The sequence below is a fragment of the Trichosurus vulpecula genome, chromosome 1 (genome assembly GCF_011100635.1).
Source record: "Trichosurus vulpecula isolate mTriVul1 chromosome 1, mTriVul1.pri, whole genome shotgun sequence".
Lineage (NCBI taxonomy): Eukaryota > Metazoa > Chordata > Mammalia > Diprotodontia > Phalangeridae > Trichosurus > Trichosurus vulpecula.
Genome location: NC_050573.1, coordinates 77258987 through 77401883, shown reverse-complemented (window position 1 = coordinate 77401883; position 142897 = coordinate 77258987). Strand labels below are relative to the sequence as shown.

Genomic DNA, 142897 nt, shown 5'->3' with positions numbered 1-142897 from the left:
GCCAGTGAAAATGCCCAGAGCTGAGAGATGGACCTCCTTATGGGAGCTGCAGCTAGGAGGCCAGTGTCACTGGAGCACAGAGTACATGGGTGTGACACGTAAGAAGACTGGGTTGCTGTCCGTCTCCCCCAAGGTGACAAAATTTAAGCATATCCTCAACAAACATTTACTGAATTTTTGTAGATAAGGAAACAAAAGCTTATGGAGGTTATATGACTTACCTATGGCTACACAGTCTGTAGGAATCAGAGGCAGGATTTGAACACAGATCTCTCTTGACTTCAAGTCCATCACTTTTTTTAATTTAAATTTTTTTCACATAACAAGTATTTATTCTTCCCCCCTCAAAAAAACTGAACAAAAGAAAAAAATTAATAATGAATATGTGTAGTCATGCAAAGCAAAATTTTTAAGCATTTAATGGTATAGTGGATAGAGTGCTGTGCCTAGACTCAGGAAGAACTGAATTCAAATCTAGCCTCAGATACTTCTTAGCTGTGTGACCTTAGGCAAGTCATTTAACCACTGATTGCCTCAGTTTTCTCAACTGTAAAATGGGGATAATAATATCTCTCCAGGTTGTTGTAAGAATCAAATGAGAAACTATTTGTAAAAATGCTTAGAGCATGCCAGGCACATAGTAGGTGCTATATAAATGCTTGTTTCCTCCCTCCCTGGAGTCAGGAAAACTTGAGTTCAAATTGGGCCTCTGATATATATTAGCTGTGTGACTCTAGGCAAGTCAGTTAACCTTGTTTGCCTCAGTTTCCTCATCTGTAAAATGAGCTTGAGAAGGAAATGGCAAATCACTTCATTTCAGCATCTTTGCCAAGAAAACTCCAAATTCCTCCCTCCCCAATGTCCTCAGATGTGTATCTCATTTTGCATCTTAAGTCCACCCCTCTCTGTCAGAACGTAGGCGTCATACTTCCTGTTTAGTGGTCTAAGGCATTGGTTGGTCATGGCATTAATCAGAGTTCTCCAAGTTGTTTTTCTTTATAACATTGTTATTGCATAAATTGTTCTCCTGGTTCTGCTCACTTCACTTTCCATCAGTTCCTAGAGGTCTTCTCAGTTTCTCTGAAACTTCTCATATAATCATTTCTTACAGTACGTCCTTATTCCATAATTTGTTTAGCTGTCCTCTCCCCAGTTGATGGGCACCCCCTTAGTTTCTACTTTTCGGGTCCCTCATTCTTTCTATTCCACCAGCCTCTCAAGATGTTTTCCATAGCAAAAGACCAGCAAACAGACTGTACTCTGAACTTGGCGTAACAACAATCCTTTGTGCTCCAGAAAAATTCTGGAATTTTTTCTGGTCATGAAGCCCTGCTATGAATCAAACCTGTCACATTGTTGCTGTTACCCATCACCGTCAGGGCTACAGTTCACTGATCAGCCATTGATGTAAGTATTGAGATCTCCCCACAGTGTTCCAGGGGCCCCACTAGGGGCGGGGCTCTGATACATGTGTCTTTGCTTGCAAGCCACTTCCCTCACTTTGAAATTAAACTTATGTTTGATTCCTAACTCTCCTGTCTCTAGCCTGCTCTGTTCAGCTCCGGCTACCCACAGGTTAGAGTCTGGTTAAGTCCAGTTGAGTATCACATCTATCGGTGTAACCCTCTGGATCAAGCTATGACAGCAGCCTGCCTCCTTTTCCATCTGGCATGGCCTGGATCAAGTTTTTTTATACTACTCCCTGCAGTTCATCCTGGATGATCTACTACAGCCTCCTTATTCCCATTGTTCTATTGCCTTTTGGGTCATCTGCAATTCTGCTTCCCAGATCATATAAGATCACAGACTTAGGGCTGGAAGGGACCATGGAGGTCCTCAAATCATTAAATCCTTTCCACGAGCCCTTGCATAGGATTCTGGAAGATCTGGGTCTTTGGATCTTTCTGGCATTTCCTAGTTGGGTGACCCCCCTAAGCATTCAGTTTTTCTGTGCTCAGTCATCTCTCTAGGACTTAATCTCCTAAAAAAAAAACCAAAAAAACAACTCATTGTTGGGTTGCTCTCTGCTTCCCCCAAGATGATGAAACACAAAACCATTTTATTTTTTAGATGCGGAAACTGAGACACAGTGATTATGTGACTTGCTTGGTCAGGATCACACAATAAATTTTTGTGATGAGATTCACACCCAATTCTTCCTGTCACCGATTTCATTGGACTATGGCTATGATGGCATTCCATGGTTCACAGCAGGCACTGGGCATCACTGAGACAGTATTTGGTAGACTCCCCACCCCTCTTCACCTCCCCCATTAAATTGTAAGCTCTTTGAGGTCAGGGACTGTGTTTTGCTTTTCTTTATATCCCTAGCACTTATCACATAGTAGGAGCTTAATAAATGTTTATCGACTGACTGGTAACAAGATAGATTGTTATTTTGGAGAGTAGCTTGAGATCAGCACAGTTCTGCAAATGTAACCTTGCCCAGTCTTTTCCTACTTTTCAGTTTTGTGCCTAGCTGACTGTCCTTCTGCAATGCCTGGCCAGTGTAGATGAACTGATGAATTCAATTAGTCCTTGTCCCATATAGGCACATGTATCAGTCTGGGCAATATTAGCAATAAAGTGGGAACAATATCAGTTGGGTAGAAATAGCACTGGGTGTGGAGTCATATCCAGTGACTTTGTCAGTGTGATGTGAGTGGATGTATCCTTGGCTTGGGGTGAGTACCCTAATTCTGGGTCTCTTCTGCTTCTTGAGTTTCAGCTTGGTCGTAGGATCACATATTTAGAGCTGGAAGAGAACTTAGAGGCCATTTAACTCAATCTCTTCAGTTTTACAGACCGGGAAACTGAGGCCCAGAGAGATTAAGTGACCCAGAGACAGGGTCACACAGTAAATGGCAGAGACAAGATTCCAGCCCAGGTCCTCTGGGTCTAAACAACAGCCCCATCACAAAATGTTGTTCCTCTGATAGATTATTCCACCTGCTCCTCTCTGGCATAGTCTTCCTCACCTACCAGGCCACCTTCCTTTGTTTCCTCTGAACTCGGGTGAAGTCTTCCTGGACTATGTGGAAGGGAGGGATAGACTTATGAATCAATCCTTAGAGCCAGAGAAAACTTTAGATATCATTTAGTCCGGGAGTTCTTAACCTTTTTTTGTGTTATGGACCCTCACCCCTACCTTCTCAGAGTCAGTCTGTTGAAGTCTATGGATAACTTTTCAGAATAATGTTTTTGAATACACAAAATCCATAGAATTACAAAGTAAATCAGTTATATTGAAACATAGTTACCAAAATGTATTTTTTAAAAAAGTTTGTGGACCCCAGGTTAAGCATGCCTCAGTCAGGAAGACCTGAGAATCCTGCCTCAGATGCTTGTAGTCTCTGTGACCCTGAGCAAGTCATTTAATCTCTTCTGTGCCTCTCTTTCCTTAGTTGTATAATAGGAATAATCATAGTGTCTACTATGATTATCCCCTATGTTACTACTAATAATATTAGTTCTTCACAATCAGGCCTCAATCTACCTCATCTCCTGCTTCATCATTGAGTTAGGCAGAACTGAGATGAAAACATAGGTTTCTTGATTCCTATTCTATGGTTATTTTTACTATACAACACTATCTCCCATCTCGTCTACCATTGTCCAGCTCCAGAAATATTCATAAAAACATAGGCTGGAGGGCTGAAAGCGACCTTACAGATAATCTAACCCATTCATTTTTCAGAAAAAGAAACAGGGCCCAGGTCACACAGGTAGGAACAGGGTCAGGATTTGAGGCTGTTTTTTTACTCCAAATCCAGTTGACTGTTCCCTTATACGAGCCTGGTAGTTGGGGGTCAATTGCTTTCATTTAGGCAAAAACAGAGAATGGTGGGGGTCTCAGAGGTTCCAATCTTCCCATCTAGAGCCTAGTCATTATACCCTCATGGCACAGGGGGTCTGGATGTCCTAAACACTCAGCCCTTCCCCTTAAGATTCCAGTAAACATCTATTAAATTGAACCAAACAAAAGCTCCCATCAGGCCCAGCACTGTGGAATCTGAAACTCAGAGCTGGTTTGGTTGAAAAATTCATGAGCCGGACAGTTCCAGGGAGCAGCCAGAGAACAGAGGCTCCCTGTCTGTTCAGCAGCCCCTCCTCTTCCCTCCCCAGGCTCTGGCAGGGGTATAGGGTAGTGGCGGTAGTGGTGGGAAGGACTGCCCATCTGTCTGCAGCTTCTTGTCCCTAGATGTAGCTCCATAACCCTGAGAAATTTTTTTTAACCCAGAAGTTTTTGGGGGGGAGTGGAGAGGAAGGGGATTTCCTGGCTCCAGACTGCAGAGGTTGCTGTTATACTTGTCCTTCATTTTCGGAGAGGACCATGACATCAGGGAGATGATGACATGACTTAGAGTTGACTTTGATTTGGGTGAGGGAGGTCTGTGCAAGGTCACCAACCTCACTTTCTCTTCCAGAGCCATCTGGGTCCAGTGGCCAGATATTCATAGGAGGACTGGAGATGGCCCAGGATGCAATGGGAGACTCTGGTCCTTTTAGGTTGCAGAGGTATTGCACCCAACAAGTCCCAAAGGTGCAGTCTACAGACCTGGAGGCTAGCTGAGAGGATTGAATGTCTGATAAAAAAGAAAAGTCTGAATGTCTAGGGGATGGGGATGGGGGTGCATGAGTTTTCATTCCAGGGCTCATTTTTCTGGAAAGATCTGGGGAAGCTGCTTCTTAGCCACTGCCTCAGTTTCTCCTTCTGCCCCTCAAAGGGAAAATAACAGTAGCTCACATCTGGACAGCATTAAGGTTTACAAAACATATCTTACGTAACCATCCTGTGAGGAAATGTAAGCAATGTATTTCCCCCATGGTTCTCTATTGCCTTCTGGATAAAATGTAAATTCTTGGGTTTGGCATTTAATCCTTTCCCAATATGGCTCCAGCCTACCTTTCCAAGTTTATTGTATATTCTTCCCTTTCAAGCAAGCGCATCTATGTTCCCAACAATCTAGCCTATTTGCTGTCACGTGCATGCAATAACCAATCTCTCTGCCTTTGCTGAGGCTAGATTCCTTAGCTGGAATTCACTCCTTCTCATCCCATGTCATGGAATGCTTAGCACCCTTCAAGGCTTCCTTCAAATACTGATTCCTTACCAGAGGCCTATCCTGATCCCCTACCCCAGCTGAATCCCTTAGTGTTCCCTTCCCTGGAAATTATTTTGTGTTTACTTTGCGAGTATTTTGTATTTAATGGTTCTGTGTTTGTATTGTTCCTTACGAGTAAATTCCCTGAGGGCAGGGGCTGCATCAACATAGTCTGTATATTCCCAGTGTCTAACACAGTAGAACAGTGCTTGGCACACAGTGGGCACTTATAAATGCTTCTTGAAAATAGAATGAATGAGTTGATTCAGGGCTATGGAGTTCACCTTCCTAGCAGTAAGAGACTGAGCTCAAATTAAGATGACCCCAGACTCCATATCTGGCCTTCTGGCTCTCAAGGAAAGCACATTCTTCTGGAGAAGAAAGAATCTCTCTTATCTCCATAAGTATCTCTGCTAGCAGCTCCAGAATTGGAGGTTGTCATTGGAGGCTCTGAGTTGAACCTTGGGCAAAATGAAGCAAAGAGAGCTTTGGGCTCTATCTTCTGTGATCCTATCTGTCCCTGCTTTTCTGAGACCTGGGGGGTATGGTGGAAAGATCTGGAATTGTGATTTAGGAGGCTCAGGTTATAATCCTGAGTCTAATTCCTGCCTTTGAGTTCTGTGATGCTGGGCCTCAGTTTCTTCATCTGAAATATGGGAGGGAAGAGGACAGTGTTATTCAGTGCAAAGTGCTATGGGTTGGTAGTTATGAGATTAAGGGGTTTCAGTCTCCATTTTACTATGAGCAACAGAATCTCAGAGTTGAAAGGGATTCCTACCCTGGAGCAGGAATCCTCTCAACACTATCCCCCCTGTAGGACCTCAAATGGTGGTGAACCTCAGTCAGTCAGTCAATGAGCATTTATTAAGTGCCCTCTACGTGCCAGGTGAGGGCAGCTAGATGTCAAAGTGGATAAAGCTCCAGGCCTGGAGTCAAGATCATCTTCCTGAGTTCAATTTGGCCTCAGACACTTACTAGCTGTGTGACCCTGGGCAAGTCACTTAAGCCTGTTTACCTGAGTTTCCTCATTTGTAAAATGAGCTGGAGAAGGAAATGGTAAACCACTCCAGTATCCTTGCTAAGAAAACCCCCAAACAGGGTCACAAGAGGTGGACAGAACTGAAATGACTGAAGAACAAATTGCTAGGCACTGTGCTAAGCTTCAATCTACTTCTCTTGTCATTTTCATCCATTGCTCCTAGTTCTGGCCTCTGGGACCTAGCAGCACAAATTGACCACATGGCAGCCCTCCAGACACTTAAAGACAGCTAGCATGTCCTTCTACCTATTGTTGCATGACACCCCCAGTTGCTTCAATTTATCCTTTGGTTTCCAGATCTTACTCCTCTGAATTCTCGTCAATGTTCTTCCTAAACTGGGAGCCTAGAACTGAAACAGAAAGTCTTTGTGTGAACTGACCAGACCAGAATTTAACTGCAAGAATGTGGGCAAGAAACTTCTCTTCTCTGGACTTCATTTTTTTTCCCCACCAGTAAAATGATGAAGTTGGACTGATACTGTAGTGGAGATTCTTTTTCAGGTATAAGTCGGAATTCTGAGGCCCCTTCCAACTTGGAAATTGCCCATTCTGTGAAGATCCTCAAGGTCCGATCTAATTCTGGCATTCTAAGATCGTACAATCAGGTGATTTCTAAGCCCCTTCCTCCACTAAGATCGTAAATTAGGGATGGGCCCCAATCCGTCCTGGGCTCCTCCCCCGCCCCCGCCCGCTCCCCCTTCTCATTGGAGGGGCAGCAGGGGGCGGGTAGCATCACTTAGACTCCCGCCACCTCTTGCTCGGACCAGCTAGGGCTGGGGCAGCCTCGGGTTTTTGCGCCCCTTGCCTCCTCCTCCACCATGGAGGATGGCCGAAAGGAGTCTGAAGGACCCTACGGTAAGATCCAGCCCCCTCCCATTCTCGGCCGGGTGTGTGTGTGTGTGCCATTCTGCTGGGTACAGGGCTGTACCTCGGAGGTACCCAGAGCTAGGGATGGGGGAGAGGGGTCCAGAGTGCCAGGTTCGTTTCTGCCCAGTTGTCTGAGACACGTGGACAGCCCGGGGATTCCGGGATGGACTCGCGGAGACACCCGCATCCCCAATCCCTGTCTAGGATAGCGCATGCTCCGATGCGGAAGGGGGCCCGTTATCTGCGCCGCTTGGAAGCTGCCCAGTGGCAGGGAGCTGGAACCCTGGGCTAGTCTTGGGTCTTGGAGCCGAGGAAACTGGAATCCTGAAACCTAGAGGCTTGCGGGCCCGTCAGTTGATGTCAGGCTTTGCCGCTTGGCACTGAGAGGGAAACTGAGGCGGCGGAGGAGACAAAGGAGGCCCCAGAGCTAGGCGGTGGCTGCCAAGGGTCCCCAGAGTCCTGACCCTCCGCCGGGGAACTCGGGAGGGGGTGGGGCGGAGCAGGATAGAAACAGGAAACAATTGGTAAACTTCCAGCTCCGGAGGCCGGGCACGAAATGCTGGGCCAAGGACCCAGGGATGGGGGAGAGGGTAGAGGGGAGAGAGGGAGGAAGCAGCAGATGGCAGCTGGAGGCAGGGTAGCTTGTAAAAGCAAGGCGGGCCGTGGCTCCCAGAACCCTCCCCCCAAACAGACTCCCCTGGGGACCCTCTCCGGTCGTTTGTGTGCTTGAGTCTTAGCTCTGTTTCCGGGCCTGGAAGGGGGAGGGGACTGTCGGGGGGCGGGGGAGGTGGTGGGATGGCGACTACGGGTGGTTGTGTCAGTGGATGCGGGGGTAGGGCGAGATGTTACTAGTGGCCTGGGGGAGGGGTGTCTGCATCTGCTCCCAGACTCTCGGTCTAGGTATCTGGGCCCCTTTCACACACACACTGCCCCCTCCCCCAACTACTTACACCTCCCCATTTCCTCCCCCCCGCCATCCTCGGCCACTTTCTCTGGGCTGCCGGATTGGTCTTCTTGTGGTTCTCACGGAGCCCAAGAGCGAAAGCCTTAGCAGCTGTTGTATTTTTAGCATCGAGGTTCCCAGGGCCCTAAATAGGCTGGGAGAGGACTTCAACACCCCTTCTCGGGCCATCCAGCCCTAGACTGGGAATAGAAAAGGAAGGGTCCTGAGTTTGGGAGTGGATGTGACTGGGAATGTGTGGGGGAGGGTTGGTGGTGGGTCTGGTTGGCAGCTGTGCCCGCCGGGCCAGGGCGGTGTGACTGCGGAAACCCGCCTCAAGCTATCGCTGAAAAACAGAAAGGCTGATGTGGGTGGGGTTGAGACCTGGGCCTGGAGGGTTTGGGGGAGAGACTACGGGAATTCGCCACCTGTGTGTTGGGAGTGAACCATCCCCTTCGGAGGGGAAGTGGTTGACTAAGGATCTGCCCTTTAGGTATCTATGAACCCGGAGAGAAAAAGCTGCCTCTGGAAGCGGGTGGGCGCCGGGCCTGAGGCTCGAGAGGAATATCTGGCCACACCCCTTACTCCCCTCCTCTCTGTCTCCTTAACTCTGGAAACTGCTGGCTGAAGGTTGCCCCTGACTCTTCTACTGATCTGCTGAGGAGGGTGACCAGGCTGATGTCTCTCCCTACTTCTTTCTGTTTCCTGTTCTGTCCAGAATCTAACTAAGCAAGGACTGCCTCACTTTTGGATTTGTATTCCTAACACCTAACCCGTGCCTGGTACACAGAAGGTACTTAATAAGTGCTTGCTGATTGAAAAGACGTTTAGGAAGTACCTACTATTTATGGAATACTGTTCCCAATCTTGAAACGCCTCATGGAGGCAAGGGTAGTCGGAGAATAAAACAACAATACATGAGTTATATTATACAATATTATATGGTGAGATCTGAGGAGGTAAAAGGGTGGAGGTGAAATCAGGGAAGGCTTCATGGAAGAGGTAGCAATTTTAAAGGATAGCTGAGAATTTAGTAGGAGAATAGGAAGGACATTCCGGGCATAGGTGTTGCAAGGGTGGACTTGATAGGGTTTGGTAACTGGATCTAACAGAAGAGGGAGAGGGAAATGTCAAAAATAACCCTAAGATTTGAAAATATAAAGCTGGGCTATTACTCTTGTCACTGACAAAAATAGTAAGGTCATAGAAAAGAGCTCGTGTTCTAATTTTGGTTTGGGACATGTGAATTCAGTACCTATTATGCACTTAAAAAAGTGTCTGGGGCCCCTGAGATTAGGAGTCACACAGCCAGTATGTTTCAGAGACATTGATGTTCCTGACTGTGAGGTTAACTCTCTATCCACTACACATTGCTTTTCATTGTCATGTTACAAATTGAAGAAAATGAGGAAAGGAATGGTCAGTGCTTTGCCCAGAGTTACATGTCTATTGAGTGTAGGAGTCAGAATTTGAATCCGGGTCTTCTGACCTGAGATCTGGACCAAACTTGGTCTCTGGAGCCAATTTATGGCTTGGTTTTGGACTTGTTTGAGTTTTAGGTGTGGCTAGATATTCTGGAGAGTTTTCTTTCCTCTAGGGAGTTGGGAGATACTGGTCTGGAGTTTAGGAGAGAGATCTGGGATTTAGGCTGCTTCAGCCTAGGGATGATTGAAGCTGTGGGAGTGAATGAGATCACCCTGGGAGAGGGCCTAGAGATAAAAAAGGAGGCGGAGTTTTGGGGAACACCCACATGAAGGGTGTTGGGAAGAAGATGCCGAGACTCAGGAAGAAAGGTAAGAGGAGAATCTGGAGAGTGTGGTCCTTTTCTACCTAAGGAGGATTCTGGGGTTACCAATGTCGGATGCTTCAGAGAGGTCCAGGAAGATTGGGACTGAAGAATGGTCACTGAATTCAGCTATTGGGACTTTACTGGTGACCTTTGAATGTGATTTCAGTAGTGGAGAGAGTGGAAGGCATTTATTTCCGAGACCAAGACAGTGAGTGTCAAGGAAATCGGGACTAGCTGACTTTTTTCAGAAGTTTGGTGGTGAAGGGGTGGAGGGAGATGGTCTTGGCTGTAGAAGAAGGGCTAAAGGAAGGAAGGCTTTTTTTCAGGATGGAGACTTGAGCTTGTTTGTAGGCTGATGGAAAGGAGCCAGTTCTGGGGGAAAGATTGAAGATACATAAAAAGAGGGAGTGGCAATGGAAGGGGAAGGAGGGAATGGAACCCTGGGCACAGTAGGCAAAGTGAGTAGGAAGAGATGAAAATGGGCAGGTAAGTTTGAGCCAGGTTGTTGTTAGAGGCCTTGAAATGCAGTCAGGAGATTTTACTTCATTCTCTGGGCAATGGAGAGCCATTGCTTGTTTTTAAATAGAGCGGTGTTTTGGGAAGATTGTCCAGGTATCCCAGAGAGTGGATTAGAGAAAACTGACTGGAAGCCAAGCATCTAGTTAGGAGGCTATTAGAATAATACAGGTAAGAAGGGAGGCTGCCCTAAACTACCGTTGGGGGTCTTAGGAGAGTTGAGGAGGGGACTGAGACAAGTGATATTTTGAAAATAAGATCTACTGGTCTTGGCAACCATTTGGATGTGTAGGGGTGAGGGACAGGATAGTCCAGGACCCTGGTGCAGTAGATAAGAGTCCAAGGCCCTGGAGTCAGGAAGTTGTTTTTGTTGTTCCATTGTTTTAGTCACATCTGACTCTTCGTGACCTTTTTTGGGGTTTTCTTGGCAAAGATACTGGAGTGGCTTGCCATTTCCTTCTCCAGATCATTTTACAGATGAGGAAACTGAGGCAAATAGGACTAAGTGACTTGCCCAGGGTCACACAGTGTCTGAGGTCACCTTTGAACTCATGAAGATGAGTCTGATTCCAAGCCCAGTGTTCTATCCATTTTAACACCTAGCTGCCTGGAGGCAGGAAGACTCAGTTCAAATCTGACTTCAGACCCTTACTAATTGTGAGACCCTAGGCAAGTTGCTCCTTTGTCTTAGTTCCTGTAAAACGGAGAGAACAATAGCTAGCTAGCACCTGTCTCATAGGCTTGTTGTGAGGATCAGATAAGATATCTGTAAAGTACTTAGCAGAGTGACTGGCACATAGTAGGTGCTCTCTAAATGTTAGCTATTATTATCTTAAAAAGTTTCAAGCCTAGATGGCTGTGCCAACGATAAAAATGGAAAAGCTATTGGGAGGGGCAGGTTTAGGGGTGATGACATTCTGCTTTCCACTTCCAGGGAGAGGTGCCACTCAGGCAGTTGGAATTCAGGGAGAGGTTGGCAATGTTTGTAATAAATCTGGAAATCATCTGCATGGTTTTTGATAATTGAAGCTGAGGAAGTGAATAAGATGAGATAAGAGAACTATATGTCAGTAGTTTCTGCATCCACTGTCTTTCCCATTTTAATGGCCATTCTCAAGTCCAGGCTGGTGTCACAGCTATCGTGTTATGGTCTAATCTCCCTTAGATGTTCTCTGAGATGGGGAGGGGGGATGACAGTAGGCACAAATAAATATATCACACAAATGTCCATTCAACAGTAATTATTTATGAGGGTCCCCTTGGAGCTGCTATAAAGACCAAAGCAAAAGAATCCTTATTGTTAAGAAACTTCATTCTCCCTGGTAACACAGGGAACCAACATGGATACAGATAAGTGTATACAAAGTAATTATTGGGGGAGGAAAGGTTACTAGAAACTGAAAGGGAATCAAGATAAGCTGTCTGCAGGAAGTCATACTTGAAGTGAGCCTGGAAGGGAGTTAGGTATTTTATGAAGTGCAAGTTCCAAGCATGGGGGATGGCCTGGGCTAAGTCCAGTCGAGGGGTGATGGAATGTTGTATATGAGGAATAATAAATAGGCCAGTTTGGCACAGGAATGAGGAGAGGCTGCCGTCAGCCAAGGGGGTAGGCTAGGGCCTGATGTCAAAGGGCTTTAAATACCACACTAAGGAGTTTGTATGTTGTCCTGGAGGCAAGAGGGAGCTGGCTACTGGGACTTCTTGTTCAGGAACAGTGATGACAGGGTCACACTTAGTCATACTTTAGGGAAATCAGTTTGGGGAGATGATTGGGGGAGGGGGTCAGCTGGAGAGAGGAAGAAACTCAAGGCTGAGGGATCAAGTGGACAGTATTCAAAGTGAAGTAGAGAAGAGATGAGGCTGGATGGTAGCTAAGTGGTAGAAGGCCTTGTGTTCCAGTGGGGAGTTGTTACTTTTTTCTCCCATCAGTGGAATGAGAGGTAATTAATAAGGGACCTTAACTAGGGTGGTGGCTGTTTGATGCAGAGAAAGGCAAGAGAAATTAGGAAGAAGGGAGGGTTTAAGGGAAAAGATCATGAGTTCTTTCATAGACATGTTGAGTTGGAGAGATCCCAACAAATCCCAACTGGAAATGTTCTATATACAGCTAAGTCTATGAGAATGAAACTAAGATTTAAGAGATAAGAAGGCTATCCTCACATAGAGGGCCATACGTGGATGATGATCCAGCAAAGGGAAATGAGAAAGGTTGGCCAAACAGGTAGGAGAAGATCCAAGGGAACAGTGTCACAAAAGCCCTAGAAAAAAAGAAAGTCTGGTAGGAGGGTAGTGAACTATGTCAAATGCTGTCAAGAAGGGTGACTGAGAAAAGGGTCATCTGGATGGGGCATATAATAGATCACTGGTGATTTTACAGGGAGACATTTCAGTTCAGTGATGAGAATGAAAGCCGGATTGCAAGGGATTGAAAAGCCAGTGAGAGTAGACAGATAGACAGCTCTTTATAGGAGTTTCCCTTCAAAGGGGGAAGATCTAGGAAAGGAGTGGGGAACCTGGGGCCTTGAGGCCACCTTTGGTCCTGTAGGTCCCCAAGTGTGGCCCTTCACCGAACTTGAGGACCTGGAGGGCTGCATGTTGGCCTCAAGGCCCCAGGTTCTCTATCCCTGAAAAGGATGGTAGCATCAAGTGAAAGGTTTTTTTTTTTTAAATTATTTTTAAGGATGGTAGAGACTTGGGTATGTTTGTAGACACCAAGGACGCAGCCAAAATGGAGAGACTGAAAATTAGAGAAGGGATAATTGTCAGAGCAAGCTGCCAGAGAAGACAGAAGAGATGAGCTAGGAAGAGGACAGGATCCTGGGTATAAGTAAGGTTGGCCTTGGAGTGAAGGGCCACTTCTACTTTCCCTGACTAGATCTGGGTCTTTGTGAACTAGTTTTTCTTTCTTTAAAAAAAATTTCTTGTTGTTTACAGTATCTCAGTATAATTGGTTTCCTTTGTAATTCTATGCTTTTTCTTTTATGCATCTGAAAACATTCTGTGGAGGTTCCCGCCCCCTGCCCCTCCCCTTCCCAGGATTGCCCTTGGGGGTCACAATAACCAAAAAAAAGAGTTTTTTAGAGTCTCTGTACCATAGCTCTGGGGAAGATAATGGGGGATATAGACAAGGGGTTTTGAGATGTAAAATTGGGGAGAAAAGGGAGCTCCAGGCCCATTGCCTAATCTCTGCCCCCCCCAAGGTAGGTAGTGAGACCCTCTTTGGAGGGGGAGGAGGTGGTGTGGGATTTATTAGCCCCTAAGGCAGGAATAAAGAACTGTAGTCACCTCTGTTAACTTTATGGTCAATATCTATTTGGGAATATAGCAAAAAGATCTCTCTTCAGGTCTTCCCTTGGGGTGAAGTCCCACTCAATAGGATGATTATCTGGAAGACCTGGGCTCCATGTAGGGCTGGACTCCTCACCTCAATGGACACTACCTCCTTAGGGTGAGTGGGCACCCACAGGACTGTAAACTAACTATTTAGAGAAACCTCAGTATGGCTATTTTCGGGTGAGTTATAATATTTCTATTTGTACCTTGCTTGGCTAGCCAAGGAGGCCCACAGCCACAGCCATGGCCTTCATTGCCCTTCTCTTCCCCCACCCTTCAGCCAGGCACAGAGCCCTTTTGTCCTGCCTCCATCTAAGAGTTCCTTATGATGCTAGCCAGTGGGGCCTGGGTCTTTGCCTCACTCCTTATATACCTCCAGCTTAAAGCAATCATTGTTAGTTTGGCAGGAATGTCAGCGTTTGAAGGAGAAAGTGAGATGGTGGTTGGGATTGTTAAATTCATTCCCCCACAGCCCTGTTAATACTGTCTGTGGCAGCTCATCATTCCTCCCCACCCCCACCCCATCCCCATCTTAGTGTCTCAAGACACCACCCTCTGCTGGTACTGAGATCAGAACTGGGACTCAACAAATTGAGTATTTATCAAGGGCCTGCTAAATACCAGAAGAGAGGAGGAATGACGTGAGACACAGGTGTCAAATTGGGCCTGTTACACTACCCAGTGCAATGAGAACCAGATTAAAATATAACTGGGAAATGTTTCACAAAATTTTTAAAAAATAGAGTAGAACAGAGATAATGTAAATTTGTGGTTTTCTAAGTCAATATGAAGCTTTCCAGGATCCCTCTCTATCTGAATTTGACACCACTGCTGTAGTGAATAGAGTTGTTCAGTTAAGTCCAACTCTTCTTGACTGAATTTGGGGTTTCCTTAGTAAAGATACTGGAGTAGTTTGCCATTTCCTTTTCCACCTTATTTTAGATGAGGAAACTGAGGCAAAAAAGGTCAAGTGACTTGCTTAAGGTCACACAGCTAGTACATATGTGAGGCTGGAATTTGAACTCAGGTCTTCCTGACTCCAGGCCCAGCACTCTATTCACTGATCACCTAGCTGCCCAGCATGTGGAGAGCCTTCCTCAAAGCCAGGAAGAACTCAGTTCAAGTCCTGCCTCTGATATATTGGCTGTATGACCCTCAGCAAATCACTTAACCTCTATTCCAAGCTACTTTTTTAAGAGTTCCATAAAAGATACTTCTAAGTTGTAGAGAAGGTACTGACTTGTATTGGTGGAGGGCGTCTCCTCATTCCAGGAGTTCCCTATACTAATGAGATCCACAGATTCCAGCTGTATCCACTGATATGTTCCTGCTTCTGTCTTGGGCACTTAGGGATATACAAAGACAAAAATGAACTGTTCCCTGCCCAATACATTCTATTGGGAAGAGGTCTGATTTCTCCTTGATCTTGGAGTCTCTCAAGGCCCCTGAGGACTAGACCCTCCTATTTCCTTTCTGCCACCCAAGAATCAATCAGTAATCAACAAAGATTTGTTAAGCATCTACTGTGTTCCAGTTGAAACTGTGGTTTCTGGGCTAACTCTGTGCTAAGCTCCGGGAAGAAGGGGAGGAGAGCTCTTATCTAGAGTAGAAATACTCATCTGGAAGAATTGGTTCCACTTACAGTCTGGGATCTTCATTGCATCCCATCTTCTTCAGTTTCCCTGGTAAAATAAGAGGGCTGAATTAAGGTCCTTTCTGTCTCTAAAGTTGAGGATCAAGAGATGTCTTCCCAACAGTATCTGCAAATAAACCATTCAATGGGGAGCTTTGGGAGCTTTGAAGTAGGAAAGCCAGTCTTAATAGGAGATTGATTAATTGGTAGGGTGGGTCTCCACAAGAAGGGGTTGGGTCAGGAGAGCTCTATCTTCCTTTGGAGAACTGTCAGCTTACTGTGGTGTAAGTGTCCACTAAGCAGCTACTGCCTGTCGGTCACAGGAGGGATGTGACCTCTGCCCATGAGATAGGGCCATGCAGACAGGCTTTGCTTCTGATGCTGCTGTCTAGTCAAATTGGCCCCCTGAAATGGGTTGAACAGAATCGAGTACAACCCCTTAATTTTTTTTTTTTACAAATTAGGAAACTGAGGCAAATTGCAGACCCTTGACTCGAGCCCAGGTCTCTGACTCAGATCTGGTGTTCTTTCCATTTTACCATGTGCTAGCCTCATCTGTAGCTCCCTGTCCCACCCAGATTTCAAAAGAGCCATCTCCACTCTGGCCTAGAGTCACAGAACATATGATCTGCCCAGAGTCACATGGCTAATAAGTGTCAGAGGGAAGGCTTAAATCCAAATCATCTCATGCCAAGAACAGGACTCTCTATACTACATTGCTCAGTTGCTCACTGAGGTCTTTTTGGCATCTATAGAAAAAAAGAATTTAGGGCAGCTAAATGTGGTGCAGTGGCAGCCCTGGTCCAGCAGTCAGGAGGACCTGAGTTCAAATCCAGCCTCAGACACCACCTGTGTGACCCCGGGCAAGTCACTTAATCCCAACTGCCTCCAAAGAAGAAAGAATTACAGTCAGAAGGCTTAAATTCAAATCCTGGTTCTGCTGCTTACTCTGTGTGACATTGGACAAATCATTTAACCTCTCTGGGCCTCAGTTTCCTCCCCTGTAAAATGAGGGGGTTGAACTAGATGGCCTCTGAGATCCCTTCTGGCTCTTAACCTATAATCTCATGATTTCCTTCCATTCAATTCTACTACCATTTAGTGAATGCTTACTGTATGCAGTAAGGCACAGAGACAGGAGTTAAGACACAGAAGTATGGTAGGTATAGGATGGCATAACTATAGTACAAGGCAGAATGGGGAGAGTACTTGAGGGATATAAAAACCAAAATGGAAGAGAGCACAGAAGAGGGAGTGCTCTCTACTGTCTGGGAAGGCTCATGGAAGACTTCCTGAAGGTAGTGGCCCCTGATTTGGGCTTTAAAAATGAGTAAGAGACAGGGAATGGGAAAAGATATTTCTGATAGATCTCAGATCTTTGTTCTAAAGGATGGGATTTTTTGGGTGGGGAACAAAAGAATTGTACAATTTTACTTAAATGTAGATTTTAGGGTGGGAGGCTTCGAATGAGTGGGAGATAAGGCTGGAAAACCGGGAGGGGCCAGATCTGGGGTCTTGCTCAGCCAGGGGAATTTGAATTTTAACCTGTAGGCATTCTGGAATCACTGAAGTTTTTTGAGGAGAGTAACTGGACTGATTTCTTGTTCAGAAATCAGTGCAGGATGGATTGAAGAGGGGGAGAAAATGGGCATAGAGAAAGATGAATTTAGAATCGGAAGGCCTAGATTTGAATCTTGGCTCTGCTCACGACTTGTGTGACCTTGGGTGAGTCACTTCACTTTTGGCTTCAGTCTCTCCATTTGCAAAAGGAGTTCAGATGGACCTCCGAGGTCCAGACCTTCCAACTTTAAATTTTAAATGGAGGCGGCGAGAATCTGGGTTTAGAAACTAGTGCGGTAGAGTAGAGGGACGAGATGGAAGGAGGTTGATTGAAGACAGAGTCCCGTGGAGTAACTACATGTACCTGGGAGATCAAAGAGTAGGAGAACATAAGCACCTCTTTTTACACGCGCCCCGCCCTTCTCAGTTTACAAAGTACTTTCCCTGGTCTTGCCTCTGTCTTCACCTGAGCAGAGAACCCGCACATACAGGTCCAGTTGGGGCTATTATACCAAGTTGGGGCGCCGGGGAGCTCTGATGGCCCCCAGCCTTCTCGTGGAAATGTAGGGGAAATCTGACAAGGTCTGAAGTGTGTGTGGGGAGATTGGTACATGCCCCACGAGAAGCCAACATGTTTCCCCTCCCCCACCCCAGCCTTTGCCACCTTGTGGGAAGTTAAGAATTGGAAGAGACCTTAGACTATGATTTTCATGCCCGGCCACGAGATATGTGACCTTGCGTAACTCTCTTTTCCTCTCTGAGCCTCAGTTTCCCCACAAACGAAATGACGGGGTTGGACTGGACGATTCCTTAGGGCCCTCCTAGCCCTGACCTTCTCCGCGGCTCCAAGCTGCCGCCGGCCCCCGCGGGTCTCTCCATAAGTGACAGGAGCAGCTGCCCGCTTTGCTCCCCCGCCCCGCCTCCTCCTCCCCCTGGCCCCGCCCCGGAGAGGCCCCTCTCTCAGCTCGGCCACCGCCCTGGCCCCACCCGACCCTTTTCACTGGGTTGCCGCTACCTCCCAGGAGAGCTTAGGGGGTGGGGGCACAAGCCGCCTAGCAGAGCTCGGAGGGGCGGAGGAAAGCAGTCGCTAATCGGGACCGGTTAGACCGGTCGGATCCTTTGGGTAGAGTCTCTCATTGGGCCACCTCCTCCCAGCTGACCCGCCAGGGGCTGGGGACCCGGGAAGGGGCCTCGGACTAGAGGCAGAGCCAGGATGAGGGGCGACCGGCAGCACTACTACGGCCAGCACGGTAGGTGGATAGCCCCCTTGGCCCTCCCCACCCACAGCCTCTTCCCCTGCCCCGACGGCAGCTGGCTGGGCTTCCACAGAGATCCCCTAGTGCTCTCCAGCGCCTCTGGGTCCAGGAATGCAGGACGGAATGTGCTGCGGGGTGCGCTAATCTCCGGGCTGCTTCGAACCCCCCTCCTCATCCTGTACCCTTCCCACGTGCAACTCCCCCTGGTGTGTGTAAGGTGGGGCGGGCCTGGAGATGCTCTGGGGCGTCTGAGCCCCTCGACTTAAGCCCAGCCTCGTGCTCTCAGCCAGCTCCCCGCTCTGGATCTCCAAATGCAGAGGGAGTCAGCACTGGGGCCAAGGCGCGGGGGCGGGTGATGGTGATGCCTGTTTGAGCCCTTCTTGGCTCGCCTTGGTCACTGCCTCCTCTTCTCCTACTGCTCCCCTGCCTATTGCTTTCCCTCCGCTCAGAAGCATAGCTAAGCATATCGTGGAAGTGCTCCTTACAAGTCCAATGTGGGTAGAGGGGCCAGCCAACTGTAGGTGGGTGGGTAGCAGTTCTGAATTGTTCTGGCTCCAGATTCTGCCTAGTCCAGTTGGTCCTCTCCTGGGCTTCGCTCTCCTTGCCCACTTCATGGACTTGTGTAGTTGTGTGTGTGTGTGTGTGTGTGTGTGTGTGGTGGAGGGGGGGGATTGTGTTAATTAAGATAATGTTAGTAATTAATGTCCTTTGAATTCCTAAGGGTAAGGGGGTTGGCCAGGCCTTGGAGATCTGTGCGTGGGAGGCGGTGGAACAATGTCATTCTGTATTGGCTGCCCCATGTTTCTCAGCCAGGCCCTCTGGGACATCCCCCTCCCCCCACCAGGTTCTCTTTCTATTCTTTAGGGAGTAACCCCAGTAACCTACCTGGTGAAAATTTTAAGGAGAAATCTTGGAGAAGGGATATCATTAGGATGCTGTTGGGAAGTTTTGACCAGACTTTCAGTGGCAGCCAGTCCTTCTGATTCTGGGCCACTCAGGCCAGAACTGGGGAGGGGCTGAGGCCACTGGTTTCCCTGACTGGGCTTTGGGGTGTGTTTCTCAGGAACGCCTCAGAAATATGACCCAACATTCAAGGGCCCCATTTACAACAGGTGAGATTGGGTCTGATGGGGGGAGGAGAAGGGTCCCCATCTCCCTTCTGCTTAACCCCTCCCTGGTCCTCAGTCCACCTGACTTCCAGCCTCTGTACCGTACTCATTTCCCAATACCCTAGTTCCCCTGGGTCCTGCTTGGCTCTTCCTACCTCTATTCTTTTTCCATCCAACAGCTTTTTATCCCCCTTTGTGGTCCATGGGCCCCATCCCTCTAGCATGCTGTGCTTTCTGTGTTTCCTAGCCCTCTTGACTCATCCCTGTCCCATTATTTTTTTTGGGTGCGGGGTTGTCTGGGCCTGACTTCCTTTTCCTTTTTCAGGGGTTGCACTGATGTTATCTGCTGCGTGGCCCTATTCATAGCCATTGTGGGGTATGTGGCTGTTGGCATTATAGGTATGTGGGGGATGCCACAACCTAGGGCATGATTCTGCAATTTTGTTTATTTGATTTTCTGAGGGGTAAAAATGATTAATCTAACCATAGAATTCAGCAGACATTTAAGCACCTACTGTGTGCTTGTGAATCCCCTATGCTCAGTGCTGAGGAATATAAAGGTGAAAAATTCTCAGGCAGATTACTGTTTAAAGAGACAGGTCTATAAAGATGTGAACTAGTTAGTCAGGCAGCATTTCTTAGGTGGCTACGCTGTGCCTAGCACTGTGCTAAGTAAGTGTAGATGCAAAGAAAGGCAAAAGACAAGTTATTACCTGTTCTCAAGGGACTGCAGTGTACAGTACACACACTAATAGAGTGTGTGTGTGTGTGTATGTGTATGTATGCATGCATGCATGCATCTATGTTGTTCTTCCTTCTCAAAGAGGACCATGACATCAGGAAGGTGATGTCATGACTTGCAAGGAGATTGGATTTAAATGAGGGAGGGCTATGCAAAGTGAAAAGCCTCACTCTCTCCTCCTGTGGAGCTATCTGGGTCCAATGGCAAGATAAAAATCAGGACAACTGGAGGTGGCTCCCCAGTGTATATTAAAGGCAAAAGGGCAGACCCAGTTAGGTCTCAGTGAGAACTAAGATTACCTGCAGCTGAAGTGAACAGGGAAGACTTAATGGAAGAGATGGCACCAGATTTGGGCCTTGCAGAACAATATGGAGGATTTCAAGAGGCAGGGCTGAGGAAGGATACTGTAGGCATATTGTAACCTGTGGAATACACAGAGACACAATGAAACCTGGAAACAGCAGAGGACAGTTTGGCTGATGGAGAGAGAGAGAGAGAGAGAGAGAGAGAGAGAGAGAGAGAGAGAGAGTATATGAGAGACAAGACAGAGAGAATAACGGACAGACAGAGAAAGAGAGCAGACAGGCACACACACACACAGGATGAGAGACAGAGACTCGGAGAGACAGAAAGAAAGCAAACACACACACAGAATGAGAGAGACAGACAGAGACAGAAAGAGCAGACAGAAACACACAGATGAGAGAGTGAGAGACAGACAGAAAGAGAGCAGACACACACAGAGAAAGAATGAGAGACAGAGAGCAGAGACACATGCACAGAATGAGAGAGAGCGCAGACAGAACTCACATGAGCGTGCGCTCGAGTGTGCACGCGCGCGTACGCACACAGAGAGAGAGAGAGAGAGAGAGGAGTAAGATGGGAGGCAATGGGAAACAGTGGTGAGATTTTGTTTCTGCTACCACCTATCATGTATGTGACCTTGGGCAACTCGTCTATAAAATGGAGGGGACTGGGCTACACAATCTAGCTTGAAATTCTATGATTCTATCTGCATTTTATATATGGGGATACTGTGGCTCAGAGAGTAAGTCACTTAGCCTTTTTTTGAGCTGTTCCTTACCACCCCTTCCCTTGATGTATAAAGGTCAAATACCCAGGTTCCCTGATTCCAAAGCCAGTGACTTGAGCTTTTGGTGGGGGGCCATGGTGGTGGTGTGACCGCTGGGGAGGGCTAGGGTGTGTTGAACTCAGTAGCTTTGACTTCTCTGCAGCCTGGACCCATGGAGACCCCCGAAAGGTGATTTATCCTACAGACAGCCGTGGACAGTTCTGTGGGCAGAAGGGGACACCTTACGAGTAGGTCTCATTCTCTGCTCCCCACTGCCCCCCATCCTAGCCCCTCACTTCCCCTGACCTTGCCTCCTAGGCTATTCCAGCCTCTATCTTAGCAGGCTGGTCTATAGTGGGGGAGGGAAGTCCTGGATCCTGTGCCATTTTCGGGGTGGGGGGGGACCTAGCACTGGCACTGGGACTGATACCCTCCCCCACCCCTTGTAATGCCTTCCAGGAACAAGCCTTTCTTGTTTTACTTCAACATCCTGAAGTGTGCTAGTCCCTTGGTGCTCCTCGAGTTTCAGTGCCCAACTCCACAGGTGACTGACCCAAACACCCCAGACTCAGGCCCCCTTTCCTGGCCTTGTTTCTGCTGGGGGGTGGGACAGGACCCAAAAGGACTCCCGGGCCAGGTGTGTGGGTGGTGGCCACATCATCTGGTACAGGCTGGAGGGAAAGCTGGACCTGCTCTTATTCCCTTTCTTCACTCAGACCTGCGTGGAGAAGTGTCCCTCGAGATACCTCACCTATCTCCAAGCCTATACCCGCCCCCAGGACCTCGAGTATTATAAACAGTTCTGTGTTCCAGGCTTTGGCTCTGGCAAAGTCAAGAAGGTATTTGGGGCAGAGGGAGGTGAGAACGTACCAGGAAAGTAGCTTCATTGTCCAGGGTGAGGGCAAAAGGGTCTGACAGTCACAGCCTGAGAGGCAGGAAATTGGAGAGAAAAGAGCACCTGGGATTGAGTGAGTCCCGCTAGTGAATCCCAGGTCTGTTGCTCACTAACCAGTGAGGGAAAAGAGCACTCACTGGCTCTGAGTTCAAATCCTACCCATGACTTTTACTAGGCTTGTGTGACTTTGGGCAAGTCATTTAACTATCTTGTGTCTCATATAGTTAAAAAAAAAGTGGAAGAGTTGGACTAGATGTCCTCTATGGTCCCTTCCGTCCTGTCTGTGCTTCCTTTGACCGGGGTGAACTCGGCAATTCACTTCCTTTCTTGGGGCCTGAGTTCCCTTATCTGTAAAACGTAGGCTGGGTAGGGAAGGGAGGAGTCAGACTAAATAAATACGAAGAAGCCCAATCTGCATAGTGCCTCTCCGCCTTATGTTGTAGGTGATGTCAGTATCATTCTCATTTTTGTGTGTCTCTAGACCTTGTGATTTCTTTGGTGTCAGGAAACTGTGGGGAAATTCTCCTCTGCTCATGCAGCCCATCCTTCCTTCTGCAATTTCTAGTCTGAGAGCGTAGCCCTGGGCCACTGAGGTGAAGTGATAGCCTAGGGTCACCAGGCCAGTTTCCTAACTTTGAGGCTGGCTTTCTAGCTTCCTCTACTCCATGTTGCCCCTCATCTTCATTTACACATGAGGAAACAGACTCTGAGGGAAGTCAGTTATTTGCTCGGGCTTATACAAAGTAGTGAGGCAGAATGTGAGCCTCAGGTCTGAAGACCTGTGATTTGCTACATTGTCTTCCCTCTCAATGGTGTCTAAAGTGTCTTTCAGTTCTAATGTTATTATTTTGTGACTATATCTGGGCCCTGAGGCGCCTGACCTTGGGGGTTGTGAGAGACTGAGGGTGGGGCTGAGGGGGGATGGGGCTCACTAGCAGCCTGTCCCCCTTCCCTTTTCATCTCTCTCCATTTTCCCCCAGAGTCCAGCAGAGGTTCTAAGGGATGGAGACTGTCCGGCAGTGCTCACACCCAGTAAACCCTGTGAGTCTTGGAACTAGGGAAGGGAGGAATGGACTGTGCTTCTGAGTCAGAGGGGTCAGGGTAGATTCTGACTTGACCATCCTCTCCAACAGTGGCTCGTAGATGCCTCCCTGCCATCGAGACCCACAAAGGTGTGATCACCGTGGGCAATGAGACCACATTCGACGATGGCCAAGGCCAGAAGAGAAACGTATCAGAGCTGGTGGAGGGCGCCAAGTGAGGAGAGGGTGCCCTGAGCCTCTGGGGTTTTCCTTCTCTCACCCCTAGGACTCAGGACTCATCCTCTCTTTCCTTCAGAGGGGAGGGAAGGGAGGGAAGGAGAGCTCCCTGGATCAGATCGGATTCGATTCCCCTGATTACTACACTCTTTCTAGGGCCTTCTAGGGTCTAGGTTGGAGGGGCCAGGCTGTTGAGACCACCCTGCTCCAAAATATTCCCCTTCCTTTTTTCCCTTACCTTCTCCCTCCCAAACCACCCCAGGAAAGCAAATGTGGTGCTGGAGGCAAGGCAGCTGGCCATGCGTGTGTTTGAAGATTACACTGTATCCTGGTATTGGATTCTCATGTGAGTAGGCTCCAAGGCTGCCTGTGTCCCTGTAAGGAGCCTTCGGGGAATTCTAGGGGAGTGACCATGGGGAGAGAGTGCACATCATAGAGCTGAGGACCTGGCTTCTTTCTGTCTTTTCTCTTATCATCTCTTGGAAGGCCAAGGTCCAGGGGGCTCAGAGTCTCTGGTCTTGCTGACTGTGTCTCCAGCTATCTTTGTGTTTTTGACTTCCTTTGGGGGCAGGGGGTAGAGTTGGTGCAGGTACAGGCCTGGGAAGGGGGAGTGATGGTTTGACTCACTCTTCTTCCTCCTACCTCTTACCCCCCACCCCCCACAGTGGCCTGGTGATTGCCATGGCTCTGAGCCTCATCTTCATAGTTCTCCTTCGCTTCCTGGCTGGGATTATGATCTGGATTATGATAGTCATGGTCATCTTGGTGCTGGCCTATGGTGAGGACTCAGGACTCTTGAGAGCACCCCTTTCTCACATCTCCTAGAGACCTCTGACAGCTCCAGAACTTACCACCCCCCTGTCTCCCCGCCAGACTCTCTGAGGTCCCCTAATTCTCCCTAAGACTCTCTAGTCCCTGCAATACCCCCTCTTGCTCTGGACTCTGCTTCCTCTGAGGATTCTCAGATTCTTTGAGACTTCCAATCTCCCTCAGACCCTCTGACTCTTCCCCCGCAAGAACCCCCAATACCTTTTAGCAAGCCCTATTCGACGATACTCCTTGTGAGGTAGTTACCCCTAGCTTACAGAGTCCTTTAAGCTTGAGCTCCAGATCCCAGAATCACTTTATTATCTCCTCCTCCCTCCCCACCCAGGAATCTTTCACTGTTACATGGAATATTCCCGACTCCGAGGTGAAGCCGGCTCTGATGTCTCCATCGTGGACCTGGGCTTCCAGACTGACTTTCGGGTATACCTGCACCTGAGGCAAACCTGGCTGGCCTTCAGTGAGTACACACACCTGGTTCCCCAATTCCCAGTTCTTTGGCTCTCTAGCCATCCAATACTGACCCTGGGTCCCCCAAGCCCCCTCTTCATCCCCACACCCACTCACCCTAGATTTGCTCATTGAACTTTATTGTTAGGGGGAAGGGAACAAGCATTTTAGCACCTGCTTTGCGCTAGGCATTGTGTGAAGTGCTTTACAAATATTATCTCACGAAATAATATTCTCTGGGAGATTGGTTCTATTTTTACCCCCATTTTAGAGTTGAGGAAACTGAGGCAAATAGGATAAGTGACTTGCCTAGGGTCACACCACTAGTAAGTATCTGAGACTGGATTTGAATTCAGGTCTTCCTGGCTCCAGGCCCTGTTAGCAGAGTCTAGACAGGGCTGGGAGCTAGGACTGCTAAGTTAGGACCCCCCCACCCCAACCCCCCCATCTGCCCCACCATAGGCCTCTGAGCTATAGAGGTCCTGGCTTCCCTTGCTTACTTACTGTCTTTGTGACCCTGGGTAAGTCCCTTGCCCTCTCTGGGCTTCTATTTCCCCCCCCATTCTGAAGTGAAGGAGAGGGAGTTGGTCTCCCTTTGGATGATATCTGAGGCCCCTTCTATCCCTGTCCTTATTCGCTGTGATTCTATGCTCCTTCCCTTCCATGGGGGATGGGGTGGGTGGGCTGGCTCACCCTGCTTCCTCCCCCATCCAAAGTGATCATCCTGTGTGTGCTGGAGCTCATCATAATCCTCCTGCTCATCTTCCTGAGGAAGCGCATCCTCATTGCCATTGCCCTCATCAAGGAGGCCAGCAGGTGAGGGAGCTGGTGGTGAATGGGGAACTGGGGGGCTGTAGGGAGAGAAGCTGGGCAGGGGCTGGAGGGGATTGGGGAGGGAGCTGGGCAGGAGAGGCTGGAGGGGAATGGAGAGGTAGCTGGGCAGGAGGCTGGAGGGGATTGGGGAGGGAGCTGGGCAGGAGAGGCTGGAGGGGAATGGAGAGGTAGGTGGGCAGGGGGCTGGAGGAGATTGGGGAGGGAGCTGGGCAGGAGAAGCTGGCAGGGATTGGGGAGGCAGTTGAGCAGGGAGGCTGGAGACAGTACCAGGAAGAACAGAAGAGGCTGGGGAGAGGTAAGACTTGGGATGGGCTGAGGAAGTGCCATATCAAGGACATTTCTAATCTTAAACTCCCTCTTTTTTTCTTCCCCAGGGCTGTGGGCTATGTCATGACCTCCCTACTCTACCCACTTTTTACCTTTTTCCTCCTCTGCCTCTGTATTGCCTACTGGGCCAGCACTGCCGTGTATCCACCTACTAACTCCCGGCCCTCCACTCTTCCCTCTGCCCACTTGTCCATTTTCCTACCCTCCCTTCCTTTCCCTTTCCTTGGGACCTTGGTGAAAGAAGGGGTCTGGAGTCTTCCCTTAGCCATGATCCCCGGGGATGGGGTTGGGGTTTCCCTGAGCGGGAGGGACTTGCCTCCCACCGTGTACCTGGAGTTAAGAGCCCTTATCGAGCACCTAGCTTCCTGTCCACTTCCAATGAGGCAATCTACAAGGTCTTCAATGAAACAGCCTGTGTAGCTGCTGGACAGACATGTAATCCAGAGGTGAGGGGCCAGTAAACCATGGTTGGGGGTGGAGAGCAGCCCTCCAGGGAGTCAGAAGCATTCTGATTAATCCCTACACCCCCTTCACTCCCCACACCAACCCTTGCTTCCTGCTCATTCTGACCTTGCCCCTGTCTCTCTTCTTGTAGACTTTCCATACCTCAAACGTGACCCGATTGTGCCCTGATGCTCGATGCCAGTTTGCCTTCTATGGTGGGGAGACTGGCTATCACCGGGCGCTGCTCGGCCTGCAGATCTACAATGTCTTCATGTTCTTTTGGCTGGCAAACTTCGTACTGGCTTTGGGCCAGGTGACACTGGCTGGAGCCTTTGCCTCCTACTATTGGGCCATAAAAAAACCAGACGACCTTCCTGCCTTTCCCCTCTTCTCCTCCTTCGGCAGAGCACTCAGGTCTGCAAGGGTTAGGGCTGGGACCAGGACTGTGGGCACCTACCTCCTTCAGGGAATGGGGAAGAGAACCAGAATGAGGCCTGGCAATGAGGGGGAACTGAGGCAGGGGACACCCCCCCAACCCTAGCAATACAGAAACACAGCTGACACTCCCTTACTTCCCTCCTACCAAGTTGTGTCCTGGGGAAAGTCAAGGCCCACTTTGAAGGGAAAGAGCCTATGCTCCCCTGCTTACCTTTGCCATCACAGCAGGAAATAACTGACAAACCACCTGTCCCTTGCTCAGCTACCACACAGGCTCCTTGGCCTTTGGCTCCCTCCTTCTGGCCATCGTGCAGGTAATCCGTGTGATACTCGAGTACCTGGACCAGCGGCTCAAAGGTGAGAGGGCTTTGGGGGGGCAGCAGCTTTGAGGTGGGGCTGGTGGGAGAATCGATGGGGTAAGGCCTGGCCTGGCAGCTGGTTCCCTCTGGGGTAAGGGTTGGGGGAGGAGTCAGGAGGTGGGAGGGGCCACTTCTCATGCGTTTTCCTTTTCCCTCCCCTCTAGCTGCAGAGAACAGGTTTGCCAAGTTCCTCATGACCTGTCTCAAGTGCTGCTTCTGGTGCCTGGAGAAATTCCTCAAATTCCTCAATAGGAATGCCTATATCATGGTGAGGGCCCCAGGAAGCCCTGGCCTCCTTCACCAGCTCCTTCCCCCCAAACCCCCTTCTGATATGCTTGTTCTCCCACATTCCCCTCCCAGCTACTCTTGTGTCACTCCAGGTAACCCTAGAGACCCTGATCCTTTCCCACTGCTGAGCCCCTCCCAGCAATCTCCTCCTTCATCTACCTCAGCTGGAAAACATGCCGATCCTTTGAGGATGTGTGAGTCTGCATTTGTCCTGAGGCCCTCCTCCTCCCCTCACTGTACACTCTTTTGTACTCACAGATTGCCATCTATGGTACCAACTTCTGTACATCTGCCAGGAATGCCTTCTTCTTGCTCATGCGGAACATTATTAGGTGAGAGCAGAAAATATCCCATCCTCCCCCTCCTTTATGTCCTTTCTTCCTGGTTCCCTTAGTCCTCCCTCCCATTCTTTGGGTTCTCTTCCCTCCCCCTAGGCTGATTCTCACCTTTTCTCCTGCACCCCAGGGTAGCTGTCTTGGACAAGGTCACTGATTTCCTTCTCCTCTTGGGGAAGCTTCTGGTTGTGGGGAGTGTTGGTAAGTCATGCCTGCCCTTCCTCCAGTGCCCAGGGGAGAGCCCCACCCTTCTCTGTCCTTGATTCTCCATCTTCCACAGGGAAGAAGAGTGAAGGGTGAACATAGGTGTGGGGGTTAGAGTGGACCTTCTGGCCTCAATGAAGCCTAGCTTCACTCCGGCTTTCTGCAGCCTGGGAGTGGGGAAGACTCAGGGGCAAGTGGGTATTTTGGAAGGGCTATTTCTGAATTCATTCTCCTAACTGACCTGCCCCTGGGGCTTCCTTATTTCTCCAGGAATTCTGGCATTCTTCTTCTTTACCCGCCGAATCGAGATTGTACAGGACACGGCACCCTCCCTCAACTACTACTGGGTTCCTATCCTGGTATGGCCCTTCATGAGTCAACAGTCAACAAGCATTGATTAATATTGATATGTAGGGAGGAAGGGACAGGGCTAGTATTCTAACTCAGTGCCTCCTAGGTCAGATGTTTAGTGACCTAAACTAGCCTACATCATCCTCAGCACTGTGCTGGGGACAGGGTCAAAGACAAAGCCAGAAAGACCACAGCTGCTTCCTTTAGGGAGTTCACTAATTGGGGAAGGTAGGACTCAGGAACACAAAAAGATGAGGAATGGGTCAAGAAGGTATTGGGATAGGTTCCACTTGTGAATACTAGTGAATTCTAGAGCTGGGAGAGATCATTGACCCAGCTTGGTCAGGGTCACAAAGGGGGTGGGACTTCAGCTGAGAATTTTCTCTTGGGGATTTGGGACCAGACCATTGGTATAGGGGAGTTTCCAGGAGAAGAAAGTCCCTCCACCAACACAGTCTTAAACAGTTACTTAGAGCAAGGCTAGGTTAATTGACTTGCCCAGGTAGTAGGTGTTAGAGGTAGGATTTGAATCTGGGAGTCTTCTTGGCTTTGAGAAGCTCGCTCTCCACTTTGCCATGTTGCCTGACTTCTGTTTGGGACCATAAGATTATGAAGGTAGATTGGAATCTGGCTGTAGCCCTTTAGGAGTGAGGAGTCACTGAAGATTAGTGAGGAAGAGGGTGGAGTAGAGGAAAGTTTATTTTAGGGAGCTGAATCTGGCAGCCTGTGCAGGGTGGATTGGGAAGATGGCTTTGGAGGAGGCCAGGGACCAGGCATGTCTAGACTGGGACAGGGACAGTGACTAGGGCTGTCTCCCCCCTCAACAGACAGTGATCATTGGCTCCTACCTGATTGCTCATGGCTTCTTCAGTGTCTATGGGATGTGTGTGGACACTCTGTTCCTCTGTTTCTGTGAGTACCCAGGGGGCCTGGGGTCAGCTCTCCCATAGGGTCATGCTGCCCCAGTCTCTCCCACTTCTAAGACCTGTTTTTTGGTGGTTTTTTTTTCCCCTTCCATGAGGGAATGAACAGGGACTAGATGCCAGCTCCCACCAGGGGCTCTGTCCCCTCTGTTCCCCACCTTCCCATCCTGCTTCCTTCTCCCCTACTTCACACTCATTCCCTGTTCCGTTGCTACTGCTGCCGCCCCCCCCTGCCCCCATGCCCCTCTACTCCACACTGCAGAGTTCTGACCATCTTCTTGACCTGCCCAACTCCCCATTGGGGGGGCCACCCTGAGGGACTGAGTGCTTGGTGTTTCTGGCCTTGGTTGGGGAATCTGTAGCTGCCACTAACTGGTTTCTCCGTCTTTGTTTCTTTTCTCTCTCTCCCATGTCCCTGACCCTTCTCTGCTCCTCTGCTGCCTGGCTCCCCATGTCCCCTTGTCTTTCTCTCCCTGCCTGTTCCCCTCCTTGCCCTACCCCCCAATTCCTGGGGGTGGGGGGGAGCTCAGGTGAGGACCTGGAGCGTAACGATGGCTCCCCCGAGCGTCCATACTTCATGTCCCCTGAGCTGAGAGACATCCTGCTGAAGGGGAATGCTGAGGCCGGGAAGAGTGAAGCACAGGAGGAATAGGGTGTTTTTGGGTGTGGGGGTGTTCTGGGCCCCCTCCTGACACATGGGGTGCCAGGGAGATGTAATGTATTTACAGACTGGGAACCAGGCGAGGGCCCAAGGCTACTTTTCTCACTTGGGATGTGGTGGGGTGTGGACACAAGACATGAAGCCTCCTTGGCAAAAGGAAAGGGAGAAAGCTGGTCTGTGTCTGTGTCTAGGATGAACCATCAACCCCTAGGCCCCTGGCCTGCTCCTCGACCCTCATCCCCCTCCTGCTGGCCAAAGCCATCTTCCCTGCGTCTCCCTCCTGCCCCCATCCCCAAAGGTCTGTGCCCTCTCATGAACCCCCCTCTCCTGGGCCCTCTCTCTGCAGTGGAGGACCTGGAGCGGAATGATGGCTCCGTGGAGCGGCCATACTTCATGTCTTCCAACCTGAAGAAGCTCCTAAACAAGACCAACAAGAAGCTAGCTGAAGGATAGGCCTCCTCCCAGGCCTCAATGGAAGGGAGGGGAGGAGGTGGTTTACATTAGGGTCAGTACATGCCATGGCCCCCACTAACCTCTGCCAACCCCTGAGATGGAGCCTAAACCCCACTCACTCTCCCTCGGGCTATTTAACAAGAGGGCCTCACTACTGCACTATGGTTTACACTCTTAGGATAGGGCAGCTAGTCCACCACCCCCTCCCCATCCTTGGGCCCCTTCTTAGTGGACTCATTCATCTAAGAGACTGCCGGTCACAGGCCCTCAGTGGCTTACTTTTTGGGGGAGGGAGGATGGAGAATTACTCGTGCTCGGAGATCTCCAAGAAAGATGTTCTCTTCACTCTTCTCTTGGCTCCCTGGTCAAGAAGGTTTTCTTGTTGGCCCTTTTGGCTTGAGGCCAGGCTCTTTTTCTCTGACCCTGAGAAGGGTTGAAGGGGCAGGCCGAGTTGCATGGATTCAGTCCAGGGATCCACTTGGCCCAAGAGGGCCAGTTTGCAAGAGTGAGTGAAGGGGAATGTTAACTTATTCTGCTGCTTTAAAGATGACTTTTTTTAACCTACTTCTCTAGCCAATGTGTCCCTACCTGAAAAGGGTCTATTTTTGTGACTCATTTCATACTTGTGGGCGATAAAAAAAATCTCTTGAATTTTGCATATGTATTCCTGTTCTCAGGCTCAGAGGCTGAGGTTGGGTGTGGGGCATGGATAGACGTGTCAGAGTGTGTGTGTGTGTGTGTGTCTGTGTATGTGTGTGTGTGTGTGTGAGAGAGAGAGAGAGAGAGAGAGAGACAGAGAGAGAGAGAGAGAGAGAGAGAGACACACAGAGAGAGTTATCCTCCCTTGCACCTATACATCTGCTTTGACATGTTTCAAGCTGGTTTGTAGGCAGATAGTGAGTGGTGGGATGGGAGGGAGGCCCTTTGTTTTCCATCTTTCTCTCCCATCAAGGAGGCAAGGACCTGGTGCAGTGAAGCAGGCATAGGAAATGTTAGGCTGGGAGGGAGGATGAAAATTAATAGCCTTTTGATGGAAACCTGATGGAAGGGCTGGGAAGGTTCTCCTCCCTCTTTGTTGGTGTGGCTGGGATCCCAAGGGCATTCTCTTCATTTGAAAGGAGGAAGGCTGGCAAAGAAAGGTAACCAGGAGATGCAGGGCAAATGAGCCTTCTATCTCTCTTCTTAGGCCCTAGGGCCGGCTCAGCTAATCAGACTTGCTTTATTTCACTTGCTTATATGGATATAGGCTTTACTGAGCCTAGTATTTTAATGTCCTGAAATCCTATCCAGTAAGCTTTATTTCATTTTCCCAAAGAGGGAGTATTTCCCAACCTTGGGGCCTCCCACATCCTGTGCCTGCTCTGAGACTCCTGTCCTTCCCTGGGCCCAATTGTCTGTGTACCCCCTGATTCCCTACTCCCTATGTCTAACTGCATTCCAACCATTAATAAAAGTGCCTATTTGTACCAGGAGCCCAGGCCCTGTGGTGCTTTGTTCTAAGTAGGGCTGGGAGGAAGAGGGAACCTGCCTCCAGTTTCGGGACCAGTGTCCCAGATCAACCCCAGGTTTGTATGAGCTGAGTCTGGTAGAAACAGTTTCTGAGGCAGGAGGCTTGTTCTGCTTTTTACAGGCTCGGGTTTCTCCCCAAGGAATTGGGAACAATTGTCCTTTATCAACTTTGAGTCCCACATCCAGAAGGAAACACTAGCGGCCAACCTCAACACTCCATTGCAAACCGAGCCTAGCCAGTTTGTGCAATGCCTCATCTTGGGCACTGAGGGAGAGACAAGTTGAGTTTATAATTGGGTGAGGGTAACCACTTGTAAGCAAGTGGTTGATGTGCCCCCTAGATCTTAATTCCTCACCTGGATTGGCCACCCTCCTATTAGCCAGCCACTAGGTGATGACTTCCTTTACCAGGGTGAGTCATGAAATAACTATGGAGAATTTGCCTTAAAAACAAGGAAACCCTGGGTTCAAGATTTACCTGTAAGTCCCTCTACTACGTACTGATTGAACTCCTTACTACTTTAGGCAATTCTTAAGTGATAAGAGAAGGTGTGTGGATAGTTTCCTCAATAGAAGTTTCTTAGGCTGATGAAACTGCAGATCCAGATTAAAAAACAAAAAGTTTGACCTAACATGGAGAATACTGGTAATCTAGGTCATGAAATAGTTAAATGGATAGTCCATAGAGCTGGTCAATCAGCAGATGTGTATCCTAAATGGGCAGAGGATGGACAATAAACTGGACCCAGAATTCAATAGGAGAGCAGGCTTCATGGTTTTTAGAAAACTGCATGTTGCTCGTTAAAAATGAACAAATCTCCCACGTCTACTTTCATACATTAAAAAAATAAAAAGTTCTTGTAATAAATAGTCAAGCAAAATAAAATCTGACATTGGCCATGTCCGGAAATTCAATTTGTTGACCTTCCCCTAGTCCTTCAGCTCTCAGAAGGTGGGTAGCATGCTTTATCATGAGTCCTGGAATGATGGTTGATCACTCACTGGATTGAACATTGCTCTTAATTCTTTCAAAGTTTGTCTTTACAGGATTTGTTACATAAATTTTTCTTTTGCTCACTTTACTCGGCATCAGGTCATACAAGTCTCCCAAGGTTTCTCTGAAATCCTGTCCTCTTCATTTGTTATTACACAATAGTATTCCTTGGCATTCATAGACCGTAATCTATTCAGCCATCCTCTCAGACCAGTTCTTTGCTGCCAGGAAGAGCTACTATAAATAGCTGCAGTGCTTTTAATGAGCCCAAGCTTGACCCTGAAATGACCCATGTCTTTGAACAAGTATTCTCAGAACTCCCAGTTCTCAGTAATAGAAGGCCATGGTCTTCAAAGAACTAAGTTATAATCACTCATAGGAAAATGGGAGAGGCACATAGTAGGTCTGCAATGGCCATAACCAATGTATTATCAAGGATGAACTAAGCATAAGGGGTTTAATGGATGGCACTGGGGAGATGTATGGCAGGAAGAGGAAGTGGGCTGGTCATGAAGGAAAGCCTGGGACAGCATACCCAACTACCAGCTTGAATGCTGTTGAAGTATCCATACAAAGGCAAGTGGGATCATATAGGAGAGCTCCCAGAGTGCTGGGTGGATCCCCTTAGGAGAACTTGCAAGAGGATGTAGACCAGGGGTTAGGAACCTGAGGCTTCGAGGCCTTTTGACTGAGTCCAAGTTTTACAGAACAAATCCTTATATTAAAGAGAAAGTTTGGGCTTCAGTCAAAGGATCAAACTTGAGGACCTAGAGGGCTAGATGTGGCCTTGAGGCTGCAGGCTTCCTGCCCCTTATATAAACAACCTGTACCGTGAGTGCACATCGAGGAGACCATAAGTTTATGAGATAATTGTTCACTATTATCTAACACTCAACAAGGCTTTACTTGTTTTACTATAGCCAGGCACAACTGAGGAACGTGGATACGAAGACAAGGAAAAACAAGGTTCCCCAAGGAGCCCACGTTTTTAATAGGGAGACAATATGCAATTAACTATGTATGTACAAAAAATATTCTGTGTTAATGGGGATCTGGGGGGTGGGAGTCCTTGGGAAGGACCAGGACAGGTCTCTAGCAGGTGAAGTGAGTGAGATTTCGGCTGAATTCTGAAAGAAGTCAGAGAAAGCATTCCAGGATGAGGGGATTGTCATGGAAGGTGCAAGGAGTTGGGGGGTAGGAGTTTCTTAGGCAAAGAACAGCAGAGCAGCCCAATGTCACTGGATCTTAGAGTATATGGAAAGGAGGAAGATTAAAAAAATAGGAAGGGGTTGTAAAGGGCTTTAAATGGCAAACAGGACTTCCTATCTGATCCTGGAGGTAATAGGAAGCCACTGGAATTTATTGAGTAGGGTGGGTGAGAGATGGTTGGTCACACCTGTGATCTAGGAAATCATTTTGGATGCTAAGTGGAGGGCAGATTGTTTTTTGTTTGTTTTTTATTTATTTTCAGTTTTCAACATTCACTTTAAAATTTAAATTTAAAGTTTTAAATTTTCTCCCCCTCTTACTCCTCCCCCCTTCCCAAGACAGCATGTAGTCTGATATGGGCTCTACACATACATTCCTATTAAACACATTTTCGCATTAGTCATATTACATAGAAGAATTATAACAAATGGACAAAACCATGAGAAAGAAAACAAAAGAGAAAATAGTCTGCTTAGCTCTGCATTCCAACCCCATAGTTCTTTCACCGGATGTAGATGGCATTTTCCATCATGAGTCCTTTGGAAAGGTTTTAGGTCCTTGCATTGCTGAGAAGGGCTAAGTATATCAAAATCAGTCCTTGCACACTGTGGCTGTTTCTGTGTATGATGTCCTCCTGGTTCTGCTTACTTCATTCAGCATCAGTTCATACAAACCCAGATTTTTCTGAAGTCTGCCTGTTCATCATTTCTTATAGCACAATAGTATTCCATTACATTCATATACCACAACCTGTTCAGCCATTTGCCAATTGATGGGCATCCCCTCAAATTCCAGTTCTTGGCCGCCACAAAAAGAGCTGCTATAAATAATTTTGTACATGTGGGTCCTTTCCCCACTTTTATGATCTGTTTGGGATATAGCCCTATAAGTAGTATTGCTAAGTCAAAGGGTATGCATATTTTTATAGCCCTTTGGACATAGTTCCAAATTGCTCTCCAGAATGGCTGTATCAGCTCACAGCTCCACTAACAATGAATTAGTGTTCCAACTTTCCCACATCTTCTCCAACATCATCTTCCTGTTTTGTCATGTTAGCCAATCTGACAGGTGTGATGTGGTACCTCAGAGTTATTTTGATTTGCATGTCTAATCAACAGTGATTTAGAGCATGTTTTTCATTCTCTATATATTTTAGAAATGAGGCCTTTATCAGCGACACTAGTTTTCTGGTGGAGCGTAGCTTGTAATGAGGACTTGGGACAAAGTCTTGGGGGACGTTCATGGTGAAGGCGCATGTCCTAGATGAAGATCCAGCAAAGGAGACTTTGAAAGAGCATTCAGAATGGTAGGAGAAGAACTATTACAAAAACCTAGAGAGGATATCTAGGAGCAGATGGTGTTCATCACTGTGAGCAGCTGGGTGGTACAGCAGACAAGAGTACTAAGCCTAACTTCAGGAAGACCCGAGTTCAAATGTGGCCCCAGATACTTTCTAGCTGTTTGACCCTGGGCCAGTCATTTAACTTGTTTGCTTCAGTTTCCTCATTTGTAAAATGGGGATACTAGCACCTACCTCCCAGGGTTATTATGAGCTTCAAATAATATTTGTAAAGCATTATATAGACGCTAGCTACTAAAGACTGAAGAAAGGTCAGGTAGGATGAGGATTGTAACTTTGGAGGTAACAGTTTCATGTGAATAATGAGGTCAGCAGCTAGACTACGGAAGTTTTGCAATTGGCAAGAGGAATGGAAGTGGCCCCTGGTATAGATGGTTTCCCCAAGTAATTTAAAAAGAAAGGAAGGAGAAATATCAGATGACAATAGGGACGGCCAGATCAAGAGGTTTTAAGGATGGGGAAAACATGGATGGGATTGTAGCAGGGAAGGAGCCAGTAGATAGGAAGAGACTGAAGTTTAGAGAGTAGGGATGATGGTGGGTGGGATATCTGCTAGAGAAGATGGGAGAGGAAAAGTTGAAGGGGTGGCTTTAGCAGAGACAGGTGTGATGCAGGGAAACAGTAGAAGATGTCAGTGATATGAGATATTGGGGGAAGAAGAGAAAACCTCAATTTTTTGTTTGGGTTCAGTAGAAAATAAGGAACCCAGTTGAGAGGATGAGAAAAGGAGGCACCATGGGAGCTCTGCAAAGCGATGAGGAGGACTGGATTAGCTGGTGAGGTGAGCGGGTTGGTGAATTGATTAGGGAGGTGTGTAAAAGGATTGCCTTGCTGCAGTGAGGGTCCAGCTAAGATCATGCGACATAAATTTGTGGCGGACCCAGGCAGCAGGGTTTCACGATTGTTCAGTGGCATTTGAATCTGAGTGAGGGAGGAGGATAGTGGGAGTGGGTCAGTTGAGTGGATCAGCAGGGTTTTGTGACTGTCTCCAACTCTGTTCAGTGGTGCTTGAATCAGTGAAGGAGAATGTTGGACTCAACCCAGGGTTCGGGTTTATCACGGTGCAACTGGCCACAGGACAAGGAATATAAGCGTATAGAGGATAGTGTAAATTCACCCAGGTTCATCCAGGTGTTTAGAAGAAGGGAGGAGCCAGCGTAGAGGTGTTTGTCTGGGTGTATCAGTAAGGCAATGATAACAATGTAGATGAAAGAACCCAAGGGTGGGCAGCATGGAGGTCATGCTGGGGTTAGGAGTTCTAAAGCACAAAGAAAGATGGAATGATAAAGGATTCTAAGATAAAGGAATTTCCAAGTCTGTTAACATGGAAGAGAACAGCTGTGGGTGATAGCAAGATGGGGGACATGACCACCAGAGGTATTTATCAGAGGTGGATTAGATCATGGAAGTAAGTAAATTGAGGAACTGTGAAATTAGATATTTGAGGGAGAGGGGCAGCTAGGTGGTGCAGTGAGTAGAGCATTGGCCCTGGAGTCAGGAGGACCTGAGTTCAAATCCGACCTCAGACACTTGACTAGCTGTGTGACCTTGGGCAAGTCACTTAACCCCAATTGCTTTGCCAAAAAGCAAAAAAAAAAAAAAAAAGATATTCGAGGGAGTCTCGATATGTATGTTGAAATCTGATTGTATAAAGACAGGAAGTATGGCAGAGAGGAAAGCTGTGAGTCAGGCAATAAACTCATTTATTGTCCTGGACACCTGTAGTTTATAGCTGATAAGGTGATTTTGCCACAGCAGACACCTGAAGCAGGTAGGATGTGAACTTTTTTTTTTTAACAGAGGTACAAACCAGGGGGTGTAAGAGTTCAAGGGCTAAAAGGGAGCCCTATTGGTTGAGTACAAGGAAAGCTAGTTGTAAGTGGCACTATAAATGACTCCCTTTGCATCCCTCGTGGTAACTAGGACCTCTTTATGAAGATCGTCACATTTGTACGTCAAGCTCTGAATTCTCCCTTGCCCTCCAGTCTTGCACCTTCAACTGCCTATTGAACATCTTAAAGTCAACATGTCTAAAACTGAACAAATTGCTTTTCACCCTAAACTGTTTCCTCTTCCAAACTCCTCTGGTGATGTGGATGATACCACCATCATCCCAGGTACAAAACCTAGCTGTGCTCCTTGAGTCTCCATTCTCTTTCATTCCCCAGAACCATTCTGTTGTCAATCCTGTCAATTCTACAGCCACATCTCCATAAGCACTTCCCTTCCCCCTCAAAACCCCTCCTCTGACACTGCCAACTGCTCTGGTGTAGACCCTTATTACTTCACATCTGGACTATTGAAATAGCCTTCTGGTTGGTCTCCCTACTCTAATCTACTCTTCACTTGGATGCCATGGTGATCTTCCCAAATCCCAGGATTGACAGACCATGTGAATTTCCTACTCAACAAACTCCATTGGCTCCCTATTGCTTCCTGGATCAGATCAAAAAATGGCTTTTAAAGCTCTTCATAACCTGGCCCCTTCCTACCTTTCTCTCTGACCCTATCGCCAATGGATCTTGTAATACACTTTGCACGAACATGTGTTTGCATGTTGTGTCCTCCATTATAATGTACTGAAGGCAAGGATTGTTCTTGCTCTTCTTCGTATTATCGGTTGTTTTCACAACATTAGATACGATGGTATATAATATACATGGAGCCCTTTGAGATTTGCCAAGTGACTTATACACGCTAACTTGTATTCCTAACACTTAGCACAGTGCTTGGTACAAGGTGAACAGTGAAATGCTTGTTTACTAACTAGGCTCCTGAAACCCTGTCCCAAACACTGACAGAAGCTAGAGAGCATCACCACCACTGCTCCCTGTCCTCTAGATTGTAAGGCTAAGGCCGGATACTTTGGAAGCTCATTGACGCCCCCTGGTGGCAATCAGCTTTATTCAGACATCAACTATGCTTTGTGCTTTCCCTTTTGTGCTCTGGGTAATCCCTCTCCTGGGTTCTTAAAAAGGTATAACCTCAAAATAAGACCCTTTTCTTTCACCTTACTCCTTGTTCCCAACTTTTAGCCCCAACCTAAGCTCCCACAAATTTAGGTATTTTACTGTCTGGGCTGGAAAATTTAACTCAGTTCACTACCACCTTACTTTGAATGTTTCCCCCTCTTCGTTTCTTTGGAGAGGTATTTTGTCTACTCCCATTTTTCCTGCCTCTAATCACCTTTCTTCTCTGAGCCCCCAATATTTATCTCTGACCTGTGGTATAACTCAACTTTCCCTAACTACATGTAAAATACTTAAGTGATTGTGTACAAAGCACATTACTACGCACTGGAATACATACAAAGAGAAATGCAAGCTAGTCCTTGCCCTCAAGGAGTATATATTCTAACAAGACAACACATAGAGATTTTAGCTCCAAGACATATGGAAAGGTCCTGTGGTCCTTAGGGTTACAGCGGTCAAGGTGATGGTAACAGATCCTCTTTAATATCATTCCCTACTAAAACCAGATGTTTCTGATCCTGGAACTCTCTTCTTTGGGTCTTCAGTAGCTTTGATGAGGGGGAGAGCCAAGAGCCGCATTGCTGGGCTCCATCTCCACAAAAGTTGTTTCCCCTGACTGTGGCTTTAAGGGCTAGTGGTCTGGTGGGGCTATACAAGTTTCTGTCTCCCATCCCCAGGGCTCTTTGGCTCATCTGCCTTTTGGTGGCCATTGGTGAGCAGTTAGTGTTCGGACTGGCAATGGCAAGCCCCTTGCTCGCAAAGGTATCTTTGTAGACCTGCATCGTCTTTGCCCATCTTTAATCATTTGAGCACCTGAGGAAGCACCCACGTGCCCAAAGAGGACAAAGGAGGGTGCAACGTTCACCAAAAAGCCCAAAGGCAGCTTTCAACAAGACAAAAATGCAGCCCCTCCATCACCTCAATGATAAGGCTCAGACAAAGCCAGGCCAGAGCTAACCCTGGCCCGTCACAATCTGCACAAGGGTCCAGGCCGAAGGAGATGTGGTGTGATCTGATTGGCACATGTTGTCTCTCATCTCTCCCTCAAGGTGTCTTGCTGCTTTAGGAAGGCTGGCTTGACTTGTTAAAAGGAGACAAACAAGTGTGGGGATTAGAAAGAACCTCTCAGGTGGTTTTACGCTATGGGGACCATAGAGTTGAGAAGAGAGACATGTTGAAGTGGAAAGAGAATTGGTCTTGGAAATTCAAAAGATTCTTAGGCTCCAATGCTGACATTACATGGACATGGGAAAATCTGCTTCACTTTTCTGAGCCTCAGTAAAACTGGGATCATATCCATAGTACCTACCTTACTCGGTTATTAAGATCAAATGAGACAATGTAGTAGAGCACCTAGTTAGATGTATAAATGCCTGCTATTATTAAACAGAATTGTAAGGGACCTTGGAAGCCCTCTAGCCCATTCCTTTGTTTTACAGATGAGGCTACTGAAGCAGAAAGACTTTCTTGACAAAGCTCACCCCAGTAGTAAGATGCAGAGCTAGGCAATCTGGCTCCACTAGTCATTCCTAGGCCAGTGCATCCAAGCTCTTCCAGCCTTGAGCCTAGGTCTCCCTAGTCCCTCTGCACACACACAGTGTGAACCAAAAGGCTAGTAAAGGGCCTGTTCTCTCAGAACAGAAGTAGCACGTGTACACAAGCTGTTTGGGAATCCCTAGACACTTGCCTAGGGGAGAGGAGCACCACTTTGGAAATGCATAAGCTTTACCTTAGTGAGAACCTGTCCTTATAGGTTTTACAAAGAGCAAGAGAGGCTGTCTGTCTCAGACCTTCAAATGGAAAATATTGCCAAGTAAGGAGTAAGAAACAGGGCCATACTGCATAGGAATTATTTCATAAAGAAATTTAGCCACCCTCTCTGCTTCAAGGTGTGAAACATAGGAAATGAGATGGCAACCCTCTCCCACACTGGGAGGTTAAAAAGGGTTACTATGCAATGTTCTAAGACACATTTTCAAATTCCATGGTTTTAACTGTGCTAAAATTTGGTTCTTTGGTGAGTATTGATGGATGAAGGAGATAGAAAATTGTGGCTTTTGTTTTTCATTAATAATTCATTGAGATGGGAAGTGCCTCTGTGACTACAGTAGATGAAAAGAAAAAAAAAACCAGAAGAGATCTAGGCTGAGTTCATTGAAGATGTCCTTTGCTAGGTACAGCAATGACTATGAACATCATGGATTTGGACTAGAAAAAGTTAAGGTCCTCTTAACTCTAAAAGCCTGCAGCTGTCTGCGATTGCTAATGGAACTTTAATGGCAAAATGACAGTTAATGAAAGGCAAGTGTTTTGGCAAACTGGTGCTCCAGTAGTACTGCATGTGATTGGAAAAATGGAGCCTCTCCAGTGTACTACGTAGGGCAATGTAATAAGGTTTCTCTATAAAATTGACCCTCCCTCCACTCCATGCCTTCCCCTGGCAGAGTGCCTTCCATTCAGTCAGTACTTGTCTTTTATCTGTTGTAGCCTGGTTTCCCCCATTGGAAGGTAGGCCCTTTGAAGGCGGACATTTTCTTTTTGCCTTTCTTTGAATCCCTGGCAATTGCAAAGTGCCTGGCATATAATGATGAAGTAATAAATGCTTAACTTGCCTTAACCATAAATGGAAAAAAGGGTGAGGGAGACCCCTCTCAGGGGGCATGGAGAAGGGAGGTACTGGATTAGTATGGGGGCATTAAGACAATTTCCACTTTTCCCCAACACCTCAAAGTGTCTAAATTCCTTATCTTATATCCTAAATCTGCCTTTCCACCGTTACTTATTCTATTTATGGGTAACACCACAGAGCATTACAGTTGGAAGGGGCCTTAGAGCAAGAGTTAGGTGCTGATCTTTGATCAGTCATTGCACCGAATTGGTGCCAGATGGGTGGGATTGTCAAGCCCTAAGGAGTGACAGGTTAATTCAGGGCAGGCATCATTAATCAGATACATTTTGTCCTTCTCTTTATCTCAGAAGAGGAAAAAAAAAAAGAGGGGGATTGCTAGGTCAAGGGGTCAATGGATTCTACCGTAGTGGCAAGTAATCAATAAAACGGTGGATTATTGTCAAGGGAAACCAGTGCAGGTTAAAGGTACTAGGAAAATGGGTACAGGTCTAGGGACCAGAGGATTGAGAGGAGCATGTAAAGTAGCATAAGTGGGAGATAAGGCTCCCAATCGCTCACACTCGGGGTCAGAGAGTTTGAGGAGCCCCTGAGTAATGTAAAGGGTAATCAGCAAACACGATTTTTAGGCTGGCAAGGCGACTGTACATCGTCTGCTCCAGTGGAGCCTCCCAACCACCTCGTGAAGTTCCGAGTCACAAAAGCACCACCAACGGTCCCTCTACCGAGAGAGATCGGCCCGGGGCGCGGCAGTTTACGGTCTCAGAAAGCTGCCGGGGGCCCGGGAGAGGTTAAGTGATTAGCCCAGGGGAGCACAGCCAGCTGGTCAGAGGCCGAGGCTGAACTTAGGGTCTTCGGACCCTGAGGCTGGCTCTGTATCCTAATCCACAAAGCCTCCATCTTCATTTTAAAGAGAAGTGAAGGGACCTGCCCACGGCCGCAAAGCTTGCGAGCGTCAGGCAGCATTTGAACTCGGGGCTTCCTGATTCCAAGCCACGCAGCGAAACTTGAAGGTGGAGGGCTCAGGCTGGCCCTCCTCGCGGCGCCCTTTGCCCAGCCCCATCAGCTTTCCTCCCTCTTTGGCTGGGGTTCCTCACCCTGTTCTGAATTGGGTAGAATTGGAATCACGGCAGTCGCTTAAAATTCTGGCTCTGCTTCTTCCTGGCTGTTATGATCCTGGACAAGTCGACATACCTCTTTAGACTTCGGTTTCCTCATCTGTGAATAGCAGGGAGTAGATACGACGACCCGCTTCGGATCGGATCCTTCAGTATCTGCAGCCGCCGCAGTGCCGGGGAGCTGGAGCGGAGTCCCAGTAACCGCCCCTCACGCGTCTGCGTCTGCGCCGCTATGAATCCAGGATGGCGGCCCCCCTCGGAGGTATGCCCCTTATCACGTGACTACGGCAACTCCCGGCAACCAGGCCAAGATAGGGTAGAGAGAAAACGCATCACTAACACGTGACCAGGAACGCCCGAGACGCCACTGTCACGTGCCACGGACCACGTTCTCCACTCCCCCCCCCCCCATACCCCCCCAACTCTACGAAGGGTCCCCCGCTGAAGAGCCTGCGCGGAGAAAAGCGGAGAGAAAAGGGGGCGGGGCGCCATCGGTCACGTGCCTCCATCTTTCCGGCGCGCGCTCCCGCCCGCCTGCCCGCCCGCTCGCCCCCGGTCCCGGCTCCTCCTCCTCCTCCTCTCGCCATTGCAGTCGGACCGAGCAGCCCAGCGCACCGCGTGGTTGGGGGACCCGGGGGCTGTCGCTGGAGGAGGCAGCGGCGGCGGCGGCTGCTGCTGCTGGCGAGGGGGTGCCGACAAGGTAAGGGCGGGCCCCGGCGGGGCTCTCCTCCTTCCCCCTCCCCCCTGCGCACGGCGGCCCAGCGGCCTCCCCCCGGGCCCGGTCCCCCGCGGGCGTGAGACAGGGAGCCGGGGCCCCTGACGCGCCGTGCTGCGCCCCCGGGGGAACGGCGCGGTGGCTGCCCCTGGGCCTCGGCGCCGGCACCGGTCCTCGCCCGCCCCTCGCTGCCGGGCCCCCTCCCCCATCCCCGGCCTCGCTCCCGCGCTCGGCCGTTACTCTCCCCCATTGTGCCGAGGATACAAAATGGCGGCGGTGAGGCCCCGGTGCGCGCGCATGTTCCCTTCATCCTCACGCCCCCCAGCCCCGTGCCCGGCGGAGCCTCGCGCCGGTGTCGGCGGCATGCGCGTGCTGGTCCCGCACACTGCCTCCTCTCACGGGCCCGGCCCGGCCCCGCTAGGGAGGGCGTGCGTGCGTGCGTGCGAGCGGGCTGGCTGCTGCCTGCCGGCGCGGCCTCCGGCTTTGTCCTCCGTCCACGCCCCCCCTCCCCTGGGCTGCTCCTCCGGGACCCGCGGGCACAGCAGGGATCCCGCCCGCCCACTCGGGAGGCAGCTTGGTCTATCTCCTTGGCCAGGGCAAAGGCTCTGGACGGCCTCCGCGGGCCCGCGGCACACGCCCCTTTTTGGTAGAGCATCCCCACCGGCTACTCCCTTTATCATCCATCCCCGCTCGCGGCCCTGCCCAGCCGCGCGTCCGGGCATCGGGGGCAGACTGGGCAGCAGGCAAGGGCGCGTGGGCCGCTGGAGGGGCGAGCCTCGCCAGGGCCTTTGTGCGGATTGTGACGGGCCAGGGTTCTCTTTGGCCTGGCCTTCTCCGAGCCTCATCGTTGCCTATTCCGAGGTGATGGAGGGGCTGCGTTTTTGTCTTGTTGGAAGCTGCCACTGGGCTTTTTGGTGAACGTGGCAGCCTCCTTTGTCTTCGGGCGCGTGGGTGCCCCCTTAGGTGCCCAGACCGGAGTCCGGAGTGGCCTATGGTCTTCCATTTCCATACAGGCATTATGCTTGTAGATCTTGTCCATGCTGCTTCAGAAAAGGGAGGTGGAATGGGGAATGACTTGGGTATATGTATCTCTAACGATGTTTTCTGTAGTCAGAGAAAAGGGAGATGAATACTTGCCATTAGGGAAACTTTTTCATACCCCTTCCCCCTTCCAAAAAAAAAAAAGGGGAACGAATCAATAGTAATGGGTGTTGAGATTGTCAAGCAAGTCATCTTCGAGACTGGAGATCTGATTTAAGCCTTCCATTGTTCCCTCATGGATTTCACTGATTTGAGCTTTTCTTACATTTATAAGTTTAGATTGGTGAGAAGTTGTATTTCCTACGTCTTTGTAATCTCATATTGAATCAAGCTATTAGGATGCTAAGGTACCAAATTTAGTCTTGCAGCAGCCCTGATGATGAAGTGTGAAAATCAAGAATAGTGAAAAGGTGAATTCAAAGATGTGAGAGGAAGAAATTCTCATGCCACTTCTCTGTTATTTTGCAGACCTGTATCCTTGTCTTTGCCCATCTTTAATCATTTTTAAAAGCAATCTCAGCTCTTGACCAGCTACCCACATTTTTCAGAGATTGTGAATGAAATCTGGTTGCCTTTTGTTCTCCACCTAAATGCTGGAGGAAGCTCTACACTTAGTGTAGAACCTGGCCTCCCTTACATCAGGGTCAGGTTTTTTGCTCTATAGAAGCTTAGGATCTAAAAAGGCTTAGTGGCTTGTGAATCACTACAATTGAACTGTCTATAATCATGTGGAAGTCTTCTCACTGAAGGAAAATGGCCTTAGGCAACAATTTCTTCAAATGTTTCCAGTATACTCACAATTCTGCAGGCTTATTTTCTGTGGACCATTGGAATCAGATTGTGTTTTCCTCATATTTGAGTATTTGTGTTCAAGTGGTATGTTGGCAGTATTAGTGTTAATATTTTGGTTTTCCAGAGTCTCAGAATGTGGTGATGTTCTGTACATTCCATCTAAGCATCTATTTGTGATAGACTAGAGGAGGAATTGGAGGAGGAGCAAGTGTTAGGAGAGAGTTCCTTGAGAATAGCATCTTCCTTATTTGTGGTAACAAATACCTTGTCTACCCACCTTTTCTCTGGTTGGTCTTTAACAGGACTTACATATTGAGAATGAAATCTGCTTTTAAAGTTTGGTTTGGGCTGGTACCTAACTTCTACATGGACCCTGAGTCTTTATTTAAATTGTTCAAATTTTATCACTCACTGCTTAAGAGAAAAATTTGTTCTTTGCGATGTGTGGCATACAAACCTATGTCTCAGGATACAAACCTATGTCTCTTGATCCCAAGGCTATTGGTCTTGTCTTCCATACAAAAGTTCTACCTCTTGACTGATGGAATGGGTTCCATATTTCTTGCTACAGTTTTTGATTGCTTAGGCTACAATAACTTTAGCTTATTCTTTTTTTCAGGTAAGTGGGTGTCTACTCTTGCCAGGCATAAAAATGTTAGCAGACATAATGCTTCTAAACATGAGTTAGGTGTATTTTGTTTTGTTCATCCTCATCACTTCATTAATTTTGTGTCTCCTAGGGTATATGATCTGTTAAATATCCAGAGACTCTACCAAGACAGTACTTTACAGGTATAACAGTATAGTTGGCAACTGGTGAAGTTAAAACAGAATTAGAATGATTGCTACTCTTAAGTGTCCATGAAAAGGGATGACCAGTTGAATTCTCACCCCCTTCCCCACTTCCTCATGGCTTAAGTTACCGAGGTTGCATTAGGGGCTATCTTTTATGTATACTATGTCTGAAATTCTTAGGGAAATGTGTAATGGTAATAGTTGAAAATAATCATTCTTATTAAGTTATTTTAACATGTGTAAAATGCCTTCAACTAAACTAAGAAAAAGCTGTACTCTGGATATTTGAAATGTTGAATCATTTCATCAGAGTTAGTTCCGATGGAAATTTGAATTTTGAAATTATTTCTTTGAATAATGCTTATTCTTAGTACTTTAAATGATTTTGGTTAGAATTAATGGTTGTCAGTCAGCAAGCATTTATTAAGTGCCTATATTATGGGGCCTTTAGACGCTGTTGCTAAGCAACAGGAATACGTAGAAAGGCAAAGGTCCCTGCCCTCAACAAACTTACATTCTGGTGGGGGAGACAGGTATGCAAACAACACGGTACATACGGGAAACATATACAGTGTAAAGGGAGGCTAAAGATGAAGAGTCAACTTTTGGTTATTCCATAATGGATTATTAGATTATTTGATTCTCTATTTTTTTCCTCTCCCTGCTGACTTACTGCCTTTTCATTTTTTTTCCCACCACTGCCAGAGAGATAGCTTTGATAAATGAAATGGAGCACATAGAATTCACTTTTCCTTCTTAGTTTAATGGTTTTGTGCTCCGAGATGGGAACCACTAGCCCAAAGGGGATTTTTGCATTTTACATGGGTTTTAGTAATCACATACTACATATATTCCTCTGACTTTAGCCTTAACTAATCAAAACTTAGCACTACTGTTGTTTGGGACCTGACTTAATGAGCGATAAGTGAAAGAGATTGCTGGTTAGTTGTTACATCACAATAAACAGGCAATTCCTTCTTATAAATGGAAGATGGTAAAACAGTTTTTAAAATGTTTTACATTGAATTAGTTACGTGAGAATGTATTTATGTGAGGGTTTCATTTTATAGCATAATCTTACTGCTTATATTTGTATTGGATCTTAAGTTTACTATGTGGCATTGATACTCAGTTTCCAGGTTGACAGCTTCAGATTTTTGTTAAGTCAGTTAAATTATTTTCAGTTCAACTCTTCATAAGACCTGAAGATCTAAAGCAATTACCACTTCATTTCACTGGTCAGTCAGAGATAGATAAATGGGGTTTGCTTGGGCTAATGTAAAGGCCAGGGCTCAGTGCCTGTTGAATCTTATTCCCTCTGGGATTTGTATTCACTCCCAGGCCCTTATTAATACTTGACTGATCCATTATTTCATTAGTGTAGAAATTCTAGTCACTGATGGATAGTGCTTTCCTAACTAGAGCTAGTATTGGTAGAAGCATGTTTAAGAGTTGCTATGGGGAGAAAATCATCACCTTTAATCTAATTTGTTAATTTATCCAAATTTAACTAAGTTGGTCCTTGGACAGCCTACATTTAAGCCATTACTAAACCCCTTACCTGAAGCCTTTCCAGCTGTAGAACTTGGCAGATGTTGTGCTCAGATGATAATAAGATTCAGGAATCTAGGATCAAAACTCCCTCCTCCCATCTCAAACCTTAACCACCTAGGATCATCCCCTACCATTGTGAACTCTCAGAGGAAAACTTATTAAATGTAACCAGATTTTTACTAAATATTATAACAATTTACATTTGTATAGCTTTATGTTTTACAAAGTACCTTCTTTGCAGTGATATTAGATAGGTAGTATAACTTTGAAAGCAAGTTATTTTCGTTTTGTAAGTTTGGAGGACTTTCCTAGGGGCACGTAATTATTAAGTGTTGGAGCCCTGATGATGCCAATCTAATTCTTTCCTGCCTTCAAGTCTAGTGTGCTTTTTATCCACTTTTATACCTGAAGCTGATTTTTGTTTTGAATGTTCTTAGGTGGCCTTGGTTGATGTGCAGGATAGGGTCGATATAGGAAACTTCTGAAGTGAGAATTCCATTTGAAGAACTAGGAATCTCCTCTTTTTAAGTCAAGTTGAAAGAATCTTGTGGTAATTGTCAGATGGCAGTTTAATTGTTTTCTTTGCATTATCCATGCTGTAGATATTCTCTTCGAGGCAAATGAAATAGACTAGTGATCTGGGGGAAAAGAACTTGATTCCTCAATCATTAAAATTCTTTAGTGTAGGAATTTTTTCTCGTTAAGATGCTTTTCCTCTAGTTGTTGAATATTTAGAAATGGAATCTCAGGCTTTAATAAGACGCATCCATCAAGTTTGTTTGGTTTTTTGTTACATGAATGGAATTAGGATTCTAGGCCTAACATTTTTGTTAGCGTCTAGAAGCTTTGCACTAGCAAAGATATATGCATAGAATAGACACTACTATCCTGAAGGACTATGGGAAAGTAATTTCCCATGGAAAACCTAACAGCCTTTATGGAGAACAATAGAAATGCATACTTGCTATAATCAATTATCCATTAATATTTTACCCTTTCTCTCAGAATATTCCAAGCCATACTAGCTCTACTTTTCATTATATGCCTCATTTATTTCTCAAGTTGGTAACGTCATTTATCTCCCAACATTGTACCTCCCCCACAAGATTTTTTTTTTTGATCTTCTCAAAGATTTCAAAAATGTTCAGCCTTGTGTAGCTTGGAGAGCAGTTTCTTAAGGCACAAAGAATCCATCTATGTGTATGCTTCTTCACAGCTGAATAAAAGAGAAAGCAGTGCCTTGATCAAAGCAAGAGTTTGAACAGGACTGGGTTAATTCTTCCATACTGTGGTTTAGTTGTATTTCACAGCTTCAATCAGTTATTTCTTTATAAAATTAGAATCATAAAGACAGTTAAGTGTTGTAGAAGCTTTAGGGGCTGTGTGCCAGAGATTGTGTGCATCACTTAAAAACCTTCTTGGAAAGGTATTGCCTTTTACAAAGAATAGATTTTAGAATAGAACTGAATTTGTGAGATATATTCCACAACTATTCATTACCAAGGGATTTTTAAAATTGGCTTAGATATATGAGATAAATAGAACAGCATATCAGTTTGTTAGGCTATAAAGGAATTTGACTATAGCTTTTTAAAATGCTCTGATAATTACTCCTTAATTTTATCCATAAAAACATACGTCATTTATTGCCATATAATTGCACTGTGGCCTGATGCTAGAGAAAATGGTGAGATGATTTATCAAAATTAGGCAGTGACATGTTGTGAGACACATTAAATTACTAAGGCTTTTAACAACCTACTTGATTTCATTCATTGATATTATTGTCTTGGAGGCAGTAATAAGAATACAGTAAATAAAAGCGTCCTGCTTTTTAAACTTCAAACTCTAGTAACTCATAGTTCGTACTTTTTCGTTCTTTTATTTTTAAGTTACTGATACATTTTATTTCATATTACCTTCATTTCTTCATATAGTCCTTTCATTATGTGACAAAGCTATCCCTTTTAACAAAGACCAAAAAGCAAAGAAGGGAAAAAAAAGCAGCTTAGCAAAACTAAACACATCAAGTAAGTCTGTTGGTATATGCAGTATGCTACATCTGTAGTTCCCCACCTTTGCAAATAAGAGAGAGGTGCGTTCTTTCCCTGCCTGCCCCCCCCCCCCTTTTTTTGATAGCCAGGCCTGTGAATAGCTATCATTGGTTGAGGAGCTCCCAGAGAAGAACCTCATCTGCCAATGCAGATCTGCTGTATATTGGCAATATAGCCTTAGAGAGTTTCTTGGGACAGAAGCGAAGTGCCTTGTTTAGGGTCACACAGCCAGCCGGTATGTGTTAAAGGTGGAACTTGAATCCAGGTCTTTCTCACTCCAAGACCAGTTCTCTGTCACCATACTTTCTCCTCAGGGCCAAACTCAGTCATCATAATTTTGGTACCATATCAGTTTCATTTCCACATATGTTCCTCTCCCCCTTCTTAGCTAGAGAGATGTCTCATAACAAAGAATAAAAAAGAAAAAAAAAAGTAGTTCAGCAAAACTAACCAATTATTTTTCTTTTTTGACTCAAGCTTGGTCATTGTAGTTATATAGTATTCACTTTTTTAAAATGTTACTCTTTCCATTTACATTATTTTCATTTTGTATGTTTTCCTGTTTTTTCCTTTCTGCATCAATTCATGTGTCTTCCCAGGTTTCTATATATTCTTCATGTTCTTTGTTTCCTACGGTGCAGTAATATTCCATTACATTCATGTATCACAAAGATGGGCATCTACTTTGTTTCCAGGTCTTTGCTGCTACAAAATGCTGCTATAAATATTTTGATGTATGTGGAACTTTTTCTGTCTTTTGACCTCTTTGGGTTATGTGCTAAGCAGTGGGAACTCTGGGTTAGAGAGGATGAGTGTCTGACTCTGTTAACATAATTCCAAACTGCTTTTCAGAATAGTTGGAGCAACACTACCAATATGACATTTGTGTTTATTTCACACATATTGTCATACCCGAGTGTTTCTAGATTTTAAAAAAAGATTATAAACAGATTTTAGCCCAAATAATATAAACAAGTTCATTGTTGTTGTAAAGGGCCTGATGTGTAACTTCTTATTTTATGGAATCAAAGTTTGAAATGAAAAGAGTTCATCAATTTTTCCTGTGTTTGGGAGACTGGGCCACATAAAGAAGCATTGGTGGTGTTGCAAGGTGTTTTGGTTGGACATTTTTACTTTATTTGATTTGTGAACATCAAGGTCCATTATTGGCAGCTGTGATTCAGCCTTTATATTATAACCTTTAGATTGTGGTCCAGGCTAGTGACCATAGTTCTAACCCTTTTGGTAGAAACTGTCCCAGCTTGGGCCATATGTATGATTTATTATGCAAATACCTGATGATTTTTAAAGTTAGCATCTGGCTAGCTATTTTTCCTTAACAGTATTCCTATTCAACTAGTTAGAAACCTGAAGTATTTATTGAGTGATTGTGGCATCTGATGAGCTTGTTCATATGCATGTCATGACATCAGGACTTTTGAACTTCTTAAGCATGTAATTTTGCGTAGATTCCTGAAGTGAATTCTCTTGCACATCTGTATAAATGTAAAGCCTTTGAATTTCTAATTGGAACTATTAGGTAGTCCCAAGACCTTGTGGGATGATGTTAATTTGACCAGCAGAACTGTGTATGTAAGTACTGTCCTGTATGGTGTTGGCCTAGTACCTTGATGCTCATTTTAAAGTCAGCAGTTACACATACCGAAAGAGTGATTTGTCAGGAACTTATTATATTCATCAATTGTTCTGTTTTCTCCACTAGAAGATTATTCTCATGCAGACTGGATTATTTGAATGGAATAGGAATTCGTAGATTATAGTTGGGTTGTACTGACTACATTGTTATCTTAGCTGTGTTTGTATTTAAATTGTAAATGATAGAAAGCTGAGATCTGACGGCTTGTCTTGATTGATGATGTCATATCTTAACATATTTGACATGTGACATGTTATTTTGAGAAGATGTGTTCCTTCCTGAAGTGTTTAAGAGTCTCTCTCTATTGATGTTCTATTCTAACCCTCACACTAACTCCCAGAACCACTGCGCTGACACATCCCTTTCATCTGTAAAGTACCTTCAACACCATTGTTGTGGTATCACTTGAAAGTAATTTATAATTGGTTTTTGAAATCCTTAGCTCCTCAATGAATTGTTTGAAAACACAATAAAGCACTGTCCTACTGTGTGCTCTGGCTTCATTAGTATGACAAACAGCTTTACTTATACATGCATTTTAGTAAATACTGATGGAAGGTACAGTTTACTAGTCTGAACCATTTGGAACTAAATAACTTTTTCTGGTTTTTTAGATAAAAGTGACAGAATTGATACATCTAAGGACAACTGTCATACGGTTTGAAAAATTAGCAGAAATTTAATTCTCAGACACTACAAAAGAAATCCCAAGAAATAAAAAATGGTAAGCTGCTAATATTTTTAGCTCTTGCATGTGTGTGTTAATCTATTTCTCTTTAGGATTTATGATTTTGAATTATCTCCTTTCCAGCGGCCAATGCGTATTTTTGTGAATGATGACCGCCATGTGATGGCAAAGCACTCTGCTGTTTATCCAACTCAGGAGGAATTGGAAGCTGTTCAGAACATGGTATCCCATACAGAACGAGCACTTAAAGCTGTGTCTGATTGGATAGATGAACAGGAAAAAGTCAGTGGAGAGCAGCCTGAACCTGAGGCTATGGATGTGGTAGCTGAAGAAGAAAACAAAGAAGGGGGGTAAGTTTTTGGCAGACCAGTGAGTGTAAGTTTCTGCTTTCTTTAAAAAAAATAAAGTGACCAATTGGTAGTGGGATGATTGGGTTCCCAACTAAAGTGAGTCTACCTTCATAACATTTATTGGTTTGTCTCTCAGGGAACAGAAGACTGAGCACTTGACCAGAACTCTTCGAGGCGTGATGCGGGTTGGCTTGGTAGCAAAGGGTCTCCTGCTCAAGGGAGATTTGGATCTGGAATTAGTCCTTTTGTGTAAGGAGAAACCCACAACTGCCCTTTTGGACAAAGTGGCGGACAACCTGGGAGTCCAGCTTGCTGTGAGTATGGTTCTTGGCAGGCAATAGCCATGCCCGCTACCGTTAGCACAGACCAAGGATCATTTTTTGGAACCATTTTGTAAAATTTTACAAATTGCTGTCCTCATTTTAGGCCCATATTTTGTTTTTGTTTTTGTTTTTTTTTGGAGGGGGGAAGGCAGGGCAGTTGGGGTTACATGACTTGCTGAAGGTCACACAGCTACTAAGTGTTTCAAGTGTCTGAGGCTACATTTGAACTCAAGTCCTCCTGACTCCAGGGCCAGTGCTCTACTCACTGCACCACCTAGCTGCCCCCCTCCGCCCCCCATATTTTATATGTATTACACTGAATATTTTCACCTGTATGGTATTTGCCTGGTCTTTTAATTATTAATATTTCATACTTCATTATAAACCTATTTAATGAGTCGTGTCTGTAATAGTGCCCAAAACAAGACTAATTTGCTTGATAACAGAGTTATTAAAATCCAGATTGTTGTTTCCCTCTGAGAGTCAACTCTTGCTAGGACACCACATAATTGAAGTTCAGATAATCTGAAAAATACAATTTAGGCTCTGCTGCTCTATGTTGCTTCACATAGTAGATGTGTTCGTAGAAAGTTGCAGATAAATTGTGTGTGTGTATTTGAGTGGACTCAAGCTGTACTTATTTAATCCTCTATTAAATGCTTTTCTAAAGCACAAGATTTAGCATCTCTTAGCTTATCTTTTTTTTTTTAAGTTCAGGTTTTTGTGTGAATGAGATTTTCTTTAAGGAAGCCACCATCTTTCTCAGCTTTGAAATGACCACATGGGCATGTATGAGGGGGAGTCCATCAGACAGCCTGCTCAAATGACAAAGCTAATCAACAAACCCTTAATAATTGTCTCTCTCTTGCTATAGGGTTCTAGGTTGATATGCTAACTACAACCTAAGGTAAAAAGTGTTTTGAATATTTTGTTTTACGATTTTGTATTGCAGGCTATTACAGAAGACAAATATGAAATAATCCAATCCATTGGTGAAGCAGCAATTGTAATAAAAAATACAAAAGAGCCTCCATTGTCCTTGACCATTCATTTGACATCACCTGTTGTCAGGGAAGAAATGGAAAAACTTTTAGCTGGAGGTATGGAAGACTGAATATAGTCAGCAGTCGTCTGGAAACTTGAAAATATTGGTGTTTACTCACTATTTAAATGTGCTATTCAGTTTTAGATTGTATTGGTCAAATTATGCCTAAATAGATGTCATCACCTTGTCTTAAAGATAAATCTTGTGTTCACCTTTGTGAAACTTAAGGGGATTGACAGTGGTTGTGCTAAAATTGAGTAGCACTTTTCATTTGGGACTTCACCATTTTCATTTGGGGCCGTTAGTGTGTTCATGTAAATGTTGTGAAATTGTTTTTGTGTCAGTCCATTATGTGGCCCTTCGAAACCGTGAAAACATGGTAACTTTAAAACTCTTAAAATTGTTCAAGACTGCTGAATGAATTCTGCATGTTCATGAAGTTGGAGATATGCAAACAGTTTGTGTTGCTGCAAAAATGACAGGTGCTTCATTTGGTCTCTTCATCTGGCCATTTTTAGTGGTTGAAGTTTACAGAATTCCCAAAGGTGTGATGTGGAGTTTTGGATAAAGTTAGACTCTCGTCTAATTATGTTTTTGAAATAATAAGATGACTTAATGTCTGATCATTTGAAAATTTTTTGTGTATTACTCCAATGAATGAATAAATTCTGTGTCATAAACATCACACAAATGCTCATAAATTTGCAAAATAAAGCTTTCGAACTAGCCTTATCTAAAACCCTGATCTACAGATTAAAAGAAAAAAAAATTAACTTCAATTTTGCTGCAGCACAGTCTGAAGATGCTTTTTTTTTCTGTGATCTGTTGATTGCCTTTGGTTCTGATATCTGACTTCGTCTACCAAGCCTTCTAGTTTGTCAACTTTAGGGACGCTGGACCTTTGACCAACAGGACTCTCTCTGTCACAGGCTGGGGCCAAGGCAGTCAAGCCTTGTGGGCGGAAGTGGTTCCCTTCGCTCTAGAAACTTTAAAATGACATTGAAAGCAGAGAGGGATTTTATTTTAACACCCCCTTTTTCTTAGTTATTATAGGTTTATAGATCAGATAGTTTTGGGGAAAAAAACCCAGAAAGTAATAACATAAAGAAAAGATAGAATTTATAAACCTGCCCTCTAAATAGGACTTTTCCTTTTGTAATAACTTCCCTTTTTGCAGTTTTTAAGATTTCCTCTTAGGGAAGAGTCAAGTACACTCTAGGTTCTCCTTCCTTGGTATAGGGTAGAGAGCAACATCTTTTGGGAGCCTCAGCTGCCCTTTAGGAAGCTGCCACATCCCCTTTCCACCTGACAGAAACCCCTTGGTCAAACTGTACCTTGTCTTCTTATTCCATCCATGAATAGAAACGCTATCAGTCAACGACCCCCCGGACGTTCTGGACAGGCAGAAATGCCTTGCTGCCTTGGCGTCACTCCGACACGCCAAGTGGTTCCAGGTTTGCATCTTGTTCTTATATTTGTCTTTAAGTAGCAAATTCATAAACTTTAACTGGCTAACTTTATATTAAAGTACTTAACATGGGATGACAGCTCTGCTGAATTTAGCGCCTGTCGAGTACAGTAGCTAAAGGAGCACCTGAATGAATTTAACATCCCAGAAGGGGACTTGTAAAGGAGTAGAGGCATAGTTGCTGCTTTGTGTTAAGAGTAATGTTGCTTTTCTACATCGTAATGACTCAATTATAAACTTTAATGTTGTGACTCTACATTGTTTACCCTTGACAAAGTAGCACCGCAAGACATTCTTTGCCTTTGGTGTGTGGGGGTGCTTTGGTTTAAAGTGCCTGTGCTTTATTACTCTAGGCCAGAGCTAATGGGCTGAAGTCGTGTGTCATAGTCATCAGGGTTCTGAGAGACCTATGCACCCGTGTTCCTACTTGGGCTCCCCTTAGAGGATGGGTAAGGGTACCTTTTGATGGCCATTTCTACAGTTTTATTTGTACTTTCTTTGTATGATTTTCTATGTGAATGGCAAAAAACTTCATGTAACATGAAACTATTTCCAGCTTCACAGAAGTTGTCATTTTGGGAAATAAAAGTGAGATTTTATTATTTTGCTATGTATATTTTCACAACCATGTCTCTACCTAAACTTCATATTTCCCCCTACCCAGAACAGTATTTGAAAACAGTGGTTAATTAATGTTCGTTGAGTTTAATTCAGTTAGCTAGAGGGCTTTGATGTAGAAAACTCAGATTTACTTTTAGATAAGCCCAAATTCCTTGTTTTAAGGAAGAATTGTTGAGCATGCAGAAGCCCTCTCATGGAGTTTGCCACAGGCAGACACACATATACTCAGGAAAATAATTTGTTAGGAATCTTTGGCATTTTTGTTCCTTTATCATTTTTTAAAAATTTCTATTATTTTTTAGCCTCTGGAGCTTCTCTGTGAGAAGTCAATTGGAACAGCAAATCGACCAATGGGAGCTGGCGAGGCCCTCAGAAGAGTGTTGGAGTGCCTGGCATCTGGAATCGTTATGCCAGGTTGGGTGACTTCTCAGCTTTAAAACTTGCAGGGAAAGGAAAGGGACTGAAGCTTGTTCCTCAGTGGTGCATTGACTGGGTTAGGGCAACAGTACCTTGTCCACTACTTAGGGTATAACCATGTGACTACCCTCTTGCACCATCATATCCAGCCCTGTGCCGGAATCCGCAGCTGTGAAATCAGTGCTTTAGCGGACCGATTCAAGGGCAGTGGTGACCCACTCCCACGTGACTTACATGCTCTGAAATACATGTGGATTATTTCTTAAAAGGGCTGGACGCTGAGTGGGTCACCTCGCTCAGTGTGTTTCCAGAGCTGGGTGTGGATGGGGCGGGAGGGGAAGCACCTGATTCCCTCTACCAACACAACCTCTTCAGAGATGCTAAAAGATAATCCTCTGCATATCTTCCTTGTTTCCTGCCTTCAGATGGTTCTGGCATTTATGACCCTTGTGAAAAAGAAGCCACTGATGCTATTGGGCATCTAGACAGACAGCAACGGGAAGATATCACACAGAGTGCTCAGGTATAGTTATCTCCATTACAAATGTGAACCCTTACCCAGTCTTTAATAACTGGCCTCCAGTTCTGTTACTGGGTATTTTTAGTGTAGCTCTTTGAAACTTAGTCAGATTTCGGGACCAAAGGTAAATGGATCCTATACTAATACAGGGGACCCCAATCTGGTTTTCTTTTTCCCCATGATGCCATATGTTGTTGTTTTCTATCCCCAATTATGCTCGAGTGCTATTTTGGACACCGAGATCAAGGGACAATTTTTTCAGTTATTGTTGCTGCTAATAGGGCTTGTTTCCCTGCATAGATATGACATCACTTCGTATGGCGCATGGGCCCTAGGTTGGGAACCCCTGTACTAATGAGAGGGCAAGGGGGATGGTCACAGGCTGGTCTTCCACCACAGCAAGGTTGGGGGCCCTAACAGTCAGGATTGGATCCAGGCTTGTTGGGGGCCACCTTGCTGTTGTAGGGGAGAAGTCAGCATTTGACACCCAACTTTTGGGATTGGGAGGGTCAGAGACCCGTCATGAGTAGTAGTAAGCACACACCATAATTGCAGTCAATGTAGGGTAGACAAGTAAAACTCCTCTTCCCATTTTAGCATGCTCTGCGACTTGCTGCTTTTGGCCAGCTTCACAAAGTCCTTGGTATGGACCCTCTCCCTTCTAAGATGCCCAAGAAACCAAAGAATGAAAATCCGGTTGACTATACTAGTAAGTATCCAACCCCAAATTCCAGTGTTTGGCTTGAATTGTCATATTGCTAACAACTCACTTCTCAGTCTTGGGTTTCCACCTTCATCTTTTTCTGTATTTGCTCTTACAGTCCAGATCCCGCCTAGTACCACATATGCCATTACCCCAATGAAACGTCCCATGGAAGAGGATGGAGAAGAAAAATCTCCTAGCAAGAAGAAAAAGAAGATTCAGAAAAAAGGTACTGAACTCCTATCAGATGGAACAATAACAATCGATAAGAAAGTTGAACATTTCAGTTTCTCTGGGAACATGTAATTGAAAAAGCATGATTATGTGTTCTGTGGTAATGAATAGAAAGAACTAAGAGTAGTTTTTTCCTAATTTAGAAAATGGTAATGCTGTTAGGTCAGCTGGTAAGGAAGCTGTCCTGTCAGATTCCTAAAAAGAAAAATATCTGTGTTCTTTTTTAGAGGAGAAGACAGAACCCCCACAAGCTATGAATGCACTGATGAGACTGAATCAACTGAAACCTGGGCTGCAGTATAAACTGGTCTCCCAAACTGGCCCAGTGCATGCTCCCATCTTTACTATGTCTGTTGAAGTGGATGGAAGTTCATTTGAGGCTTCTGGACCATCCAAAAAGACTGCCAAGTTGCATGTGGCTGTAAAGGTAAGCATGGCCCATAATTTGCAGTTTCTGGTTTTATTGACCTCATAGCAAATCAAGACCAGTCTATGTTCAGCTCTACTTGAACTGTTGACACTATTTGACTGTCAGGTGTGGAAAACGTGAGCTTCGAAAAGCCAAAAAGATCCCTAAAATGTCTGTGTTTTTGAACATAGGAACAAAGACTGCTTCTTGTAGGAACATTTGTTGACAGCTCTTGTGGGGGGGTTCTTCTTACTTCTACAGGTGTTACAGGACATGGGTCTGCCTACAGGGGCAGAAGGTAAAGAATCAAGTAAAGGGGAGGACTCTGCTGAGGAAACAGAACAGAAACCTGTGGTTGTTGCTCCTCCACCTGTAGTGGAAACTGTTGCTACTCCCAGTGCTGCTTTTCCTTCTCCAGACCAGACATCGGAGGTGAGCGATGGCCAGAGCCATGAAAGCTGTGGAGCTCCTTGCCTGGGTTCTTATTGATCTGTCAGCCAAGGGGCAGGAAAAGCCCTTTGTGTCTAGGCTTTTCCTTAGGAAGTTGAATACTTCATGGATCTTAAGCCCTGACTGCTCTTCCCCTTGGGTCATGTATGTGAAGAAGTCTGCCCTGAGTCAGAGCCCTGGACAAAGACATGGCCCATACAGTTTATAGTGACTAAAGAGCCAACAGGGTACCTGATTGTCAGCATTTCCCTGTGTACAACAAGGCCACCACTCATTTGGACTTGGTGAGCTAGGTGTAGGAAAGAATCTGACTATGTGTGGAATCGGGAAACACCTAGGTTGGAATCCTAGGTCTTGTACCTTGTCACTTTGTAATCATGGGGCAAGTCACTTAAGCCTTTTTCTTCATCTAGGAAATTGGGATAGCAATATTGGTAATAATTGATAATATTGATAGTAATACAAATGGGCATTATACTCTGCTTCTTTTACAGGGTTGTGAGAAAACTGCTGTTTAACCTTTTAAGTACTAAGAAAAGTGCATTGTTACTGTTTTTTGGCTAATTTTAGAGAAATCTTTTAAATTTATAGTGTTTTTGGTGAGTGTTTGTGGACATGCTTAGGAGAAAAGGTGACAGGAAGTAAATAGTTAGGCTCATGTTAATGTCCTGGACCATGGGAGCACTTAGTGACCTTGAATGTCATTGGTCTAAGATATATTGGCAGATCACATGTAGTTAACACTCCATATATGAAGAACAGTGTTGAACGGGGAAGAGAATTCAAGTAATTAACAGATTTTTTTAAAAACTTGTCTGCCTATTGTGAGATCCTGGATACTGGGGGTGTCAGCAGGGTAGGAACTGATTGCTTACTTAGAAAATGAGAATGAGGCACAGAAGATGTCTGAAATTCTAATTGGGGTTTGCATTTTCTTTTTAGAATGTAAAACAACAGGGTCCAATCTTGACCAAACATGGCAAGAATCCTGTTATGGAACTGAATGAGAAGAGGCGTGGCCTCAAGTATGAGCTTATCTCTGAGACTGGGGGCAGTCATGATAAGCGCTTTGTCATGGAGGTGAGTGGGACTTGTGTGCCCAAAAGTTTAAATTGTCCTTGTATCATTTGGACTAGATGGAATCAGATATACATCTCAGCATATACTTGAAAATTGGTGCTTTCAGCTTACCTTATTGAAATGTTTTAAATGCCATTGGTACCCAGGGGGCTAGAATTTTTCCTGAGATGACTTAGCTCTTGACCAGGTACTGAAGAAGCTGTTGCTTTCTCTGACTGATCATATTGATTTCATGATCCTCCCATGCACTTGTCCTCTCATAGGTTGAAGTTGACGGGCAGAAGTTTCAAGGAGCTGGTTCAAATAAAAAGGTGGCAAAGGCATTTGCTGCTCTCACTGCATTAGAAAAGCTGTTCCCTGATGCTCCGGTTGCCTTGGAGCCCAATAAGAAGAAGAGAGCACCGGTACCTGTGAGAGGGGGACCGAAGTTTGCTGCTAAGGTGGGTACCTTTGATGGACAGTGGCAATATAGTACAAGGAGGTTTTTATTCTTTCATTTGGTCTTTTCAACAACACAGCAAAGTAGTTGCTACTACTGTCATCTTTACTTTCTGGTGAAGGGGGCTTGAATATTTGGTTTAGTGACTTGTCTGGGGTCACACATCCAGTTATTAAGGCAAGATTTTGAACCCAGGACTTCCCTACTCTCAAGTTCACTGTTTTACCCTCTTTCCCACACAGGAAACAACAGTGTAGATTTCTTAATCTTAATTTCAAGTTGCCGTTCGGTTTCTCTGAGGGAGTATAGAACTAATGTACTGTATGTTTTACTATTAGAAGTGTCATAAATAATTTGTGCGAGTTTAACCAAGCTGTGTTTTCTAATTCTCTCTTGTAGCAGCACAACCCAGGATTTGGAATGGGAGGCCCTATGCACAATGAGGTTCCCCCTCCCCCAAACATTCGTGGTCGAGGTAGAGGTGGTAATATCCGAGGTCGGGGTAGAGGCCGAGGTGGATTTGGTGGTGCCAACCATGGTGGCTACATGAATGCTGGTACGAGTGCAGATTTTTTTCCCCTCTCTGCTTCTAAACTTGTTTTGTAAGACTTTGGATTGTTTAATATGTATAATTTGGAATCTACAAATGAGTATTTGTCACCAGTGTCCCCTGTTAAAGTCTTCCCAGAGATTAATTTGAAAGCTGTGAAGAGAAGCCATCCTTCCTGGCTGCCCTGAGGGCCCAACCAACAGTCAAGTAATTTTATTTTGTCCTGTTCTAGGAGCTGGCTATGGAAGCTATGGCTACGGTGGCAATTCTGCAACAGCAGGATATAGTAAGTGTTAGTTTGTGTTATACCAATTTAAAGTTAAAAAGAAACCCACAAACACTACTTGCCTTAGAACAGTTGAAACCTGGCCTACTTGTACCTAAGATTTAGTAGCACAGCCCTTTTTTGGCAGATGGGACAGGTTGTTGAGCAAGAGATTAATATTGTTTAACCGTTAAAAGTGCAAAACCCATGTGACTTGACAATTCCTTTTTAATATGTAAATATTTTAAATTTCTCTGCTTTAAGCCATGTGAAGCAATACACCACTCTTGTGAATATGCTTTCCTGACAATGCCCAGCTATTTGTATTCAGAAGAAGCCTTCATTGGGGGGTTACAGGAGCAGAGAAATCTAAAACATGAGTTTCATATGTGGCGCTCTGTGCCATCTTCAAAACAATTCTAATTTTTTTTCTCTGCTCTGTCTCCCCCTTTTGTAGGTGACTTTTTCACAGACTGCTACGGCTATCATGATTTTGGGTCTTCCTAGATCATCTAAAAGTATTGCACAAAAAACAGCTTTTTACTCCAATTTTCTCGAACTCCAAAACCCAAAGTGTCCGTGCTGTGTCCCTGTGCTTCACTGGGTTTCTCAACCGTGGCTTTTCACCGCAGCTTGTCTGAAACTCTTAGCCTGCAGAACTTAAGACAGTGGCAGTTTTTATTGTGATTTGCCTTTGAACTTGGTCGTATTGATGTTCACAATAAGCGGAAAGTAATTTTCAGAGAATGTTTTTGTGCCAAGTTGCACAAAATTCTAGAGCCAGCTTTGTTCAGCATAAAGGCAAAAGCCCACCTTTGCTTTTTATGGAAAGCATTACTTTATTTAAGGGACAGATACAGAAGCATTTTAATCTACCTTTGTCTTAATTTACAGCAGGTTTTGTATGAATTTTAAACCTTTTAACAAACTCCCAAACCTGGTTGATACCTTTGACGGTAATAAGAAAGACTTCACCGTGTCTGAATCTAGTGCAGCCCGACTCTTTTTTAAGCATGCACAATGTTAAATTGTATGTGGAATCGTAAGATGTGCTAAGTTAACTTCTCCATCCTTTTGTAATACACTGGTGGGTTATTGCTTGAGGGATGGGATTAATTGTGGCTGATAGCTAGTTAGTGTACTTTCAAAGGAATTGTAACTGTGCTTCCAATACTGGTACAATAAATATCCAGGCATTAAGGAGTTGATGTAAAATTTTGCAAGTCCTGATCACAGCTGAAAATGCATGGATTCAGATTTTTTTTATGGGCTTTTTTTTTATAATCAAGTATAAAGGGCCTTAAGCACTTGACATTGGTTAGCAAGCCAGCAGCAGGGATTTGTTGTTGCTGGGACTTTTGCTATAACTGACTTTTGGCCAAGACCTGGAAGCTTATCATGACTTCTAATACAGAGGTATGGGGAGTCATTTGGTCATTCCAACTAGATTTTCTTTCACTTGTAAGTGTATGGCCCTTTATTCTTGCTGTAATACTATGTTTTAAATTTGTATGGTCCTCTTCTGTCTTGTTTCGGTCAGCGGTTCTTTATCGCACAAAGCCTGCATCTTTGCATTGACTTGCAAGATTTTGAGTTTGTTCAGACACAGAAACTGGTCAAAATGATTACTCACCACTTGTTCAAAGAGGTTTGAAACATTCAGTGAATACTTTTTAAAACTTTTAATGCATGATGTATTTTTTTTAGAAAGTTATTGTTTGAGAATAATGTCTTTTTATACCAGGGAATAGATGTTGTCCTGAATGAGGTGGAAAACTGCCACCCCCTCCCTTTTTTTTTTTAAATCAATACATGTTAAAGTAAATCATTGGATACTTTGGTGTCTTCATTCATGTTCTTAATTGAGGGAAGAGACTGAACATAGGTGTTGAAGTGTATGTTAAGCTTAGTGCTGATGTTATTAAACCCTTCTTCTTGAAACCTAGATGTGGGGAGGCCATGGAAATATTTGTTTGTAATCTTCCTGAAGGAGAAATTTCTGCTTTCCCCATCTCTTCACAATCTCTTCACTGAGCATTGCATGTTTGCTTTGCTGCATTGTTGGATGTGTCTCCTTTCTTGGCGTTTTGGCTTTGTTACTTGAAAACGAGCTTGGTCTAATTGTTCCTCAAGCTGCCCAGGACTCAGTGATAGTGGGTTGGTGGGGGGTGGGGTGGGGTAAAGGCAAAATTCCTTTAGTCCAATAACAAAAGGCCATGAAACAAATACCTAATGATTAGAATGTGAAGGCCAAGCTGTGTTGGTAGTTTTGGTCACCCTTCCTGTCCTTTGTCACAGGCTAGGCAACATAGGGGCTGGTACTTAACTTTCCGTTCCAGTTACCTGCTATCAAAGCCAATGCCATCTTGTTAAAGAAAGCACACTCCATGGGTGTGCCCACTCACGGGGAGCTTAGGTGCTCCTGCTTTCTGCTTGGGGTTACTGGACTGAATTGGATAGTGTCATTCTCTGTACCCCTCACCCCCTACATGTCACTTTGGTTTGGGGGCTTGAACTGACTGACTTCTGGACCAATAGAATTAACCCAACCTTGAACAAGTCTACACACACACACACACACACACACACACACACACACACACACCCCCCATCCCTTCCTATCCACATACCTGCTACTGAAAAGCCTTCAGGTTCACATATGAGACTGACTCTGAATAGTCTCTTTAAGCTGAGCCCTGCCTCTTTGGTTGTATGAAGCTCTGAGTTACTTGTGCACGCCAGAGAAAAAATACATCAGGTATCTAAACTGAAGAGCACCTCGCACCATGCCTTATGTACATAGTAGGTACTTGGTGTTGCATTTTGTTAAAGAAGGGGATCATTATGTCCCAGAGCCAGACATGAGGGGCTGATGGAGGTCACAGTCTCACCTTCAGTTCCTGAGAATGTGGCAGCTATATCCATCCCATGCTTTGCAATCCTACTGCATGTTCCTGCCTCTCTGGGGCTGTGACCCAGAGCTGAGCTCTAAACCTGGCTCCTAAGCATGGTGCTAGTGACCCGTTGGAAAGACCTGCCTGGTCAGGGTAGGGGCACCTCCTTGGTCCCCTGTCCTGGGGATATCTGGGAGAAGCAGTGCTTGCCTTTTGGCCTTAGTAGTACTAAGTGTGTATTCTGGCCCCAACAGCTCTCTTGCACTGTGTATTTCTGTGATGAGCCTGAGAGGCACATCTCCACTTCTAAGGGGTAACTGGTCATTTTACTGGGAATGATCCTGTGGTAAAACAGCTTATTTTGCCAAGTCTGCATTTGGGGCCTTCTAACCAGTAGGCAATCTCAGAATAATTGTCTGATTTGGCAGCTTCAATCCAGGCATTCCTTCTTGCTGATACTGCCCCTGGTCAAAGGAGGTTTGTGACTGTAATGAAGACTTGCCTGTCCTTCCAGGGAGATGAGCATGGGCCTGTGCTGGCCTTGTCACAGTGAAGTACAGGGGTGGACAGAGAGGTTTCCATATAACAGTCCCAGACTGGCTGCTTCTCCTCGGACCCTGGGGTTAAAGTCAGCCTTGCTTTTCTTCTCCTTTCTTTTGGGGGGAGGGTTGTGGCCGGTGGGTGAAGAGGTGGTTTGACTATGATTTCATCAGTGTAGGGAACTCCCAGTATAGAAACTCCCTTCACTGATGCAGACTGGCAAATTGTCTGAAACTTGATGGCCTTAGCCATTAATGCCTGGGGGCATTAAGGGTTTTATTGACTTACCCTGGTAGTAGGCAGTGTGTGTGAGAGAGAGAGAGAGAGAGAGAGAGAGAGAGAGAGGCAGGTCTGGGAATCAGGGAGACCTGAGATCCAGACTGGCTTTCTGCCATGCCATGCTGCCTCAGCCCTGCTTTTCTTGGGAGCTTGGGGGAGGTCTGGGTTTGTTAAATGGTCATAAGTCATCAGCTAAACCAGCCCATCTATGATCTTAAAAACATTAATAGCCACTGCAAGAGCTAACATCTTCCCTGCTTACACTTGAGCATCTCCTGAAGGAGGATTAGTTCTTAACATCAGCTGAAAAGAGGATTTGAGAGCAAACCCAGACCACTTTTCTTCTTGAACAGGATGGGTGACTGCTCAGATTTCTCTGGACCTCAGAATAAGTCCCTAAAACTTTAGCACTAGCTTCTGTGAATACATGGAGTAGGAATCCTAAGGGAAGTAGATGCCAAGTATACTTTCAAAGGGAGTTGTGTAACATGAGTTACTTTTACTTTTTTGAATCTGGAATCTTCCCTTTTCCACTCCCTAATTGATGCCATCCCTTCCATTTAGGTCAGTTCTACAGCAACGGTGGGCATTCTGGGAATGCTGGTGGAGGCGGGGGTGGCGGTGGAGGCGGCTCTTCTGGCTATGGGTCCTACTACCAAGGCGACAACTACAACTCACCAGTCCCCCCAAAGCACGGCGGGAAGAAGCAGCAGCATGGGGGCCAGCAGAAGCCTTCTTACGGTTCAGGGTACCAGTCTCACCAAGGCCAACAGCAGTCATCATACAGCCAAAACCAGTACAGCAATTACGGCCCTCCCCAAGGCAAACAAAAGGGCTATAATCATGGACAAGGCAACTACTCCTCCTATTCGAATTCCTACAACTCCCCAGGTGGTGGAGGTGGATCAGACTATAACTACGAGAGCAAATTCAGTGAGTTGGCTTTGGGTGACCCATGTCCTCATAGCACCTCTGTTGAAATCAGGGCATTGGGTGGGGTAGCAAACCCCATGGAAATACTGAAGTTGCTTCTAGTCTGTCAGCTGGTTTTGAAGGCAAGTTGGCATGTTGGGCTACAAGCTCCGGCCTCCTCTGCCTCAGCACTGCTCTGATCAACAGCTGGTAAGGACTTATGGAGGTGGGGCACAAAGTGGTAGTAGAAAAGAGGATACTTGAGATTTGCAGGATTTTATTAAAACTCTTAAATTTATTCCCTAGTACCTAATTTCCTGACTGTTTAATTTAAGCTTAATCCTGTCATGTAGCTGGATCCCAGATGAGTTCCAGATTGTTCCTATATCCAGAAACTCTGCCATGAGCTTACTACTGGCCTTGGGTGGGGGTGAAGGGGAAGGGTGTCATTGACTCACTGGTTTGGGGTCATGTCTTGCCATGAAACAAATGACTGTCCTGAATGTCCATAGCTATTGGCTAAAACTTTAACATGTCAAAATAGTGGTTAGACCTTAACAATATGGCTTCCTTGTTCTTCATAGTGATTTATTATCTTCCCAAATTGAACCTGAGTAGTTACTTTAGTGGAACTGAGTGGTTCTTCCCCATCACTGAGCCACGATTGTGTTTTTCCTTGGCCTCCTACATAGGCTTAGATGAATGGATCAGTTGTCCTGGGTACAGGAGTAACATCTGTGGATTTTTCCTGAAACAGTGAAATGGCTGGCATAAATGCTGACCTTTTAAGAAACTACAGTAGAGGGGAGTAGAAGGTTGGGAAACCTGAAATTGCCATGGGGAACTGTCCCAGAAACAAAGCTTGGGTTAATGGCGTAAGTAGGAAATTCAACAGAACTGATGTGTGGGATTTTTTTTTTTTGGTGAGAGAGCCGCTTGGTCTCTGGACTGATGTCATTGAAGGGAGATTGGATAGGCAGTTTAATCAGCTTAGTGTGGCCATAGCAAAGCATCATGTAAACATCAGCCACACTCTTCCCTCCCCTTCCCCCCCCTCCCCCCCACTCCTGGGAGTGTAGTTACACCTGTCAGCAGGGTGTAAAGCCCAGTCTTTGGTGTAGGCTGCAGAGTTCCAGGCTTCTCTATCTTCTGTTGCCTTTTTGCCCTCCTTGTTAGGGATTGGGGCTTCCATTGCTAGGTTGTATTGAGGGGAAGTTAACAGTACTTTGTTCTGCCCCCCACTCCAGATTACAGTGGCAGCGGGGGCCGAGGTGGTGGTGGGAACAGCTACGGGTCAGGTGGATCGTCCTATAACACAGGGTCACATGGCGGCTATGGAGGCAGCTCTGGTGGTGGCTCCTCCTACCAAGGCAAACAAGGTTGGTGACTTCCGCCTGGGATTGGGGCCTTGGAAAGGGTGGTGGGAGAAAGGGCATAGCTGCAACCTTCTCATCCTAACCCCAACTTATATTTTCTGTCCCTACTCTCCCTAGGTGGCTACTCTTCACAGTCAAATTACAACTCCCCAGGCTCAGGCCAGAATTACAGTGGGCCTCCCAGTTCCTACCAGTCTTCGCAAGGTGGCTATGGCAGAAATGATCACAGCATGAATTACCAGTACAGATAAACTACCTTTACTCCCCAGGGGTGAAGTTTTGTTACCTTCTGCACTCGCCCCCTCATTTGAATATTCAGTTTTATTGCATCACAGTTAACATGTCAACCCTTCCCCCCAGGTTCCATGTTGCCGTGTTCTGTGTGCTATGCAGGCGGCTACTCTGATGGTGGCATCTCCCTGTAATTCCATACTTAGCTGTGTTTGGGACATCTGTGTATTTAATGGTTTGTTAGTTACCATTACAACTTTGTCTGAATAGAGTTTTTGAGTTAATACAACTCAGTATCCCTTCGTCTATTTAACATTGGTGTTAGTGTTAACTAAGTTCGTCTTTAAATAGTTACGTGAGGGATACGTCATCTGTTAATGCTTTTGTGAAGTGAGTTAAACAAGCTTTCTGTATTTTAATGCTTTAGTGTTTCAGTTTTATAAGTGAAGATTTTATTTTAAAAACCAGTGGGAAAGAGTGGGGGTTTTTTTTTGTATGTCTGGGTCATTCAGGCAGGACATCTGAATTAAGCTGAATGTAGACAAATAAAGATAAAGAAAACTCTTTGGGCCGACGTCTGGCCTGCGTGTCTGTCCCACCAACCCTGGAAAAGCTGCCACCTCACCTGGTCCAAAGCCAGGGAGAGAGCAGGTACAGGGAGGCAGGTGGGGAAAGACAAGTTGGAGGGGGCAGGATTTTCTTGGGGCTTCTTAATTCCCTGAGCTTTTGGAAACAAGCACCCTTGGTAGGTAAAGTCTTCCTGTCCATGAAGAGCCATTAAACATCCCCCAAAATTAGAGGGGCAGGGGGTAGCGGGACACCATCAAGATAGACTGAGGGGGATAAGGTGGGGAAGGCTTTCTCCATGGGGAAAAGGGGTGTTAGATTTTTCTATGCATATGTGGGCTAGGCTAGGATCCTTGAGAAGGCCCTGAAGCACAGAGCTATTGTTTTGGTAGAGCCTACATTTTCTTTAGCTTAGGGGTTGGGTTTGCAGCTATTCCGGAGGCAGGCTTAAGGACAGAAGGCTATTGGAGGACCAGCCATTTGCTTGGCATCTCTCCTTGCTTTGACTAGAGTCCTGAGGCTTCCTCTATTTCTTGTCATGGCTTTAAGGCTGCCCTGCCAAGGTGTCTTGTAACCAAGGATGTTGGAGTGGGAGAAATGATTGAGTAATGTGGATTGAAACAGTCATGAAGGGATCTAAATGCCAGTCCTTGGGGTTTTATTTTTAGTAGTTCCGTTAGGCCAGGGTGAAGGCCTGAGAAGATGGTATGCTTGGGCTGGGTCAATTAACCCTTCTTCGTGGCTGGTGAGAGGGGAATCTGCTCAGGCCCTCTCTGTCACTCTAAACTTGGAGTTGGAGGTTTTAGTGGACTGCAAGCTCAGTACAAGTCAGCTCTTTGTAATGGCAGCCAAAAGACTAGCTGTGATCTTAGTCTGCAATGAGAAAAGTAGTGTCCGGGCCAAGGGTGGGGATAGTCCTTCTGTACCCTGCCATAGTGAGAGTATTTTCTTCTGGGTACCGTAGATTAAGGAGGACGTTGATAAGCAGGAGAGGAGGAAGAGGAGGAGGAGGGTAGTCAGGATGCCAAAGGTTCTTGAAAGAGATCAATTAAAGGAACTGGGATGTTGAACCTAGAAGAAACTTGGGATTGTGATGGCTATTTCCAGGTATCTGAAGGGCTGTCACATGGAAGAGGGAGAAGTCTTGGTTTCTTTTGCCCCAGAGGACAGAACTAGGAGCAGTGAACAACTTAGGGACAAATTTAGTTTTGATGGTCAAGAAAGATTTTTTTTTTTTAAACAATAAGAGCTGCCTTGGCAAGTGGTTTATTTTTCAGCTGAGGTTTGAAGTAGAGGCTGGATAATCACTTGTTGGGTATGTCGTAGAAGGGATTCTTGTTCAGCTATGGGTCAGACTAGAATGACCTTTGAGGTCCTTTCTAATGCTGAGAACCTTGGATACACTTTTAATGCATTCTTGTTCATCTGGAGAAGCTATTTCTGAAATAGTAACCTGTCACTGATAGGTTTATATTGATCCTCTATCTGGAAATTTAGGTTTATATTGATCCTCTATCTGGAAATTTATTCCCTGCCCTCATGCAACCTATGTGACCGTGGGAAAGTTAGTCCGCCCCTCTAGACCGCAGTTAAACAGAAAAATGAGAGGGTAGGACTAAGTGATCAGAGGTGGTGTGGTATGTCAGATGGAGCGCTGGAGTCAGAAGACTTGGGTTTGAATTTTGCTTCGGTTATTTTACAATCACCGTGACCTTGAGCAGATAGCTTAACGTTTTTGAGCCTAAGTTTTTTCATTGTAAAATGAGGAGGTTGGACTAGGTGACATCCAAGGTCCCTTTGAGATCTCCATCCTGTGATCCTCATGGAATTGATTTGGCCACAAGGGCAAGGAGGTAGGCTTCAAGTCCAAGGCTAAGAGGCTCCTCATGTAACAGGGCAGTAGATGGGGATGAAGAAGGGCATAGTCATGGTTTGGGGGACTTCAGCGCCAAAGTCAGCAGTGAGAGCCTAGAGAGAGACAGAAAACTTAGATCCAACAGGAACATCAGTATGTAAAACAATTGTCCATATTCCTGGAAATTATAACCGGTTTTATGCTGGGAAGTAGCCACAGTTGAGAGGTCGGTGTGCTGCCTAGTGTAGCAGTTTTCTTTCTTTAACCAGAAATTTAGCAGAAAAGCAGACTTGGTAAGTAAAACTAATTTTGTATTTATAAAGCCACCAACTGACATAGCTGGAGGGGATCTCTGGGGTCACCCAATCTACTTCTTTGGGCCTCATCTGTAGATGAGGTGTTTGAAGTGATTTGTCCGAAGTTTCAGGCAGTTAAGTTGAAGAGTCAAGACTCCACCTTAAGTCTTTTGCCTACAAGGTCACTGCATTTCAACTCTCCATTTACCATGACATGTCTGCCATGTGGTAGGCTTGTAAATACTTGCTGATAGTAGGCTCATAAATACTTGTTGATAGCACACTGCTCTCAAAAGTTAGTGGTGAGGCCTGACCCTGAGCAGAGCTGTCTGGGTGGGCCCCAGGGCTGGATTTGGTTCAGAAATCTTGACTTTTTTTCCTTCAGGTTTCAGATACATCTCTCCTTCCCTGCCTCAGTGCTCAGCCTTGGTGATAATTAAATTCTAAGTTTAGAGTTGAAAAGATAACCTTAAAGATCACTTATAGTTCACTCCCTCAATACACAGATGAGGAAACTAAAGCCCAGGAAGGGAGCAGTGACTTGAGTGAATGAGAAAGCATTTATTAAATGTTGACCATTTCCCAAACACTGGATACAAACAAAAGAGGGAAGCAGTCCCTGTTGTCAGGGAGATCATGTTCTAATTGGAGGAGACGTCATAGACAGGAGAGGTCAGGTGCATGACCGAAGGGCCTGGATACAGTGGGGATGGCAGGACCCAGGTCAGATGGCAGTGCCTGGGGGTCAGGAGAGGGCAAAAAGCAAGGACCACAGTGCTCCTCTGTTTTGGCAGTGTTTATAGTTAGTGACTGCTCGTCCAAGTGGTGGGAGCAGCCCTATCTTAACTTGACCCAGGTCTGCTGACTCCAAGCCCAGCACTCTTTCCCACTGCACCACAATGCCTTATCTTTCACCTGTTCCCTTTACCTGGTGGACAGTTAAGTGTACTTTTTAGTCACCTACATGCAGGTCTCCTACTTGGAGGGACTTGGTTGGAAAATGACATGTAGCTGTGTTTCCTGAGAAGATCACCTCAGAGGACACTGTAAGGTTTTACATGACTATAGGGACTCCCTGGTTGACCTAGAGCTCAGTTTGCAGTAGATTAGTTTCCCAGGTCAAGGTCTTATGTCAAACCCGTTATGATCTTCCTGGAGCTCTGTACTGTTCCATTAACACTAGGCCTTTGTTATAATATTAAGTAATTTTTCCAAAGTATATAAACTATTAAGCTACAAAAGCCTGAATCTAATTAATGCCTCACTTGGACACCCTATCAAATGCACACTGTGCCTTTTGGTGAGGGGTCCTTTTGATGCTTCTTCCCCCTCTCCCATGCCATCATGGCCAGAGGAAAGTTTATTTTTGTCACAGGCTTTAATGGTTATATTGCTAGTCCAGAGAGCACAGTAAGTGGGAAACCTATGGAGTTGGCCCTGAGGGTTCTCTGAATAGAGTGGGATCACTGTTCCTATACAGATAATATTGAGAACCAGTATTGCTTGCCTCCTGGAAGGTAGGCCAGTACCTCAGCAGCTGCTGGGAAAGAAAGCCATTGACAAAGGCAAATTGAAGATAGCTGCACTGGTGAAACTTAATTCAGTACTATTGGAAAGAGTTAGGCTGCATGTGGACTCTGCCCCAAGCTGTTGTAGGCATAGCCCGACAAACACATCTTCCAAGTAGATATTCTTTACATTTGGGGTAACACCAAGACCCTAATGACTAGATCCCTGGACATCACGTAGCCAAATCCACTGCAGTAGAGAGGGTACTTGGTTTGGGGGCTGACCTCTTCAGGTATTTCTTCCCTTCTTGGCATCCTGTTGGGTTCCACATTCCTATAAATGTGTCCTCTAATGAAGTTCTTGAGCTAGGGTCCCTTGGTAGTACCTGCTGCACCGGGAGGCTGCCTACATGGTGGGCAATGGGGCAGTGGCTACCCATTCCAGTCCCATGAGGATCTTAAAGAGTCAGATTGTGGTATGTATCTAGGAAGCCCACCTGAAGGAGATCTTTGTGCTTTCTGTCCTCATCCACCAACAAATCCCGTAGGTGTCTAGGGAAGAGGAATGGAGGCAGGTCCATCAGGAAGACAAGGTGGACATGCATCTTGGGTGCCACAGCTTTGTGGCCCCATGTGTGTTGGATGATCTGGCATCTGCCGACTTCCTGGGGTTTGGTCATGACCAACATCAAAAGGAAGGGACCGGCAGGATTTCCTATGCACTTGTCTGGATGGTTGAAGGAAGGGGTAGGTGTGTGCTTGCACCTTCTCCACAGGGTACTGAATCTGCCTCTGGACCCTCTCATTGATGGGTGGATTACCTTCCAGGAGAAGTATTAAAAACCCTCTGAGGACAGCACCTGGCAAACCCTTGTAGTGTCCTGGGTAGGGAGGAGGAGCAGGGGGCCAGATGAAGGAAAGGGACCTAGGTTACAAACAGTTTCTGTCCTCAGCCCTTTCTATCCCCTCTGCCATACTAGATGTTTCCTTGTGGAGAATTTGGTTGGCTCACCAAGATGTAAATCTGGGAGCAGCAAGAGAGGCAACGGCACAATGGCAAATGTCTGCTCATCTTCCCCTTAATGTGGCAGGCACTGGATGGGGGCCCTAGAGATTGGCCAGTGAAACTATTCTGGGGGTATCTCTTGTAGGACTGTGTCTTCTGCTCCGGGCTCTGATCTCTTCCTCCCGACTAGGAACAGGGACTCTCGGTATAGCTGGCCTCCACATAGGCACTGGTAGTTGAGGGGCTTTGGTGTGCCCTTCAGCTTGATTAGAATGTGTGAAAGAGGTGGTTGGATCAGTTAAGAACTACATAGGGTCCCATAACAAGCAGATGCATCTCCTAGTAAAGCAAACAATACTGATGTGGGCCAGGGCAGGTAGGGGTGGGGATTGTGGACATTAAACTGGGCAAGGTTCTTATAGGTTTTATTGGAAAGGATTTAAAAAATTCTCTTGTTCATCCCCTGTCATTTTGCTAGTGGAGTTTCAGAGAGGGAGCTACTGAACGAGTTGGTTGGGTCACAATTAGAATCTAGTTCTGTCTTCCAAACCAAGGGCCTTTCCCATCACAATCAGGCTGCCTTCCCTCCTAACCTGGATTTTTTCTTCTCGGTGGCCCTCCACAGGAGACTTCTCCCAGCCTAAACTCAGCTCTCGGGGATAGTGTCAGGATTACAAGGGACCTTCTACCAGCTATCTTTGTCCTACCCAAATCCCTGCAGGAATCCCCAGCTCAGACAACGTCCTCACTCCTTAAATGAAGGTGGACCTTGATTTCGCACATTGACTGTTGCTGCCTGTCCTCTCATTTTAATATTCAGTTTTATTGCATCACAGCTACCATGTCACCCAATCCCAAGTTCCTTGCTGCTGTGTTCTGTGTGGTCAGTTGGTCACTCAGAGGCTAGGTATCTTCTCATTCCACAACTGGCTGGCTGTCTGGGATGTCACTGTGTGTCCTGGTCTTTCATTAGCATTAGGGCTTCTGGATAGAGAAAAGGGAGTTAAGGGTGGTATGGCAAGGTGATTATTGCTGACATAGGGGGTCAAGGAAAGCTTCACTTAGAAGGTGACATTGAACCAGAGAGCAGTTGTCCTGCAGAAACTACAAATTCAAAAGCCCCCTGGGGCCTCTGAAATTTCCCAGGAATTTTTTTTATTACAGAATTTGTGGTGGGGGACTAGCCCCAAAAGTGCTTCAAGTTCCTGCTACAGGTACTACATTCTATTGGCTGTCATCCACCTTCCTGGACAGTTCTTGTATGTACCAACTTTCATCGCAACAGGAATTCTGGGACGATTTGAATACCAGACTGGAAGAGGTTCTCCGGTGTCCAGTGTGAATCCTGCAGACTTTGAAGGGCCTGAATTCACGAAGATGGTGCAGAATAGTTTCTGAGATGGCAGAGGAGCATCTATTGCCATGACTCCTCAGGAGATTCAGGGTCTTCAACCCCATGGTCTGGTCCAGCGTCTATCCTGAGGCAGCTGGTCCCCTTTGCCCACCAGCTGCCCTCTGTGGAATCGAAGATATGTACAAGCTGTATTCTATCTTGTTCTGGAACTAAAGGTCTGAGGACAGTGAGATGAAAAGGATCCTGTAGGTCATGAACTCACATGCTATCTAGATCATTAACAGGCTCCCTTCATCTTGGATCTCTTATCTTTCCACTCTCATGGCAACCTGCCTCTCCCAGAAAGATGCCTTATCCCCAATCACCATTTCCATCGTTGGCTTGTTCCTTTTCTTAGCACTCACGCATGTATGTACACATGCACACACTCGCTGTCACTCTTTCAGGAATTGGTACCATCATACTCCTTGTTCCCCTCAGATTACTGCTTGAACACCCACTGTCACTGCAGCCTTTGAAGTTCACGCCATTTATTTCTAAGACCCAGCCCAGATGTTCCTGTAATTGTACCAGCTTCGGGTTACTTTCCCTGCTTTCTCAAAGAATTCAGTACCTGGCTTATAGCTTCCCTTTCCACCTTCATACTTGTGGACTTCCCTCTACATACTGATTTCACTTCCTTGAACACGTTGACCTGGTTAAACTCATATCCCATGACTTTAATCACAAAATTTCAACCTCTTAGATGATGAGAAATGCTTGTGAAAGCATTTTGTGTATATTGTCCTAGTTAGGCCTCATCTAGTGTATTGAGTTTAGTTCTGGGATGCTCATTTTAGGAAATCACATTGAGAAACTACAGTATGTTGAGAGGATGGTGACCAGGATGGTGAGGGCACTGGGCACGGCCACGTGAAGATTGGCTGGAGCAACTGGAGATACTTGGCTTAGAATAGATTGGGGGGAGGGGGAAGAGTATCTTTTAAGTTTTTGAAGGGCTGCTTACAAAAAAATGGGTTAGACTTTATACTACTTGGCCCCAGAGGTCAGAACTAGGAGCAATTGGTAGATGAAAAGAGGCAGGTTTCAATATTTCTTCACTGTTACCAGATGACTTGGTTGGGCTATTTTTGCGGAGGTTCCTATTCAGGTATGGGTTGGACCAGACACCCTTTGAGGTACCCATAAGCCCTGAGCTTCAGTGATTCTATCATTTAAATCTCTTGTACCTACCTCACAGGGTTGTTAGGAGGATCAAATGAACTATTGTATGTAAAGTGCTTTACAAACCTTAAGGCACTGTATAAATGTCAGCTTTTATAATTCTGTAATATAAAGCACTGTAAAAATGGGAAATTATTTTTTTCCTGTTATGTTATTGATGGTGGCTGCTCTGTGTGTCTAGCTGCTAATGACTATCTGTGGACACTCCAGTCTAGGTGACCACACTGTTTTGAACACTGCCCCACTAATCCCTTGTGTCTTATTTCCAGTCCTAGAGCTTTGTGCTGGGGATCTGGGGTTGATGCAGTCAGGAAGCTCCTTGTGACTAAAGTGTATGCCTGGATAATTCCAGCACCCTGAATTAAGATGAATGTACATTAATGGGGATGTATGTGTGGGGAAAAAAACATCCCCACTGTCAACTATATCCCTGACGGATAATGCTACCCCACATCGACTGGTCAGAGGAGAGAATTTGCAGCCTTCTCAGTGAGAGGCTGGGCTCAAACTTTCTCAAGAGACAGGCTGAAGGAATATTCAAGCGGGGCACCAGAAGAGAGAAGAGGAAAAAAATGGATGTGGAGTCAGGAATCATCTAATTCTGGGGGCTTATAACAGGAGGCTTGCCCTCTTCTGTGGTGGGAAGCAGTGACTGCAAACATTCTCCCAGCTGTGGTTCTTGCCCTGAGAGGCCAGAGTTTCCAGACCACATCTCTATTGTCTTGAGATGTGATTCTTCTCAGAACCTGAGTTTCCTGGGTTCGATTGCTGGGCAAGTTGCTAATAGACCTTTAGGGTCTAAGTTGCTGTGACATGTTGGTACACAGCTCAGGAAAGAGCCCAGAAATCGAACTCAAGAGCCTCTTTTTATCCTGTTCAACTAGCTTACAGTGCCAAGCTGTTAAGCCATCAGGGAAGCTGAGACAGGAGGACTCACAACCTACATTCCCTTGAAGCTTGGGAGGTTGTAGTTTGGGAAACGGGTGGTGAGAAGGTTTGCTGCTTGATTCTTATCTCCTGTTATATATCTTTTGTTTTAAGTAAATGTCCTCTTGCATTGCTTTGATGTCATGTGATTAATTCTGGCTGGTGGGGTTCAGAGGGGGAAAAATGGCTTGGGAGTAGAGGTTCATAGTATGATCATTGATTTAGAGCTGAGAGTAACCTTAGGTGTAATCAGCCCTCTCCTTTTGCAGGAGACTGAGGCTGGGAGAGGTTGTGGCTTGCCTAAAATCACAGGTAGGGCACAAACTAGGACAGAGCTGGGGTTTGAACCCAGGTCATCTGCCTCCAGAACTTTAACCACCACATTCTGTTGCCAAGATGATGAACCTAGGAGCCCCGAGTGTATGGTCCTCTACACAAATAAAGGAAAATGGGCCTGCCCTGATGTGTGTTTTATGTGTCTGTTCCCCTTTAATGGAGAGCCTTCAGTGTCTTCCCAACTCTGGTGTCCCATGGAAGCAAATAGCTCAAGTCTTGCCCCTCCACATCTGTGGTTTTATCCAGACATTTTTTTGAAAATCCAGCATGATTTTTTCAGAGACTGGGAGAGGTTTTGTAAGTTCACAGGATCATGGGATTTTTATAGTGAAAAGGACCATTGAGTCAGATCTGTTGATTTTACAGATGGGCAGACCAAGGTCCTAGAGAGGGACTAAGTGAGTTGGCCAAGGCTGTGGAGGGAATAAGTAGCAGTTGCTGGGTTTTTCAACCACAAGTCAAGTATTTTCAACATCATGGGCTTATCCCTGCGATCTCTGGCTTGTTGGGAGCTCCCGGGGACTTCCAAAATACCCTCCCAGAATGAGTTTTTAGGACCCACCCATCTGGTCTTGTCTACAAGACTATTGGGAAGCATCAGCTTTGGTGGGGTACAGAAACTGTTTGGTAGTTCCAGGTTGAATGTGGGGGTGTGGCAGCAGCTACCTGGCAAATATTTTTGTAAGTCTAGAAAAAGGTCTTTGCAACAAGAAGCAGCTGTGCAGCCAGAGGGCTCTTTCACGAGATATGTCCTATCTTCATCCTACCAACCCCAGTGGGGTGAGGGAATGGGTGCTCTCTGGGAATATCAGTTGCCAGCCAGGTGCTGCCTTAGAGATCATTTGGTCCAACACCCTCATTTTACAAGTGGGGAAACAGGTCCAGGACACTGACATCCCCACCAGTGATGCAGTGAATTGCTGGCTGGGCTAAAATTCAAACCCAGGGCTTTCCACTGATTGATCAGAGCCCTTTACACCAATCTCTTTTCCTTCTAACCTAGACTTGTTGCCCCTTCCTTCTTCCCTCTCCTCCCTTCCCCTACCTTCTCCTTTACTCTGTCCTCTCCTCTGGATGAAGGCATTTGTCACCACCTTTAATCGAGCCATCCAAGTCTATGGACAACAAGGTGGGGGGTGGGTGAGTCCTCCATTATATACACATACATATATGTATATATATTTAAAATGCCTGCTGGAAGAAAAGGAAATTAATTAGAGTCCAACTGAGAAGTTTCCATGCCTACTCTTCCCTTCAGTGGGCAGGTGATGTTGCCTTTCTGAAAGTCAGGCCAGACCTGAAGAAGCTTCTGATGTTTGAAGGGATGGACAAGGGCAAAACCACGGAAGTCACAGCGATTGTATAATCGGCCGAACATCAGAAAGGTGTTGGGGGGACTGGGAGTGGGTTCTACCCCTAGCTGGTGCAGGCACAGTCCCACGAAGACGTCTTCTAGGTGAACAGCTGGCATTCTTCGGGCAATGGAGAGAACCTTAAGGGCCAGGGGTCTGGACAGCACATAGCCAGGGCTGCAGCAGTATGGTGGGTACCTGGCATGGGAGAACATGTCTAGGGGCATGTACTGAGGATGGGACTGCCTTCGAATGGGAATTCTGTTTCTGTAGATACAGCCAGTGATGAAGTCTGGCCAGGGTTGTTGCTCAGGCTTCAGTATCTGCTGCACCAGCAAATGGGGGTTCAGGAAGACATTCCCATTCACCTTAAGCACATAATGGGTCATGGGACAGTACTGGGCCACCCACTCTAGTCCCATGAGGGTTTTGAGGGTCTGGTTGTGGTAGGTATCCAGGAAACCCACCTGGAGGAGATCCTTGTGCTTTTCATCTTCTTCTAGTAGATGGTGGGAGGAGAAGTCAGAAGACAGGCCCATTAGGAAGAGGCGTCGGATGATCACACCAGGTACTGTGGTTTCATTCCCCCATGTATATCGGATGGCATCTCTCAGAACCTGGTCCTGGGGCTGAGTCATCACCAACATCACCAAGAAGGGCACTCCTCCAGAAACTTTGCACTTGTCTGGATGGTTGAGCAGGAAGGGGAAGACCTGGCTGGATTCCCTGTCCAGGGGGAGTGGAAACTGGGCTTGCCATGTGAACTTCTCTAAGGTGGGAGTCAGTGTGTCTTCAATCCTGGAGCTATATGTTGGTTCTCCTGAAGGCATCCAGGCACCTTGTGACCAACGCACCAGTAGCACCAGCAGTCCACCACAGGTTGCTCCCAGAAGGACCTCCAGTACTGGATTTCCCCTGATCAGCCTCATGATGCCAAAGTTCTGGGCAAAAAGGAGGGAGAGACCAGGTCAGGGTAGGTAGACATTGTCCTCTAGCCTGGCCTTTGTGCTCCCTTTGAAAGATGCCACTACTCTCTGGTGGCTGGGAGTGGAGAAGAGCTGGGCTGTTGAACCGGAGAGGAAGATCAAGAAAGAGCCCTGAAGAAGAGTGATACTTAGAACTAAGTGGAAATGCCAGGGTACTTTATTCCTTCACCCTAATTTGTACAAACCTCAGTGGGTGGAGGTGGTGGTGGAGACAAGTAGTAATTCTCCACAAAGTTTGGGGATGTTACCTGTAGGTGCTGGGTGGATAATTTAAGGTAGAGCTGTTCTGGATGGGAACCTGAGCAGGGGTATTGAGGGTATGTGTGGTCATAAGGACCTGAAGTACTAACTTTTAGGATCTTATAGGCTGGAAAAAACCTTAGAAAGAATTCAATCCAACCCCCTCATAATATCATAGGATCAAAAAATCATAGACAGAGTTGGAAGACATTCTAGATGTTATACATTCCAAACCTTTTGTTTTACAGAGGAAAACAAGTGCCAGAGAGATTAAACGGATTGCTCAAGGTTGCAGGATGAGTTGGGGTCAGAGCCAGGACCAGAACCCGGGTGTCCTGCCTCCCAGGGTAGGGTGCCTGTCTAATACTTAACCTGGAACTTAATTATCACATGCTTCTCTATGTTTCTTTTCCCTTTCCTCCCCCTTCCCATGTCATTTTCCCAGAGAATCTTCTGTTCTCAATTAAGAGATCTTAGGGATCAAGCCAAGATTACAACAGCTTCCCACCTCTTACCATATTCATCCCAGCCAGGTCCTAGCAGGAATCCCCACTTACTCCCTGGAGGAAGGGGAACCTTGGCTTACCTTCTGCATTGGCCTCCATTCACTTGAATATTCAGTTTTATTGCATCACAGTTAACCTGCCACTCCCCACCCCCACATGGGGCTGTGTTCTGTGGGGTTGTGAGTCAGGTCACTTGGAAAGGGATGTCTGCAAAGGGGATGCCTATGTGCAGGTGAACACCACAAGGCATTAACAGCAGTCAGCCAAATCTGTGATGTTTGTGGGTTTTCTTAGCAGTCGAGTTTTCACTGGAGTTTTACAGAGTGTGAGCTAACATCTTGCATCCAGCCTCATCTCTCTGATTTCAGTGTGAACCACCCCGAGGATCATGGTGGGAGCGGGGCTGAAGCCATTTCTGCTTGTCAGCTCTGAGGGGAGATGGAAAAGGGAAAGGAAAGGTGGGAATGAGGGTTATTATTACTCAGCATCTTGACCCCATCTTTACCTCCTTAGCCCCAACACTCTCCACCTGGCTTCAGCCACTTATTGACCCTAGACTTCACTATATTTTCGAACAACATCACTTCCTATTGACCTTTGACTTCAGTATATTTTGGAGCAGCATCACTTCCAGGATTCAAAATCGTGAAGTTATATTCCCAGTTTCCTCACCTTCCCCTCTCCCTGTCTCACACTAATAACCTTGCTCTTCTTCCAGAAAATCTGTCCTACCTTGGCCTCATGTGCCTTTAATATGAAGCCTGACCCTATGGTCTCCTGTTGAATGCCTCAGAATTATAGGTTTAGAATAAGAAGTCAAAGAGCTCAATTTTCCATTTTACAGATGAGGAAACAGACTGAGTGGTGAATTGTCTTGCCCAAGGTCACACACAAGCAGTGAGTGGCAGAGCCAGCATTTGAACCTATTTCTTTTGACTCTGAATCCATCCCTCTTTCCCATCGTAGGATCCTTTGTCAATAGATTCCTCCATAGTTGCCTTCCACATGAAGCCTTTCCTGATCCCTCTACATGCTACTGCCTTTGCTGTACTTACCTTATATCTCATTTGTATATACGTATAGAGAGTAGGCACATGTTGTCGCCCTTAGCTAAAATGGAAGCTCCTTAAAGGAAGAAACTTTCATTTTGGTCTTTGGATCCTAAGATCTTAACATGGTACCTGTCCCATAGTAGGCACTTAAATGCTTGTTGATGGATTCATTGCTGTGCTGACTTCCCCCTCCCTTTTTTAGGTTGCTACATTTAATTTTTTCTTTTTAATATATACTATTTTCCCCAAATTACAGGTAAAAACAAATTTTTTAAAACATTTTTTAAAAGAAGTTTTGAGTTCTAAATTGTATCCTTCCCTCTCCCTCCCTGAGATGGTAAGCAACCAGAGATAGGTTATACATGTGTGGTCATGTAAAACGTTTCTGTATTAGTCATTTTGTACAAGAAGACTCGAATAAAAGAAAAAGAATGAAAGAAACTGAAAAATAGCATGTATCAGTCTATATTTCAAACATATCAGTTCTTTCTCTGAAGGCAGATAGTATGCTTCATCATTAGTCCTTTGGGATTCTCTTAGATCACTCCTGATATTTGTAACACCCACTCCCAAATAGAACTCTCAGCAGCGGATTTTTCTTTCACTGAAGAAAGATATGGATTCAAACTGATTTCACCCCATTTCGTGGTACATAACCTCAACTGGGGGCCCTCACTGCTGGGCAACCATCCACTCTACAAATCCCTCTCATTTGCCACAGGGACTGTGCCCAAACCATTGCCTCTTTCCTTAAGCCCAGAGGAAGGCTAAGGGAAGTCTGCCAGAGTCTAATACAGATCTCATGTTCTTGTCCAGTAAGAAGGTAGCGATTTTGTTGACTGGACTCAAGGTGTCACTCTAGGGTAAGAGAACACATTTACAGGTCCCACCAGAGGTTTCATTGTTAGATGATAGGTGCCAAGATCATCATTCATCAGGATAGTCTTAGAGGCGACCCATTTATATCTATGAGGCCTCCTACACTGATTCAGTGTACAGATACTCAACAACAGTTGAGTTCAGTCATGTCCAATTCTCTGTGACCCCATTTGGGGTTTTCTTGGCAAAGATACTGGAGCTGTGTACCATTTCCTTCTCCAGTACATTTTGCAGATGAGGAAACGGAGGCAAACAGGGTGAAGTGACTTGCCCAGGGTCACACAGCTAGTAGGTGTCTGAGGCCAGATTTGAAGCCAAGAAGATGAGTCTTCCTAACTTCAGGCCTGGCGCTCTATCTACTGCGCTCTTGGGAAAGTGCCTCCCAGTCCAGTTCATGAACTGCATAGGAAGATTAACCTTGATTCTGTTGGCTCCAAATGACCAAAAGCTAATCTATAAAATCCCTTTTACCTGTGAATCCTATGATCTTATGGTTTTATGACTTTGGCCCTTCCCCCAAATCAAAACTACCCCTGAGGAACAGCTAGATTGGTAAAATGGATAGATTGCTGGACTCGGGAAAACTTGAGTTCAAATCCTTCCTCAGGTGCTTCCTAGCTGTGTGACTTTGGCCAAGTCACTTGACCTTTCTCAGCCTCAGTTTCCTCATCTATCAAATGGCCTCAAATGAATTCAATGGCCTCTAGGTCTCCTTCTACCTCTAAATCATGGATCCTGGTATCTTGTGAATAGGATATTGATTTCACAATATATTCAAAAAGGTAAAGTTAGGGGCAGCGAGGTGGCGCAGTGAGTAGAGCACCAGCCTTAGAGTCAGGAGGACCTGAGTTCAAATCCAGCCTCAGACACTTGACACACTAATTAGCTGTGTCACTTAACCCCAATACCCTGCCTTCCCCTTTCCAAAAAAAAAAAAAAGGAAAAGTTGTACCACCCTATGTGTATACGTGAATAAGTATTGTCCTTTCAAGGTCATTGGTATCTGGATAGATAGATAAAGTATTTATTAAATATTTGCTATGGGCCGGGCCCTATACTAAGTGCTAGGGATAGAAATGTAACCTTGAACTAGGCAGTTCCTACCCTAAAGGAGCTTACATTGTAATGGTGTTGGTGGGGGAAGAGGGTAAACATGCATGGCTGGAAATGTCCAGGAAGTTCTGTAGGGGCCTGGAAGGCTGGCCTCTCAGAGCCCAGTTCCATGAATTTCTGCTGGAAATTCAGCTGGGATTGCGGGTAGGGACTAGCGATAAAGGCTCAGAGGGTAGCAGGAGACAAAGGATAACCAAAATTTGGGATTAGTTGAGTAACAGGGTACATCAATGTCATCGTGGAGGGAAGTCCTAGTGGAATATGCCAGGGAGTCTATACTTGGCTCTGTGCTGGTTAATATTTTTTTTGATCAATGGTATTTTGATAACCTTGGATTTTCTTCTTCCAAAAACTGCCTATTCATATCCTTTAAACCATTTATCAATAGAGGAATGGCTTTTAGTCTTATACATTTGAATCAGCTCCCTATATATCTTAGAAATGAGACCTTTAACAGAGAAAATTTTTTGCAAAGATCTTTTTATCAATTTCCTGCTACTTTTAGCTGCATTGGCTTTATTTGAGCAGAAATTTAAAAATTTTATTTAATGAAAAATTTCCATTTTACCTTTCATGAATCTATCTCTTATTTGAGCTTGAAATTTTCCTCTGTCCATAGATCTAACAAGTAATTTTCTTCCATGCTTCTCAATCTATGATGTCACCTTTTATTGTCTCGTTTGGAGTTTGTCTTGATATATAGAGATGTTGGTTTATACTTAGTTTCTGCCAGACTTTCAAGTTTTCCCAACAATTTTTGTTAAACAGTGAGTTCTTGCCCCAATAGTCGGAATCTTTGGGTTTGCCAAATACTGCCAAATACCAAATATTGTGTTCATTTGCTTTTGTACATCGTGTGCTTAATCTGTCCCACTGATCAACCTCTATTTCTTCCACAGTACCAAATTGTTCTTAATAATTATGGCTCTGTAGAATATCTGATCAAGATACTTTTATTCACTTTCTCTTTACCCCTAGAATGTTAGCTACTTGAAGATCAAGGGCTATCTCATTTTTGTATTCTTGTATTTGTATTCTTGTGCCTAGTGCCCAGTGCCTGACACATAGTAAATATAATAATGCTTTTTGGTTGACTGATTGGATGAATGATTTGAAGAAAGGCTACAGTGACACGCTTGTCTGGCATGTACTGTTGGCATTTGATTTACATGGCCTTCTTTAAATATGCAGGAAGGAAGAAAGCTGGCATAAGTTAAATCCCCTCGGGGGATCTGGAGTAGTAATTCAGAGTGCAAAATATCTGAGTCACCAATAGGTGGCACTCAGCTTAAGCTTTTACCTCTGATGGAGGCCACCCATTTTTGTTTTGTTTGTTTTTTTGCCCTTCAATTTTCAGAAAGAAAGCAGCATTTACCCTTTGGGTTATCGTTTCCTTAGTCTGCTGATTAACAAAATATTAAAATATAGTATTTATTACAATTATTTTGGCTTGGTTTTTTTAGTCCCTTGGGATAAATTCCTCTCAAATTCTCTCTGTATTCAGTGGATTCAAGACCATACTATATGGATCGTAGCAGTTTTAATAGTGTGGTTTTAATGCTCAAAATTAAAATGAAAGTAAAACACATTTTTAATACCCCTGCAAGACAGACCTTGTGATCTTTCTTTCCTTCCCTTTCCTCCTTCATACTCTTTGGTGCTAGGGAATTCCCAAGGTTGGGAAGCAGGGGAGAGGGAAGGACTCTTAGTATTCCCACCAAGACTTTTACCACTCCTCCTCCTTCTACTCTCCTCAACCTCACCCCGCCCCCCCACCCCCTCCCCGTCTAAGGTAAGAATCATAGCAGCTCAAGATTCTGGGTGATAACTGATTGTAATCTGGCATTTTCTCCCCTCTGAGCTGGTCCACTCAGTGTAGTCTCAAGGCATCACTTCATCTGTTAGCATAGCCTTGGGACAACCCCTTTAAGGTCCCAGGATCTGTTCTGCCTTCATCCCACATTGAATTGCCTAGTCTCTTGAGAGATTCCAAGGCAGAGACTATGAGGCAAAGTTCCCTTGGGTTGTATATACTGGGAAGAATAGTTTACGTGTGGGAGTGTCCAAAAGGATTTTGACATTGAACTAAATTTAATCAGATGAAATTCAAGAGGGACTGATAAAATTTTACACAGGGATTTCAAAAACCAACAAGTCCAAGAAGGTGGAGGTTTAGCTAGATGGAAGTTTGGATGAAAAAAATTTGGAGATCTTTTAAAGGGGCATATTGCCCATGTAGATTATATGGGTCTACATGCACTTCCCTAAATGCAGCTCATGGAGGTCTTAAATAGAGATCTCTGGAATCTTACCCCTCTCCAACAGACACGTTGATCCCTACCAAGAGGGGAGCATGAATCGAGGACATGAGTCTAGCTGGCTCTGCCTTCTTCAGAGAGATGGTACCAGACTAGAATCATATCTATCTGCCTCCCTAAATATTTCTAGTCTAAGGGGAATGAATTTTGGGTATAAGCTGCTTTTCCTGGCCACTAACTCTTAACAAGAAAAGAGTGCCCCAAGCTAGTTTGAAGACTTGGTTCCCTTCCCATTAAATGTAACTCAAAGATTATCACAATTATCACACAGCAAACAAACTCATTTCCCCAAGCCAAAAACAAACAGAAATCAGAGAAGTTATATCTACAAAATACACAGAGTGAATGAGCTCTTCCACTGAGAGTGAGATATCTCAGCTCACTTTGAGAGAGTCCCATATCTTACCCAATGAGAAATCTCCAAAGTATCTGTGAGGCCAATCAGTAAGTGAAAGATCTTCCCCCCCCACCTGTTAAATAGGCCTCACGTGGGGCCAGCTAAGGGAGGCTTCATTAGAGGCAGGTCCACACCTTTGTGATGCCAATCAGTGATTAAAGACCTTTCCCACACACTCAATAGACCTCAGGTGGGGCCCACAAAGGGAGGCTTGATCAGAGGCAGGCCTACTCCCTTTACTTACTAGGCACTAAGCCTCAGGCCCACACTCTTTTGATGATTAGGTGTGAAGTCCTTGGGTCCTAAAAAGAGTATAAAAACCCAGAAGGTATAGAACTCCGAATATGCAAAAATTCAGAAGTCAGAAGAGAAGCCAGAATTCAGTGTTGATGTTGTGCCGAAAAAAGCAAGTGAGACCCGGATATGAATTTTGATGTGGAGTAAAGACTCAAATCTAACAGCCCTGATCAGGGGTGGGGTCAGGTTATTTAAAGGGAAAAAACACAAACTGATTTCCATGGAGATGGGAACACGAACAGTGGGGTGCATGAAGATGGGAGCACAAACTGTGGGCAAGCTGGGGCAAGATGGAGGGTAAACTGGGGTGGGCAGGGCACAACATTGACAGAGCTGCAGAAGAGAGTGCTGAGCAGAAAGTGAAAACCAGGGAGCTTCAGAGACCAGAAAACTAAGGGGCGAGAGAATGCAGGCAAGCAGACAGTTAGGATTCCTGAGTAATTGTTTATGGGAAGGTCCTAGCAGGAGGAAAGGTCACAGGATGACTTGGTTCCTTGCTATAATACTATGTTATAATTTTCTTGTTGCTACATTGAGGTGGGCTTATTGGTTTTGGAATATAATTACTGCTATATAGAATTGGAGTTATTGGTCTTGGGATTTTATCCACTGGAATCTAAATAAATGTTATACTTCCTCTGCCTTCTACCTAGAGAGTTTTTCATACTTTGCAATTCCAAGCCATACAGGCATGTTCATGGTCATCCTTGAGGTCATGAATTTTCCTTTACTGATACAGTATCTAATGTAGCAAGCAGGAAATAGAGACTTGCTCAAGGTGTTGGCTCCTTCACATGTAGGCTTCTTCCCAGAGTATTTTTCTCCCTTCAGGGCTCTCTCTTTGAAAAGAGCCTGGAATTACCTCTGTACTCATTCAAAGTCAGAAGCTGGAAAAAAAGAATCTCTCCTTTTCTAAGTTCTTGAAAACTCTGCCCATCATGCGGGAATGGATTGGCTAATAATCATCCTTTCCACTTATGAAAAGAGTCTTAGGCAAATGTCTGGGCTTGAGCCATAGGTTACATTAGTAGACTGCAAACTCAATGTGTTGACAATGTGATGTGGCAGTCCCAAATCTAATATACTCTTAAGTTACATTAAGAGACAAAGGATTCAGTGGAGGTCAGAGTTCTACTGTATCCTGCCCTGGTCAGATCCCATCTCAAGTTCTGTGTTCAGTTCTTGGTGCCACATTTTTGGAATGACATTGATAAGCTGGAGAAATCCCAAATAATCCCAAAGATGTTGAAGATGCTTGATATCATGCCGTATGAGCAGCCCAGAGCTTGATGATGTTACCAAATCACCCAATGATATCTGAATTCATTAGGGGGAACATCAAAGCCAGAGGAGGATTCCATGCCCCAAGAGTATGATTTATTCTGGATGTGTGATTTCTCATATATGTGTGTGTCCTCTCCACACATGTCTCATAGCACCAGAAGTTTCCTATGTGTATACCTTCTCCATTTTCCATGAATCGTCCTTTTTATGCTCCTTCTTTCCTCAGTAGGGTGGTAACCTATGGGAGTGTGTACTCCTCTGTGTATGGGAGGATTTTCCATATCATTTATTTTTGCTAGGCTGTTTACTTAAATGGGCAGCTAGGTGGCACAGTGGATAGAATGCTGTGCCTAGAGTCAGGAAAACCTGAGTTCAAATCTGGCCTCAGATACTTATGTAGCTGTGTGACCTTGGACAAGTCACTTAACCCAGTTTGCCTCAGTTTCCTCATCTGTAAAATGAGCTGGAGAAGGAAATGGCAAACCACTACAGTTTCTTTGCCAAGAAAACCTTAAATGGGGTCATGAAGATTTGAACTTGACTGAAAAATGACTGAACATGTTTACTTAAATGTCTTTTGCTTTGAATGAATAATAGCAGCTAACATTTACAGAACCCTTTAAGATTTGCAAAGTACTTTACAAATATTATCTCATTTTATCCACACAACAATCCTGGGAGGTAGGTGTTGTTATTATCTCCACTTTACAGATGAAGAAACTGATACTGATAGATGTTAAGCGACTTGTCCAGGGTCACCCAGCTAGTAAGCATCTGAAGTCAAATTTGAACTCAGGTCTTCCTGACTCTGGGTCCAGTGCACTGCACCATCTAGCGGTCTAACTGTTAAGTCCTTTGGTTGATCTGGGAAAAGAAATATAGGTGAAGGCTTGTGAACTCTGGTTTTTAATGGATCTTGACCCTCTCCAAGGAATGTATATGGTTTCTGGGAGGCCAGCTTTGGCTAGGTGTTTGCTCCTTCCCTCCCCCATCTCTAAGAAGGATGTTATACTAGGATATACAAGGGTGTCTAGGCGGTGCAGTGGATAGAGTGCTGGACCTGGAATCAGGAAGTTTGCCTCAGTTTCCTCATCTGTAAAATGAGCTGGAGATGGGAATGGCAAATCACTCTAGTATCTTTTTGAAGAAAACCCCAAATGGCATCACAAAGAGTTGGACACAACTGAAAAATTACTGAACAAACACTGGAAATATATTTATCTATACCAGCAATATCTAAATATTTCTTGTCTAGGGGCAGGAATCTGATTCAGAACAAAACCTATCTCCCTCATTACTATCCTTTTGTCACCAGCTTAGTTTCTTCCTTTGAAATGCTGGTTACAAACAACACCAACACCAACCCCACCACCACCACCAACACCCATCAAGCAAACCCATTCATCTAAGTGAAAAGTAGAGAAAGCTTACAGGTTAGATTAGAATAGACTAGAAATGGCATAGAAGTGATTGAACTTTTTGGATGGTAAGGAAATAAATTTTCAGCTCAACCAAGAGAGAAGCCTGGAATGTTTTGAATGTGGGCTACCTTTCAGGAAAGGCCACACATGAGGGAAGTGCACTAGGCTACAAGAAATGGAGGAATGAGAACAGGCAGAAAAGAGAGGACTCTGGTGAAGTTGGCTGGAGTTAGGAAACAGGCAGTATTGTCATCACTGCGTACTATAGAACACCTCAGTTAGAACAGGGCTTCTTAAACTTTTTCCACTTGTGACGCCTTTTAGCATTTTGGCAGCATTCCTTGGCATTGTGTGGCCTGAGAGCACGAGCAGTGCAAAGTGCCTGTGCTTTGTGTGCCGAACCAAGGCTGCAGCAAGTTTCAAAATGCAACACGGGCAAGCGCTAACAGAAATACCTCTGATTTGTTATGCTTTTGGTTTTTAATTGACTTTTGATCATCGCGTGTTCAGAAACTTTTTACTGTTGCCAGATTTTTTGTGACCCCCGTATGGGGTCTTGAGCCATGGTTTAAGAAGTGCTGACCTAGACAACAAGAAGAAATAGCCGAGAAGTCCAGGAAACATCATAAGACTGGTGTGAAGTTCTTATATAGTAGTAAGGGGGAGCTTCAGTTATTGGATATCTCCCAGAGCTCCAAGATCAATCATTCATTAAGTATTTATTAAGTTCTTACTGCTAAAATGACTAATAATTACTTGACTTGTTACAGTAATAGTTTCATCCTTCAAAATGTGGAGGAACCAACAAGGGGAAATTTTATTCTAATCTTGCTGAGATTAAATTGCAGTGAAAATAAAATTGCAGTGGTTTTCTGATTGGTTTCCCTCAAATCCCTACCAAAGGGATTTTCATTAAGCAAGTATTGGATTGTGTCAGTCCCCTACTCGACAAACTCCAGTAATTCCCCATTGTCTCTAGGATCAAATACAAACTCTTCTGTATAGCTTTTAAAACTTTCTAACCTGGCCTCATCTATATTTCCAGTTTCATTGCATATTACTCCCTTCTCACACTTTTTGAGAAATAAGGCCTTTAGAAACTTGCTGTAAAAGTCATTGTCTGTGGTACCTTTTAGCAAAATGTAGTTTCCCTGATTATCTCTTTTAAATTAGTCCTCTAATTCTTCAAATATCTATTCCCCCCAACCCCCGAAGAATTGTACTCAGTTTTGCTGGGTATGTTATTCTTGGTTGTAATCCTAGCTCTTTTGCCTTCTGTAAAATCATATTCTAAGCCTTTCCCTCTTTTAATGTGGAAGCTGCTAAATCTTGTGTGGTCTTGCTTGTGGCTCCATGATATCAGAATTACTTCTTTCTAGTTGTTTACAATATTTTCTTCTTGCCCTGGGAGTTCTGGAATTTGGCAATAATATTCCTGGGAGTTTTCATTTTGTGATCTCTTTCAGGAGGTGATCAGAGGATTACTTCAATTTCTAGTTTACCTTCTGGTTCTAGGATATCAGGGTAGTTTTCCTTGATAATTTCTTAAAAGATGATGTTTAGACTGTTGATCACGGCTTTCATATAGTACAATAATTCTTAAATAATCTCTCCTCAATCTATTTTTCAGGTCAGTTGTTTTTCAGATGAGAAATTTTTACATTTTCTTCTATTTTTTCATTCTCGTGACTTTGTTTTATTGTTTCTTGATGTCTCATGGAGTCATTAGCTCTCACGCTTGCCCAATTCTAATTTTTAAGGAATTATTTTCTTTAGTGAGATTTTGTACTTCTTTTTCCATTTGGCCAATTCTGGTTTTTAAGGAATTTTTTTGCATTTTTGTGTTTCATTTACCATCAGGCTAATTCTGTTTTTTAAAGTAATATTTTCTTCAATAATTTTTGGTGCCAATTTTACCAAGCTGTTAATTCTCTTTTTCTTGCATCATTCTAATTTATTTTTCCCAATTTTTCCTCTGCTAGTCTTAGCTCTTTGTATAGTTCTTCTAGGAATTCTTGTTGGGCTTGGGTCAGTTGGCCTTTTTCTTTGAGGCTTTGCTTGTAGCTGTTTTCACATTTTTGTCTTCTTCTGAGTTTATGTCTTGCCACCATGATAGTTTTTATAATCGAATTTTAGTTTTTGTTGTTCTTTGCTCATTTTCCCAGCCTATTTGACTTTGAACTTTCTGTTAAAGTTAGGCTGTGCTTACCTGGAGATGGGTAGGCACTGTGCCAAGTTTCAGGCTTTTTTTTTGTGCTGCTGTTTTTAGAGCTAGTTCTCAGGGTTTGCAAGTTTTCAGTGCTTCCAAGGCATAATCCTGGGAGAGATATAGTCACTGTTCTCCTGGTCTGTGCTCTGGTTTTTCCCCAGGAAGGGCCCCTGCTCCTATGTGGCCACAAGCACTAGTGTTCCTCTCAGTCCTTGGACAGTGACCAGGTTCCCTGCTCCCATATGACTGACCACCTGCACTCCTATCTGCCCTGGTACTGTGACACAGAACTGCTTATGGGCAATAGAGTTGTCAACCAATACCAGTTGTACCCAGTGCCAGCAAAGTGCCCTTTAATCTCTTCCTAAATAGTTGTCCAACCCCCTCACTATCTTTGGGCTGAGAGCTCCCAAAGCTTCCACCCAGGGCCCTTGACTCTTCCACCTTCTCAGCTGGGAACTTTTTCCTGCTGTTGGGATTTGTTGGGGAAGGAGCTGAACTGCAGATCTGGGAGCAGTAGTCTGTCAGTCAATAAACATGTATTAAGTGCCTTCTATGTGCCAGGCACTTTGCTAAATGCTAGAGTAGCAGGAATGAGGAAGAGGTGATGAGAAGGGGGCATGCACACTCTGTCCCCTTACCATACAGCTTGGAGTGTGGAGTTGGGGTGTCCTCTGTGGGGAGCCCTCCCCCTCTGTACTCCCAGACCCTAATCTGACTTTTCCTCCTCTCCAGTAAGGACAGGGGCTCCCTGCTTCCCTAGGACCAAGCAAATAGCTATAAAATCCTAGATGTTTTTAAGGTACCAGACAAGGGTAGGAAATGTCAGGGGCAAGGAATTGAATTGCCAAGCTTATTTCATTGTAAAGAAAATTGCTTAATGTCATTTAGTATCATTCTAAAATAGAACATTTTAAAAAGGAAGAGATCCCCTCCACTTAATGGAGCTGTACACTAGATGTGCCTCAGATGCATCAGGGTCAATGAGCCTGCAGGATGATCTCAATGTGGGGAGAGTGTGTTGATTGGTTAGATTAATTAGTGGGACTCCTCAGGCTTGGCAGCAACCACGGTTGATAAATACTCCTAATCCCAGATTCTTCTGTGACCATCCTGCTGCTGCATTGGACCCAGGGTTTTTTTTTTTTGGCCTGGTGATTTGGCAAGAATCAAATGTTATCCATACAAGAGTGTGGGAGGATGACATCACCCACTGGGTAGCAAGATGGGCAGCTATGATTGTGGTGAACCAAGAGTCCTGCCCCTCCTTTTGATCTTTGAACTGGAAGACGATGGAGGGGTGATCTCTCCACCAATGTGGTCTGTAGCTTCTTCTGTGGAACCACCACACACAGAAGGGAGGGTGAGGAAGCTGAGATTTAGTTCCTGGAAGCCAGCATTGTTGATTTCATTTTTGTTTAAGTGACATTTAATCCATGTGTTTAATGGATCACACACAGTTAAGAAGGAAATTAGAATCGTAATGAGAATGTGGGCTTGAGCAAAGTAAATTCTAAGACTTGTGAATTCTTATGGGTACCTGTTTATACCGCAGACAGAACCTGTGCCTTATGACTCCCTACTAGGATGTCTAGGAGTGGTAGGATCCAAGCTAACCACATCTCTGTGTGTACCAAACGTCTAAAAGATTATTCAAGTGGGTTTTTTTGGGAGGGAAGGGAAGAAGGAGAGGCAATTGGGATTAAGTGACTTGCCCAAGGTCACACAGCAAGTAAGTGTGTCAAGCATCTGAGGCCAGATTTGAACTCAGGTCCTCCTGACTCCAGGGCCAGTGCTTTACTCACTGTGCCACCTACCTGCCCCTTGAATGGGGTCTTGCAAGGTGCCTGTACAAAGGGTCTTGGGCTAGCCATTGAGGGCTTGGACCACCATTTGGTGGCTTATACAGAGTACATGCTGACCAGGACTTAAAGCATCACCTTCTGGGGGACACATATGCTTTGTTTGCCATTTGCTTAGCTGCCTTTCCTCCTCAGATACCAACAAATAAAACTGAATGCACTTGGGGAGAGGGCATGCATTGATTCCCATAAGAATTCTTATTTTATTTGTTCACTTGGCTCGTGCTTCCAATTACTAAGAAGATTCCAGTCTCCTTCCCAACTTCATGTGACCCAAAAGGACTATTTATCGACATGTGGATTTAAATGTTTGTTTACTAAGATACAAAATTTAAAATGTTGGTTTTGAAATCCATAGTCTTCACTTCACCACAGACTTTCTCCACTTTGAGGAAAGGCCCAGACTGGCCATCCCTCATTCTCCAGGCCTAACCATGATCCTTCTCCCTCCCTCTGGCATCTCCTTTTCAGCTTTCCTTTTCTATTTCTTGTACTTTCCCCCCCTACTCAAATGTAAGTCCCTTGAGGTCAGAGACCCCTTTTCCCCTTGTATTTATATGCCCGGCGTTTAGCACAGTGCCTGGTACATAATAAATGCTTATTTCCAAAGAGGGCACACAGACCACATTAGTGGAGGAATTGTCAAAGATGAGGGCATGAAATTCCTTATTTTACTGTAGAATGAGAGAACATCCTCCACCCCAACTCGTGTCCAAGGACAGCATTGACTTGGCTAATTGCCTGGTGAAATCTGAAGCATGATTAGTTATTTGCCAATGTCATTCCCCAAATGCGACACTCAGAACCGAACACAATACTCAAGATGGGAGTCCAAGCAGGGAAGTGGACAGTGGGACTCTCACATCCCTTGAAACTGGGAGGCAGAGCCCAGTGTCTGGGCTGAGGTCTTGTCTCCCCTTCATTGGTTCTTATGAACCTAATCCTTGCCCTTTCTGTATCACATCTTGCTTACATTTTTTCAATATTTCTCCCAGTGTTTCTATATTAAATACTGATTATATTTTCTGAGGATGGGGTCTTCCACTGATCATTCTAAGGGATAGGAGAAAGGATATTACTGTCAAAAACTTTAATGATGATATCAGCACCATGGGGGAACATTGTCAAGTTGGAGTAGGAGCTTTTGGAAGGGGGGGTCCTTTGGGGTAGGAAAGGCTGGAAGAAAAGGGAGAGCAAGTGGGACCTAGATGGAGGGCAGCAGGGTCCCTTTGCCAGAACCTAACTTGGGGGGCAGGTGGTGTTGGCCTTTTGAAAGTCCATCCAGATCCAGAGTAGGTCCACGGGCTTGATGGGATGGACAATTGCGAGCTGGTTGAAATCACAGCGTTCGTATTCCCTCCCAAAGAACTGGAAGATATCTAGGGGACTAGGAGTGGGTTTCACCCTCAAATGCTTCAGGCACAACCCCACAAACACATCCTCCAAGTAGATTGCCTTGATTTTCTGGGCCACAGCCAGGATTTTCATGACAAGACAGCCAGACATCACGTAGCCAGCCCCAGCGCAGTAGGGTGGGTAGATGGTTGCAGGGAACACCTTTCGGGGCATGTACCACTTGTAGTGTGGCTTCCTCATGGGCATCCTGTTCTTGTAGATGTAGCCAGTGATGAAGGTTGGACGTGGGGGCCCCTCAGGCTGAAGCACCCGATGTACCAGGAAGCTAGGATTCAGGAAGACGTCGCCATCCACCTTGAGCACATACTGGGCAGTTTGGCAGTGGCGGGCCACCCACTCCAGCCCCATCAGGGTCTTGAGAGTTAGGTTGTTATAGGTATCTAGGAAGCCCACCTGGAGCAGGTCTTGATTTTCAGCATCCTCCTCTTCTAACAGGTACTGAAGGCGTCTGTGTAAGTGGGATGGGAACAGACCAAGCACAAAGAGACGACGGATAGTCACACTGGGCACAATGGCTTCGTCACCCCACGTGGTCCGGATAGCCTCCCGGGCCTCACTGTCCTGAGGCTGAGTCATCACCAGCATCAGCAGGAAAGGGGCAGTATCACCCTGACACTTGTCTAGGTGGTTGATCAGGAAGGGGTAAGAATAGGGATATTTCACCACTGCCATGTCTGGGCTCAAAAGTTGTTTTGAGAGTCTCTCCTTGGGGTTGTCCAGGACATCTGGGGCCAAGGGGATCAGGGGTATCAGGGGATACAGGGAGCTCTTGGACTTAAGGTGGAGTTGGGGTCCTAGAGGTTTTAGGGCCCCCCGCTTAGCCTCCAGGAGCAGTGCCAGCATCACTCCACAGGCTATACCCAGCAGAACCCCCAGCGCCAGATGACCCCACGACCACCTCATGGTGCTGTGTGTCCTGGGTAGGAGGAACAAGAGACCACAACATTATAGGTGCTGAGGCTACACCATTCACAACCCTAGCTCCCTTTTCCCAGGCCAGAAATGTGGACGGTTGGGCCAGAGCTCCCAAGGTGTGGATCTGGGAGCAGGAGAGGAGACAACAGGGGAATAAGGAAGGAGGCTGAGTAACCTCCTGTGTGAGGGGCCTGGACAGGGGTCTTGGAGTTTGTTCAGTTAACCAGCTATAAAACCCTGTTGGACCCTTTCCCTCTTCTCTCAGCCTCTCATCCTTTCTTCCTACTCCTCATTAGGAATAGGAGCTCACCCTCCCACCAAACTCTATCTATAGAAAGTTAGAGAGGATCTTTATTCTGTCCTGCACTAGATTATTACAAAGACAAAAGGAATGGTAGGACCTTCAGAACCACACAGTACTCTTAGTGAATAGTAGCACCTCCTCCTCCCAAGGCTAAAAAGGCTGCCATCTTGCCCTCCCTAATATGGGGCCAGGGTCAGGGCACATCTTAGGGTGGGAGAAAGACTGGATGGTCATCAAGCTGTGGGTCCCATTCAGAGTCTCATCTTTGTAGATCACAGTGGATTAGAGCTGGATTCAAACCCTACTGCTATTATTTACCCCTTTAGGTAACCTTGGGCAAATCACTGGACCTCTCTGGGTTAGTTTCATCTGTAAAATGAATGTTTAGCTCCAGAGAGGCAGATGGACTTGGAGGACAGATGGAGGTGTATCTTTTTTTTAGACAAGACCAATATGGGAATTTGTTTTGCTTGACCATACGTGTTTGTAACAAGTTTTGTTTTTCTTGCTTTCTCAAAGCAGGGGAGGGAGAATGAAGAGAGGGGAGTGAGAAGAGAGAGAATGCATACCTGAAAATAAAATAAAATCGAATTTAAAATAATTTTTAATGAGTGTGTTAGGCTAAATTTTCTCTCAGTCCCCTTCCCACTCTAAGTCTATGATCCTAAAGGGGTCTACACTGATAGGGAAACTGAGGCTTCTGTGGGGTTAAGTGATTTGTTGAAGGTTATATAGTGAATAGTTGGCAAGATGAGGAGCTAGAATCTAGGCCTATCGCCTCTTAGGCCAGGGCCCATCCCTCCACAAAGGGGGCTCCCTCCCCATCTAACCTGGAATTCTCTCTTCTCCTTTAGTTTCTCTTCCCAAGATCTCCTTTCTTCAGCTCCCCAAATAGTTCAGAACTCATGGAACAGTGAGCCCTGGGAAGCTCATGGAAGTCACTGTCTTACAATCCTCATCCTAGGCAGTTCATAGCAGAAACACCCAGGCCAAACAAACCCCTTTAGGACCTTGGCTTCTGCCCTGAACCCCTCTCCCTGTACCACCATCCCCCATTTGACTATTTTAGCTTTATTGCATCATAGTAAACATGTCACCTCTTCTCACTCCCAAGATCCAAACTGTCTCACTCAGAGTGTGGATATTTTTTTCAAGTATGGGACAAATATTTATTTTCTTTTTTTTCGTTTAATATGGATATATTGCTTGTATATCCATTAGAGTGTTTTTTAATTTATTTTTTATTTTTAGTTTTCAACACTCAGTTCCACAAGTTTTTGGGTTCCAGATTTTCCCCCCCTCCTTCTTCTCCCCCCTCCCCCTCAAGATGGCATATAATCTGATATAGGTTCTACATATACCTTCACATTAAGCTTATTTACACAATAGTCAGGTTGTAAAGAAGAATTATAACCAATGGAATGAACCATGAGAAAGAAGAAGCAAAACCAAAAAAAGAGCAAATTTTTGCCTCACTCTGCATTCATACTCTATAATTCTTTCTCTGGATGTGGATTGCTTTTTCCATCATGAGTCTTTTGGAGCTGTCTTTGAACCTCGTATTGCTGAGAAGAGCCAAGTCTATCAAAGTTAGTCATCACAGATACTGTGTGTCTAATTGTGTATAATGTTCTCCTGGTTCTGCTCCCCTCAGTCAGCATCAGATAAGTCCAGATTATAATGAAATCTGTCTGCTCCTCATTTCTTATAGCACAATAGTACTTCATTCCATTCGTATGCCACAACTTGTTTAGCCATTCTCCAATTGATGGGTATCGTGGGGATATTTTCTGCTCATTCTACAATTAGCTACATTTCTCTGGGATATCTCTGTAGTTTGAGTCTGTTCATCAGCTCTTGTACTTCCTTTGAACAGAGAATGTGAGTTCACACCTATAATATTTTAGTGCCTATTAGCTGAATTATCCTAGCACACCCTCTGGTTAGGCATTTTGGAATCGAGATGGAAAAGTTTATCCTTTTGTATTCTTTCTCCTCCTTTAGCTTTGAAGGCACCGTGATCTCCTGGTTTTCCCCTTGTTTCTTTTCCAACCTCTCATTTTTTACCTTCTTCACTGTCCTCTTGTCCTCCTTTCAACTCCTTTAAGGGTCTTGTTTTGACCCTCTTTTCTTCTCTCTCTATGCTCTCTCCCTTGGCAATCACATCCAGGACCATAGATTTATGCAGGAATATGCTGGTAATTCTGACTTTCCAGAAAAAAACATACATGACACACTTTTAGGTTTAATCTGCATTTTCTCCATCACTTTATCAAATTTAGACAATCAACAAAACACTAAATCAAGCCCAGGATTTGCCAACTGTCGAGGTGTAAATGTTCATTCACCCTGAAAATTTTAACCATCAGCTCCTGGTGCCAGAACACCCCTGGATTTAGGGATCACAGCATCATAGAATTAGAGCTGGAAGGTACCTTTGAGATCATCTAGTATCATTCCCTTATTTTATAGATAAGAAAAATGGTGTCCGGAAAGGTCAAGTAACTAGAATATTTGATGCTTGAGCATGGGGACAGTTTTATTTTGTCTTTGTATCTCAGCACCTGGTAATGCACTACTGTAGTAGTTGTAGTTGGCATTTAATAAACAGTTGTGGATTAATAGATTGCCCTAGACCACATGACTAGTATGTATTTGAACTAGGAATCAAAGGGTCTCCTGAGACCAAATCCAAGGGTACTACTTCAGCCCCAACACAAATTCCCATAGCTTCCTTGACTGCCTTTTTGAAGATGACGCCTCATCCAGTCTTTTCTTTCATTGTTTTATACCCACATTTCTCCCTGCTTACTAGATATGTCCGCAGGCTACCTCGGGGGTTAATGAGTTCCTCCTTCACTTAAGCTCCCCTAAAGAATATTGGATTAACACTTGTTGGATATGATCTGAGCTGATTAGGTTCAGGTGGGACCAAATTTCCTCTCAGGTCCTTTCTATTCCTGAGATTCTGTGATTCTGGCTGTCCCACTGGCATCTTAAACTCAACATGCCCCCAGACAAATAGAGTATCTTTTCTCCTAAGGCCTACTGTCCTGCTAGTGGCACTGTTTCTGTTTCTGTTTATTCATCTGGTCTCCCTGATTTAATTAGGGTAATCTTTTACACTTTCTACTGTCTTAATCCTGATTTCCAATCAGTTGCTGAGCGTTGTCAATTCCATCTCTAATCTCTAATTTCTATCATCTCTAATCCTCTCTAATCCCAATACCTTCCACCCTGGTAAAGGGCCCTTGTGGACCTCGTAGCAAAAGCTAACAGGACTTCCTGCCTCCTTTTTCTTCACTCCTCTTATCCATCCTTCACACTCCACCAGCACAGAATCTTTGTTCTTTCTCTGTCAAAGTAGATGGGTCGGATTAACTTGCTGGTGTTTGACAAATCCATTGTTTTGTTTTTTTTGTGTGTTTTGTTGGGTTTTTTTTTGCTTTCTTCTGTGGAAATTTTCAGCCTCCTTGGGTCCCTTCAGAGGTGAGAAGACAGTGTTTGGGATTGGAGGCCTCCTTCCTGCAAGGGAAATCTGTTGTTGGGAGCCTGTTGCAACTCTACTCCAAGTCGCTGCAGCAATGTTACAACTTTCCTCCTGGCCCTGTTCTTGATTTCCCCTGGAATTTAAAACCATGTCCCTTCTGCTGCTGGAACTCTGATTCTGGAACTTCTCTCGGTGCGTGGGGCCTCTTCATCCTAGAGCAGTCTATCACTTCAGCAATCCATTTACCATAGAACATCCTTCTACATGGTCTGCTTCTTTTCTCCCATTGGTGAATTCCTCCTGGAGCCTCCATTTTGTGGAGGGGCAGAGGCTGGCCTACCTTCATTCTCCTCGTGACCCTGTTCCTGACTTCCTCTGCATTTCAGAACTATGCTTCAGTGCTGGGTACTTTCATCCCCCATCCCATGCTTTCTGGCTCCCTTTTGTGTGTTGTCTTCACCCATTAGAATATAAGCTCCTTAGGGGCATGCTCTGTCCCTCTTTTTGCTTGTATCTGTATCCCCAAAGTTTAGCCCATTGTCTGGCATATAGTAAGTGTTTAATAAATCCCTTCCTCCCTCCCTCCTTCCTCCCCTCTTCCTTCCTTCCTTCCTTCCTTCCTTCCTTCCTTCCTTCCTTCCTTCCTACCAAGACTGAACCTATGGCACAGCTTGACTAGTGAAGGTAGGTATACCAGCCCTTGCCCCATTCAGCATCAAAGTTTGAACCCAAGTGGCCAATATCATTGTGTAATGCTACCATGGCCATAAAGAAAAAAAACACAAGTTGTATCAACTTCTTCCTGGTAACATATGTAGGACTGATTACAGACCAACACAATACTCTATTACATAGCTTCAACTTCTGTCATTATCTCAAAAACAAAATGCTCCATAGGGCATCTTTGAGTCTCCAAAGGCACTTGCTTGTTCCATGCCTGTATTACCTCTTACTGCACTTCATCATGAAATTTCTCTTGACACTAGTCATTTAAGGGTAATTGAGGCCAAGAGAATCACCCTTTCTGGTGGCATATCCTCTGACATGAATCTCAAACTCTCAGTTACATGACCATTGGCTTTTGGTCCACTCCCTAGGTATCATAGATATATTTCATCCCATCTAAGATTTTAACCATGGTCTTGGGCTCATGTAGCCTATGGGAAAAAGAAATTGCCTCCACGTTAATCTTCCCTGGCTAATAATGTATACTGAATTTAGACTTGGTTATTGCTACTACCCATCTCTCGAAGGCAACATCCAATGTGACAGTGTTCAAGAGAAAGGTCAAAGGTCTGCCCATATTTTAAATTTAGTTCTCTTTATATAACTTTGAATTTCTCACTAACAGCTGACTTCGAAGTCTAGAACTTTGTATATGGGATAACAAGTCTCACTGTCAGTAAGTCCTCAATTGGCAAATGGAATAGGTTTCTGGACACCATCAATGTTAATACAGGCTTGTTTATAAACCCTCTTGGCTAGTATTAGTGTGCATAACAAAGGATTTGTTTGGGTTTTCATGGGCTAACACTGGGACATTTGTGAGGCAGTGTATAAGTTTCTTGAACTCTCATTTATACTTTTCATCCCAATGATTTAATGTCTTTTGTGGGAGAAAGAGCAGCAGAAGAGAGAAAGACTTGAGTTGACTGAAAAGGTCTTGGTGGAAGGGTCTGGAATCATAAAAAAAAAACCAAAGGGAGAATATGGGAAAGAGATTTTTAGAGAAATTTGGGAGAACTTGAAAATAGAAATAGAAAAATCCTTAGGTCAAAATTACCCCTAAATTCAGTGAAAGAAGGTTCAAAGAGGAGGAACAGGAGCAGGGACGATAAACAAAGATTAAAAAGTAAGGATATGAAGAGAAATACTCAAGGAGAAGGAAAAGGAGACAGTAGTTGGTAAGGCAAGACAAGAAAAGGTAAGTGGAACAAATTGGAGGGTAGGTTGTAGAGTAGGTTGTTGGATGGGGCAAATTGTTGAGTTAGATAAGAGGCTGCTATGATGGAGTTGGAGAGGAAAGGTATAATATGGCTGTAGAGTTGTTAAATCTAAGAAAAGGAAATTAGGTGATGATATAAAATCATTAGGAGGTTATGATAGACCATAAAAGATCTAAGGAGGCACTTAGCTGTGATATGTAAATATCTGAATGTAACTAAAAAAACCCCAATAAAACCAAGCTAATGAGCTCAGTCAGCATGGAGAATGAGGTCTTAATTTCTCAGTGACTTGCACAAGCACAAAATGTTTGTATTTCTCTTGTAGCCTCAGAAGTGCTTTCTGTGTTCAAATTATAGGCTACTTTCCCTCCTGGAAGAGAAAGTGAAGGGATTCAAGGAATTCTCACTTGAAGTTGTTAAGGACAATGAAGTATTCCCAAAGGAAGTGTAAACAGTGGTTTTTAAGTCTTCAAAAGTTTTATAATATTTATCATAGTATATAAGTTATTCTTTGGGTTCTGCTTATTTTATTCTGTGTCAGTTCATACAGATCTCTCTAGTTCTCTTTGAAATAATCTAATTTCCTCATTTCTAATGACACAATAGTCCTCTATCATATTTATATACTATAATTTGTTCAGCTATTTCCTAATTAGTGGGAATCCATCTAATTTCCATAAGTTTTTTTTTTTTTTGCCACCACAAACAGAGCTGCCTAAAGTATTTTTGTGTATAGGACCATTTCTTCTTTCTTTGATTTCTTTTGGTCACAGACCTAGAAGTGATATATCTGGGTCAACGAGGTATATACTGTTTTGTAACATATAATGTATAACTTCAAATCTATTTATATAATGGCTGTGCCCATTCAATAGTGCATTAATGTGTCTGTTTTTCCACAGCCCCACCAACACTTGTCATTTTCCATTTTTGTAATCTTTGTCAGTCTGTTGAGTGTGAAGTAGAAGTCAGACTTGCTTTAATTTTTATTTTGCTAACTGGTAGTGATTTGGAGTATTTTTTCATATGTATTTCTTCCCTAGGGAACTACCTGTTCATATTCTTAGACCATTTATTAATTAGAGAATAATTATTATTCTTATGAATTTGAAATCAGTTCCTTATATATCTTGGAAGTGAAATCTTTATCAGAGAAACTTTTTTCAATGATCTTTTCCCAGTTAATTTTCCCTTTAAATTTTAGCTTTATTAGATTTGTTTGCACAAAACCTTTTTAATTCCATGTAATCAAAAGCTTATGTTTTATCTTCTATTATCCTCTCTATCTCTTGTTTGGTCATAAACTTTTACTCCATCTATGGATCTGATAGGTAAATTTTTCATATTTCTCTAATTTTTTATGATGTAACCTTTTATATCTAGGCTACATATCCATTTGGAGCCTATCTTGACATAAGGAATAAGGTGAGTTATATTTTTACATCTCTTCTCTCAGGTTAAGCTTGGTCATTACAATTTTTTGTTCTTTCTATTTATATCATCATAGTCATTGGGCATATTGCTTTCTAAGCAGTCACTTGGATGGTGCAGTGGATAGAACAGATGGACCTGGAGTCAAGAAGGCCTGAGGACAGATTCAGCCTTAGACACTTATAGGCTATGTGACCCTAGGCAAAACACTCTTTGCCTTAGTTTCCCTATCTATAAAGTGGAGATAATAACAGCACTTACCTTAGGGTTGTTGTGGGGATGAACTAAGACTATATTTGTAAAAGTGCTTGGCACAGTGCTGGGCTCATACTAAGTGCTAAGTAAATGTTAGTTATTTTTATTATCTCATTCTGTATCAGTTCATGTGTCTTCTCATAATTCTCTGAGTCCTTCATTTTCCTTGTTTCTTATTGGTGCAGTAACATACCATTATATTCATTGATCATTTTTAGGCATTCCCTAGTTGAAGGGCACCTATCTTGTTTCCAGTTCTATGCTACCACAAAAAATGATTGGAATGGGAACTCTTTGCCATAAACATCTATCAGTGGGATTTCTAGGTCAAATGGTTTGAACATTAAAAGATAATATCTATTGTTTTTATATTTACCTTACCAGTGTCTCTCATGTCACACAATCAATTCTGAAGTTCTTAAGAGAGACCCTGAGAGTGTCCTTGTACTGCTTCTTCTGACCACCATATGAGCACTTGCCCTGTGTGAATTCTCCATAAAATAGTCTTAAGAACTTTAGAATTGATTGTGTGACATGGGGAGATACCGGCACAGGACCGCCCAGCATGGCATGCCATCATCAGAGAAGGTGCTGTGCTCTATAAGCAAAGCATAATTGAAGTAGCTTGAAAGAAATGCGAGATATGCAAATTTAGAGAATCAACCCAAAATGTTCACACAGATTATTTGTGGCCAATCTGTGGCAGAGCATTCCGAGTTCGTATTTGTCTGATCAGCCACAGTCAGATGCATCGTAACTTGACTGTAACATAGCGATGTCATTTTGGTTCTCTTTGAGAATGAAGGACAACAACCTTAATTTCTAAACATATCCCATACCTTACTCTCCCAGAGTGCCATCACTGGTGAAAAAGAAGAAAAAAGGAAGGAAAAAAAGTAGTTTATCCAAAGTAACCAAAACATCAACGGAATTTGACAGAACATGTGAGGTATTCTCTACATTCATGTTCCCAACTTCTGCAAGGAAGGGAGATATATTTTCACATCTCTTCTTTAGGAGCAAGCTTCTTCAGTAGAATTGTAGCTCTCAGACCATTTTATTTTTGTCATTCTTTTCATTTATGTTATCACTTTCATCATGCACATTTTTTCCTATTTACTTCACTCTGCATCAGTTCATATAAGTCTTTCCATCCTTCTTTGTATTCTTTTTATAGTCATCATTTCTCACAACAAAGTGATATGTCATTCAGTTCAGGTAACACAGTTTATTTCCCAATTGATCGTCATCTATTCTATTTCCATTTCCTTGCTATTACAAATAAAAGCTACTATAAATTTTTTGGTGTATATGAGACTTTTCTTTCTGATAGAACTTGTTTTTGAGGCAAGAGAGAATTGTGAGGAGGGCCTGTTCTGCCGGATGCATGGTGTCTAAACTTCAAAGCTTGCCACCACCCTTTTTGGCCAGGCACCTTGTGTATAGAGGAGTGTGGAAGCTGAGTGAGGACAACAAGAAGGAGGAAGAAAGTGATAGTTTGGAGGAAGGGGAAGCCGTTGCAAGTACAATGAGAATTGCAAGTAGCAGGATAGCTGGCAAAGGATCTGGCAAAGGTTACCTGAAGCTGTGAACATTTTCTGCTTTCTAATATAAGGAAGTAAAACAATGGCTCACAACTTGTCTGGGACATAGGTCAGCTCAGAATTCCAAGAGAAACAGTTAAGGAAGCAATTACTCTGAATGTAATAAACTATAATATCCTGGAGTAAATGGAAGATAAATCATGCTTCATTGATGTTTCTGTGAAGGACCAGAGAACTTTTTAGGTTAATAATTAAGAAAATAGGGATATCAGAACTTTTTTAAAAATCATTATGGGACAAATGTAACTAATTTGGTCATAGGTGAGAATTTTATTGCAGTGAGATCATAAGCTGAGAGGACCCAGACTCTGAACCAAAAAAGATAAGACAGGCGAAAGGACAGATTTCAGAATTCTATCAGTAAAGTTTGAAGTTGGAAGGGATGAAATACCACCATTGCTGTCTAGTCAATCCAGCTGAACAGAGAAACATCATGAAAGCAGATAATCAGAGAGGTCACCCAACAGATTAACTCTCTTGGCTGAGAAGTTTCCAGTAAGGTGTGAGCACAGAGTGGATCAGCTCAGTTTAGCAATGCAAGACAGAAGCTACATTCATTGAGGAACTTTTACAGACATAGTTCTTGAGTAAGAAAGTTTATAGTTTTTTCTTATTTTTATGTACCTTTTATTTTATCTCTATTTAATTAATACACTTTAATTTTCTCTCCTTTGCATTGCCCCCTTATTTGAAAAAAGGAAAAGAAAACCTCTGTAGCAAATATACATAGTAAAGCAAAACAAATCCTCTGTTGGCCATGGCAAAAAATGTGTGTCTCAATCTTCACCGAGTCCACCGCCTCTCAGTTTCATCACTGGTTCTCTGGAACAGTGATTGGTCATTGTATTGATCAGAGTTCTTAAGTCTTTCAAAGTTGTTTGTCTTTATGATGTTGTTATAATTGTATAGATTTATCTCCTGGTTCTGCTCACTTCACTCTGTATCAGTTCATACAAGTCTTCCCAAGTTTCTTTGAAAGTATCCCTTTCTTCATTTATTATAGTACAATTCAATTCATTTACATTAATATACCATAATTTGTTCAGCCATTTTCCAATCAATATGAATGTATAGTTCCAGAGTTGTGAGTTACTTTGAGTACATGGGTTTTCCTCCTTGTATTCGCTGCCAGGTTTCTGAAGTGTGTGCCCACTCTTTCCACAGATACTGAGTGTATTTATTGGTAGGTGTGTAACCAAAGTTTAGTTGTGGATTGTGGTGAATTTATTATTCTTGCATTTGCTTTAATATATAAGTACCTGTGCCATTATTATCATTGTTCTTTTCCCTTATTGATAATGAAGTGATTATGTTGAAGATCTAAATGTGTAATTATTGTGAGTGGCTGGTTTTGTGTGAATGAAAGCACATTGGTATTGGCTCAAGAGCTAAAGTGGCAAGTAGGAAAAAAATATTCCCCCACAGGGTTACCCCTTAGGATGCTGAGAGAGTTTGATGGGTAGTGGTCATTCTCTGGGAACCTAGACTTGCCAATGTGAGGGCAGACTGGAGTGAATATCAGCCCAGAGAGTGAATAGGTGGTATCCCTATGTGAGACCCTACAATTGTGGCTAGAGATATAGTATCTACCCATTATACTGATAAGGCTGCTTGTTCTTCTTCTGGTTAATTAAGTGTTCAAACTTGCTTGTTCTTTGTTACTTTTTATTTATATTTTATTTATGTACCATTAAACTCTTAGCAGAAATACTAAGCTGTATATATTTAATTTAATGCTTGTAGATAAAGAGAAGATGAGAGGAAGCATTTTTTAAAAAGATTAACTATTTGGTTCAATCTGAACCTAGAGGTTTGGAACTAATCTAGAATTGTAGGGCAAAGTCAGAGAGGTCAGTATTGGTTTGTACAAGCCTGGCAAAGAATTGAAACCAGCAGGAACTCTCTAGAAACAACACTGTAAACCGGTAAACACCTCAGAATGAGAAAGGAACAAAGCATGGGGATTTTTATGTAACTCACTTTTTGGAGTTCCTACAGAAGGCTTGGATATATGGGGCAAGGGGGAGATGATGGCTGACAGAGGGTGGATGGTCTTTCCCCCTAAGTTCTGAGGGTACATTGGACTTGACACAAGGAGAATTTCATGGAACCCAGGGTTTCACAGACTCTGACCATGGGAGGTGAGTAGCAGGTGAAACTAGCATACTATATGAAAGCTAGGCAAATAAGGAAGTGGATGCTACTGTGAGCAAGAGATATGTGTGATGAATGAAAAGCCTGAGAAGGTTTCTGGGTAATTACTAATTAATTTATTAATTAGACTAGCAAATAATTAATAATTTGATGGTCAGTGGTCTCTTACGGTAACCAAAGACAAAACTATGGAGATCCCTGAATGCTTAAATACCTTTAAAAAAGAGGGTGCTTCTGATAGGTAAAATCAATCTGTATTGGCGAACAATTGATGAGTGGGTGCACATATTAACGAGGAGGTGGGCTAAAAGTCTTCAACTCCTCCTGTTGAGAACATGATTTGATCATGAGATTCAGCCACCTCCAGCAGTCTGTACAAAGGAATCCATCTCTATCCAGACCACTCTGGTTGGTTTTTTTCTTCTGGACTCTACTAGAGGAGTACAATGACATGGGTCCAATGCTTTAGGGCTGGAACAAACCTAGATTAGATTCTATTTCTGGTGGTCTGGTTGTTGTCCTTCATTCCTGAAGAGGACCAAAATTACATCACTATGTTAGAGTCAAGTCACCGTGTGTCCAACAGTGGCTGATCAGACCAATATGCACTTGGAATGCTCTACCACAGGTTGGGCACAAATAGTCCATGTGAACATTTGGGGTGGATGCTCTAAATTTGTGCATCTCGTGTTTCTTTTGAGCTACTTCAATTCTCCTTTGCTCATAGAGCACAGCACCTTCTTTGATGAATGGGCACCATGTTGGGCAGTCCTATGCCATTCTCTCCCATGTTATACAATCAATTCCAAAGTTCTTAAGAGAGACCTTGAGAGAGTCCTTGTGTCACTTCTTCTGATAACTATGTGAGTGCTTGTCCTGTGTGAGTTCTCCATAAAATAGTCTTTTTGACAAGCTTACTTTTGGCATTCAAATAACACGATCAGCCTATCAGAGTCGAGCTCTCTGCAGTAGAGTCTGAATGACTGGCAGTTTAGTTTGAGAAAGGACCTCAGTGTCTGGTACCTTATCCTGCCAGGTGATCTTCAGAATCTTCCTCAGACAATTCAAACTGAAGCGATTCAGTTCCCTGGCATGGCACTGGTAGCCTGTCCAGGTTTCACAGGCATACAACAATGAGGTCCGCACAGTGGCTCTGTAGACCATCCGTTTGGTAGTTGGTCTAATACCTCTTCTCTCTCACATTCCTTCAGAGCCTCCCCACACTTGAGCTAGCTCTGGCAATGTGTGTGCCAGCCTCATTATTAATGTGTACATCCCTGGAAAGTATGCTACCAAGGTAAGTGAACTTATTCACAGTATTCAAAAAGTTCTCCATTTGCTATAACCAATGGTTCCACACATGGATGGTGTGGTGCTGGCTGATGGAGCACCTGTGTTTTCTTGGTGTTAATTATTAGGCCAAAATTAGCATGAGCAGCAGAGAATCAATCCATAATGCTTAGTTGCATCTCAGCTTCAGAAGCAGCAGTGGGATTTGGTAACTCCCTGGGTGTCTGAACAGCCTCCTAAGGACCACACTGCTAACCTCCTGGTGTGAGGAAGAGGCTAGAAAAGGTGCCCTAAATATTGCCTGCTTACCCAACCCTGGCCTGATTACCTTGGCAGGCAGGAATCTCACCCTGTAGTTGAAAAAAAAAATGTACAAAAACTTCTGCAAAGATGATTGCACTCACTTTCAGTACATTGAATGTGCACACACTTGTAGACAACACAAAATCCAGTAGATTTGAAAGATGAACAGCTCTTATTGCAAGAAAACTCAGCGGGTATTGCATCCAAATAGTAGTGAAACAAGGCTGGCAAATGAAGGCTGAATTACTGAAGTCTGAGCTGGATACACATTTTTCTGGAGAGGCCACAATGAAGGGGAGTGCCATGAAACTGGTATAGGTTTTGTTATCAAAACTAATGTAGCCAACAAGCTTGTATGCCTACCAAAAGGAATGAACAACAGGCTCACGAGAATGAGATTGCCATTTGCAGGAAAATGCCATGCCACCATCATCAGTGCCTATGCTCCTGCCATGATGGACCCTGATGAGGTTAAAGAAAAATTTTATGAAGACCTGGAGACCCTTATCATCAATGTGCCAAAAGAGGACAAGTTTATAATTCTGGGTGACTTTAATGCTAGACTAGGCTTAGATTACCAGACCTGGCAGGTAGTCCCTGGGAGGAAACAGCAACAGCAATGGTCCCCTACTACTGAAGACGTGTGTGGATGCACCCTCGCAGCAAATGTTGACATTTAATAGACTATGTGATTGTAAGAAGAGACAGGATGTGAGAGTGATGAAGGCAATGTGTGGCACAGAGCGCTGGACTGATCATATCCTCTCTAAGCTAAATATTCCTATTTAGCAAAAGCAGTGGCCCCAAAGCAAAATGACTACCAGAAGAATTAATGTCAACAGATTAAAGTGCTTCCCTGAGCTGGAAGAGTTTGTTACTAACTTGGAGGGAAAGTTGAGCCAACACACAGTTGGCAACAGTGGAGCAGAAAAGGAGTGGGCAGATTTCAGAGATTTGCTGTATAGCTCTGCATTTGCTCATCTGGGTCAGAACACTTGCAAACACCAAAACTGGTTTGACAAAAATATGGAGAAATTCAGAAGCTGCTAAATGAAAAAAGAGAAGTCCATAGGATTTATCAGCAGGTAGTTCATTCATCTCTAAGAAGGCAGCATTTAATTCCATCAAAAGTAAAGTACAAGTGAAGCTTAGAGATGCAGGATTCTTGTAAGAAGGCAAATGAAATTCAGTTTTATGCTGATAGTAGCAATCCAAAGTGCTTTTATGATGCCCTGAAAGCTATTTATGGGCCAAAGAGCTATGGTGCATCTCAACTACTCAGTGCTGATGGAGCCACATTGATTAGTGATAAGGACATGACCCTAGAAAGATGGGCTGAACCCTTCCATAGCGTCGTCAACAGACCATTATCAATCAATGCTGAAGCCACTGACCATTTGCTTCAGGTTGAAGTCAATCCCTCCCTAGCTGAAGTTCTAACCTTCTTCCAAACTCTTCTTCAGAGAGGTTTTGAATGCCACCACCAGGCTCCTTTTGAGGGGCAAAGCACTTGGTGCTGATTCTATTCCAGCTGAAATTTATAAGGTAGAGGGTCCATTGCCCATACAAAAGCTGACTGAAATTTTCCAGGTTATATGGCAAGAGGAGGTTATCCCCTAGGAGTTCAGGGACATCTCCATTGTCCATTTCTATAAAGGTAAAGGAAATAGATTGCCCGTGACAATCATGGGAGGGGTGTGGGGGGGGTCTCTCTCTTAATCATTGCTGGCAAGATTCTTGCCAGAGTCCTTAATCAATTGATCCTTCACTTGGAAGATAGTCATCAATGTGAGAGCCACTGTGGCCTCAGAAAGGGCCAAGGAATGGTCAATATTGTGTTTGCTGCCCAACAATTCCAGGAGAAATGCCAGGAGAAGAACAGAAGTCTGTACACAATGTTTGTAGATCTGACCAAGGCCTTTGATACTGTCAGTCATGAAGGCTTATAGAAAATTATGTCAAAATTTGGTTGCCCGGAGAAATTCATCAGTATTATACATCAATTTCATGACAGCGTGCTGGCCTAGGTTCTGAATATTGGATGATATCTTCCACTTTCCCAGTCATCAATGGAGTGAAGCAAGGCTGTGTGCTTGTTCTCATGCCTTTTAGCATGATGTTTTCAGCCATGTTATCAAACACCTTCAATGATCAACACGGCATCGAGGTCAGCTGCCACACTGATGGTAAATTCTTCAACTTGAAAAGGCTACAAGCCAAAGTCCTCTGGTTGAGTCTGGTCCCGCCAAGATCATGGAGCATGTACCATTAGACCAACCTTATCTATCAGCCTTGTCCTTCAGAGACTGTCTGAATGACCTACAAGGTCTGGTCCCTGAATGAAGAAATAGAAAGGAAAAACTTTGATCCTAATTTAATAATTGGTTATTCATATAATAGAAAAATAATCATTTCTGTCATACAAGTATGAGGCCAGGTGAAGAAGTCAACCTAGACCCCAAAAAAGAGTAAGCATAAGTTAACACCAGTTGTTATTAGTCCATCCGGACTCATAAGACCCTACATAGAAATAATGGCAAAAATTGAGAATGTGGGAGGCAGTGCTGTGCTAGACAGTGGATGCCACATTTGTCACCATTACATTCCAATCATTCTAGCAGAAACATCTAAGGAAAATACCTTTATCATCTACAAAAGGGTTGGGACTTAGTGTATTGACTCCTGAAGAAGCATATTAAAAAAGCCTTTTTAATTTCTTTAGAAATATTACGGGCAGCTAGGTGACACAGTGGATGGAGGGCCAGACTCATCTTTTTGAGTTCAAATTGGGCCTCAGATATTTACTAGCTGTGTGGCCCTGGGCAAGTCACTTAACCCTGTTTGCCTCAGTTTCTTCATGTGTAAAATGGACCGGAGAAGAAAATGGCAAACCACTCGAGTATCTTTGCCAAGAAAACCCCCAAAGGGGTCACAAAGAGTCTGACACAACTGAAAACGTTTGAGCAACAAAACAAATATTGGGAATTCATATTTCTCCAACCTAGAACTGATTCCAGACTTTTACTTTACTTTACTTTTTTACTTTTACTTTTTACTTTGAAATGGAGTAAGGGTTGGTCTAGATTGGATCACTGCCTTCCCATCCCACTGAAGTGATTGTCCCCATGACTTACCTGGGGACACTATCTTCTCTTTTGAAATTCAAGATTAAGGTATTGATCTCAGGAAGGAACTTTTATTTTTTTGAGGCAATTGGGGTTAAGTGACTTGCCCAGGGTCACACAGCTAGTAAGTGTCTGAACAAGATTTGAACTCAGATGCTCCTGACTCCAGGAGCTTCTACTTCTACTGTACCACCCAGCTGGCCCTCAGGGACAGACTCTTAAGAGGAGAGGTCCAGGAAGGAACTGAGTAGTGATTTTGTTGTGACCCCATGGACCATAGCATGCCGGGCCCTTCTGTCCTTAACTATCTCTCAAAGTCTGTCCAAGTTCATGTTCATTGTTTCCATGAAGCTCATCCTCTGCCATCCCCTTTTCCTTTTGTCTTCAATCTTTCCCAACACCCTGGTCTTTTCCAATGAATTCTGTCTTTTCGTTAGAAATCCTGTCTTTTCATTATGTGACCAAAGTGCTTGCTTCAGCTTCAGGATTTGACCTTCCAGGAAATAGCCTGAATTAATTTCTTTAAGTATGGACTGATACTTCTTGCTGTCTAGCACCACAATTTGAAAGCCTCAATTCTGTGGCACTCAGCTTTCCTTATAGTCTGGCTCTTACAGCCATACATTGCTACTGGAAAACCATAGCTTTCACTATATAGACCTTTGTTGGCAAGGTGATGTCTTTGCTTTTTAGTATGCTGTCCAGATTTGCCATAGCTTTCCTTCCTTTTTTTTTTTTTTTTTTTTTGCTTTTTGGCAGGGCAGTTGGGGTTAAGTGACTTGCCCAAGGTCACACAGCTAGTACACATGTCAAGTGTCTGAGACTGGATTTGAACTCAAGTCCTTCTGACTCCAGGGTCGATGCTCTACTCACTGCACCACCTAGCTGCCCCAATAGCTTTCCTTCCAAGGAGCAACTTTTAATTTCACGGCTGCAGTCGCCATCTATCTTTGAGCCCAAGAATGTAAAATCTGAGACTGCCTCTATTTCTTCTCCCTCTGTAAGCTTCAAGGCAGCTTTTACACTCTCTTCTTTCACCGTTATCAAGAGGCTTCTTCATTCCTCTTCACTTTCTGCCATCAGAGGGGTATTTTCTGCATATCTGAGACTGTTGATATTTCTCCTGGCAACCTTAATTCCAGGTTTTGATTCATCCAGCCTGGCATTTTGTAAAGTGTAATTCTGCATAAAGGTTAAGTAAATAATGTGACAATATGCAGCCTCGTTATATACTCCTTTCCCAACCTTAATCAATCACTTGTTTTATGTTTGTTACTGTTTCTTCTCGGCCCTCATACAGGTTCTCCAGGGGACAAGTAACATGATCTAGTACTCCCATCTCTTTGTGGACTTGCCACATGTTATGATCCATGCAGTCAAAGGCTTTATTTAGTCTAGTCAATGAAGCAGAAGTAGATGTTTCTCTGGAACTCCTTTGATTTCTCCATAATGCAGTGAATATTGGCAATCTGGTTTTTAGCTCCTCTGCCTCTTTGAAAACCAGCCTGCTAATTTTTGATTTATATATTGCTGAAGCCTAGCTTGCAGAGTCTTAAGCATAACCCTGCTGGTGTGTGAAATTAGTGCAATTGTATGGTATTTTGGACATTCCTTGGCCTAACTCTTCTTTAGATTGAGGCATAAGCTGATCTTTTCCAATCCAGTGGTCACTGTTGAGTTTTCCAAATTTGCTGTCATATTTAATGCAGCCCTTTAACAGCATCGTCTTTTAGGATTTTAAATAGCTCTGCTGGAATTCCATCGCCTCCGCTGGCCTTATTGTTAGCAAGGCTTCCTAAGGCACACTTGACTTCATTCGCCAGGATGTCTTGCTCTAGATCAGTAACCACAGCATCATTCATGGTTATTGGTGATATTAAGGTCTTTCTTGTATAGTTCTTTTGTGTATTCTTGCCACCTCCTCTTAATCTGTTCTGCTTCTGTTAAATCTGTATCGTTTTTGTCTTTTATCATGACCATTTTTGCATGAAACTTTCCCTTGATATCTCTAATTTTCTTGAAGAGATCTCTTGTTTTTCCCATTTTATTGTCTTTTTCTATTTTTGTCTATCGCTCGTTTAAGAAAACCTTTTTATCTCTCCTGGCTCTTCTCTGGAATCCTGCATTCACTTGGGTACAACTTTCCCTTTCTCCTTTCTCTTCGACTTTCCTTCTTTCCTTAGCTATTTGTAAAGTCTCATCAGACAGCCATTTTGCTTTCTTTCTCTTCTTTTTCTTAGAAATGTTTTTTGCTGTGTCTCTTGTACGATATTGTGAACCTCTGTCCACAGTTCTTCAGGCACTCTACCACATCTAATCCTTTAGATCTATTCATCACCTCCACTTCATATTCCTAAGGGATGTTATTTAGGTCATACGTATATAGTCTGATGGTTTTCCCTACTTTCCTCAATTTAAGTCTGAATTTTGCAATAAGAATCTCATGATCTGAGCCACAGTCAGCTCCAGGTTTTATTTTGACTGACTGTATAGAGCTTCTCCCACTTTGGCTGCAAAGTGTATAATTAATCAACCCCAAACTTTATTTTAACATGTTAAGGTTTTTCCTTGTTTAAGATTCCTATAAACGTTTGGCTCAATTTGTCTTGAGGCAGAGAGTCGTATTAGAGGGCACAGGAGACTGTGCCAGTTTGGACATTTCTCTAGAGATAAGCTAGAGATGGCTTAGCGTAGATTAATGTTGAATTCAAAAAAATTGTTTCTGGCAGACTTTAGCCTAAATTGCACAGTGTAGCATTAGTATTTGTTTTCTTATTCAACATTTATTGTGCCATTTATTCAGAAACCCATGCCTCATTGAAATCCACCACTGGGTCCAGAACTGCTTCTCTTCAAAAGATTTACATGACAGTGGAATAGAGGTGAGGAATCTTTTAAACCCTTATAGGAAGTTTTTCAGAAGAGAGCTGACCCAGTCTTTATGACTGCTGATTAGGCTCATGGAATATGATCATTTGGGAGAAAGGCCAAGTCTGCCAGACATAGTATGGAGTATTTCTGCATGTCTATTCCTGCATGTCTGTGTTGGTGGATACCCTACTTGGTGTGTTGTATATGGTAAGCCTTATAATAATTATTCCAGTGTAAACATTTCTTTTAGCAACTTTAAATCATCTGTTGCTCTGGGACTAAGCCAATTTTAGCCAGCAACTAAAGGTAGTTACAAAGTAGAAAAATTTTTAAAAATGCAACTCTACATAAAGTCATATCAACTCATCTAACACCCAGATGACTGACAACAATTTCAGATTCTCCCAAAGCAGGGAAATAGAATGAGTGATTTTGTACTTAAACAAGGACCACACAAAGTCCTCCTTTGGTTAGCAATCAGAATCTACAGCAAGGGCCAAATGAGAAAAACTAAAGGGAAAAAAAAGGATTTTATAAAGTAGCAGTGAAAATTTAAGGAAGTTTCAGACCACATTGAGATTAAGAGAGTAGTGTGATTGCCATGCTGATAAAGCTGTGATATTCCACTTGGAGAAATCCTTATGTCCTCCACAGGAAGTTGGAGTTAGTTTTTGCTAATGATTTTCAAGCTTAATATAGCAAGAGATAGCATGTGATTTACAAGGAGGCAAGAAAAGACATTTCTATTATCTCCTCTCCCCTTCGTTGTTTAGTCATGTTCAACTCTTCATAACCCCATTTGGGGTTTTCTTGACTGTGGTGGTTTTCCATTTCCTTCTCTAGCTCATTTTACAGATGAGAAAACTGAGGCAAACAGAGTTAAGTGACTTGCCCAGGGTCACACAGCTAGTAAGGTATGAGGCCACATTTGAACTCAGGAAGAGGAGTCTTCCTGCCTCCAGGCCTGGAACTCTCTCCACTGCCCCATGTCCTGCCCCGCCCCCCCCCCTTCTCCAAAGAAGACCTTAATTCTTGCCAGGAGAGTGGGGCCAAAGGGCTAACCATTCCGCTCTTCTCAGAAATAGCGGTGCCGGGTTAGAACTATATCTATCTCCTCCTTTAAAAAAATGCAAGGGATGCAATTTTTAGGTTCAAACTAAACTCCTCTGTTGTTTTATAAACAAGAAAAGGAGTCCCCATACTTTGTGTGCAAGACTTGATTCCCTTCTCACTAGATACCAGTTCCACAATGAACACACATAGTAATAGCAAATAAACCCATTTATAGAAGGCAATATCAAAACAGAAATCAGAGAAAGTATATATAGTAGACAATGTAGCGTAAAAGAGTTCTCCTATTGGGAACATAGTAACTCAGCTCAACCAAGAGAGAGAAAGAGAGTTCCAAATCTCATCCAAGAAGAACATTTCCCAAAGTCTCTCACTTAACAGGCTTGGAATAGGCACATGTTCCAAGTTCTAGATATTGGCTTCTTCCCATTGTCTTTCTCCCTTCATGGCCCTGAAGAGAGGTTAGAATTTTGAGAATCTTCTTTCTTGACACTGGAAGCCAGAAAAACCTAGAGATCAGGTCTATCCTCTCTTACCAACTCTGCTTATTCCTCATACAATTATGGGACACAGAGTAATAAATCTCCATTAATAAAGAGAAAGTCCCATATCAGTAGGTTTTGGGGCTTGGGTTACATTAATTTTGAAGATTTTGGTGTTCTTGAGGCTATAGAAAGTAGATGGAATTAAGTAGCAAGCTTTAAAATTGAGCAATCTAAAATTTGGATTTATATTGGGTCGATAAATTAATTGGGGACTTTTTTATTCATGAAATAGCTGTCCTGTGCTCTGAACCGTAACTGCTGATGCCACAGCTTTGTAACTGTGAGAGCATACATTACACACACACACACACACACACACACACACACACACTCACATATATATATATATGTATATATATATATATATATATATATGGATATATATACTCCATATAGGTTTCTGAAGGTTGTTGTTTGTCCCTCATTTTTGAAGAGGACCAGTGACATCAAAAGGGTGCTATCTTGACTTGTTCATGAATTGGATTTAAGTGAGGCTGAGTTGTGCAATAATCAGTATAGAATGCAAAAACAGGTTGTTGAATTGAATGATTTTTCCAAGTAGATAATTTGGAGATGAATTCAATTGGATTAATGTTAGTAGACTGGTAATAAGTTTGTGTTTATGTTTTAAGTCTATAGAGTGTTATGTTTGTGTTAAGTTTATAGATTTGTGTTAATTGCTATCGTTGCTATAGTACAAAAAATGTTTTGAAAATTTCCCCTAAAAATCTAACACTATTATTGTGCTTACAGAATATTATACTGACCAGGCATATCATACTAGGAAACTGGTCTGAAGCAGAGACTCATGGGTGGTACAGTGGATAGAGCATTGGACTTCAAATCAGAGAGGCCTGAGTTCAAATCCTGCTGTAGGTATCTACTATGAGCTATGTGACCCTGGTCAAATTATTTAATTGCTATCAGTATCAGTTTTCCTGTCTGTGAAATGTCAATAATCAGAACATCTGTTTCACAGAGTTGTTGTGATGATAGATTGCATTGCAAACCTTAAAAAACTATGTAAAGACTACTTATTAAAAGAAAGAAAAGCATGCAATATCAGTCTTTTCCTTTTGTTATCATACAAGTTTATTTTATCTGAAAGGACTAAATTCTAATAAAACCTAGTTTAGCCCTCCCTGAGCTAGTGAGGGACTACTTGAGATAATGTATTGTAAATTGGTAGTGGACCCAGTAGGCACAATTTCATGAGTTTCCCCAAGACAAGCAAACAGTGGGACAACCCAAGACTGAAGCTTGGCAAGATCTTTGATAGGATAAGGGAGCAATGGATTTGAGGGAAGAGGACAGTGTAGCACCGAATTAGTTCACCACAGAGCCAAGATGGGGAAGGGAGAAGAGTTTATCCAATGCATGGGTGATGGCTGGGGAAATAGTGGAGGGGTGGAGTGACTAGAGGTCACAATGATAGCAAAGAATAGGTTTTGTGGCTGCAAGGCAGAGGAAGAAGTCAAAGGACCACAGATCGTGATCAGATAAAGGCATTTTGGAGTTCATCAACATGGAAGTGGCGCACTTTGGGGTGACGGCAAAATTAAAGGTGTGAACATCCCTTTGTGTACCTGTGGTGGAGTGGAGAAGTAGGTCATGGGAAATTAACCAGTTGAGGAACTTGGAAATTAAGCTGTTTGAGGAAGTGTTAATATTTATATTGGGAAATGGTAAAATAAGGCAGGAAATTTCCTGGCTTTCCTAAATTCCCCCATAAACAATCTAAAATAGCACCTCAAAGCAAACTTGAGTGGCAGAAATAATTAAAAATCAGGGTAAAGCAGTTATCTGCCGAAGACAACTTAGGTGGGTGTTAGGAAAGACCAGACCTTCTGAGGTGGTGGTTTGACCTAATTGAAATGAAAATACTTCCAGGCAGATACCAATGAATCAACAAAACAATAAGCTTTGGGGGCAGCTGTATTGGGTGGCAGCCTGAACTTTGGGAACTTTCACTTCACAGACAGTGTGGGGGATGAACAGCTAATCAGGGAAAGATTGAGGGCCCTTCACTGGTGCTGGACACGGAGCCCTGGTGCACTGACCTGATGTGGTCCTGGGATATCACTGTACTCAAGGAGGAGTGAGCATATGCCAGTGAATATGGTTGCAGAAGGCAGGGACCTTACTGGCTGTGGGCACTTGTGGAATCCCCTGGTTTTGGTTTCAGAACAGAGGGGTAAGCTGAAGCTTGTAGCTATGGGAGGGACCGTAGGGAACAAGGGCATTTGTGGTGTCAGTGTTGCAGGGGGTCCTGGTCATGGCTCAGAGGTGGAGAGGAATACCTGAAGTCAGGCTCCCAGACAGAGCTCAGAAAATAGCAATGCAAAAAACCTGAAGCCTGAGACATTAAACCCCATACTTCAAGAATAGAGCCCGACTTTAACACAAAGTTAACAGACAAGAAGCCACAACCCCCCTGATAATGAGTAAGCAAAAGAAACCCACCATAAATAACTACTATGGTGATAGAGAAGATATGGGTTCAAACTCAGAAGAAGATAGTGAAGTTAAAACAGCTACTTTTATCTCAAAGAAAAAAAAACAAAATGGTTACAAGCCCAAAAAGAGTTTGTGGAAGAGCTTAAAAAGAACCTTAAAAATCAAATAAGAGAGGTTGAGGAAAAGTTAGGAAAAAATAAGAGTAATACAAGAAAATAAAGAAAATTATGAAAAGAAAGTCAACCAATTGGAAAAAGATCCAAAAACTTATGGAAGAAAGTAACTCCTTAAAAATTTGAATTGTGCAAGGGGAAGCTAATGACTTCATAAGACACCAAGAAACAATAAAACAAAATCAAAAGAATGAAAAAATAGAAGAAAATATGAAACATCTCTTTAGAAACACAACTGATTTGGAGAACAGCTTGAGGAGAGACAATATCTGAATTGTTGCACTATCTGAAAGTTATGATAAAAGTCTAGTACCAGATCTAAAATTGTATTATAAAGCAGCAATCATCAAAACTATTTGGTACTGGCTTAAGAAATGGTGGATCAGTAGAATAGGTTAGGTACATAAGACATAGTAGTCAAAGACTATGGTAATCTACTATTTGATCAACCCAAAGACTCCAGCTTCTGGGATAAGAACTCATTATTTAACAAAAACTACTGGGAAAGCTGGAAGATAGTATGGCAGAAACTAGGCACAGACCAATATCTTACACTGTATACCAAGATAAGGTCAAAATGGCTACATGATTTAGACATAAAGGTTGATACCATAAGCAAATTAGGAGAGGAAGGAATAGTTTACCCATCAGATCTAAGGAGAAGGGAAGAATTTATGGCCAAACAAGAGATAGAGACCATTATGAAATGCAAAATGGATAATTTGGATTACATTAAATTAAAAAGTTTTTGCATGAACAAAGCAAGTGCAACAAAGATTAGAAGGGAAGCAGAAAGCTGGGAAATATTTTTTACAGCCAGTGTACCTGATAAAGGCCTCATTTCTAAAATATATAGAGAACTGAGTCAAATTTATAAGAATACAAGTCATTCCCCAACTTATAAATGGTCAAAGGATATGAATAGGTAGTTTTCAGAAGAAGAAATTAAAGCCATCTATAGTCATATAAAATGCTCTGAATCACTATTAACTAGAGAGATGCAAACTAAAACTTCTCTGAGGTACCACATCACACCTATCAGATTGGCTAACAAGACAAAACAGGAAAATGATGAATGTTGGAGAAGATATGGGAAAACTGGAACACTAATGCATTGTTGGTGGAGTTGTGAACTGATCCAGCCATTCTGGAGAGCAATTTGGAACTATGCCCAAAGGGCTATAAAAAGGTCCATACCCTTTGACCCAGCAAAACCATTTCTAGGGCTGTATCCCAAAGAGGTCACACAAGTGGGAAAGCGACCAGTATGTATAAAAATATTTATAGCAGCTCTTTTTGTGGTGGCAAAGAATTGGAAATCAAGGGGATGCCCAGCAATTGTGGAATGGCTAAACAAATTGTGGTATATGAATATAATGGAATACTATTGTGGTATAAGAAATGAGGAGCAGACAGACTTCATTACAACCTGGAAGGACTTATATGAACTGATGCTGAGTGAAGGGAGCAGAACCAGGAGATCATTATATATGATTACAGACACACAGTATCTGTAAGGACTAACTTGGCTCCTCTCATCAATACAAGGTTCAAAGACAGCTCCAAAAGACTCATGATAGAAAAACTTATGCACACCCAGAGAAAGAATTATGGAGTCCGACTGCAGAATGAGGCAAACTATTTGCTTTCTTTTTTTTCCTTCTTTTTTGGTTTCATTTCTTCTTTCTCATGATTCATTCCATTGGTTATACTTCTTCTTTACAACTGGATTATTATGTAAATCACAATTAAAGAAATGCAAATTAAAACAACTCTGAAGTACCACATCACACCTATCAGATTGGCTAACATGACAAAATGGGAAAATAATGAATGTTGGACAAGATCTGGGAAAATTGGAAAACTTATGCATTGTTGGTGGAGTTGTGAACTGATCCAACCATTACGGAGAGCAATTTTATAGCCCAAAGGGCTATAAAACTGTGCAAACCCTTTAATACAACAATACCACTACTAGGTCTGTATCCCAAAGAGATTAAAAAAGGGTTGGGGGGAGGAAAGGACCCACCTGTACGAAAATATTCATAGCAGCTCTTTTGGACATTGAAGGGATGTCCGTCAATTGGGTTATGCCTGAATAAGTTGTGGTATATGAATGTAATGGAATACTATTGTTACATGAGAAATGACGAACAGGCAGATTTCAGGGAAACCTGGAAAGATTTGCACGAACTGATGCTGAATGAAGTTAGCAGAACCAGAACATTGTACACAGTAACAGCAACATTGTGTGATAACTAACTTTGATAGACTTAGCTTTTCTGAGCAATGCAATGATCTATGACAATTCCAAAAGATTCATGATGGAAAATGCTATCCACAGTAAGAGAAAGAACTATGGATTCTGAATGCAGATCAAAGCATACTGTTTTCTCTCTCTCTCTTTTTTCTTTTCTTTTTTCCTTTTTTTTTAAAATGAGTTTCTTTTTTTTCTTTTTAATTTATTAAATATATTTAGTTTTCAGCATTGATTTTCACAAGAGTTTGAAGTACAAATTTTCTCCCCATTTCTACCCTCCCCCCACCTCCAAGAAGACATATATTCTGGTTGCCCTGTTCCGCAGTAAGCCCTCCCTTCTGTCACCCCACTCCCCTCCCATCCCCTTTTCCCTTCCTTTCTCGTAGGGCAAGATAAATTTCTATGCCCCATTGCCTGTGTATCTTATTTTCTAGTTGCATGCAAAAACTTTTTTTTTGGTTTTTGAACATCTGTTTTTAAAACTTTGAGTTCCAAATTCTCTCTCCTCTTCCCTTCCCACCCATCCTCCCTAAGAAGTCAAGCAATTCAACATAGGCCACATGTGTATCATTATGTATAACCCTTCCACAATACTCATGTTGTGAAAGACTAACTATATTTTGCTCCTTCCCAACCCATCCCCCTTTATTGAATTTTCTCCCTTGACCCCGTCCCCTTTCGAAAGTGTTTCTTTTTGATTACCTCCACCCCCATCTGCCCTCCCCTCCATCATCCCTGCCTTTTTTTTATCTTCTTCCCTCTTCTTTCCTGTGGGGTAAGATACCCAATTGAGTATGTATGGTATTCCCTCCTCAGGCCAAATCTGATGAGAGCAAGATTCACTCATTACCCCCTCACCTGCCCTCTCCCCTCCTCCCACAGAACTGCTTCCTCTTGCCACCTTTATGTGAGATAATCCACCCCGTTCTATCCCTATCTCCCTCTCTCAATATATTCCTCTCTCATCCCTTAATTTGATTTTATTTCTTTTTGATATCTTCCCTTCATCTTCAACTCATCCTGTGCCTGCTCTCTCTCTCTCTTTATATATATATATATATGTATATATATATATATATATGTGTGTGTGTGTATATATATATATGTGTGTGTGTGTATATATATATGTGTATATATATACATACACACATACATATATACATACACATTCACATATATATATATATACATAAACATATATATATATATATATGCATATTCCCTTCAGCTACCCTAATACTGAAGTCTCATGAATCATACATGTCATCTTTCCATGTAGGAATGTAAACAAAACAGTTCAACTTTAGTAAGTCCCTTGCAATTTCTTTTTCTTGTTCTTTTTCTTGATTACCTTTTCATGCTTCTCTTGAGTCTTGTGTTTGAAAGTCAAATTTTCTATTCAGCTCTGGTCTTTTCACTGAGAAAGCTTGAAAGTCCTCTATTTTATTGAAAATCCATATTTTGCCTTGGAGCATGATACTCAGTTTTGCTGGGTAGGTGATTCTTGCTTTTAATCCTAGCTCCATTGACCTCTGGAATATCGTATTCCAAGCCCTTCAATCTCTTAATGTAGAAGCTGCCAGATCTTGGATTATTCTGATTGTGTTTCCACAATACTCAAACTGTTTCTTTCTGGCTGCTTGCAGTATTTTCTACTTGATCTGGGAGCTCTGGAATTTGGCAACAATATTCCTAGGAGATATCTTTCTGGGATTTATTTGAGGAGGTGATCTGTGGATTCTTTCCATTTCTATTCTGCCCTGTGGCTCTAGAATATTAGGGCAGTTCTCCTTGATCATTTCTTGAAAGATGATATCAGGGCTCTTTTTTTGATCATGGCTTTCAGGTAGTCCAATAATTTTTAAATTCTCTCTCCTGGATCTATTTTCCAGGTCAGTGGTTTTTCCAATGAGATATTTCACATTGTTGTCCATTTTTTCATTCCTTTGGTTCTGTTTTATAATATCTTGATTTCTCATCAAGTCACTAGCTTCCACTTGCTCCAATCTCATTTTTAAGGTAGTATTTTCTTCAGTGGTCTTTTGGACCTCCTTTTCCATTTGGCTAATTCTGCCTTTCAAGGCATTTTTCTCCTCATTGGCTTTTTGGAGCTCTTTTGCCATTTGAGTTAGTCTATTTTTAAGGTGTTGTTTTCTTCAGTATATTTTTCAGTATTTTTTTGGGTCTCCTTTAGCAAGTCTTTGACTTGTTTTTCATGGTTTTCTCGCATCCTTCTCATTTCTCTCCCCAATTTTTCCTCTACTTCTCTAACTTGCTTTTCCAAATCCTTTTTGAGCTCTTCCATGGCCTGGGACCAGTTCATGTTTTCCTTGGAGGCTTTTGTTGTAGGCTCTTTGACTTTGTTAACTTCTTCTGTCTGTATGTTTTGATCTTCTTTGTCACCAAAGAAAGAATCCAAAGTCTGAGACTGCATCTGGGTGCATTTTTGCTGCCTGGCCATATTCCCAGCCAACTAACTTGATCCTTGAGTTTTTCAGTGGGGTATGACTGCTTGTAGAGTTTAGAGAACTATGTTCCATGCCTGGGGGGATGCGCGAGCTCTGCCACACCAGCACGTCTCCTTCCCCAAGAACCCCCAACCCAGACTGGACTTAGATCTTCAGCAGGCTCTTCATTCCTGCTCTGATCCGCCACTTAATTCCTCCCACCAGGTGGGCCTGGGGCCAGAAGCAACTGCAGCTGTACTTCTGTAGCTGCCCCACCTCCGCTGCCCCCTGGGTGGTGGCCGAACTGCGAACTACTTCCACTCCCACAGCTTTTCCCACTAACCTTCTCTGCTGTCTTTGGTGTTTGTGGGTTGAGAAGTCTGGTAACTGCTGCAGCTCACTGGTTCAGGGCACTAGGGCACACTCTGCCTGGCTCCTGGTCTGGTTGGTCTGTGCCACTCACACTGGGCTCTGCTGTGCTCCCAGCTCCCAGCTCCATGTGGGATAGACCTCACCTAGAGACCATCCAGGCTGTCCTGGGCTGGAGCCCTGCTTCCCTATGCTGTTCTGTGGGTTCTGCAGTTCTAGAATTGGTTCAGAGAAATTTTTTATAGGTTTTTGGAGGGACTCAGCTGGGAGCTCACGCTAGTCCCTGCTTTCCGGCTGCCATCTTGGCTCCGCCCCCCAATTCCTCTCTCTCTTTTTTCTTTCTCACGGTTTTTCCTTTTTGTTTTGATTCTTCTTTCACAACACGACTAATGTGGAAATATGTTTATATGATTGTAAAAAAGTGGGTCTAGATACTGTACTTCAAGAGATTATTAAGGAAAATTGCCCTGAAGTTTTAGGATGAGAGGATAAAATAGAAATAGAAAAAATTCTACTGATCTCCACCTGTAAGAGACTCCAGGATGAAAACTCACAGGAAGATCATAGCTAAGTTTGGAAGCTTCCGGGTCAAGGAGAAAATATTACAAGCAACTAGAAAAGAACTACTTAAATACTGTGGAGCTACAGTCATTTTAACACAAGATTTATCAGCTTCTATATTAAAAGACTGAAGGTCATGGAACAATATATTCCATAGAGTAAAAGAGCTAGGCTTGCAACCAAGAATAACTTACTCAGCAAAGCTCTGTGTAATCCTAAATGGAAAAAAATAGATATTTAATGAACTAAAGGGCTTTCAGGTATTTGTGAAGAAAAGACTAGAACTGAATAGAAAATTTGACCTACTTCTCTTCAGTTCTGGTCTTTTCACTGAGAAAGCTTGAAAGTCCTCCATTTTATTGAAAGTCCATATTTTGCCTTGGAACATGATACTCAGTTTTGCTGGGTAGGTGATTCTAGGTTTTAATCCTAGCTCCATTGACCTCCGGAATATCGCATTCCACGCCCTTCGATCTCTTAATGTAGAAGCTGCCAGGTCTTGGGTTATTCTGATTGGGTTTCCACAATATTCAAATTGTTTCTTTCTGGCTGCTTGCAGTATTTTCTCCTTGATCTGGGAGCTCTGGAATTTGGCAACAATATTCCTAGGAGATTTCTTTTTGGGATCTATTTGCGGAGGCGATCGATGGATTCTTTCAATTTCTATTTTGCCCTGTGGCTGAAAACCAAATATGTTAAATAAATAAATTGCATTAAAAAGAAAAAAAAAAAAAGAAAATTTGACCTACTAGACTCAGGAGAAACATAAGAAGATAAACATTAAAGACCAATTGTAGAGGACTTGATAAGGTCAAAATCTTTACTTCTTATATGGGAAAACATTTGTAACTCTTAAGAATGTTATCATTACTTGGGTAATTTGAAAGAGCATACATAGCTAGATGACTTGGGGTTGAGTTGAGTATGATGGGATAATCCTAAAAAATAAAATTAGGTAGGGAGAGGCAAAATGGAGCAATTGTCATATACAAATGATGTGTGAAAGGAAGCACTATTATAGTGGAGGCAGGAAGGGATGAAGGGCTGGTAGTGCTGGAAACTTATTCTCATCAGAACTGGGTTAAAGAGGGAATAATCTATACATCCAGAAGGGCATAAGAGTATTTTAGCTTACAGAAATATAAGAGGGTGAGGAGATAGGATAAGGGAGGGATTCTTAGAAGGTTATGCAGATCAAGAAACAAAAGGGTAAGGGGAGAGAATAAGAGAGGGATTCTTAAAAGGGTGGGGAGATGAAGGAATAGGAAGGTAAGGAAAGAGGATAAGGAAGGGATTCTTAGAAGGGGTGTGGATTGGGGAGGCAGTGGTTAGAAGTCAATTAGATGTTTGAGGAGAGATGGGGAGAGAGAGAGAGAGAGAGAGAGAGAGAGAGAGAGAGAGAGAGAGAGAGAGAGAGAGAAACAGTGAAAAAATAGGATGGAAAGAAATGCACAAGCAGTAATTATAACTTATTGTAAATGGGATGAACTCACCCATAAAACAGAAATGGATAGCAGAATGGATTAAAAGTCAGACTCTGACATTATGTTGTTACAAGAAACACAATGAAAAATGAGAGATACGAGTGGAGTAAAAATAAAGGGCTAGAGTAGAATTTATTATGCTTCAACTGATGTGAAAAAAGTAGGGGTAGCAATCATGATCTCAGACAAAGTTAAAACTAAAATAGTTTTAATTAAAAGAGATAAACAAGGAAACTATGTTATGATAAAAGTAACATAGAAAAAGAAGTAATATCAGTACTAAACCTATATGCACCAAATGCTATAGCATCCAACTTTTTAAAGGAAAAGCTAAATGAATTACAGATGGAAATAGACAACACATCTATAATAGTGGGGGGACTTCAATCTTCCCCTCTCAGGGCTAGATAAATCTAACAAAAAAAGAAGAAAGAAGTCAAAGAGATGAATAGAACCTTAGATAGCCTAGATATGATAGATATCTGGAGAGAACTGAAAGAGAATACAAAGGAATATGCCTTTATCCTAGACATACATGGTACCTTTAAAAAAAAAAATAAAACCAATGCAGCCAAGATTAGAAGAAAAGCAGAAAGTTGGGGGAAAAATTTATGGACAATTTCTCAGACAAAGATCTCGTATCTTGGGGGCGGAGCAAAGATGGCAGCTGGAAAGCAGGGACTAGCATGAGGTCCCCTCCAAATCCCTCCAAAAACCTATAAAAATTGGCTCTGAACCAATTCTAGAACTGCAGAACCCACAAAATAGCAGAGGGAAGCAGGGCTCCAGCCCAGGACAGCCTGGATGGTTGCTGGGTGAAGTCTTTCGCACATGGAGCTGGGAGCGGAGCAGAGTGGAGCAGTGCCCAGCATGGGCCCCGTGGACTGACCAGACCAGGAGCTGGGCGGAGCGGGCCCTAGTGCCCTGAATCAGTGAGCTGTGGCAGTTGCCAGACCTCTCAATCCACAAACACCAAAGACAACAGGGAAGAACTGCAGAACCCACAAAACAGTGGAGGGAAGCAGGGCTCTAGCCCAGGACAGCCTGGATGGTCTCTGGGTAAGGTCTATCCCGCACAGAGCTGGGAGCAGAGCGGCGGAGCAGACCCCAGTGTGGGCGGTGCAGACCAACCAGACCAGGAGCCCCGCGGAGCATGCCCTGGCGCCCTGAATCAGTATGCTGCAGCAGTTACCAGACTTCTCAACCCGCAAACATCAAAGACAGCAGAGAAGGTCAGGGTGAAAAGCTGCTGGGGACAGTGAGTTTGTGGTTCAGCCACCGCCCAGGGGGCAGCGGAGGTGGGGTAGCTAGAGAACTACAGCTGCAGTTGCTTCTGGCCCCAGGCCCACCTGGTAGGAGAAATTAAGTGGCGGATCAGAGCAGGAATGAAGAGCCTGCTGAAGATCTAAGTCCAGTCTGGGTTGGGGGTTCTTGGGGAAGGAGGAGTGCTGGTGCGGCAGAGCTCACGCATCCCCCCAAGCGTGGAACATAGTTCTCTAAACTCTACAAGCAGTCATACCCCACTGAAAAACTCAAGGATCAAGTTAGTTGGCTGGGAACATGGCCAGGCAGCAAAAATGCACCCAGATGCAGTCTCAGACTTTGGATTCTTTCTTTGGTGACAAAGAAGATCAAAACATACAGACAGAAGAAGTTAACAAAGTCAAAGAGCCTACAATAAAAGCCTCCAAGGAAAACATGAACTGGTCCCAGGCCATGGAAGAGCTCAAAAAGGATTTGGAAAAGCAAGTTAGAGAAGTAGAGGAAAAATTGGGGAGAGAAATGAGAAGGATGCGAGAAAACCATGAAAAACAAGTCAATGACTTGCTAAAGGAGACCCAAAAAAATACTGAAAAATATACTGAAGAAAACAACACCTTAAAAATAGACTAACTCAAATGGCAAAAGAGCTCCAAAAAGCCAATGAGGAGAAGAATGCCTTGAAAGGCAGAATTAGCCAAATGGAAAAGGAGGTCCGAAAGACCACTGAAGAAAATACTACCTTAAAAATGAGATTGGAGCAAGTGGAAGCTAGTGACTTGATGAGAAATCAAGATATTATAAAACAGAACCAAAGGAATGAAAAAATGGACAACAATGTGAAATATCTCATTGGAAAAACCACTGACCTGGAAAATAGATCCAGGAGAGAGAATTTAAAAATTATTGGACTACCTGAAAGCCATGATCAAAAAAGAGCCTAGATATCATCTTTCAAAAAATGATCAAGGAGAACTGCCCTGATATTCTAGAGCCACAGGGCAGAATAGAAATGGAAAGAATCCACAGATCACCTCCTCAAATAGATCCCAGAAAGATATCTCCTAGGAATATTGTTGCCAAATTCCAGAGCTCCCAGATCAAGTAGAAAATACTGCAAGCAGCCAGAAAGAAACAGTTTGAGTATTGTGGAAACACAATCAGAATAACCCAAGATCTAGCAGCTTCTACATTAAGAGATCAAAGGGCTTGGAATACGATATTCCGAAGGTCAATGGAGCTAGGATTAAAATCAAGAATCACCTACCCAGCAAAACTGAGTATCATGCTCCAAGGCAAAATATGGATTTTCAATAAAATAGAGGACTTTCAATAAAATAGAGGACTTTCAAGCTTTCTCAGTGAAAAGACCAGAGCTGAATAGAAAATTTGACTTTCAAACACAAGAATGAAGAGAAGCATGAAAAGGTAATCAAGAAAAAGAACAAGAAAAAGAAATTGCAAGGGACTTACTAAAGTTGAACTGTTTTGTTTACATTCCTACGTGGAAAGACGATGTGTATGATTCATGAGACCTCAGTATTAGGGTAGCTGAAGGGAATATGCATATATATATGTTTATGTATATATATGTATATGTGAGTGTGTATGTATGAATATATGTATGTGTGTGTGTATATATATATATATATATATATGGGGAGAGAGAGAGAGAGAGAGAGAGAGAGAGAGAGAGAGAGAGAGCAGGCACAGGATGAGTTGAAGATGAAGGGAAGATATCTAAAAGAAATAAAATCATATTAAGGGATGAGAGAGGAATATATTGAGAGAGGAAGATAGGGAGAGATAGAATGGGGTAAATTATCTCGCATAAAAGTGGCAAGAAAAAGCAGTTCTGTAGGAAGAGAAGAGAAGGCAGGTGAGGGGGAATGAGTGAATCTTGCTCTCATCAGATTTGACTTGAGGAGGGAATACCATACATACTCAATTGGGTATCTTACCCCACAGGAAAGAAGAAGGAAGAAGATAAAAAAAGGAGGGGATGATAGAAGGGAGGGCAGATGGGGGTGGAGATAATCAAAAATAAGCACTTTCGAAAAGGGACAGGGTCAAAGGAGAAAATTCAATAAAGGGGGATAGGTTAGGAAGAAGCAAAATATAGTCAGTCTTTCACAACATGAGTATTCTGGAAAGGTTATACATAATGATACGCATGTGGCCCATGTTGAATTGCTTGACTTCTTAAGGAGTGTGGGTGGGAAGGGAAGAGGGGAGAGAATTTGGAACTCAAAGTTTTAAAAACAGATGTTCAAAAACCAAAAAAAAAGTTTTTGCATGCAACTAGATAATAAGATACACAGGCAGTGGGGAGTAGAAATTTATCTTGCCCTACAAGAAAGGAAGGGAAAAGGGGATGGGAGGGGAGTGGGGTGACAGAAGGGAGGGCTGACTGGGTAACAGGGCAACCAGAATATACACCATCTTGGAGTGGGGGGGGAGGGTAGAAATGGGGAGAAAATTTGTAATTCAAACTCTTGTGAAAATCAATGCTGAAAACTAAATATATTAAATAAAAAATTAAAAAAAAGATCTCGTATCTCAAATATATGGAGAATTTTGTCAAATTTATGAGAATATAAGTAATTTCCTAATTTATAAATGGTCAAAGTATATGAATAAGTAGTTTTTCAGTCAAGCAATCAAAACTATACATAGTCATATGAAAAAATGCTCTAAATCATTATTGATTAGAGAAATGTAAGTTAAAACAACTTTGAGATATGATCTCACATCTATCAGATTAGTTAAAATGATAATGATAGAAAGGGAAAATGACAAATGTTGTTGGGGATGTGGAAAAATTGGGACACTAATGCACTGTTGGTGGAGCTGTGAATTGATCCAACCATTTTGAGAGCAATCTGAAATTATGTCCAAATTATGTCCAAAAACTGTATTTCATAATTGACCTGTTTTATAATTGAGCTGTTTCCCAAGCTGATCGGGGAAAAAAATGAGTGATAAACTGGTTGATTTTAGAAAAAGACTTGCATGAAACAAGGAAGAATGAAATGAGCAGAACCAAGAGAACATTGTATACAGTAACAGCAATATTGTTTGAAGAATATTTGTGAACAACCAAGTTATCCTGAGTTATCCTGTGAAAGGAGATGCTATATACCTCCAGAGAGAGAATTGATAAATAGAACTATGCATAGTATGGTTTTACATATATTTATAAATTTATGTCAAATGATGGCTTACTCCAGTGTGGAGTGGGGAGGTAGGAAGACAGTTCAGAACTTAAAATGTAACAAAAATAAAGAGAAAAAATATTTACATTGAAATCCCCTGAGTTCTGCTTCTGGGAGCCAAGATAGTGGAGTAAGAAGTAAGTCGCTCTCACCCTCCCTTAATGCCTCTGCTCATTTCATTCTTGCTTATTTTATGGAAGTCTTTTTCTAAAATCAAGCAGCTCATCATTTGTTATAGCACAGCAATATTCCATCACAATATGTATCAGCAAGGCAATAATCACAATGTCGATGATAATTGTGAATATGTCTGTGTAGTTCTGTATCTCAAAATACAAGACTCTCCATATAGAAGGTAGAAGAGGCAAAAAATTTATTCAGACACCAAAGAACCAAATGCCCAAATCAATAAGTCCAACCCATCCCAGCAGCAACCAACTCCCAGAAACCAGTAAGCCCATTTTATCATAACAGCAAGGAACTTAAAACACAATATCACATCATGGAGCCTCACCATTCCATTATCCTTCCGCCCTGCTGGGGCCTTACCACAAACACACTCACAGCACAGCTAGCTCACCTCCTCTCTCTTCCTCAGCTCTAACTGCTCTGAGCATTTCCTGTTCCACCTTTTTAGTTACACTCATTCAGCAAGCTCTTCTCACTACATGTGACTTGGGCTTCCTATGACATAAGCAGGTCACATGGGCCTATTAATGGGCAGGAAAGATCTTCACATTTCCATTACCATTACACGATCATATAACACAACTTGTTTAGTCATTCCCCAATTGATAGACATCCCCTCAATTTATAGTTCTTTGCCACCACAAAGAAAGCTGCTGCAAATATTTTAGAACATATAGGTTCTTTCCCTCCCCCCTGCCATCAGCTTGGGAAACAGGTCACTTATAAAACAGGTTAATTATAAAACACAGTTTTGTAATCCTTTAGACATAATTTCAGATTGCTCTCTAACATGGTTGGACATCCTCTAGCAGACAAACATTTGAGTGCAAAGCCTGGGTGAGCAGGCATCCCCCAGGGGTCAGACTCCCCACTCCCACCTTGACAGCTCCAGTATTGCTGACCCCAGCTCAGCACAGGTAAGCTGCAAGACCCCCAAAGCCTCCAGCTGCCAACACCTGAGGCCCCAGCACACAAAGCCAGTGACCAGGTCCCAGGCTCCTAGCACAAGAAGCTTGGGTCAATGCCCATTGCATTCTAGCAGGAGAGCTTAACTCTAAAAGTCAGGAATTAGACAAACACCATGAGCAAAAAGCAGAAATGGACAATGACCATAGAGTCTTATTATGGGGACAGGGAAGATCAAGGCGCAAATTCAGAAGAGGGCAACATTGTCAATATACCCACATCTGAAATCTCAAAGGGGAATATGAACTGGTCTCAAGCCCAAAAAGCCTTCTTGGAAGAGCTCAAGAAGGATTTTAAAAGTCAAATAGGAGAGGTAGAAGAAAAATTGGGAAAAGAAATGAGAGGTATGCAAGAGAGAGTCAATAGCTTGGAAAAGGAAGGACAAAAATGACTGTAGAAAACAAGTCCTTAAAAAGTAGAATTGGCCAAATGGAAAAGGAGGCACAAAATCTAATAGAAGAAAACAATTTGTTAAAAATTAGAATTGGGCAAGTGGAAGCTAATGACTCTAAGAGAAATTAAGAATCAGTCAAACAGAAACAAAAGAATGAAAAAACAGAAGAAAATGTAAAATATCTCATTGGTAAAACAACTGGAAAATAGATACAGGAGGGACAATTTAAAAATTATTGGTTTACCTAAAAACCATGATGAAAAAAAGAGCCTGGACAGTATCTTTCAGGAAATCATCAAGGAAAATTGCCCTGAGGTCCTAGAAGCAGAAGGCAAAATAGTCATTGAAAGAATCTACTGATTACCTCTTGAAAGAGATTCCAAATTGAAAATGCCAAAGAATATTGTAGCCAAATTCCAAAATTACCAAGTCAACAAGAAAATACTGTAAGCAGCAAAAAAGAAACAATTTAAATAGCGTGGAACCATAGTCAGGATTATGCAGGACATTGCAGCTTCTATATTAAAAGATCAGAGGGCATGGAATACAATATTCTGTAAGGCAAAGGAGTCTGGATTACAACCAAGGCTCCACTACCTAGCAAAATTGAGCATAGTCTTTCAGGGTAGGAGATGGATATTCAATGAAATTGGAGACTTCCAAATCTTACTGATGAAAAGACCAGAGCTCAACAGAAAATTTGATCTTCAAATACAAGACTCAAGAGAGGCATAAAAAGGTAAATGGGAAAAAGAACAACATGTTATTAATAAGGGCAAACTGTTTACATCCCTACAAAGGAAGATGACACTTGTAACTCTTGAGAATTTTATTGTTATTATGCCATTTAAAAGGGGTATACATAGACAGAGGGCATGGGTATAAATTGACTTTGATGTGATGATAAAAAGTCTAATTCAGTGGTGAAAAGGGATTGTATGGGAGAAGAGGAAAAGATGAGGCCGACAAGGGTAAATTGCATCACATAAAGAGGCACAAAAACCTATTACAGTAGAGGGAAAGAAGGGAGGGAGATGAGCATTATTTGAACCTTACTCTCATCAGATTTGGCTCAAAGAGGGAATGACATAATCAGTTAGGTATAGAAATCTAACTTGCCATATAGGAAGTACGAGGGGAAAGAAGAGGGAGGGGGTGGATAGAAGGGAGGGAAGAAGTAGTAAGGGTAAAGGGGAAGAAAAGGGAGGGGATTGACAGAAGCGAGGGCAAACTAAGGGAGGCAGTGGTCAAAAACAACTCTAGTGAGGAGGGAAAGGGAGAAAGGAGAAAGAAAAGCATAAACGGGGGAAAATAGGATGGAGAGAAAGACACAGATAGTAATCATAACTGTGAATATGAATGGGATGAACTCTCCCACAAAAGGGAAGCAGATAGCAGAGTGGATTAAGAACCACAATCCTACAATATGTTGTTTACAAGAACCACATCTGAAGCAGAGGGATACACACAGAGTAAAGGCAAAAGGCTAGAGCAGAATATATTATGCTTCAGCTGAAATAAAAAAAAAAGCAGGGGTAGCAATCCTGATTTCAGACAAAGCAAAAGCAAAAATAGATCTAATCAAAAGAGATAAGGAAGGACACTACTTCCTGCTAAAAGGTACCATAGACAATGAAATACTATCATCACTAAACATATATGCACCAAGTGGTATAGCACCCAAATTCTTAGAGGAGAAGTTAAGGGAGTTACAGGAAGAAAGAGATAACAAAACTATATTAGTGGGAGACCTCAACGTCCGCCTCTCAGGAACTAGATAAATCTAACCACAAAATAAACAAGAAAGAAGTTAAAGAGATGAATAGAATTTTAGAAAAGTTAGATATGGTTGACCTCTGGAGAAAATGGAATGGAGACAGGATTTGGGGGGAAAGAGAAAGATTTATGAGTCAACACTGAACTAATTGAGATAGGAAATAGAGTATCCTGAGATCTATAGACAACAGCCCCCAGAATTTTGATTGGGTGATAAGTATGGATTGAATGAATCTCAAAGAAGTTGAGGTTACTGAGTAATAGTGGTAGAGGGAAAGCCTAGAAGTGGCAATGAGAGCAAGGAATGCACTAATGCCCCAATCGCAACCAGTCACGTGGGGGTTGAGGGTTGAGAACAAAATGTATGAAAGTGTAATTAAGACTTCAGCTATTTGATTGACCCAACTTGTCTAGACCCAATTAACATTTGAATGTTTTTGTTTCCTAAGAGAGCAAAGCAAGTTTTAATGCTATGCTTTGAGATGAAGCTAACACTGCCATTTTAGTCTGGAGTATACATAAAGGCCTAGAAAGAGACCTATAGTTGATACAATTGGAAAAGCCACTGTTCTTATGACAGGAACCTATTGAATCAACTCCTCTTGGGTTTGAGGGAGTGTTCCACATCATTTCTGTGCTGGGAAAATCACATTAGAATTTCCTTCTTCTTGGTCAATTGGTTATTGTCCTTCGTTCTCTAAGAGGACCAAAATGACATCACTATGCTAGAGTCAAGTTACAGTATATCCGACTGTGTCTGATCAGACCAATATAAGCTTGGAAAGTTCTACCACAGGTTGGGCACTAATAGTCCGTGTGAACATTTGAGGTGGATTCTCTAAACTTGTGCATCTTGCATATCTTTTGAGCTGCTTCAATTCTGCTTTGTTCATAGAGCACAGCATGTTCCCTGATGTGGGCACACCATGCTGGGCAGTCCTGTGCCAGTGTCTCCTATGTCACACAATCAATTCCAAAGTTCTTAAAGAGAGACTCTGAGAGTGTACTTGTATTGCTTCTTCTTCACCATGTGAACGCTTGCCTTATATGAGTTCTCCATAAAATAGTCTTTTTGGCAAGCATACATTTTGCATTTGAACAATGCAGCTAGCCCATTGGAGTTGAGTTCTCTGTAGCAGAGTTTGAATGCCTGGCAGTTTAGTTCAAGAAAGGACCTCAGCGTCTGGTGCCTTATCTTGCCAGGTGATCTTCAGAATCTTCCTAAGACAATTCAAATGGAAGTAATTCAGTTTCCTGGCATGGCACTGGTATGGGGGCTGTTGTCTATAGATCTTCAGGTTTTGTAGGAATACAACAGTGAGGTCAGCACAAGAACTCTGTAGACATTCAGCTTGGTAGTCAGTCTAATAGAGGCGTGCACAACATATGGCCCTCGGGCTGCTTGCAGCCTACCAAAAGATTTTAGGCAGCCCATGAAAAAAGTAGAGGATGTACAAGAAAGTAAAGATGTAACAAGTGCTTTGTCTGTGCCCATCTTAACCTGCCTTCCACTAGTCACTATTGTGCCCATCATGTAACTTTGGTGGGTGGGTTGCCGCTGTGCACTCTCTCCTGTTTGTCACATGACCCATGGCAACTGACCATCATCAGTCTGTCTCTAGTCTGAGAGGAGTAAGAGTTGTATCTTTTCACTATGTTTTCGGTTGTTACTAGCGTTGAACAGGGACAAAGTGAGCTCAGCCACACGCCAACTCAGCTGACAACAGCCAACAATGGGAGGGTTTCTTCCCCTTCCTCACTGCGTGGCCACCCTCCAAGTTACCAGTGTCTGGCACTCCCTCCAAGGTCGGACGCTCAGTTCAGTATTTCTTCGTGAGCAGTTGCAATGGGGATTTTTTTGTTCTGACATTAAAGTTTTTGGGGTGACTTCGTAAAATAGATGACAAAAAGAAACGGAAGATTAAATCAGAACATAGACTGCTTAATCTAGAGTGGACAAATGGATACTTTTTACTTACATGAGATACAAATATTGTCCCTTGTTTGCTGAGAAGTAATAGCCTTTGCAAAGGAATACAATCTTCAATGCCATTTCAAATCAAAACATACTGACTTAAGCAAATTGGACACCAATGAAAAACAAATTAAAGCATCCAAATTGCTGAAAACCCTCAGTGGGGAACCATGGCTTTTCAAGAAAGTAAACTCAGAAAATGAGAAGGCTACTAGGGTTAGTTTTCAGATTTCTAAAGAAATTGCTGCTGCTGGGCAGTCTTTTACTGAAGGTGACTTCATGAAGAAGGGTTTGCTGATTGCAGTTTCTGAATTATCATCTGATAAAAAAAGTGTTTTTGAGAATATAAGTTTGTCCTGTATGACCATGCAGTGAAGAGTAGCTGGTGATAAATTGGTTGCTGACAAGAAGTGTAATATGACCCATGAACTAAATGTAAGCAGTAAAAAGACCTGAAAAATGTATCAAAACTTGTACTGCTTAGCAAAGTAATTTTTAACATTAATGTGATTTCATGATAAATAAAATCTTAATTTCCCTCTTTAAAAATAGGGTTTATTTATAAAATAATTTAATAACTAATTATACTGCTAAAGTAAGCCACTAAAAACCTATCTGCAGCCCAAAGAAGTTTAGCCTATTTTAAATTTGGCCCTACCTACTGCCAACTTGTGCAGGTCTGGTCTAATACCTCTTCTCTCCCACACTTTCCTTCGGAGCCTCCCAGACACTGAACTAGCTCTGGCAATGCCTACGTCAACCTCATTATCAAAGTGTTCATCCATAGAAAGTACACTATCAAGGTAAGTGAATTTATCCACAGCATTATAACACTTCTCCAATTGCTGTAACCAATGGTTCCATGTATGGATGGTGTGGTGGTGGCTGATGGAGCACTTGTGTTTTCTTGGTGTTAATTGTTAGGCCAAAATTAGCAGAAACAGCAGAGAATCAATCCATGCTTTGTTGCATCTCAGCTTCAGAGGTTGCATTGAATGCACAATTGTCTGCAAACAGAAAATGATGCACCAACACTCTCTCCACTCTTGTGTTGGCTTGTAGCCTTTTCAAGATGAACAACTTACCATCGGTGTGATAGCTGACCTTGACGCTCTGGTTGCCCTCATTGAAGGCATTTGACAACATGGCAGAAAACATGAGAATTTCTATCTTCTTACTGATAGGTAACTAATACTTTTACTAACAAGGGAAGATACTCCAATCAGACAGAGCAATGCTTTGATTTCCAGAATTTCTTGAATGACTGACTGTGGGCCATACATAGTGACCTCAGTCATCACGGTTGGTGAAGTAGTTAAAAAACTAAGACTCCCTTCCCACCTATGGCCATAGAGATATGTTTAGAGGTACTTAGTCTAGGAGTGTTATGTAGCCACTCATGATCCACCTTCTATGTCTATGTCCCCATGAAGAGAGTCTGGACCCTGACTCAGGGAATCTGGAAGGAGGCGTATGGGATCGAGCAGTCCAGAGTGGTGTGTGGGAGCTCAACCCCCAGAGAAGCCTAGCTGATTCATAATAAGCGCTGCAGGAATAAAGCCGGATATTTGCTAAGGACTAGGGAATCAATGGGCTTTCTAACCTTTACAGTCATTTACAGTCATCCAATGACAGTGTGCACAAAACCTATAATGAGGATGTATTTATAGGACCTGATAAGAATTGTTAGATTCAATAAGTAATAGCAAATATATTCTCCAGGATGAGAATGACAGCTATACTGGAAGCACTTATTTATTACGGATTCAATATGTCTATCCTATAATAGCTCTGGGTAAAGGATTAGCCTAGCTATTTGCCAATTGACAAGAATAAAGTTCTACTTTCTTTTAAACTGGACTACCTTGATCCCAGTCGGCATTGTTAATCTGCAAAGCCTTTTGGCTATACTCTTTAGGAAATTAAAGGGCTGTCTGGAGGCTTAAGTATATTTAAAAACTGGGTTATCTTTATTAACTGCTTTGCTCTTTATACCACAATTTGAAGTCATGCCTCAACCTTACTATGTCACTTAGTATAGCATCAACAATGGTCTTTGTCATCTGTTTTGATGAATTTGAAAAAAATTGAAAAAAGATGAGGAGAACACTATATTTTAGGTCAACTGGAGTAATGTATCTTGTTATTAATTACCAGGTACAAAATTGAGATCCTAGAATTAATATTACATTAATAATTAATAATAAAAAATAATAAAAATAGATTATGTTTCAACTTTTGTAGAAGCACAAAAGGGGGAGTTGTGGAAGCATATTTAAAAAGCCACCATTTGAGAACTGTTGATCATTTATCCATTGGGAAATGGCTATGCAAGACTAATACTCATTCCCCAATAAATAAGTGGTCAAAGGATATGAACAAACAGTTCTTAAAAGAACGGCAAAGTGTTCACAACCATGTGAAAAGTGTGGCAAATCGCTAATAATAAGAGAAAAGCAAATCTTAGAAGTTTTACCTCACACCTGCAAATTGACAAAAGTGACCATAAAAGTAGCAACGGCTAATTTTGGAGAGGTTGTGGAAGGATAGGCACACTAATGCTCGGTTGGTGGAGCTGTGAAATGGTACAACCATTTGGGAAAACAATCTGGAATTGCACAAAGTGACTAAAATTTCTATACCCTTTTAATCAGAGATTCCATTACTGAATTTATACCCCAAAAAGCCATTAATGAGAAAAAAGTCCCTATATTCTCTGAAGTATTTATAACAATGCTTTTTTGTAATAGCTAAGACTTGGAAACAAAGTAGAGCCCATCAATTGGGGTATGGGTAAAATAAATTGTGGGATACGAATGTAAGGGAATATTACAGTGCTGTAAAAAATGATGTATGTGATGGAAACAGAGAAGCATGGAATGATCCACATGAACTGATGCAGAGTAAAGTGAGTGGAGCCAAGAAAATAGTATGCATAGTAACTTCAACAATGTAAATGAGAAGAACCATGACACACCAGAAAAAACCAACAGCAAAGGTAACAAAATTATAAAGATTCAGCAAATGAATTGAATTGAAGAGATATGAGAAGACAACCCCAACCTAACCCTTCATGGAGGTGGAAGGTCCACAGGTGCTACATATTGCACGTTTTCAGACTTTTTCAATCTTTTGATCAGTTGTGCTGATTTTCTTTTTCCTCTCTGAAAAATAATACTTTTCATATGTGATGACTCTTTAGGAGAGGGAGGAGGAGGGATATTTGGAATAACAATGGTGATTGAAGAAACTGCAAGTATTAATACTTATATTAAAAGTAATGCATTGAACATAAAAATGACTTTTAAAACCCTCCTCTTTGGTTTCTCTAGAAAAATTTAGAATTAATATTTCTTCGCCTTGAAACTGCTTCTAGACTTTTCCCTTTAGGAAACTGGGAAGAATCAAGTTTGAGGCCTTCCTTTGAAATAGAGTAAGGGGAATAAACAAACTTTGCTTTTGTCTAGATTGGATCACTGCCTTCCCAAAGTGATCATCAAATCCTAAGTTAAGATATTGATCACAGGAAGGTGGACACTTTGGTTCTGTTGTATTCTGACCCATCCAACATCTTCAGAGCATCAGCACTGATTGACTGCACCCAATTCCATTCAAAATATTAGCAAGATACTGTAAGCAACAAACCAGGATGTACTACATACTTTGATTATCCATGCAACCTGTTCAGAAGCCTATTGGAGGGCAGAGGTAGCCTACATTGTGAGAACACTGACCTCTCAACCCTGGAAATGGATCCTGAGAATTTGATTTTCAAGAGTTTCTAATCCTAGAAAAGCAGCAGGCTCAGTTGAGACAGAAGCTCAGCAAAAGAACAAGTGTGTTTTTACTAGTTAAGTCAGATAGAAGATAGGCCTCGGGAGCAACTGACAGGATTCAGCTCACCAGTACAGGAATGATATAGGAAGATTGTTTCATTTGTGATGGAAGACCTCAGAAACCATGCTTTTTAAAGAAGCATGGGTCAATGACATCAGCAACAGCCCATATATATCACACATAAGGGCAGCTTGGTGGGACAGTGGATAGAGCACTGGACCTGGCGTCAGGAAAACTTGAGTCCAAATCTGGTTTTAGACACTTACTACCTGTGTGATCATGGACAAGTCACCTGACCTCTGTTTGCCTCAGTTTCCTCAATTGTAAAATAGGAATAATAGGGATGTTGTGAAGATGAAATAATGATTGTCAAGTATTTAAGCACAGTGCCTGGCCCATAAAAGGTGCTATATAAATGTTAGCTGTTAGTTATTGTTACTTTTAATGATGGTACAGAAGAAGAATAGAAAGACACAAATGTGGAGGATCTATGTTTTTTTAGAAATTAAGTTTTCAGGCTCTCATTTTCTCCTTCCTACTTCGTATCTCCCTTTTGCTCTTGAGAGAGCAAGAAAAACAAAACCCATTACAAACATATATAGTCAAACAAAACTAATTCCTGCATTGACCATGCCCAGAAAATGTCTCTATCTGCACTCTGAGTCCATCAGTTCTCTGTCTGGAAGTGGGTAGCACATTTTATCATGAGCCTTCTGGAACTGTGGTTGGTCATAGTGTAGATCAGAGTTTTTAAGCTTTCAAAGTTATTTATCTATACAATACTGTTGTTGTTGCATAAATTGTTCTTCTGGTTCTGTTCGTTTCACTTTGATCCAATTCCCATGTTTCTTTTCTCTGAAACAATACCCGTCGTCATTTCTTCAAGAACAAGAGAATCACCCACCTTTGAACAATAGACCTGAAGTGAATTAGTATGCCACATCAACAATTCAAGATGCCCTCGATTGTCTGTTAGGAAATTATTTCTCCCCTTTCCTTTGTGGGTTGTGAAAATAGAGTTTCTGGAATAAACTTCCCTCAAAAGTCAAGAATAACCAGCTAAAGATAAGGGACAAGCCAAGGGGAGATTTTACAGATTTATCAGCACAGAGAACATGAAGGAATTCTAACTCTAAACTTTTAAAGTCCAATTTCAAGCAGTGAACATGTTTTAAATCATAACAAAAGTGCGTTTTACTTTGGCATCATGAAGTTAAGATGGTGATGAGAATCACCACATCAGGAGATGGGTGCAAAATGTTAGCCAATTTGTAATAAATTATGGAATATTATGTAACAATGATATAACATTTTAAACTCTCATTTGAACAGAGTTAGAAATTTGTGCCAAAGCACAGATGGGTTTGTCTGCTCAACCACCTGTTTTTCCCTGAAGCATCAATTTTCTTATCCATTAGACTCACTAATGCCAATTAAGTCAGCATGACTTAGAGAATCAGTTCTTATTACACTCAGAGTGTGACATACCCCACCAGCAGCTGATATGGAATGGGTCCTTCACAATTTATCTAGTAGTATGTATACATTACATGAAACAAAGAGGAAAAAAGGTGGCTGCTTATTAAAGAGAAGCCAATTATGCAAAGGAAGTAAAGTATGCTTGTTAAGGGAAATGTATATCATTGGCTACAGAAGAGAGATCAGAGATGTATACTTGTTAGTATTGCTAGTTTTACGAAATCAGAGAGAACTACCTGTCAAGAGAAAGTCATTCCAGAAACTCTGAAACATCACTTCCTTTTTTTTTAAAGCAATTAAGGTTTTTTTTTTGTACCAATTAGAGGAGGAAAGAAGACACTGAAGGAAACCAGCTGTTGCAGATGGTCCTGTAGTACATGCAGGGGTAATTACACCCTGCATGAATGGTAAATACAGAATAAAACAGAGTCAGTTATCTTCTCCCCAAAATTCACTTTGATCATCTTTTTCCAGTGCTCATATGGAGTAAGTGCTGTTATGGAACACAAAACAATTTATTCGTTTTATCAGGTAAGTTTTTAGATGAAGTTTTACTAAGCTTGTTGGGTATTTTATTTTATTATTTTTTCTATTAACAAGCATTTATTTTTCTCTCCTTCCTCCTTCCCTTTCTCTCCAATAAAATAAAAAGGGAAAACAAACCCCTTGTAACAAATATGTATAATCAAGTGAAACAAAATCCCATATTGGTGATGTTAAAATATATGAACTTCTTCTGTATCACTTCTTTTAGGAAATGGATCACATTCTTCATCATCAGTCCTCTAGAATCATGGCTGATCATTGTGTGAATCAGTTCTTAAGTTTTTCAAAGTGGTTCATCTCTACATTATTGATGTTCTCTTAGAAAATGTCCTCCTGGCCCTTTCATTCTACATCAATTCATACAAGTCCTTCCAGAGCTCTCTGAAAACATTTCCTTCATAGTTTCTTTACATGGAAATCCCTTTGGGTATAGGTCTGGTTCGCTGGCCTTTGAGGAGCCTTCCACTTCTCGAACTCTGATTCTTAGCATGTGGAATTTATTATAGACTTTAAAGAAAAGAAAACAAGTAACATAAAGTGGAGATTCACAGCTCCATGTATAATCAGCCCTCTTTTTGTGTTTTGCTGTGTGCTATGGAAATGTACTCTTTTTGGTGTCTCAATTCAGAACAAAATATAAGTAAATTTTTTTTAAAAAGAAAATTTTAAGGATTCTATGATTGTGTAAAACCACAGGGGTATACAGAGAAGAAGAACATGCCTAAGCAAGTACCACACCTGGAATGCACTCCTTCTTCTTCCTCAGAATCTTTGTTGCTCAAAATCCTTGGGTTCCTTCAAGGCTTAACTCAAGCATCACTTCCTCTGCAACGTCTTCCATTTTAACTCCAGTTGCTCATGCTTTCTCTCCCTCTTAGTTCACGTAAACTGTATTTATTTGATACAGGTGTGTAACATGGGTTGACTAGCTCCACTATCTGAGGGCCAGATCTATTACATTTTATTCTTTCCCCTCCCCTCCAATCAGGGTTCTCTAATACCCTGAGAAAGTTGGAAAGTTTCTGTTCTTCTGATATTGATTCAAGCTCCCACCAATTGTGCTCCTTCCATTTTTAGGGGCCTGATAACTAGCACCACAGTTCCACTTAACCACTTAACGTCAGATTCATTTTCATAAAGAAATATTTATTTCAATGGTATTGTACAAACATATAAAAAGTTTCCCTCAGCACTTCCTAGACAAAATTCCCCTCTGCAACATATTGGTTTCTGTGGTACAGAGGAGGCTTAGGCTCACAGTCTAACTCTCCTTCTACACAGCATCAATCCCACCAAATACAAGTCCATAATCCCACTGGGCTAGTGTCTTGGATGGACCCTTTGTCCTCAGAGCTTCATTGCTGGACTGGCTACAATACCCAGTGTGGCTTGAACTTCTGGGTTGGACATTCTATTTTCTGTACCTAGAACTGAAAAAGACAAGTGAAACAATATTAAAACCCCAAGCCCATTTCTCAAGGCCACATGGCCTAAGGGGTTGGAGAAGTGGCCCTTGGATCTTCCCCACTTACCACATAGAGTCACCTGCTGGGAAAGAATTCCTTCTTCCTTAGATTCAAATACATGGTGTGGGAGAGGGGAAAGGAAAGTCTGGATTCAGTCAGTTGGTTTTAAAGGTGGGACCCATTCCAGCTAAGTGGCCAATGAAAGTAGCTATTCTGAATCATGTGGTAGGTCAATGCAGAATAAACACACCTGTGCCAGGTGTTCTCACTCCTAGAAGCAGTTCCCTAACATCTTCTAAGTATGGGATACCACTTTAAGTGGTCCCAGCATGTGCCAAACTTCTATCACACATGTAAAGGTGTGCCCTGTTTTGACTTCATCAAAGTTGAAAGTTGTGAAGAGATAACAAAATATAAAGGTAAGGACCTTTTTAGTCTAAGTGAAACATTCCACACCTTGGAAGGATGTGAGGCTTAGTATAGCCCAACTGCACATGAAAAACAAGGCAGGAAAGACATCTTGCCTCAAAACGCATACCACCTCAGTGTTTTGTTCCCCTCCACTCATTTGCATATGACCCCAACAGGAATCTGGAAATGTGTAACTGGCTGGCTGCCTTATGTAAAGGGACCCTCAGGGAAGGAACCAAGCTCTGAACCAAGAAGGATTGCCTAACAGAAGAAGGCTCTATTTCTCTCACCTCCTATTTAGGAAGTAACAAATTTCACAACATAGGTTCTGAGGGAGTAGGAAGGGAGAGGTTTCTGTCAACTGTGGACTAAGGACTGCTGCCTTTGCTGAAAGAGCATACCCACACTGTAGCTGAAAAGAATGCTATACCATCCAGGAGAGCCTGAGGCTGGGGGGTGGTGTGGAGACTTCAGCTGCTCGTCAGTGAGCCTAGGGAATTCAGTGGACTAATCTATGTACCAAATATGCTACACCCTGGGAGAAGGCAGCCCAGTTGACTTCCTCTTCCCTACCAACAATCCAGCTGAAACACCCTTTGAGGATCAGGTCCAGCTGACTAGTGAAGTGAATCACACATTGCTGATACTGATGGCCCACAGTGAACTTCATAAAGACTCTCTGTAGAATGAAAGGGCTTCATGTCTCTGCAATTCCAGAGCTGTGAGTTGTCTTGTTCGTGTAGTCCCTACATGTGCACATTACTACCATTGTATTTTAAATGTGTTCCCATTCTCCATCCTATAGACTGCTCATGTATTTGTGGCAAGGTATGCCCCAAGTTTTAGGGATAGTGATTTGTAACTACTATTATTGCTATGGTATTTGAGGAATGTCTTTTAATAAGGAGCTCATTGAGTCTACTGGCTGATTATTAATGGGAAGCATATAGGTGGGGGCTCATTAGCTGAAGTGTTAGAAGGATAGCAAACCACTGAATAACCTCTAGAATCTAAGGTATTAGTTGTCCCTCTGGGGACCCAATCTGCCATTGTGAATGTTAGTGGGGGGGTGAGCCCACTGGGCATTCTACAAACGTTCTATATCCCTCCACTCAACTGGAAATGCCTCAAAGGCAGACAGTTTCATTTATGCCTTTGAATCTCTATTGCTCAGCACATTGCAGGCATGTAGTATGCATTTAATGAACGGTTGTTGAGTTGAATGGAATTGAAGTGTCTCTGGGGGTCTGATGGGTCAGAAGCATCTCTAGAAGCCAAAAAGAATCCACCTTGGAGCACAGAGTTGGTTTGGTATTGCCCAAAAGGCAGCCAAGTTCACCTGGGTTCTTAAGAGAGGCAATATGATACATTAGATGGAGTGCTGGCTGGACTTGGATCCAGGTAAGATTTCGAATTCTGCCTCTGTCGAAACCTTACTAGTTGTACTATCATGAGCAAGTCACTTAACAACTCTGTAAGCCTCAGTTATTATTAGATTGATGTCCAGAAATACCTTAAAGGAGATAATACATTAAAGGAACTTGCAAACCTTAAGGTGAAAAACAATAGCATTGTTTTTATTATGAGTAGAATGTTTGCCCCAATCCACCTCCTGTTTTATCATGGCTAACCCCTCCTCCCCGCTTCCACCTCACCAGGGGCAGCTTTGGCTCAAAGCCAGAGTACCTGGGTTCTGGGGGCTGTCACCCGATGGACCCTGCCCCTA

The 142897-nt window shown here is 43.4% G+C and overlaps 4 protein-coding genes across 11 annotated transcripts; 2 read left to right on the top strand and 2 right to left on the bottom strand.

The window, feature by feature from the left end:
• Positions 1-6884: 6884 nt before the first annotated feature.
• SLC44A2 (solute carrier family 44 member 2) lies at positions 6885-31479 on the top strand. Of its 6 annotated transcripts, XM_036766135.1 has the most exons (23): positions 17847-18032; positions 19102-19150; positions 19473-19546; positions 21125-21209; positions 21421-21505; positions 21678-21800; positions 22837-22897; positions 22990-23113; positions 23378-23461; positions 23781-23893; positions 24269-24400; positions 25107-25206; positions 25599-25691; positions 25913-25997; positions 26147-26409; positions 26696-26790; positions 26957-27060; positions 27339-27412; positions 27546-27616; positions 27890-27978; positions 28798-28882; positions 29424-29546; positions 29901-29980. In XM_036766135.1, the coding sequence occupies exons 1-22, from the start codon at positions 17996-17998 to the stop codon at positions 29543-29545; spliced, it is 2148 nt and encodes a 715-aa protein (XP_036622030.1). In that variant the 5' UTR covers positions 17847-17995; the 3' UTR covers position 29546; positions 29901-29980. The 6 variants fall into 6 exon arrangements, with proteins under 6 accessions (XP_036622023.1, XP_036622046.1, XP_036622056.1 ...); XM_036766128.1 differs by lacking the exon at positions 17847-18032 and adding an exon at positions 6885-6999 and having other exon boundaries at positions 29424-31479; XM_036766151.1 differs by lacking the exons at positions 17847-18032; positions 29424-29546 and adding an exon at positions 6899-6999 and having other exon boundaries at positions 29901-31479.
• A 10682-nt stretch (positions 31480-42161) lies between these two features.
• Positions 42162-75392, top strand: ILF3 (interleukin enhancer binding factor 3). Of its 3 annotated transcripts, none has more exons than XM_036741368.1 (20): positions 42162-42495; positions 51018-51127; positions 51215-51441; positions 51578-51755; positions 52717-52864; positions 54172-54263; positions 54631-54726; positions 55201-55312; positions 55741-55838; positions 56433-56544; positions 56657-56767; positions 57000-57199; positions 57443-57613; positions 58574-58711; positions 58975-59151; positions 59550-59706; positions 59933-59986; positions 64243-64611; positions 65838-65969; positions 66084-75392. In XM_036741368.1, exons 2-20 carry the CDS (start codon positions 51125-51127, stop codon positions 66215-66217), a joined length of 2709 nt encoding a protein of 902 aa, XP_036597263.1. In that variant the 5' UTR covers positions 42162-42495; positions 51018-51124; the 3' UTR covers positions 66218-75392. The 3 variants fall into 3 exon arrangements, with proteins under 3 accessions (XP_036597263.1, XP_036597262.1, XP_036597264.1); XM_036741367.1 differs by having other exon boundaries at positions 42250-42495; positions 59553-59706; XM_036741369.1 differs by lacking the exons at positions 64243-64611; positions 65838-65969; positions 66084-75392 and adding an exon at positions 60423-61806 and having other exon boundaries at positions 42250-42495.
• A 954-nt stretch (positions 75393-76346) lies between these two features.
• LOC118844214 (beta-1,3-galactosyltransferase 2-like) lies at positions 76347-78459 on the bottom strand. Its single transcript, XM_036752057.1, has 2 exons — positions 78364-78459; positions 76347-77563 (listed from the first exon to the last, which is right to left on the bottom strand). The coding sequence occupies exons 1-2, from the start codon at positions 78370-78372 to the stop codon at positions 76481-76483; spliced, it is 1092 nt and encodes a 363-aa protein (XP_036607952.1). The 5' UTR covers positions 78373-78459; the 3' UTR covers positions 76347-76480.
• Positions 78460-92263: 13804 nt separating this feature from the next.
• LOC118843299 (beta-1,3-galactosyltransferase 2-like) lies at positions 92264-94865 on the bottom strand. The gene is made up of 2 exons (XM_036750873.1): positions 94652-94865; positions 92264-93518 (listed from the first exon to the last, which is right to left on the bottom strand). Exon 2 carries the CDS (start codon positions 93503-93505, stop codon positions 92426-92428), a length of 1080 nt encoding a protein of 359 aa, XP_036606768.1. The 5' UTR covers positions 93506-93518; positions 94652-94865; the 3' UTR covers positions 92264-92425.
• Positions 94866-142897: the final 48032 nt, after the last annotated feature.

Coding starts and splice junctions, on each gene's coding strand:
- SLC44A2 (XM_036766128.1), top strand. CDS start 6,963: ATGGAGGATGGCCGAAAGGAGTCTGAAGGACCCTACG. Junction 24,401..25,106: donor GCAAACCTGGCTGGCCTTCA/GTGAGTACACAC, acceptor CCCCATCCAAAG/TGATCATCCTGTGTGTGCTG. Junction 25,207..25,598: donor CTCATCAAGGAGGCCAGCAG/GTGAGGGAGCTG, acceptor TTTCTTCCCCAG/GGCTGTGGGCTATGTCATGA.
- ILF3 (XM_036741368.1), top strand. Junction 52,865..54,171: donor GGAAAAACTTTTAGCTGGAG/GTATGGAAGACT, acceptor ATCCATGAATAG/AAACGCTATCAGTCAACGAC. Junction 56,768..56,999: donor AAAGAAGATTCAGAAAAAAG/GTACTGAACTCC, acceptor GTTCTTTTTTAG/AGGAGAAGACAGAACCCCCA.
- LOC118843299 (XM_036750873.1), bottom strand. CDS start 93,505: ATGAGGTGGTCGTGGGGTCATCTGGCGCTGGGGGTTCTGCTGGGTATA.